Below are 137,149 nucleotides of genomic sequence, written 5' to 3'. Positions count from 1 at the left end.
TTTCTTTTTCCTTTTTAGCCCCCATTAGCCCAAGTAGAAGGTCGATTTGATTGGTCCCCCGGGTTCACCGGCCATGGTAGCTCCTTTCGCTTCCTCTTTTTTTTCGCTTTTGTTACTTTCCAAGGTTGGCTCGGGCCTTAAAAAGGTCAACTTAACATAACCCGTTATTCTCTCAGTCCCCGAAAGCCAATCGCCTCCAGCATCCACTCTCTCGGGTTTCCCTCATATGTTGTACGATCTAAGTAATATTGTAGGTTGGGTGGCGGAATGCCAATGAAACGGGTCTCGAGCACTCCACACGAGAACCTCGCTTGGGTCCCGAAAGATATCTTATCCTCCAATCAACCAACAGAGGCATCTCTTTCGTTGCCTTCTGCACGGACGTGGCAGATGCTTATGTAGGGGAAAAGGGGGGGAGGGAGGGCATGCCCTGTCGATCGATGTCTATCATTGTAGTATGTGCTCCCTACCCCGTACATAGCTAAACCAAATATAAAACTTGACAGAGCTGATCTGCCGCAAACTAATTATCACATGGTTTAAAGATATGTGCCGAGTACTCCATGGAGGCTGGTAACTCCCTCTACCTATGCATAGGATGCTCGGATAGCTGAAGCTCCTTGGCACAGCTTAGACATGTCCACTGGCGCATGGGATTTAATATTACGATCCAGTCCGCATTTCCCCCGTATTTAGTACTCCGTAGCAAGCTAGGCTTCAAAACCTGCAGTGCTCACAAAAGCAAAAAAAAAAAGAGAAAGAAATAGGAGAAGGGGGGAAAAAAAGAAAAGAAAAGGGGGGCAAGTCTTAGACATGCGAGAGGTAGGCGAGTCACATTCTTGAGAACTGCATACCTCTACCCTAGCTGTGTTTCGTGAGTGACAGACACGGCATTTCTCCCAAGTGGTACATTCTATACATTCTATGCGGTATACTAACATTCACTAGACACCCCGATTTGTCTTGGACGCTGAAATAGAGTCGACAAAATCGATAGCGCTCACATCCCTCCACCGCGTCTGTAGCCGCACATCGCCTACCCAAAAAGGTTCATCTCACCGACGATCAGTTGATCATCAACCATCTATGGCCCCTCTCCTATGCTAGGTTCCCACTTGATCGACCTCGCACAGCCTTTTCTCGATTTGCAGGTGCAATCCCTGGACCACACTATGCTACGGTTCGCAGCCGATTAGTCGCTCCTCTCATGCAAGGCGGCTCCTAAGTACTGTCCAGATGTGACAGCGCGCAAGGATCCACCTGGTTGGGTTTGAACGCCTTAGTGCCGCCTGCATCGGCTCTTGCCGATGTGGCTTCGGTGAGGCTCACGGTTGGCGTTCACGATCGTCCTCGGGAATGGCGTTTCGTGGAAGGATGACTATTTTTTGCTCACGGGAGATCTGCGGCCATGAGTTTGCTGCAGGGCGGATGGGTATGTCCCGGCCTATGTGGATTTCAGAGCCCACATTTTGCCTGCGAACCTTTCCAACGTGTCTGGGCTATTTCTGTATATCGACTATAATCTGCTAATATATGGGTCTCACACTCAACAAAGGTAATAGAGCACGGATCTCTCTTTCTGTTCCAAGGTTAGTCTAGAATCCCAAGCTAGAGCCTCTCTGTCTCGGCAATTATTTTTTGGGAATTTAGTTTTATTTCTTTTTTCTTTTTTTTTCGCCTCTCGATGAGAACAGCCCCACGAGCATCTTTCGGTCGCTGTAAGATCCTCCCTTGCGGCAATATTCTGACAGTGCTTGCATTGTATTGCCTTGGAGGTAAGAATTAAGAAGAGACGTCAACTTTCTCTCGCATCGTGTTGTTCTATTTATCATGAAAATTTGACCGATTTGATTTCCTGTATTTATCACTCTTGGGCTCTCATCAAGCTCATAAAGCTAGATGTTCGGTATGACATTTTCTGCGGTGAAACCCCTGAGTGCATAAATGCTGTGGTCTCATCAAGACCCAGTGATGTTTGTGATACTTCTTCGCTTTAGTTTACTGCAGGAAATCACATTATCAAATTCTATGAGTCTTTCGCTATGTTGTACAACATACACAGGCTCACCCAGTACCCCGGTTTTCGAAAATTTTTATCTCAGTAGAACGTCTAGTTCAAATTTCATTGTAAATCGTTTGTGCTACCTATTTGTCTGCTCACGTTGATATAAATGGCATATAACCTCGGTTGTGGTTAGACCAATATATATATCCACATAAATCACCCGATCGCGTTAATAGCCGACCAAACAGACTAAACAGAGCAGTTTTGGAAATCAAGCCATCAAGAGACCGAGGACAACCAAACAGAAAACGAGCCAAATAGCCTTGAGATTTCCTAGTTGCACCGGGTTGCATCTCCTTGAATTGCCGAGTGTTGCTCCGATGACGTCGAACGGCGGGGTAGAGCACTCCAATGATTTTTCCGCTTTGCGTTTCGAGTCCCCTTTCTACCTCCAGACCTACTTTCTTCAACTTCGCTTTTGATTCAGAACTCAATTGAAGCTTGTATGTACATCTCTAGTCCTGGTTACCCCCAAACGAAATAGAGACCATTTCTGACCTTCCGAAGACCGTTGCTTGCAAATACCACTTTACCACACCCCTTTCCATTCCAAGCTTGTTTCTTTACAACCATGTCTGGAATCAGTAAAGCCTGTTGCTCGTTCGTGGTCCCTACATCCATTGCATTCTGTGATGGCTCAATTACTCGTCGCTGACCATCCCCGTGCACAGAATCCCCCCTGTTGTATCCAAGGGCTACCAGCCCAAGGGTGAATACAAGACCATCAATGGCCTGAAGACTTGTGTGTTCTTACTTTCGCTGAACTCCTACGATTAAGCTAATGAGATCACTTCTAGACGTCACCGGCCCCGAATCGGCCACCAAGGCTATCTTGGTCGTGTATGGTCAGTCACTCATCTCCCCATGAGGAATGCACCACGACCATTCACTGATACAGTTGCGTGATATGCAGACATCTTCGGCTTCTTCGACCAGACCATCCAGGGTGCCGACATCCTCGCTACGTCGACCGACCAGAAATACCGCGTGTTCATTCCCGACTTCTTCGAGGGCAGCCCCGCCGACATCTCGTGGTATCCCCCTACCACCCAGGAGCACAAGGAGAAGCTAGGTCACTTCTTCTCAACTAAGGCCGCGCCACCCAAAACCCTCTCCAAGATCCCCAATGTCGTCGCCGAAGGCAACAAGCTAGCCCCTGGCGGCAACTTCCAGTCCTGGTCGATCCTAGGCTTCTGCTGGGGCGGCAAGATCGCTTCACTGTCCTCCGGCGCTGATAACAAACTGTTCAAGGCGGCCGTGCAGTGCCACCCGGCTATGGTGGACGCCAATGACGCAAAGGCCGTGAACATCCCCATGGCGTTGCTCGCCTCAAAAGATGAACCCGCCCAAGACGTCAAGGACTTCGAGGCCAACTTGAAGGGGCCCAAGTACGTTGAGACCTTCCCAACTCAGATTCATGGCTGGATGGCTGCGCGATCGGATCTGGAGAGCCCCGAGGTGCGCAAGGAGTACGAGCGTGGATACAAGACCGTTCTCGAATTCTTCCACCAGCATTCGTAAGAAAAACAAAAAAGGATGCAATCGATGGGGAGTACCTTACCGCGGAAGTTTGATGATATTATGAGAACTGGATTTTCTAATGAGAGAATGAGAGAAATTATGATCAGTCCTGCATGGACAAAAAAAAAGTACCTTCCTATGTACACATAAATTCCTTCTGGTGTATGCAAAACAAGGATAAGCCCTCTAGCTTTAATATAAATTTGAGGCTCTTATGTCGCTTTCGCTTGAAATCAGATACCGAGAAGTATATAAAGAAGTTTGTTTTAGTTTGCTGTTTTGTCTAAAAAGATGTACAAACATACAACGTAGATAAGATGGATGGTATGATGCTCGCCGCGTCCATAAGACGTCATCACTTTCCAAATCTCAGCCTAACCTCCCTAACCTCCCTGCTTCTTTATTTTTTTTTGATACCAGATTCTGGGATTCATTAATTCATCTCATCATCATTTGTGCATGTACGGAAAAATTCGGCTCTCACCCACTTGCCGCATTGCCGTTTCCAGGATCATCTCACGAGCCGAGGAGCCGAGATCAGCACTTAAGAGTATAGTTCTTAATATCTCGGATTTCTATTTCTTAATCTTTTGTTTTCCTGGGACATTTGATTTATTTAGAAGTTGCAATACTCGCACCCTTATGGGTTCTGATGTCTTTCCTATTTGGCCGACGTCGTTCCTCAGATGCAGCTTCCACTGCCCAGAATGAGTTTAATGCACTCAAGCGGTCACCATCACAACGCCATACTCCCGAGTATCACGAAGATGACCAAACCAACAACGGGGCATTCCGAAGTCTATTTCGAAGGCACAGCGGTAGTTCGGACACACGTCCTTCAACCGCAACACAAGTAAGAATGTCTATTTTGTCGTTATAACAACCAGCTCATGGCGAAAAAGGAAAAAGAACAGTCGCGTTTAACTGAGGCGAACGCGCTACCAAAATTACGACGAGTGAGTAGTGGCCAGCGAGATGACAACAAAGATCCTCCTGGCTCCCCTAGGCGCGACTCTCCCACAGCAGGGGCACACTGTGAGCCAGCGCAACCTGGAAATATCTATGATCATCTCGAATCCAGACTGGAGATGGCGACCAAACATAAAGACAAGTCGCCTGCTGCCAACCATGTCCCACCAGAGGAATCAAAACTCACGACGAAAGACATCAAGGCAATGTTGTCTGGGGCACCCCACTTTCTTCTGGAGAAGGGCAAGCATGGTCGATGGTATCCCGAGGTGATATTCCCCTGGGATGAGCAGAACTCAGTAATCCAACATATGTGGGATCGCAAGCCACTGCCCCATGCATCCTTCACTCTGAGCACACTTCACGCTCATCTGCCGCTCCCAGACGACTGGGCTATCAAAGGCGGCGTTCCGACCCAAGCTCTTGACTGGCGCCGAATAGGCGCTGTCAACAGGGCAACGTTTGACGTTGGGATCTTCGAAGTACCGAACATGTTGTCCAATAATGGCAAAGAACCTGGCACCGTCGGTTTCCGGCACTTTCTTGAATTACCTGTGGCGGACGCGATCCGATATACTGGCCCCGAAACCCCAAGGAAACCTCCATACTTACAACAAGTCTCAACCATGGCGGCAACGGAGGCGTTTAATATAATGGAGGGATACAACAAACCGTATTCGCAGTGTCAAAGTGGTGCCGTGTACGATCGACATAAGCTCATTTGCGGGGGCCCCGAGGCCTGGAAGCGCATTGGAGTACGAGATATCAACATGCGATCTCTGGTGCAACGTTTAGACTATCTGCGCAAGTACCGACATGAAATGCTCACGGAGGGATCAACGAAGACAATCCTGGATATTGAAAGCCCGCGCGAGTTGCACGACATTTTACACACTCAATTCCTTCACCCTCGCCCTCCACCTGCCGACATCATAGGGGGTCATCCGCAAAGCGTCAAATCCCAGATCAAAACTTTGGCAATCGTGCTGGCCACCCCCGGAGCATGGATCAATTTCAGTCTCCCAGAATGGCGCTTTCGGGCAGGGCAGGTCCTATGGGAGGTATCCCTGCATGGCGATGGGGACTGTCTGGACCCCGGTTCAAGTAATGAAAAGGTGCCGCGGGATGTTTTGATCAAGTCCGGGATGGAGCGAAAGTGGTTGCTGATCCAGATGCTCCTCTCTGCCGAGTTGCTTCTTCGCTTGGACGCGTTCGTGCGAGTTGGCATGTTGCATGATCCGCACGGCGGTCATATCACGATTCATGAGCTTGTACAGTTCGAGAATTTGCGAGAAGGCAAGCTGAATTGGGATCTGGTTGTTGTGCGCCGGTTCCTCAACAGTCTGCATATCACTTGCCCGTCGCCACAATCAGGGCCATCTCCGGGTGGCTCAGCCACCAAGCCGCCTGGGAAAAGCCATCGGTTCTCACTGCTTGAGAGCATCGCTCGGCATAGCTCGCCTGTTGCGGATCTACAGTCTGCCTGGGACTGTGAACTGAGCTCTTCGCACGTTCGGCAGCAGCTGGAGGGTCTGTATGTCTTCGCAGAAAACATTGGATGGCCAAAATTGGCTGCACTGAGAGCTACCATGGAGCTCAAACTTGGAGATCCTAACAATCCGGTTCTGCCTGCCTTAGTCGTTGATGACAGGTGGGGACGGGAAAAGATATCCAAGGAGATGTTACTGGCCAAGGAGGATATGTACGCACGAAGCCCCTGCCGACGACGCGTCAAGCTTTGTAGCTCTGGCGATCCACAGTCTAAAAATTTAGGCTGGATCTCGCGCTCCTTGCTCTCCGGGTTCGTGATACCCGGAGAGGCGATTAGTCACCTTCTCATGGCGACACTGCTTGAGAACGACGCAGATGCACTGGATAAACTGGGCTCAATTGCCAACCTCTATGGAGGGTTCGTTTATGGAGAACGGAGTTGGTGGAGTAAAGCATGCGTGGTCGGACGTGTCCTGTCCTGTTCAAAGGGAGCTAAGACGTGCATGGGGTGGATCAGCAGCGACATGATGCCCCGCGATGAGATTACGCGGGAATTATTCAAGTGTGGATGGCTTGAACTCCCGGTTGAAGAGGTTCCGCAGATCTCGAGCAGGCCTCGAATCAAGCAAGGAGCTAAGCTTGTGCTGGAATCGTCACCGCTAGGCATGGGAGACATCACAGCGAAAGCCTTTACACTCCCAACGGATAATCCAGAGACAAGTGCGATACACACTATCACTATCGAAGGGTTGACTTTGTCAGTCAATGATTACAAGCCCCCCAATAGCAACGGCATTACACCTGCTAAGGCATCCATGTCGTTCGCGATCAAAGATGCGGATAGTGCTGGAGTTTCAACTACGGTTTGTTTCCCCCTCAAGTATAATGTGCGCTTTATCTCCGCCCACGAGTGCTGTCCACCGTTGGGGGTCGTTTCTCACAAGTCATCCGACCGCGAGAAAGATGAGCCCCAGCAGCCTACGAGGCCCGTTTCCAAGTACACGCGTCTACCAGGCCATCCTCTGCACAACTCTTATCGATACAAGTATGTTTCGTTGGACTCCCTCTCCTCCACCTCAGCGCCGCAATCGACATTGTCGCAAGGCCCAGAGGCAGCTCAAGCGCCGGAGATTCTTGTCATCGACGCGCGGGGCAGCCGAGACAGGGAAACATTCGCTCGGGCGTGGTGTGCTGCTGTTGGGTGCCATGCGATAATAAGTCGGTCCGGGGAAACTCGTGTGACATGTTGTGTCGCATGTTCAATAAGGCAAGCGAGAGCCATTGATGTAATGGTTGTGGTGCGTATAAGCGAATGAGGTGGGATTTCGCAAATGAATAGAATTGCGCATGCTGCTATTTCTGGAAGCCGAATTTGGGGGCTGGACGGGGTAAATGAGCCCGAAACACGACAGGCTATAATCGCGCAAACTGGGGGCATTGTATCTCCATGCCTGTGTACAATGTAGAATAAGTCTGCGGATATTAGCTCCTTTTTGGGACTAGAAAAAGCCTTCGGCAGCTTCAACGGCTTTCTCTTCGGAGGAGCCGTGGGGGAGGGAGAAACCCAAGCCTGTCAAGAAGGGGGCCTCGCCATCGGAGAAAGTTAGAATAGTGAATACCACCTTCCTCTTCTCCATCAGCTAAAAACAAAATAAAAATAAAATAAAAACGCCGCAAATCATGATAGGGGCAAAATGAAGAGAGGAATGGGGTTTTTCTTGGGAGGACGCGTAAGGCAGGTTGCAGGTTAAAAAGGGTGACCCTCCCCCTTGAGGCAGCCGACGACCGAATGAAGCCAAGGGCCCCGAGGATGGTGAAACAACCGGACCAAAGCTGAAAGACCAGTAAGGTCCCTGCATTGCTGGTCCACAGGGAGATCTCCGATCTCAAACTCCGTACGGAGTCTCCGTACGGAGTTTTGTTACTATATATATTGTAGGGAGTAGGGAGTACGGAGTAGGGGAAGTATACTTTTGGATTAGAGGTATAACCCTAATTGCATTATATTGCACCCTGAGATCATATCACATCATCTCAGAGTTCTTACATATTAGATCATATCATCTTATCATCTGCATAACGTATGCATCCGTATATGCATGTTGTATGGAGGTGCCTTGGGTAACTGAAGGCTTGTTACCAAAACTCCCTAGGGGATGTAAGGCCTACGGAGTAGACATTCCAAAATAGCACCAACCCCGAAAGTATGCCACGCGACAGACCATCCTAGTAAAAAAAAAATACCATCGGATAAGCAGTTTCCCAAAGAGCGATCATCATAACACGCCTAATGCCTCATAGGGTATACCTGCACGCCACTGCGGAGCCCGGCAGTTGGGATTTGGCAGGGGCTTTGCCTACTAATCCCAGAAGGGAATAGTTAGGGACATTTCTGGAATTGTCCTCCGTACAATAAAAAAACAAGATTAAACATGTACCCAAGTAGACTAGTATAGACGTGGTTAAGCGACTTCTTAGAATGCAAAGATTGTTCTACTTCTATCCACATGTGTTTATTCTTGGCTAAGATTAACAAGATCTGGCTCAGCCCTGGACTGGACCCTTGTTTCAGTTTAAACAATTGGCCGATCGACAACGACGCGAGGCCCGTTGGGGCTTTACGCTAATTGCGTTCAAGTGAACCTGGTTACGGACCTTACGACATAGTTACTGCTAGAATGCTACAACTTTATGTTGTAAATTTATGTTGTATAACTACCATATGCTATCTACACTCGTACATATATTGATTTTATGCTTGCGGAGTCGCCGACCTCGCACTACTACGAGATCTATCCCATTTTAACATTCACCGCGTCACGATACATGCGCTGGTTGTTCAGCTACACATACACCTCAACTCCAGATAGTCTTTGTCGCGATACCCAATAGTATCGGCTGTTGCGCATTTCCCAAGACCCGTGCTTGTCGATCTTCGACCAGAGTGTGCTAAGTTGCGGGGCCAGAGCGTGGGCAGTATGTACAGCAACAATTTGTCGTTTTTCTTCGCAAAATGGCGGTAAAACCATCCCCTTGGGCTCAAAATCTCGATGCTAAAGCATATAGTTTACATTGTACATTAGAGTCTCCTGGTAGGTTGTACAAAGTACGTTGTAGGAGTGGCTTGGAGAGCACGAGAGTATGCCGAGTACGGTGATCGGTGGCGTTTATTGGCCTTGAGGGGTTGTTTTGACGTGATACACCATACCATAGTATGAAGATCATCGTCCACTCCAGTCCACTTCGTACCAGGACAGTATATTCTCCAAGCCACGCCAGGTTTGACACGTTTTCCTCTTCGGTTTAACCGGTGGGAGTCTAATAGCCACCCCCTTTTCTCCCCCCCCCTCTTGTGTGCCCGAAGAAGTAACATTATACTTTATGGGTAGAATAAGCACCAATTCCCCGTTATTTCTCCATTCAAACCTAGAATATTTCCTTCCATAAGACTCCATAGAAGCTGAGACAGAAGGAAAAAACCCCGAGATGAGCCCCATACGAATGCCAAGACCAACCTGTAACACGCTACCACAGTAAAGACGATCCTTAATCAAACCTTGACCTGCCCCACGCAGAGTTTGTGAGATCGCTTGCACTTCGCAGTATGTTACCCTACCATGTACTCCGTATATTATATTATATTATATTATTTGTGCGTAGTTGTGTTTTAAGGCTTTCGGACGGTTATCCTACTTGGGTGTAGTTCAGGGCTGTGTAGATGCAGATTGATGTCTATTGGGTTTCAAAGTACAATGTTAATATTTTATTGTGTTAGAATCAAATCTTAAGGGCCACGTACGTGTTTCTAGAAGTGTGCCCCAGATACGCCATCATAAACGTTGAAACACGCAGATTGTCCTATTAGCATTAGATGTATAATTAGGTAAAGACTTTTCATTCCAAGGTACTACTCCGTACATTGTGGTTGGATCCATGCAGAAAGGTCCGTGGTCATTGATTGGTCCACTTAGTCCCATCGATCCTTTTGACGGTTTTCCTTTCTTTCTTTTTTTTTTTTCCGGGTAAAGATGCCAGCCAAATAAGGAATTGAAGTTACTTGGAAAAAGGGGCAAAACCAAAACTACAGATATTATTATAATAATATCCTTTTTAGACCAAAATAAAGGTTATATTAAACAAACTACAAATCCTAAAATAAAAAAACGAAACCGGATTTAAAACAATAAAAACTATGTTGTAATAGCCTGATACACATTGACCGTGGACCCTGAATCTGTTTTTAGCACAAATTAACCGATGGTTCGTTTCAGTTCATATAATGTTACGGAGTAGAATCATCGGGTATAGTGGGATTTCTAGTCTTCCAGAAGGCCATGTGGTCAATAGTCCTTAGATCGAGCTGCACTGTACCCCTTCGAGAAGCCCTCTAGCTTTATAGGGATCAGCCTCTGAAATGACCAGACACAGAAGGTTCTTTTTGATGGACCCCCAAATCAACAAGTCTATTGGTTCTAGGTGCCGACCTAAGCTCGCGTCACCAATCACTTATTTGGGACTTGAAGGAAATATTCCCCAGTTCATCGATGATTGACAGGTATCCTTGTTGGCCCTAAACCTAACTGGTATTGAACACTTTGAGCGGCCATCATCCAACATCCACACATCCCCACTGTTGTCAGGGCTCCCAGACCATGGTTCCTCGTCTGTACTTCATTTGAAGAACCGGGTCTATAGTACGCAATCAGGGGGCATTGGCAAGTTACCTAATCATCCAAGGACCAATCTGATGGTAACAGGATTTAAAATAAGGAACTACATAGGCCAAAAAAAAAGTGATGATGAGAGAAAAAAGAGACTAAAAAGGGAAAACTTTGTAGAAAACAAGAAATACTCTCCATCCAAGAGTAAAGTCTGCGATACACTAACGTAGTAAATCTAGAGCATTAAGGGAAGTTGTCCGCGGACCCCTGAACTGATCATCCATTGACAATGACCTGCAGTTGATTTGGGCTAAGTCGATACATCCGTGTTAGTCTTAGTTGGTATGAGAGCCACCTTGTTCCACGTACGGCGTGATATACATACTTGTGAAAATTAAATTAAACCAAAAATCTCCCAAAAAAACTCTCTCTTTAAAAAAAAAAAAAAAAATAACAAAAAGACCTTTGGGCGTTTCACCCCGCGATTAGCTTCTACCTGTTGGACTATACCTACCATCTTCGATCTGCTCTTCTTCTCTTCACACCGTTCACTTCATATTCGCTCCTTTGAATACCCTATTTTTCTTTTCTTTTTTCCCTTCTCCCTTTTCTTACTAATCTCTTTTTGGTTATTATCGTTTGACTTGTCCCCCTAGTGTGGTTTCTTCCTCGATCTCAAACTGGGCTACAATAAACTTCTAGGCCCTATCACCGTCCAAATCCCCGGCATTCTACAAACACTTTAATCACTATAATTATCCTTGATTAATTCGCAATTACTGGACTTGGGAATTTGGGACCTCCGAAGCTGGAATCCAATCTATCCTCGGCCATTCTATTGCAAGATTACCTCTATACTTTGAGACACACGGCGGGCCCTAACATACGCCCAACATCCTCGCTCTGAAACGCGCGCAATATCAGACCTGATCCAGTGTGGCGTATGTGGACCAGAGCCCGGGAATTGAAGCAGCGTCATCCTCTGGAGGCACTCCTCGGTCATATTCTCTCCGCAGTGTCTGTATGGCCTTGCGCGGATTCTTGTCGCATTCATCTTTGATCACGCCTCGAGGAACTCTCAGCCAGTTGCTTCAAAAGCACACCTTTCGCTTCGCCAGGGCCGTTGATGCACCTTCGACCGACACACCGACAGAATAGTGCTCGTGGGAGCTATGCCCATAGCTGTCGACCAGATGGCATCAACAGCAAATTCACAAAGCGTTATGGACGCAAATGACAAGAAGCGCAATAAGTTAGGATATCATCGAACCTCTGTCGCATGTGGTCAGTAATGAATCCCAAGCACCCATCGCCCTTTTTGCTTGTCGCCTTTCTTTCTCTGTCGTTTTCGCAGTGCGAAAGTGCGTCGATCAGGAGGAAATGAACAACCCCTCTCGAGGATGGGGTATTTGCATGTGATAATCTTACTTATACCTTTACAGTGCACTGCCGACGACGAAAGATCCGATGTCTTGTAGCGCCAGATGACACGGAAGGACGATGTGAGAACTGCATTCGATTGAGAAAGGACTGTCAGTTTTTTCCAGTGGACCAACAACCACCGATTGAAAAGAAATCACGACCAAATTCGAGATTGGAGACACCCTCAACCGAGCGCTCAAATACCACACCGATTGCTTCCTCTCCGACTAATTTGATGGCCGACCCCGCCGAGACTTTCTACCCATACCAGACTATGCCAATGAACACGTCCGCGCAGGACATGTCAACGTACAACGTTGGAATGGTTCAAGCCAACATGAGTCTAACGCCAGGTAGGTTTAGATAATCGTCTCTGCACTGCAATCAAGACGCATTCGTTGACTGATTAATTCGAACTAGACCGACCCATGGGACCAGGAGACTTTGCTGGACATCAACCGATGGACCCGGGGGTCGCATGGGACGAATTTACGACAATCGCGGACCCGCAGCTGTTGAATACAATGGCAGCCGGAAAGGGTCAGATGATGAATATGTCACCCAACTTATGGAATCCCGGGAGCATACACTCAGGCCTGCCGCCCCCTTCGCCGATATCCGCGGCATCTTCAATGGGAGGCCCAGCGCAGCCTATGGGCCAGACAGCATACGCTATGCAGCCAGACGGAACAGTTTGGCAGGTCCCGCAGCCACCACCACGAACCATGAGCTATCCTGGGCAGGACATGGGATCATCATACCCTAATCAATTTCACCCACAAATGCCCACGGAGCTCAAACGGAGAATGACTACACCCGCACAATCCCTGTCTGCCACGAGTGCCATGGCCATGGCCCCGCAAGGCTCGCCAGGCACGCCTGAGATGCACACACCAGGGTCAGTCTCATACCCACCAGGAATGAGCTACCCGCAATGGCAGGATATGAGTGCCATGTCTGGAATGGGCGTGGTGCCGTATCCTATGTACCCCGGCGACGCAGTTCCACACCATGCATACCCGCCTAATCCTGCTTCGATGGGACACCCCGGAGGCCCATCACGGTCACCGAATCCATGAACCCTTTCTTTCATTTCTTCGCCTCTGCCACGCTTATCCCCTTTTTTTGCATTTCTTCGAGTCCGAGTTTTATCACGTTGCACATCACATTCCTAGACGGCCTGTTTCATTTCTAATACCCCGAGGGACATACACATACCTTTTACCCCCAATTGGCATTTCATCTTCTATATTTTCACCTCATCCTCATATACCGTGGCGGGTCTGCTTTTGCAGCTAGTCATTAGCGGGCGCAAGGGTTTTCGGGTGGCTTTTTTTCCCCATGCTTTCTTGTCTTTTACCTTTTCTATCATGGCATAGTCCCACCCTTTCATTTCCCCTCCATCTCTCCGGGTTATTTTTAAACCCGGTCTGTTTTTGCGTGCTTTTCTCTATCTCATTTGGTGGCATTTTTACCCCGGTTGTATGGGGGTTTTGTTTCTGGCCGGTGGTTGTCTGGATTGGAGTGTCATTTTACCTCATTTGTTGGAGCTTTTCTTTGGGTCACCCTTATAGACTTTTTACCCCCTCTTCATTGCTCTTTATTCCCATGGAAGATTTATGTGTTATATCGTCAATACATGATACCCTTCTCATTTCTGTCAAATTCTGTGTCATTAGGAATATGAAACTCCTACATGCTGGAAATATATGGACCAGCTTAACGACTAAGATAGAATAACAATTGAAGGGTTGCTATACCACATTGCAATCACACATTGGAGTGAAGTCGACCATTTTTGTTATACTTCTCTGCTTCTGGGCCACGATTTTATCTCCTCTGGGTCTTCTCCAAGGCAAGTGCCTAATTTGTGCTGGCAATGCATATCCTATTTGTACACATTGCACAATGCCTTCATTGAATATCTATCTTTTTTTTCTTAGAATGCCTTGGCCCTCTCTCCAGAGCTCTGATTTGTTTATCCTTAATGTACAATAAGAGTCCTACCTGTAAATATGATATGAGTTTCCTGTTTCCTGCTTACAGAACTGTATATGTACGGTGCACCCTTGCTTTGTCAAAGGTTAATTGTAAGTCACACAATAGTAGCACGGAGTACTCTGTACGAAGAATTGTATTCTTGCTTGCGTTGAATAGTTGTGGCAAAGCTGAGAGTGAAGTGATGCATAATACCTCACATGCAAAGAAGTGAACAACAGCCCAGGATCTTGACTTGTTCTCGGGGCTTCATTGGTCCGGAATCCTTCCTGCTCCTAACTCAGAAACCCACACAAAAGGCAAAAAGGTCGAGTCAGGCTATTGGCTCGTCGAGAGAAGCCAATCAAATTCCCGATACCAGTGAAGAGCATTGCGGCTGCGAGGATAATTTATGTCCCTAGACATACGGACATAAATGCCAATTGCCTCTGGACTCGATGCTATCTGAGTCTTTGATAACGAACTCCCTGACACATACGGAGTATAGGTAGATAGATAAAAAGCAGATAGAAAACCACGAGAAGTCCTGATAACAAATAGCTAGTAGTGATTTGTACGTGAATAAGCCCGAGGAATCCAACTTGATAGGAACCCTTGTGTGAAGATAGAATATCGAAGAGATTGGCAGGCCCGCGGAATCCGTCTTGATAGGAACCCTTGCATGAAGATAGAATAAAGAAGAGATTGGCAAGATAAACCAGAATAAACCGGATTCTCTATGAAGATTGTAATCTTTGAATTTCTGTTGCGTGATCTACTGATGGCGTCGCGTCAGTGATGATCTAAGATTGCACCAATAATCTGGTCATTCCCATATCTGTGCGAGATACAATCAGAAATCACGAAGATCAGTCACATCAGAGATATCGTCATCTTTATCTCACAGAATCCAACCTTGGAAGACGCAGGAGATAAGGGACCTTTGTCCATTAACAGCATAGCAATTAACGCCTCACGATCCGCATTGGAGGATCCCCCGGAGATCCGATGGGAAGGAAAATTCTGGGGTTGAAATCTGGAGATAGTAGAGTTGTAGTATGATGGCGGTGTAGGTGATATATCCAATGATAACGCCTTATTGTGTCAAGGCAGGGGTCTTATCTCTCTCTGCACGTTGAATTTTCTTTGGAGATACCTAGGATTCTCCCTGTTGGTTGCGATACCAGTGAGCACATTGTTTGGCCCCTTAGGTAGCGTCACGTCTTATCGAGACGGTCTTGGTGGATAACCACACGGCAAGGCGTCAATTTTTCTTGGTTTGCTGAGTGCAACGTATATATATAGTCCATTGTCCCTGGTGTTCCCTTTTGACTTCGGCTTCACTTCGGTGCCAACTCGGTCAACTTTCTCAACTTGGTCAAATATGTCAAAAATATCAAAAATATCACCTATTTCATTTCGGTTCATCCAAAAAGGAATCAATGTTTGATTTCGTTACATATGCGCAGTGTTGTCGGTCTCCTGTCTCCACGCTCTTCGCCCCCCCCTAGGCAGATGCTGCTTCATATGGAATCAGTCAAATGCCTCGACCTTCTAAACATTTTTTTCGCGTAACCGCAAGAACCGCACAGAAAAAAAAACCACCCTCCAACCCCTCACTGTACTGCGGTGGGCGAAGACCTTGACCAAAGTACCAGTCAGATTGTCGTTGCGGGCTGAATGTGCAGACGCCACGGCCCACCTTCCCTGTACATCGATGACAATAATTGCCCAGTGCTCTGCGCCCCCGCGACATACATATTCGGGTTTGTCCGGGTGCCTGAGACAAACAGTGTTTTCCCCCACTCACATCCCCCGATCCAAAATGGATTTGACAATATGATTAGACACATGAATGACCTCTAGGTCATGTACTTTTATGCTAACAAAGAGATAAGGTCCAAAAGTTCCACCGATCTGCATTCTGTTAGGATGACCATGGTTAATTACATTCTAATTACATTCCTATCAGCACTTCTTATCTCGGATTCCCCGACTTGTGGTGGGTCGTGGGGCCAAAAAAAAACAGTCTAGGAGTCCCCAGGACTCCGTGCCATACTGGAGCTGATTACCCAGAGCGCCATTGGAGGAGAAAACATCACCTGTGCTCGTTTATGCCTCGCGTGCCTGTTCCGTATACCGATCCGTGTCCCCGTCCCCACATGAGTCGACCAGGCTCCCGGGGACAATTGATATCAAAATGACACGGGATTTCGGGGATCGACTCTAAATTCATGAGAGTGGCCGGAGTTGTTCCTTAACCCCGCCTTGGTGCCGTGTCGGTGGCAAAGTGATTAAAAGAAAAGGGAGGGAAGAGCAGGGATGTTAACCGGTACGGAAGTCCACCTCAGGATCCCCCGCGAAGGTGGCAGATGGCAACGAAGAACGTTGATTTGCGAGGTTGTCGGTTGCCTCTTTACTTGGTACTTTACCTCGTTTGGGGGCAAATGGGGGGCAAATGTCGGGGAAATTCCGTGACAGACTATCCTGTATATCTCCCTCATACACGGGTGGTACCGTTATCGGGTAATATAGGGATCTCTTTCTGAGCCTCTCGGTGAGTTTTCATACCGTTGCTATTATGATCGTAGCAAGATGAAATTTATTGCTGGTTTGATATTCTATATGATCGCTTCTTATTGAATATATGCAATATATGACAGTATCTTACTTGAGTTGTGAAAAACACACCAATTACGTTGGTTCTTTTTTTTGCGCCTGAAAATGAAAGCAAAGTAAGAAGACCCGTAGAACGTTTCTTATCTTTGAGGATCCATCTATTTCTCGGTTTACTATCGTTTCGCCCCGCTGCGCCAAGAGCATGGACTATAAACTTCAATATCAATATATCTGGTTGTGCATTTTTCTCTCTACAATTTCTTCACGGATAGCTCGTAAGGGGCCTCCTCGTTGATCTGAAACATATCAGAGCATAAGCGATTGAGATCTCGAGACGATATGGATGACTTTATTGACTTTCATCCCACGAGACTTCTTTGACTGGACCGGGAGGTGTGCTCCACCAGTAACGAACAGTACCCACTTAACCTGCATCTGGATTCGCTCCGGGGACGCTAAGAAACATGATGTCTTTGGGAGGTGCCATGTTTCTTGTCTTCTCAAGCTTGTCCGACCGTTTACAATTAGCCATAAGAATTGATAGTACCTGCGTTTAGACCGGTCCCGACTCACACAAGCGGGCGAGGTACATACATTAGTTTCAACTTTAGTACGGAGCTTGCGACCACTCGGGCCGATGATAATTCGAGATGCCGGTCAGCTCTACGGAGTAGGTATATTGTACTCCGTACTCTGTATACTCGAAAACAATACCAATGTCGGACAATATGATATGTTTTAAACAAAAACCAAAAAAAAAAACCACCGGGGCCGTGCGAGTATGCAGAGAAAGAAAGGATGACCTTCTAGATCCGATAATACCGAAGTACTCTGGCTCTTAACAAGAGTTGATTGGAGGAGGGAAAAAGAATCCAAATAATCTACATAGTACCATGCAGAAAAAATATATCAAAATATATCAAAATATATAAAAGTAAAAGTAAAATAAAGTAAAACAAAAAGTAATCGACTTTTAAGCAGACGGGAGTGGCACATAAAATCTTGGGAATCGAGCGAAGCGCCGTAAATCGGTCATTTCCCCGTGACAAGAGTCATACTGGTACGTTCAATTACATATAAATTACATAAATTACAAGTACACTTCTTGTTCAGCGTCACTCTGGGCCCTCTTTAGACATCATATTATTCTTCTTTTCCTCTTTTCCTCTGGGGCTTTTTATTTCTGTTCTTTTTATTTCAATATCAACAGTCAGTACAGACTACACCTTTGATTCTAACTTATACTTCTTGGTTATTGTCATTGCGTGGTCGGCAGTAAAAAAAAAACTGCCCTCCGTTTTCCCCGTCTTCCCACACAATTTCCCTTCTCTCCTCCTCTCCATCTTTCATCTTTCATCATCTGCCACTTTCATTCTCATCTTTCCTTTTGTCACCCTCGGGAGAATTTTCTCTTCCATCAAAAGATAGATCTTCTCGGGGCATGAGCGTTTGGAGGGTCTAGCCCCCCCTCCACGACTTATCAGGAAATCCCGAGGCGTCAAGGCTGGGTGGTGGTCTCCAGATCCATCGTGCGTTCATCTCACCCCAGTCGTCAGCTTAATTATCTTATTATCATATATTATTATCATAAGATCCATTCCGTGCTAATAGGCGTTTTGCGTTGACAGACCCTGGTCGTTGGCTGAATCCTGCCAATCGTTACTCGCTTGGCTGCATTCGATCATCAACTTCCGGCAAGGGTCTCGTTTACGGCGGGTACGGGTGAATTTCAATTCAACCCACCTTCTTTTTGCCGTTCATCCCCTCCCCCCACCGCGGTCGCCTCTATTTCAATTACCTCTCCCCTCTCCTCGATCTTTCTCCATCGGAGATTATGGAGGGGATATATCATGGAGGGCACGGGGAAGCCCGGCCTTCCCAGCCCATGGCCTTCCCCGGTTTTGATGCCGATTCTCATATGATGTCCGATGACTTCTCCTTTGACTCTCCATTCAGTCCCTCTGGTTCCTCCAACGCCAATGATGGCGTCCTCGGCAACTCCATCTTTCCCGAATGGACGAGTGGTGCATCGCGTGGCGACAGCCCCGATGAGATGCAAAGGAAGGATCCGCTCGCCGCTCAGATTTGGAAACTCTACACTAGGACAAAGTCTCAGTTGCCCAACCAAGAGCGCATGGAGAATCTGACATGGCGAATGATGGCTATGAATCTCAGACGCAAGGAACGGGAACAGCAGGCTCGGTAAGAAACTCTCCTGCCAATTTCGAGGCACATAGCTGATTTACTGATGTCCCCAACAGTGCCTCGGAGACTCTCAGCCCCACACCGAGCGGCATCGCGCAGATGCGCCTGTCCGACGAAGTATCGCCCGCTGGTCCCGATCTTTCGCACGATATGAACCTTGATTCCACTTCAGATCCAATGAATCTGGATGACTTCATCGTTCCCTTTGATTCGCCCGCCGAACACTCCTCACATCCTCCTGTCGATCGAAACTTCACTGCAACGCCGACTGGATCAATTCCTATTAAATCGCGCAAGGACCATGCGATGATGGATTCGGCAACCGCCGCCTCATTCCCCCACCCACCCCAAGATCAGCGAACAAACTCCGAATTTGGATACGTCGCCCGTCGGGTCCGCAAAACGAGCGTTGACGAGCGTCAGTTCTTCACCGGTCTTTCTGTTCCAACCCGGAAGCGGCCCGCCGAGGCCTCGCCGCAGGTTCCCCCAGTGTCCAACGCTATGATGGCGCAGCACTCGGAACTGTCAGCGGCACTTCCAGATTACTCGCTCGATCATCCACCTTCGGCCTTTTCTCTTTCCGGCAATGGCACGGTGGGCCCGCGCAGACCTCAACACCATCACACACACTCTAACATCCCTTATGGGCTGGATACGTATGGCATCAGCGAAGACCATGCGATCCACTCGGCCGGGCCTTATCAGCAAAATTTCCATTTTTCGCCAACAGAATCTCCAATGACTGCAGGGAATCCTTTCTCGAGTCTATATGCCCAGACCCCGCTCGCTTCGTCACTCAACTCAACAGAGTTCTTCTCGCCCCCGCCATCGGGCTATCAGTCTACTGTGTCGACCCCGCAACCGATCTATGAAGGGGAGCAGTCGATATTCTTTTCGGATGCGCCCTCCGCTGAATCTCACACCCAGCGCCGCATTCCTAATTATATCCAGCAGCGTCAGTCGAACCTGTCTGCATCGCTGCAGCCACGTTATATGTATAACATGTCCAACAACGAATCTCACTCGGGGACCGCAGTCACAGGGCCGCCAACCACTCATGTGTCAGGATTCTCGGTGCCACAACCTCAGCATATCAACCCGTCCCAGGTACTTGGGCACGGCGAGTTTTCCACAACGGCACCTGCCAGCAGTATGTTCACCTTTGGTGGAGATTCTGACAATGAGGATGAAGATGGAAACTTTGGTGAACGCGGAGGTATTGCCATGCCAAATGACTTTGCCTCTTTGGATGAGTCTGGTGACATGAGCGCCGGTCTTCATTGGGATGGAGGTTTCCCTGGATCGGTACACTCCCTACCAGGCTTCAGTGGTCAGCACCGCAAGCATGTTACGATAGGATCCACAGACATGATAGATGGTCCGCCTGAATGGAACCAGGGAGGCACTCTTGGCCGTGGGCACGGATCCGCTGCTTCGGTTAGCGAGGTTCGCAACCAAAACCAGGATCCTCGTCGTTACGGGAAAGTCCCTCGCACAGCATCGACCCCCAATGCTGCTGCACTGCTCCGTCAGAGCTTGAATGGCTCAGCCAGCGGGCCTCCGACAAACCATCCATCGCCAAGCACTCCTCCAGAGTCAGGCCTCAGCAGTGCGGTGCCGTCCCGACCAGGCAGCCCTGGTGGGTCGAAAAACGGTGACCCGAACGCGGGACCCACCACCTGTACCAACTGTTTCACCCAGACTACCCCTCTATGGAGACGCAATCCAGAGGGCCAGCCTCTGTGCAATGCATGTGGCCTGTTCCTGAAACTCCATGGTGTTGTCCGGCCACTTTCGCTCAAGACTGATGTGATCAAGAAGCGAAACCGTAGCAGCGCCAACACCCTTGCTGTTGGCACTTCTCGGTCATCTAAGAAATCTTCCCGCAAAAACTCCATTCAGCATGCCCCATCCACATCGATTTCATCCCGCATCAATAATTCCGAGTCGCCACCCTCGATCAATGGATCCAGCACGTTGGGGAAACCCGGTGTTGTGCCAATTGCCGCCGCCCCACCCAAGTCTGGTCCTCCGGCTGGCGTCGCTCAAGCTCGTGCTGGTGTGCAAGTGGCACCCAGGCGGCAGCGCAGACTCGAAAAGGCACCAACTGGATCCGAACCAGACGGAGACGACAGCCCTAAGTCAGCCGCTCCCGCGAGCCGGTCCAAAGTCGTACCATTAGCTCCGGCGATGGCACCACCCGCTGCCGCAAACCCAGCGAACCACAGTATCGCCGGTGGGCAGGGTGCGAGCCAGGAATGGGAGTGGCTGACAATGAGTCTGTAGTAGGCTTCTAACACATGATCTTTTTCTTTTTCTGAGTTTTGCCGATGTGTGACGGGGCTACTACCACTATAATCTCACGTATTACACGACTTATGTCCCTGGCGGTCGTGGCTCCTTTATTACTCCCATGTCTTTCCTGATTACTATGTCACGTGTGCTTTTTTTGCTTTTTTTGTTGATTTGATTGATACAACCGCGTCTGTCCGGGACCCGAGCTGCTTATTATGTTTTTCCTTTCATGTTTGCTTTTTTGTTTCTTTTGTTGTCTCGCAGCTCGGAGCCGGGCAGAAGTGCGCATCTCTCTCCAGTATTGGTTTTTTTGATATTATTTTATTCTCATTTATTCTTGGATTTCTTGCGCTGCTGAGCAGGCTTTGATTGATGGATATTGTTATCCTTGCGTGATTACTTCTAGACCTGGACTTCAATATGATCACGATTTTCTCCAATTCATTTCTTCGACGTTGAGCTTATCACTTTTGAGTGTACTTGAGCCCTAATTGCTATTTTCTTTCCATAATTAGCTTCAGGCTGAGCGAAGAATGACAGAATGACATCACAACTACCTTCACCCCCGGACATTAAGCCGAGGAAACAATTCACGTCATGTCGACGAATAGTCAGGCAGTAAAGCTTTTCAAGCTTCCTAGAAATAGATTACACGCCCTACTAACCCAAGTAAGATCGCAGTATATTGAGCCAAAAATCAAAGGAACACGAAGATAGCTGGAAAGGCAGTATGGAACCTCTTCCAGTCAACATTAACCATGGCAAAGCTGATTCTTTTTAACAGAGCGACATGTCTAACACGGACGGTGAGTAGCCATCTCGTGGATTCCCGTCAGCCGTGGAGAACCCAACTCACACCTAACAGAAGCCTCCGAACCATTCACCACAAAAACGAATACCACGGATAGAGTCACTGGCCGCGTCCACGAGTCTGCCAGTCATGCACGCGAAAAGATAGCCGAACAGCTCCAACCCGGTGCGTATTTCCGGCGATGATAGCGCGTGGGCTTTGTGTGGACGACGAATGACGTATGGTCTGAAGTTGAAACGAAAACCCGCGTGATTTCTTGAGTATCAGCTAAATAGACAAATTACGTTCCGCAGGTGATATGAAGGCGACGTCTCGTCGCTCGTCGGATACACCCGATAATATCTGGCAATTTGGACAAGGTGGTGAAAGAGAAGAGCGAGATTATGGGCTAGAGCGGGATAAGTCTATGCTGCAGTCAGCGCATGAGACGGTGGCTAAGGCCCTTGGAGGAGGGAATCGTGGTTAGTTGTTGATTATGACAGTTATTTCATATTTGGTCTTACTAATTAGATTCTTAAGGCGCAAGGTAAATCTTGAAATGCCCCTGGGAAGCTAACTAGCACAGCAATCCAAGGCTGTTGTTATATAGAATAGAATTCCGTGCGAGGTGTTTATATATTCATTGGGAAGGTTGGTTGGACCATTCCTTCCATATCCGTTTATTTTAAACAAAGTATTTGTCAAAATTCGATAAATGCCCAATTTCAATCATACTTAGTATAGACTGCTTTCCGGCGGTGCCAATTCTTTCTAGTGAAAGAATGCCGATTGAATATTGCTGGTGGACTTGCATTGTTGGGGAGTTGGATATACTTCCCGTTTAGGCATCTCAGTGCCTCAGGCAACAACTGATATGATAAATCACGTGTGATAATCAGAGCGAAAAAAGAATCTCCGACAGCCATCCGTCTTCAACAATCAATTGACTTTGTGCAGCCATGGGTTCCAGCTCTAAAAGAAAGAAGGATAAGCAGAAGGACTTCCAGGTATGATTCGTAAACATCTGTTTCTTTTGTTCAACCGGCTAACCTCTGCAGAAACCCAAACTTAAGGTTGGAAAAACCAAAGCGAAGCCCGACAACTACACTGATACCAGTTTCAAATCGAAATGTATGTGCTCTTTTTTTTGGGCTGCTTGACATGTCTTTATGCTCACAATTACTAGCAATTGTCGTCACACAACAATCCCTCCACCTTGCCGCCCCAACTTCAAATGCCACATTCACGCATAACTTATCTCTACTCTCCGCCAAGTCCGACAGCCAACGACGCGACTCGCTTGCTTATCTGACTACTACGATATCATCGCGACCAGTAAACTCGCCTCTGCCACAACCAGTGAGCGTTATTTTACCATCTCTACTACCGCTCATTCTCGATGGAACCACCAGCGTACGGACTCAGCTCCTCAAGCTCTTGCGGACCCTACCACCGGGCGATGTCGAAGACCATGTGGCGCAACTCCTACCCTACGTTCGTGCAGGAATGACCCATCTTGCAGCGGACATCCGTAGTTCCGCCGTGGAGATTCTATCATGGATGATTGAGGCAGCGGGGGAATCAACAGTTGCCTGCGCGGGAGGATGGATCAAAACACTTAACTGCTTCTTGTCTGTGTTGGGCTGGCACACCGAAGAGTCATCACAGTGGTCCTCAAGCCGGGCTTCATTTGGGAAGTCCGGCAGCCAGGGCAAGCCCATGGTCAAGACGCTTGGGGCCCTAGCGATGTTTTTGGATTCGGGGATCGGGAAACCTTCTACCGGCGATGTCGATAGTGAGATGCCTGATGATGACGAGAGTGCCGACTGGCCGTTCCCTCTTTCCCAGACCGCCCAGCACATGATCTCGGACTCGTCTACCCCATTCGCATATCTGAATCTGTTTGGGAAGCCGCGCGACGAGGAAGGGGAAATGTACGAAACCCGTGAGGACAGGTACCGCGTGTTCTCGACTCGTTTCCAGTCAGCAATCGAGCGTGGAATTAAGAGCGCCAGAGAGGAAGGTGGTGAGCTCGGCCGTGCGTCATCCGGTGTGAGCAAGGTGTTGAAAGAAGCGATTGCGTATGGACCGGGCCCATGAATTGTCCAGCCAAGGTTTATGAGCAAAACCAAATCCATCCAATAGAATGGTACGATGAACTAGGTTGGGGCCTAGAGCTTTTTGCGGGCTTTTACCTATAAAGCCACCAGTGGACCACGCATCCGATTCAAGCCATATCGGACATCAATGCCACAAAGTCTATCTTTACACAGACGGTCTCGCCCTGCGACACCTGCAACCACCGCCGAATAGACCCATCGGTACGCTTCTTCGGCCAGGGTGGTCGTGGGCTTTGCGCCCTTGCAGCAGGTAAAAACACAAGATATATACAATACCAAGGCCTCGAGCCAAAGCCTTAAGCTGGAGCCTCATATATATTTTTATGGAACATCGATCTTAATCATTAATTCCTATAGAGCCAGAAAACCACAAGCAAGATAATCTAACATTATCCATAAAAAAAAGGGGGGGTTCTAATAGAAATTCCAGTGGCAACAGAACAAGACTTGTATTTGTTCGCAAACCCTGAAGGCAAACATCAAATGCGGGGAGTCCTATTATTGGACAGGCTATAAGACATTAAAATGTCGTACATGCACAACATAAGTACGGAGTACCATCTCCGAGTCAATTTCCGATTTCAGAAAGGCTAAAAGTAGGCCTTGGAACGAAGATATTTTGCTATGATATGTGCAAGATAGACTCACTATTATTCGCTAACAGTTTCTTTGTGGTCTTGGAAGTGGATATCTTTTTACACATTTGAGACAAAGAGGGGAAAAGACTTGACATGTCTTGTAGCGTGGGTCTGGCACTTCTTTTTCTGGAATTTTCATTTTTATTTTTAGTTTGGGAAATTGAGGATCTTGAAGTCGAACACTGCATGTGTGAAGAAGAGCGTTTCTTTCGGAGATTAATGCAGGGAAATCGTAGCGATGGTTATGGTGTGCTACCTATGTAGGTAATGTGTAGGACATCCAAGGTAAGGGATAATGATGAAGGTTCGATTTGTGATTCATGCCCGAATCCTTTCTCTTCTAGTTGAATGGGTCTTACATCTAAAGTTTGCCCTAAGGTTCTCTCTTTATGATTTCGGTTATAATATGGTATAGATCAATAGTTATATTAGTCGAAGATCCACCTATGATTTGTACTATGGTGCATACTACTCCATACAAGTACATATTGACATGTTGTCACGTTGATTATTATTCAAATCATTTAAATGAATTCAATTAAATATGTTATGTTATTGACTATCACCTTATTTACTTATTTATTTCCAATAGTTCAAGAATCGAGTGTGAGCTATCTCACCCTCTCATTTCCTCGATCTACATGTACTCTTTTCCCCCCCAAAGATCGCCCATGATCGACTGTCTCTACCCGTCTAGAGGATCCCCAAAATTCGGATCTGCAATGCCCCGATTTGAACTCTTGCTTTATCCGGGAAATCATACCAAAGTTAAGTGTTTGGCTCAAAAGGTTCTTCTGAATTGATACCTCACATCCGCGGAGTACGGAATACGGAGTACAGGACGGCCTGACGTTTTTTTTCTTTCCCCCCTTGCATTCATATCTAAGGGGAACAAGAAGGAGAAAAGCCAATTAGGGAAAAACAGTTCAATTGACGATTGGTCTATGGTTGACCAGCATTGTCCCTACCACAATAAACACAATGGAGAAAAAAAAAGATCGAATCGCAGACGGCAACATGCAGCTGCATTAGCACGACCGAGTTTGCCATACAAGCGCTGTGTCATATTACTTTCCCGATCCCAAACTACACATCGCGAGTGTCACAGTGTGTTTGATGGCCAGAGTTGTCTAAAGTGAAAAGTGTCTCCACAAGGCCTTGCTTGGACGAATCCCTTTGGACGAACCCATTTTCATTATCTGCAGGACCTATCCTTCGGATTCGTACTACCATTTTAGCCTCAACCTGTATATCTGTGCCTTTCCAGGCTCCGAGAGGGGGTTCCCCCCCCGGAGTACTCCTGTGTTCTAGTTCCAGGATCCCCTCCAAGCAAGGATACGACAGCTCACCTGAGATCCTATTAAACTCTCTCTATTTCCGCCTCGCAGGTTCGACTTTTGTTCGCCCGTTTTGATTCTCTCATACATAACGCCACCTCGCCAACACTTGTCGACTTTGTACATATTGACAGCCCCTGTACATAGTGGTGTCAGCTTGCATCGACGTATCATATTCCTCGCGCGTCTATATAGCCCCTCGGGCCCCCTGTCGTGTCGGCACTCTTCAGCAGGTGAGCATGTCTTGCTGCCGAGTCAGTGCCTCGGTTCGTCTCTCTAACTTGGGAAGTATAGCATTGTCTATTGCTTTACCCGTTGAGCATCCTGGATTTGTATGTCGACGCCTGGGAACCGTCGGATTGCAAAGCCAGCCAGTAATTGATGCTCCGGCTCCCTATGCATCAGTCTGATTCACTGCATGACTTTGCCGTCGCACCAAGCCCAATCGTCCGGACTTATCGACCTGATCCTCCCTCGAAACGCAGGCTGCCCAACATGACGTCCACAAAGACTGGGCCACCACCTAAGCCTCTGGTCGCCCCTAGGCCTCGAGGCGGGAGTGCTCCAAGACCTGAAGCCCGATCAGCAGGTACCGCCGAAAGAGCTGGTAGAAATGAAAGCCTAGGAGACATGGTTCGATTCTTCCAGTCTCAAAATATGCCCTCTCAGTCCCTTCCTCTATCTCAACCTCCATCTCAACCTCAACCCCGCTCTCGCGCTCCCTCTCAATCTCAACCCTCAAGTCCTTCCGATACAACCACTGCACTCCCGATTCCTATTTCGCCTAAAGAGTCGAAACAAGAATTGAAACCAGAATTGAAGCCAGATCCGAAACAAGATCTGAAACCATTTCATCGTCGCCTGTTGCAGTTTGCCCAGCGCCAAAAGAAGGAATCATCTCCCCGGTCAAAGCAAGAAGACCAACAGCGCCAAATCGAAGCACTAACAAGGGGAGGATATCTAATTCCACCAGCTTTACCTTTACCCAAGGAGTCAAAGGGACAAAAGGAGGCAAACCGATCAAAAGAAAGCCTATCACTTTCTCTCTCGCGATCTCTTTCTAAATCAAAGAAAGATGTGGAGACCATTGGACAGCCATGGTTGCAAGCCAAAGTCGATGACAGCACACTACCAACTGAGACAAGACGTCACTTGGGCTCTCTGGATCTTGGTGACTTTGGCTCAATGGTCGACGTCGCAGTCTCACTCACTTCCGATTTCGACGATTCTGTGCCACCGCCGTATCAACCAACCGACCACGCCCCATCCAAATCCCCAGCACCTATCTCGACATCAAGTTCTATGGCAGACCTCAATTCTCGAAATATCACCCGGTCAGCTTCCTCGTTGGCTTCTACCAGCGATTCCCATCGGAACGCGCCAATTGGTGAGCAAATCCAACGGCCATTGAACTCTTCAGAGTCGAGTATCCGTGCCGAACCTGTCTCACGGGTCACTATCAATCCATCCGTGGGTGTGAATGGGTCAAGTTCACAGCCTAAACTGTCCATTGACAGCCAAAAGCGAATTCAGCCAGAACAATCTTCTACTCGAAACGTGACCCCCTTGTCGCCTACCTTGAAACTTTTCCCCGACGTTGCACCTCCTCGGAAATCTAGCAAAGTCGCATGGAGAAATTCATCAATTCCTCGGTACCAAACAGTCGAAAATACCACAGCATCGCCGGCATCTCTGGCATCGAGCTCAGGAACTGTACATTCTGATAACGCACGCAAGGCTTCAGATGACCCAAAAAAATCAACCGAAACTCTTGTAGATGCACCAGTCAGCGAGGCAGAGCCGAAGTGCTCAGATACCCTTGCATCTTGTGCGAGCTCTTCTGCAACGACACTATCTATAGAAGACGCCACAAAGGATTCTGCCTCGCAAGATAAGACCAAAATTCGACCGCTCTCGTTGTCATTGGGCACGTTGAAGGCATTTCCTCTCCCAGCGCCTACAAGGCCCCTGCCATCACTGCCCAAAGCTAAATCCTCGCCAAGTACTCCGGACACGAACGCTTGCTCTATTCCAGCGATTACTCCGGAGCCATTGCCTTCCAATCTGCGTTCTACTTCGGCAACGCTGGCTGAAGACCGGGAGACCGAATCCGCTGTTGATAGTCCTTGTGCCCTTGACTCGCGCCCAGCAACCGCTCTTGACAGTATCGATGCTGGAGCGTCAACGGCCGATACAATGGCCGATGACGAGGACAGCGTGTTTACCATTTCACTTTCGGAACACTACCAGCCAACCCCGGAGCATTACGCTCCGAGAGGACGTGTTTCAAGCGTGCGCATCCCGCGGATGCAAGAACTCCCCGAAAGCCCTTCAAGTCAATGTGATGCAAAGGTCTCAGAGGGGCAGCCTTTGGCCGACTCTCCTGTCCTAGGACACTTTGTCCCTACAAAATCCAATGGCAAACGTGCTGTTCCGAAAGGACTTCAGATCAATTCTCAAGTCAGTCGAAACAACCTTCCATTTGGTCTACCATCACCTCCACCCACTGCATCACTCCCATCAGCTCCACCTCCTCAGCACCCGCCTCCTCCGCCACCTGGGCGAAAGGTTGGCCAACGCAACTACACTGCGCCTAATATGGCTATTGCACCATCGATGAAGAACATGGAGGCGCATCCCCTACCGGGGCCCTACCGAGGCTCGACCTTATCACGGAGTGATAGCTCAGGGAGCAGCCTTCGACATGAGAGTTTCCCCGAAAACTACCAACAAAGTCGCCTTGAATCTCGCCCAGAGTCTCCACTTCCGTCATCAGACGATGAGGTCTTTGGTCCAGAAATAGACGCCAAACATTCGCGCCAGGAGGCCGACAAATACCACCGCCTCCAGCCAACACGCCGAGTATACGAGACAAGGGATCCACGGCAGATGTCCTCCCGCAGTCGACTTCGTTACCCCAATCCAGCGCGCCCTATGACACCCCAAAGCCGCAGCATCCACAGTCTTGAGAAGACCTCGTCTCCTCAGTCACAGTATTCCCAATCAACTCACAGATCGAGGGAGTCTCAAAGCAGTCAACACACCCGCCCTGGTCCTCAGATGGATCACTACCTCGAGGACCGGGTCGCGAACCTCGAACGCCAGAACCAGATTCTACAAGCCGCTCTCATGGCGGCGCTCAACGCCGGAGTCAAGAATCCTCTCGAGGGTCTCAATCTCGACCCTAACATGTCATCAGGCTCCTCACACGCTCCCTTTGCGCACCAATACTCTGGTCGCCACACATCACGACCTGACAGCTGGGTCAGTTCTTCTCGCAGCAGTGACCACAGCGGGTTTGAGTCTTCCAGCTCCTACCGAGAGACCCGGCCAAATGTCAGACAGCTGGACAACATGATCGAAGACATCGAGTCTGGTTGGCTGTCAGACAAGTCCAGTTTAAGCGGAACTCGCATTGCCCGCAAACGATAGACAACGATCTTTTATTTCTTTCCTTATATTTTTCTTACATTTTTCATTGCTTCTGACGGAACGGCGTTGCTCATTTATTGGCTCGTGATGCTTTTTTTGGCTTCCTACATATACCGGCCCTGTCTATCTTTGCCTATATTTTCTATTTTCCGTGATACCATTCTGTTGTGTTCTTGGCTTTTTTTTGGCTTTCATGTTATTACGCTGAATGTTACCATTATATATCCCTCCAAGCAACAATAAATCAGATCTATATAGTTCTGAGTCAAGATTGACGCTATGCACCGTATGAAGCTCTCACTTAGAATTGAAGCTACCTAATAGAGCTTTAATGATAGATATAGAGTTATTAATTGAGGTTTTATCATCTTGCTAGCACCTGAAGAGCTCAAAGATCTTTACAGAAGGGTTCCATCCACCGTTGATGTTTTTGTGCCCATCCAAATGCTTAGTCATTTGTTTTGGAGACGCCCAAGTGCAATAAACTTCTAAACTCCATGTGCTTCACTCATTTTGGCCGAGGGGAAATACATAGCGGAAAAAGCAATTACAAAGACATGAAGTGCTCCGTTCTCGTCTAACCTAACCCTAACAAAAGTCTCCCACATCGCATACCAACAATCTTCACATTCCCCGCGGAACCCCCCAATCATGGCAAACTCAGGACAAGTAAGCGCAACCTCTCCTCCAAAGCTGCTGAAATAGACTGACAAAATCCCAAAGCACATACAGCAGGTCCCCCAACATGTCACTGCGCTGCTCTCGCACCTCACCTCGCGCCCGGGCGTGCAATCTACCTTGATTCTCTCCCGCAAAGACGGATCCATCATCCAAAGCACAGGACAGCTAGCACAAACAACCGAAGAGAATGGAAGCTCTCGCACCGCACACAATACCCCATCCACAACCGACTCGATCCCTCTCTCTACCGCCCAATCCACGGACTCATCCCCTACCTCGCCCACCGTGCCACAGCCCTACCAACCCTCGCAAGCCGAGACACTAGCTGCACACATCTTCGCGTATGTCTCCAGCGCCGAGGCACTTGGTGTCTCGCTATCGCGACCCACGCCCACTGTGCAGCGACCCAGCGACAACCATTGGGATGTTAACTACGACTACGGGACCGAGGCGGGCACAGCACGTGAGGAGGACCGGGACGGCGATGATATCGATCGGGATGAGGATGGGGAAGTGAAGCTGCTGAGAATGCGCACAAAGAAACATGAGATTGTTGTTGTGCCGGATCGGAAATACCTGCTGTGTGTCGTACATGATGCCGCCCCCGGTGGAGGGCCTGGGCCGGCGGGCTCGCGCTCCCGGTAGTGGAATTATGGTTCTTTCTTGTGAATATGGCTAGTCTTGTGTTGGTTTTTCGGGGGTTTCTTTCTTGTTGTGTGTTTACGGGAGCTTGTTTTGTTGGCTTTGGATTTCATACATATACCCGATGGAAGCAAAATCTTCGCATTTAATTCACGTTTTCCATGCCATGGCTATATGTAGGAATGCCTCTGTATAGTTTATCAAGAGATAAGCATTTATCTGTACAGTTCTACCAAGTTTCTGCTTTCTATTGCCTTGTGGAGGGATGATATTGCGGGTAATATGGGTGGCTATTCAAGTGAAGCAACCTACTCCTTTTAATATAGATCTACGATCGAAAGCTATCTGATGTAGAGTCGACATGATGCTGAACTCATATATTCGAGACGGAACAGAATCGAAGTACAACGTAGCTTGAGACCGGAGCAAATCCGTTAACAGCTCCACTGTTTACCCCTCTCAGCGGCCGAGACAATTATCAAGTGGACAGATATTCTTCGTATCTTACAATTCCCATGCCAAATACATCTATCATCTATCTATATCAAGCTAATCTGATAATATTCAATATGGCCTCTGCTCTCGATGTTTCGGCAGCTCGCTCTCGCTTCCCTGCACTGCAGCAGGAGCAAGTGTACATGGACAACGCTGGTGAGATAAACCTTCATTTTGATAGCCCCGCTAACTTTGAGATTTATGCTGATTGTCAAACTACAGGTGGAAGTCAGGTTCTCGATACTGTGGCTGACTCGTTGGTCTAATCGATCCCATTGTAGATGGCTATATACTGACGCTGCTATAGTATCCGTTATTACCTGCTGAACACGAATGTCCAGCTCGGAGCCAGCTATAAAGTCTCCCAGACTTCGACTAATGCGTACGCTAATGCATACAAAGTGGCTGCTGGTTTTACCAACGCTGCGCCCGAGGAGGTACCTGCACGATAATCCATGGCGTTTGCTTCCCAAGAAGTATGACAACTGCCAAATTTCAGGTGCTAATGCATGGAATCGGAAACAGATCAGCATTGGTATCTCGACCACCCAGCTACTGCACAATCTCTCCACCGCGCTTAAATTTCAGCCTGGTGATGAACTGGTCTTATCCAAACTTAACCACGAGGCGAATAGCTCCCCGTGGGTGCATATAGCAGAGAGGTTGGGCTTGACTGTAAAGTGGTGGGCTGCTGCCGACCCAAAGAACCCAGTGTGTGATCCAACCGAGTTGAAGTCTCTGCTCTCCGATAAGACTAGACTCGTGGCATGCCCTCATGCTTCCAATATCACTGGCACCATCAGTCCCATCCGAGAGATTGCAGACGTTGTCCATGCTCATCCTCGCGTGAGTAACGATCAAATCTATTGGTCTCTACATACTTGCTCACATGAACTTAAAACAGGCACTGCTGTGTGTGGATGGAGTGGCCCTGGCACCGCATCGTCAGGTTGACGTGAAGGCGTTGGACGTGGACTTCTACGTAAATTGCAACCCAAGCTTTTGCATGACTAGCGCATTGCTGATCTCCCCCCACTAGGTATTCTCCTGGTACAAGGTGTATGGACCACACTTGGCGCAACTATATGCCTCATCACGCGTTCACGACCAGATCCAGTCACTGGGCCATTTCTTCAAGCCCACAGATACGCTAGACCTGAAGCTCAACCTCGCGTCGGCTAATTATGAGCTTACACAGAGTATTCCCCACGTTGTGGAGTACTTTGGCTCCGACCCTAGCACGACCTGGGCCCAGATGGCCGAGCATGAGGAGCGGCTGCAACAGATTCTACTGGAATTCCTAGCGTCTAATAGCCGAATTGATGTTATCGGTGAACCCTTGGCCAGCAAGGAGCTCCGCGTGCCGGTTATTAGTTTTGTTGTGCAGGGAGTGGGCAGCCAGCGCCTTGTGGAGGAGGTTGAGCGTCGATCGGCCTTTGGGTTCCGCAGTGGTCATATGTACAGCCACCGGTTACTGGCCGACGTGTGCGGATTGGACAATGTGGAGGACGGGGTGGTGCGGGTCAGCTTCCTGCACTATAACACCGGTGAGTGGGTATTTCGATGGGATTCGTTCGGTGCTAACAATATGACAGAGGCCGAAGTACGGGGGCTGGTAGGGGTATTGCGAGAGGTGCTTGGATCCTTGTAGTTGTGGTACGGAGTACGGAGTAGATAGCTTGTGTACATCGATATACAGTATCGTTGGGCTATCTAGATATATTTTATCGAGACTACGTGTTATAACCCAAATTTTTTGGGGGTTCAGATTTGTCCTTTTTCTCCCACTACATTACTGCAGACCGCATATTTTGCCACCTGGCTGCCCTATGATGATCTCTAGGCCACGGATATCTGAATCTTCCAGGAATCCCTTGAAGGCCTAACCTTGTCAAACATCTGCTCTTTGTTTTCAGCCTAAGTTCCCACCGTGAGGTCATATGAGTTCACTCCCGAGGTTCCCCAGCTCCATCTGGAAGGCTGCAGGCAACCCCAACCAGCAATGCCGATCGCAGCGTCAGCCAATCAGAATAGAGATAATGGTGGAATAATGGGAATGATAGTGGATCGCAGCCTAACAGCCGCGCGTGGATTGGCCAAGGTGCGAAGACAGCGTGGCAAGCGGCTTTATGACTCAGTGGGACTTTAGATAGAGCCTTCAGACTGGACGGATTATAGTGATTTTGAGTATTATGAACCTATTTGTGAATGAACCTTTCCTTTACGGAGTACTGATTTATATAAGATTCATTGATCACACTATGAGTGGCTACACAAATATAAGGTACCACTGCATGGACAAGTCATTATAGGGCTAGATAATGATAATATTATAGAGAAAGAACCCCCAAGATTAGTATGATAATAGATAATAATAGATAATAGAAGATAGATAAAATCGAAGATATTATACTATCTATCTAATAGAATATATCTAATATAATCGAATATAATGTATCTCACGGCATATAAAAAAGGTGATAGATGCGTGAGTCACCGTCGTACCACACCCGAGGTCTCTCCCAACCCTCCTATCTCGGAGTCTTCTCGCCGCATCCGGGTTTTTTTTCCCCCCTCTCACCCATCTCTATCGAAATGTTCCTCTTCTGATTTATATAGGAAGATTACTATCAAAGAGAGAAGTAGAATATTTGACTATATTCTATTTTTCTATATACGTGTGGTCCCTGCGCCTCCCGGCATCTTCCTAACCCGCCACCCACTTCTTCTCGCCACAGTGTGACTTTCTTTTCCCCTTCTCCCATTTTTTGCCCCCTCCCAAATCTCTTAGTCAAAAAACAGATTTTTAAAAAAAAGAGTCATAGGTAAAGTCGTTCCATAAATGTCCTCTTCCCTTTCTTCTCTGACTCTAACATCTCCATCTCGCCTCCCCTCAGCCTCATCCCCTCCCCCCGACTCTCGCCTCCCTCTCTGCCTAGCCGCTTCAACGACTGCCTTGTACAGACAGCCACCAGCGTGGTTCTGCCTGTCCATGGTCCGTTGGGTGCCTTGATATAACTCCTTTTCTATCACACGACTCATTTCAAAATGTACCTTATTGATTCATCCGTTCCGATCGCCTGTGCTGCTGTTACCGACCTCCGCATCGTCACCGTCTCTGGCTCCATCTAATACACTCGGAAGAAAGAGTCATATTGCCACGTGCCCCTGCTTTGGTTCTTATATCAGAAGCACTTGGTTGATCGGATCGTGAATACGTTTTCCTTTTCTTGTCTTTATAGTTGATTGTTTCCCCTTTGCCCTCTTTTACCCGCTACACCCGGCGGTTCCGCTTATTTTTCTACGTCTGGTTATCAACCTGGCTCTCTACTTCTAAAGGTCCGCCGTCGCCTTCGTCGCAAAGACGGCTTCTGTCTCCTCGGCTCTCGTTCCCGGTTCCCTGCTTAACGGTATCTTGACACTTACGGTTCCAAAAATCGGACCATCTCGCTTTTATCCGACTGTTCTTCATTTGAACATTTGTTCAACAAACGCCCTATAATGAACTCCACAGTACTTCCGGATATGTCAGGGATGGACGTCTTGGGAATGAATATCTCAAACCCAAGCTCTCAATTGACAGCGTCTCACCACGCTCACCCCTATGCATCCTCGATCTCCTCCGCCGCCTCCTCCTCTTCCTCATCTGTATTCTCCCTCGATTGCGTCTCCTCGCAGAGTTCGATATCATCGACCTCGACCAACCCGGTTGACGTGATTTGGGAGAATGAGAGTAATAGCCAGTTGGCAGGAAGAAATCCGAACGGAGCATGCCCCCGGGCTTTTGCCAAGGGACCTGCTTCCAAGGTGGACGGTGTAGTGCCATCCGAGCTGCGAACGCACCCTCGGCGCACTAACAGTTATTCTTCTAGCGCTCCTAGTGCGCGCCCTCCGCCATGTCTGCTACGGCAGTCGGAACGGAAGGTGAACTTCGTCGACAACCTCGTCGGTAAGTCTTGAAAAAGGACTCCTCACAGTACGTCTTGTACGCTCAGCTAAATAATACTTCCCCTCCTTTAAGACACCGCATCCCAGATTGTTGAGACCATCTGGCCCCTTTCCGCCGCGGCATCCCGCAGTGATGCCGCGACCGGATCCAAAGGGGTTCTTCCTCTCCGCACTTTTATCCAGGAGACCCTCCGCCGCTCGCGTACTAGCTACAGTACCTTGCAGGTGGCCTTGTATTATTTGATTAAAATCAAGCCCCACGTACCTACGCATGACTTCACCAAGGAGCAGTGTCGGGATCAGTCGCCCTTGCGGGCAATGCAGTGTGGACGCCGGATGTTCCTGGCAGCTCTGATTCTCGCTTCAAAGTATCTGCAGGATCGCAACTACTCCGCTCGAGCCTGGAGCAAGATTTCTGGGCTCAACACTCTTGAGATCAACCAGAATGAGCTTATGTTCCTCAAGGCCGTCGGATGGCGCCTGCATATCGATGAGGCAACGTTTCAACGTTGGACTGATTTGGTTTTGAAGCTGACCCCTGGTGCCGGTGGACCCCCAGTCGCTAAAGGTCAGTGCTGGCAGACTGTCCTACCCAGACTCACTCCTGAACTGGACTTTGTAGAGTCAGATCCCGTGACCCCAGTTTCAGCGATGGGTGGGATGGATATCGGTCTGTCGGAATACCTCTCGCCTCGTAGTCTGCCAAGTAACGAGTCGGTGCGCTCCTTGCCGCGTGAACAAACTCCAACTTACGCTCGGAGTCTTCCACGCACCCTGGAGCCGACTCCGCGGATGGATTTTGCCAACCTGGCTTTGCCCAGTATTCCACGGCCTATGATGCTTCCCACGCCACAGATGACCCCCCAATCTCAAGTGTCCTCCACTCCTGCTGCGAGTGTAGCTGCTTACAACCCCCGTCGCCCATCCATCTGTACGGCTATGTCTCAGGCGCAGAATGCGTGCATGGCGCGATCAACACTCGATCAGCGCCCGCCCCTGTCATTCTGCCCTCGGACTCAGTCATACGATGGTTACCCGGCTGCGGCTCGTCGGTCATCTTTGGCTCGCTCGACCTCTTCGGCATCCTCACCTGACTCGATGGTTTCGGACGTCTCTACTCTGTCATCCCGCTCTTCGCGGTCGTCATCAGTCTCGTCCAACGCCTCGGGTACTTCTGGCTCGGCACCAGCTCGTCTGGCTGTTAAAGCCACATTGCGCTGCACGAGTAACTCCCTCAAGGAGTCCCGCAAGACTCTGGCCATTGCCTCTCCGATTGATGAGAGTTGTCTGGTCGGCGTCTACAGCTCTCCTGAATACCCCAGTTCCATGGGTTCTTCGGTCCCAGACCTATCTAATTTTTCCCTGGATTCCAGCCTGAGCGAAGCTGCTCAGAGTCTCTGCGAACTTTCCGGCGCGACGCCCGAACGGCGCCAGTGCCGAAAACGTGGACGTACTGGATCCGACGATCTCCTGCTCCAAAACCATGTGCGCCATCTGATCAACCTCGGGGCCTCTGGTGACCACTCTGTGTTGCCTGATGGACAGTTCCCACGCTCGTTTATGACGCAGCATGGGTCCTCCATCCCCCCTGTGCGGACTGGCCTAGTCTCTGGACCAGCTGGCATGAAACGTGCCTGCTGTGGCAGCGAAGCACGCAAGATCGCGTTGAACCCGAGTCTCCGTGTTGCGGAGTACTTGAATTAACTTGCGATTTATTAGCGGATTTCCTTATTTTCTTATTTCCTTTGTGCGAGGCAAAAAAAGAAAAAGTCCGTCGTTTTGTTTTTGTTTTCCCTACGACGAACCGACCCCGTTGTACATACCCCTATTCTCGGGCACTCGGTCGTACGTACTGGGACTTGGGCGTTTGATTCCCACGATGTGTACGATGTGGTGATGACTGGCGTGTCTTCTACTTTCATCGTGCATTTGTTCTCTCACTTTTTTTTACCTTTCTTTTATCTACTTTTGTGGTTGCGGGCGGAGTGTGGTTGGCATGGGACGGTTATGGTCTTTATTTACTCTGGTTACTTTGGGAGGGGAAGCGGGCGTCTGCCCTGATTATACCTGTATCAACTCATCCATCTAGGGGATGGCAGATATGCCATCCCCGAGGGTTTCTTGCCCTCGGATAGGATAGTCAATCCAAATACAGCTTAACAGCGATATCGGCCCCTTCTCGTATTCCTAAGCGCCCAGGCAACTGCCCAGATGTGCACATGACAGAGGTCTGACCGTGCACCCATGAAACTGCAATCTATGGTTCCGCTGTGAGTCATTCACGCGTCAACGGTGGCGGTGTGTGGCTGTGGACCTTGGGTGTGGCTGTGGGGATATTTTCGGGTGGCGGGTATTATCCCTGGTTTCTAAGTATAGAGTGGAGTCTTATGCACGGCGCATATTGTGCACTGCCAGGTTTTTACAAAGTACCAGGTGCTGTGTACATTTATTTTTATTCCAATCCTGGGGTGCTTGAGCATATGCAGACAAAAGTCCCAAATCTATCTGCAACTAATTTTAAAGTCGACCTAATCCTAACTAATACTCTAGCGTGGAGACTAACGAGGTCTTACTAGATATCGGCTTGATCAAATGAATTACTGCTGGGAAGTCAAATATGAGTCCAAACGCCTAACCTGCATATACAGGTCTCGAGGGACAAAGTGGCCCCATATAAAATGATGAGGTGAGCTCCCTGTTCATACAACTATTAAATTGATTACAGTTCCATAAACATGCTACCTAGCAGGCCGAGTTTATAAGTGGAATGGGCCCAGCGATAAAAGAAAATATTCTCTGTATGCCATGGTACATACCAGTTGATGCCTTTTCCATTGTACATATACTAGTTATATGACTATCCATTTTCATCCTTCTGGCTATAAGATTGACACCAAAAGAGACACCAAAAGAGACATCAAAAGAGACATCAAAAGAGACATCAAAAGAGACATCAAAAGAGACATCAAAAGAGACATCAAAAGAGACATCAAAAGAGACATCAAAAGAGACATCAAAAGAGACATCAAAAGAGACATCAAAAGAGACATCAAAAGAGACATCAAAAGAGACATCAAAAGAGACATCAAAAGAGACATCAAAAGAGACATCAAAAGAGACATCAAAAGAGACATCAAAAGAGACATCAAAAGAGACATCAAAAGAGACATCAAAAGAGACATCAAAAGAGACATCAAAAGAGACATCAAAAGAGACATCAAAAGAGACATCAAAAGAGACATCAAAAGAGACATCAAAAGAGACATCAAAAGAGACATCAAAAGAGACATCAAAAGAGACATCAAAAGAGACATCAAAAGAGACATCAAAAGAGACATCAAAAGAGACATCAAAAGAGACATCAAAAGAGACATCAAAAGAGACATCAAAAGAGACATCAAAAAGACTTCCTATAAGAATCATTTTAAGCCATTCTTCATTCTCCACCAGGTGGTAGACATTGATTGCACCGAGGGATGAAGACAATGAGCCCGAGATCGGGGATGAAGAGATGATTCCAGGGCCAGAAGGCAATGAGGGTTTCGAAGAAACTAGTACCGGAGGCGAGGCTCTTCGTCCTGATACCCCAAACTCGCTAAAGCCAGAAGGACGACTCGTTGAGTCAATTCGCCGGGTCCTTACCCGGCTCCAAGAATGGAGCCAGTCAGTAAACCTGGTAAAAATGGAAAATCGCCCAATGAAAATGGGACTGGTGTCTACTTCTCCGAGTAGATATTGACTTCCTAGTCTATTGACTTCCTAGTCAATATGATATCTCCGGCAATTCCACAGTCAGTCTCAACTATATTCGAAAAGGAAACAATCACACTCGAAGATCTGAAAAGACATCTGGAAAGACATCTGAAAGGACACCAGAAAGGATTCTGACACCAACACTAAGATGGAAAAGAAATCGAAAAATGAATTAGAGAGCACATCAACATACTATGATTAAATATAAAGTCAACCATATAATCTCGGGCCAAATGGATATTCAAATTCTGAAAGCCCCACGTTGGTAAGGACATAAAGCCACATGAGCGGTCGACTTATTCTTGAAGTTGATCGCTTGAATATTAACATGGACATCTACATGCCACTTGGTACAGAACAAAAGGTTCACATCAGCATCAGGAAGGCCTAGACAGCCTTTTCCACATCCATATCTTTCTCCCGTGTATCAGTAACCACATCCTTGCTATCTGGGTCAACCGCTTCCATTCCTTCGACCACCATGCCTCTATCGTATATCTCGTCAGGTAGAACAGCACGGTCAATCTGAGTCTCCTGCGCAGGAAACAGCCACGATAACAACATATAGACGACAGATGTGGCAACAAAGCCCAATAACCACCCGAATTCAAACGGATGTACACCGACACCGACATCGATATTAGAGTTCACAGAGTTGGCCAGTCCAGGAAGACTAGGCGCAACACCCACAATAAAAGACAACACAGCACGCCAGTTTGTGCCAGAGATACTCTTGCCCGGGAGGCCCGGGATGGAGAATGTATAGCGATATGTTGGGTTATTGGGCTGGTATAGAGCGAGGGTGTCATATCGACGGCGGTTGACAACCCAGAAGTCAACCATCATAATTGCAGCAATAGGACCAAGGAAGATCGCATATGCAGACATAAAAGAAAGGAAGTTGCCTGCTGATGCGAGGATTTTCCAGGGGACAAGACACCACGACAACAAGGCGCATAGGATCTGCCCGCGCCGGATGTTGATATACCGTGGTGCCAGTGCAGTGAAATCGTTAGCAGCTGAAAGAGAATTGGCCGAAATGTTCACGCCCAGGGAGGCTAGTGCGAAGGAAGCTGCGCCGAAAAAGCGACACGCGCGGTTGGGCCAGTAACTGATCAGAACGGTTGGATCCCATGGGATAGACGAGAGATTATATTCAACTTGGCCGGCGGACGAGGCAGCAATGCCAATAAAAGCGAAGAATGTAAATATAATAGGTAGCATAGGGACATACAGGAGCTGCCAGCGGGGGCTGACGCGGGAGTATCGGGAGAAGTCAGACTGAAGACGGTTAGCTTTCGCTATATTTGATACAAAGGCAGTGTAGGACCTACTTGATTGACAGACAATGTTGCATAATTGCCCAGAACGGATGTCATATTGGCCAAGAATAGCCAGCTATACTTGGAGCCGGAGACTGTGGGAGCCTGCTTTGCGAATACGCCACCACCACCTTTCACGGTGACAAATGCCCATATCAAGATAGCGATCCAAGCAATAGGAACCAGAATCGATTTGATCGTAAATAGCCAGCGCAGCTTGTTGGGATGCATGTAAAGGAACGGAACCTGGATCAACCAGAAGATCAGGAACCCGACCATAGCACCGGTCGTGATTCCCTGCGACTCGGGGATACCATTGGGAATATTCAAGAAACTTGGCCATATTGCGCCAATCATGACATGGACAGCATTTCCGCCGTTGACATTTTGGATAGCAAACCAAAAGACAGCAAGGATGACTCGTGAAATGATGGCGATATATGAGCCCCAAAAGCCCCAACTAGCACGCGCGATCACGGGGAATGGAACATGGTATATGGCGCCCACAGTTCCGTTCGCAGCAATGACCAACGATATAATGAAGAAGGACAAGGCGATGATGCCTAGAGCTTCACGATAGGTGAGGCCGACGGCAATCATACTGCTGGCGAATTGCCAGGTCGCTGCGTTCAAGGCATCGGAGATCCAATATGCTAGCAAAATGTTCTATTAGCTCCAGTCTATTGTTCGCAAAAGATAAGCACAAGTACCGCACCTATTATACTGGGTACACCCCATTTGCGGCCATGCTTGGCAATCGGGTCGAGATCACGATTTGTCCACCGTGCATTGCCTGCTGCAAATGCAGACTCACCCTGCGAGACCCGTATTTGCGGCCTAGAGATACGCAGTTTCATGATTGAGGAGGCAATCGGTGCTATGGGTGTTCTCAAGACAAGGAGGGTTCAAGTCCAGGTTCTTTCGGTGTGTATATGTTGATGTTACACCACAACGCAAGGGGTAGAACAGCTCAATAATTTGAAACATAAAAGAATCAGAAGAACTGCAGCTCCAACCTCTTCTTATTCCCCAGATTTGCCCCCCGGCATGCTCCGTGCACAACATGGATGATGATAAGAACCTTGAAATGATAAGCCTACATTATGTAGATAAGACTAGGGGGACGAATGAGAAGGGAGAGCTCAAAAGTACCTCCAATGTACCTCGTAAAAATTGTTTAGCGTGTAGAGATATCGAGATATGCTTAATTGCTACCCATGCAGCATGCGCAGGTCTAATGCGAAAAAAAAGGAATAACTAATGCGATCGTCGCTGCGAACCCTTAGCCATTCGTCGATCCCTATGGAAGTACCTAGGTACACACTCTCTCTACTGCTTCTCACCCGGCAAACGGACATCATGCCACCCTCTTCCATCACCAACGCCCTCTACACTCCCGTGCGGTCGGATCCCCTGCCACTCCGTGAGATTGATCCACCCAATCTGCTGCACGTCGCCAAACCCGCCAATCCAGTAAGCATGGGTGACCACCAATCGGGCCCAGAAACTCGCATGAGGCGAGTAAGAAGCACCGGGTAGCCAGACCTTTGCATCAGGATGAGGCCCGAGGAAACATTCCTCGAGGGCTGCAGCTGCGTCATCGGGAAGCGGGGACGGGAGGTTATCCAAGTATCCGAAGAGGGTGACACGAGGCAGAGCAGCCGGGCTGAGAGGAAGACCAGGGTAGACTGGACCGGCCTCATCAAGATGATCCCACCAGTCTAACTGGAGACTGAGATTAGACCCCGCTGCAATGTTCTTAAAAGTGGTTCCAACGCGAAGGCCAAGAATTGTTGGATCACCGTTATCGTCATGAGATAAATCGGATGGCAGGGATCCATCACAATCGGCAATGTACTCGCGGAGTGCGATCGAGAGACCGGCAACATCTGAGGGAGCATGTGCAGAGGGTGGAAGGGACTCTGGGAAGTTGGTGGAGATGACGCCAGAGGAAGACAAAGCAAGCAGGCGGCGGGCCATCAAAGTTGAGGTGAACCATGAAGGGCGGTTCAAGACATTCTCATCTTCAATATGGTTAGAGTTTGGGCTGGGATTCAAACTGTTTGGTTGTCCGAGGAAGGCCTGGATATTGTCCGGAAGCGGGACAACAAAGCCGTGGGCCGCGAAGGGTAAAATCAGTGCGAGAGCACCAGTGAGGATGGAGGCCGAACGAGAGACCATCATGACGATTAATCAGATAGACAAGTTGGCATCGAAATATCTTTTAGAGGAGTAAAGAAGAAGAAAGCAGAAGGAAACTGGAAGTGCGGAGAACATCAGCTGATGGAAATCTTATCTGATCGGTCTTCTACGGCGGTCACTAGCCGCCAGTGGCGCCACCTCGGTCCAAGTAGGGCTGTTCTTGGCTAATATAACATCGGTTCTAGGCAATGACGCCATAGTAAATAATAGGAGATGGGAAGGAAAAATAGGAAGGAATGGTCGATGGAGGAAGGAGCAAAGCCTGAGGGCTGAGCCTCAATAGATATAAGAATATGAAAAAAAAAGGCATCGGAGGAAATATCTCAAAAGACACCTGAAAAGAAGCTATAAAATATGCCACAACTATTAGAACAGTATTTTTTTATTCGAGCTATAACACTAAAATAGCAAAATTACATTGAAAAAGATACCAATCTATAGTTAATCCCTCGACAATCCCTAGTAAGACATGGCGTTTTTTCCACCTTCGGATATTCCTTCCTCATTCTTATCGCCGCTCTCATAGGTTATTACACGCTATCTAAGTGTTAATGCCTCACCAACCTGGCGGGTGTCGGGCGCACTGCTACGATAGTCGTATGATCTTACATCTTATATCTAGATCGAGCTAACTATATCATATCGTTTTTAAGGATCAAGCCCGTGTAAGCAGATGATTTATGCCTCGGAAACCCCAGGATCTGGGTGTATTTTCGTAAATGACAATGATGTATCTCTTTTTGAAGGCATATCAAAGAATTTGATGACATAGTGAAGTAGTGAAAGGACCCGAATGTGGGTTGTAGTGTACCGCTGGAAAGACGAGAGAAGATACATGTCAAGATAATGTTCATCATAGGTATTTGAGACCATTAAATTAACTACATGACAGACACATGACATGGCGTCATGTGGATGCTGGCAAGTGCATTGGGATTGCTCTGGTGGCGCTTACTTGCGCTTTGGCTTAGGTCGGATGAAAGGATCTGTCTCCTTCTTTTTGCGTATCATCGGGGGTCGAGGCTTGGGAGCACCTTGGTTGGGAGCCTATATCAATAATATATCAGCATGAGTAATTAATAAAGGGGTTAGCGAAGAGTATGACGCTTACAGTTGCTCCTGGTCTCATCGGCGGAGCCCTTGTCGGGTCATTTTCGGTCGGATACGCCCGGCCATCGCGGGAAGGTGTGATGAGACCCTAAGAAAGCATCAGCATATATGAAATCTAGTTAGTTGATTCAGTGGGTAGGAACTCACTCCTGGTGGGCCGTTAGTTGGCGGGCCCTTGGTTGGCGGGCCCTTGGAACCATTGCGAGCATTGGCCACTGGGTTGTCGCGAGAGGGACCAGAAAGACCAGGGTGCCCAGAAAGACCCGGATGACCACTGACTCTTGAGACATTTGGAGCACGGGGAGCCGGACCAGATAGACCGGGATGAGCACTACCCAATGGGCCCCTTGGAGCATTGATTGGGGGACGTGGCTGGCCGGTACGAGGACGTTGGGCTTGTGGCCCATCAGAGGCAGAGTCTTCACGTTTTCTCTTTGTGGAATTATCAACAGGGGTTGAATTTGTGGCTTGAACAACAGGGATTTTGGGGTTGTGTCCTCCCAGTTGACGCTGTCGCTGACGCTCAGTGAATGAATCTTGACGTTGCTTGAGGTTGAACTCGTCCCTCTCAATGCGGGATTTCTCAAACTTTGAAAGAACTTTTGTGGACTTGCAGTTACTGGACAAATGACCACATTCGCCGCATTCAAGACATCGTTCAGCACGGCAAGCATTCTTGGTATGGCCAGCCTGACCGCAGCGGAAACAGTTTCCTCGAGCATTTGCTTTTGCCTCGTCATTGTCGCAGTTGTGAGTGAAGTGATCGGCGCTTCCACAGATCCCACACATTTTCGTCGTATCTAAGCCCTTGCTTCCCCCAGAAGGTCCACTGGGTCGTGGAATTGGGGGTGAGCTGCGCCTAGAGGTAGGGGCCGAGACGGAGGGCGAGTCAAGGCCAATAGAAGCCGATGAAGGTCGGGAAATTGGCGGTGCAGGGGGTTCATAGTCTGGAGAGTCTGGCGTTTCTTCAGTGCCAGGGTCAACCATTTCAATCTCTTTGTAGCCAGTGAACTGCGGCTTCTGCAGGATTTTCAAAATATCACCCTCCGTGTAGACATTTCGCTCCCGCGCATTCTTGATGAGTCCATTCCAGAACTGGCCCTGTTCCAGGGATTGCGAGTTACCTAGAACCCAAAGCGATGACTTGGCACGGGTGAGACCGACGTTCATACGGCGGATATCAGCCAAGAAACCGATACCCTTGTTGGATGCTCGCACACAAGAGAAGATAATGACTTCGCTTTCTCTACCTTGGAAAGCATCAGTCGTATTGAAATCGACCTTCTTCAGAATTTCTTCGCCGTATCGTTGGGTAAACTGGTTCTTGAGCTCTCTCAGTTGACCCTTGTAAGGTGTGATGATGCCAATCTTGCCCGCAAAGTCGTAGCCTTTGACATCTGTGATCAAACGATCATACAGTTGCATGGCCACTTGCAATTCTGCGTAATTGATCAAGGAATGCCCTCTGGCCGCAGATGAGTGCATGCCCTGAACATCGAAGAATCGGTAAGGACTGAGAAGCTCGCTTTGATGCCAGGGACGCCGACGAAGCTTAGCCATGTCCGGTCCATCCTGCAACTTGCCATCGTAGAATGTCACACTGGGGAAATAACTGATGGCTGGATGCATACGGTATTGGATATCCAGCAAGTGTACGTCTTGAGGGTGATTCTTCTGCATGCGGACGAACAAACTTTGTTCATACTGGAACTTGGAGGCCATTTTTGACAGGACAGTTGGAGGCAACTGTTTGGGATCACCGACAAGAACACACTTCGAGCAGCCGTACTTCAGTGGGATAAGAGCACTGAGTTCAATACACTGTGCTGCCTCATCAATAATGACAGTCTCAAACTCGACATTCATACCCTGGAAAATTTCATGTCCAGAACCACTGAGCGTAGTGCAAATGACATGAGATTCGTTGATAATTTGTTCTTGGATCCGCCGTTTATGCATATCAGCATTACGGGCCAGCGTGTGGTTCTGATCACGAGCCTTATCAATGGATGCACTCAGTTGAGATCGTTTCTTTTTCATCAAGTCAAACTCGCGCTCCAGCTCTTCCGGAGGAGGTAGTCCCTTTGCTCGTGCCTCATCAAGTTGCCCACGAAGCTCTTTGAATGAAGTATCAGTGGTCTTATGCTCTTCGTAGAGCTTCTGCAAGTCGACGCCATTTCCTTTGCTGGGATCCTGGTTCAGACGGGCATTGACCATCTCATCGAGTGTAACGTCCAACACTTTGGTGTTGATCGCGTCGCTTCTTCCTAGACGAAGGACAGAGACCTTTTCTTGCCGGCCATGAGTCGTCCTCACACCTTCCTTCAATCTCATGACTAACTCGTCGACGGCGGCATTACTAGGCGCACACAAAAGGAGTTTCTTTGAAAGAGCATTTCTCGCAGCAGGGGCACCATTAACTTTGATCAACTGTTTCCCAAGCACGTCGCTTAGGAGACTTCCGACAAGTGCGATGATGGTCTTGGTCTTTCCTGAACCAGGAGGACCTTGGATGAGAGTAAATGCGTCGTTGTCGACGGCCGACTTGATGGCTCTTGCCTGAGCGCGATTGATGGAGTAATTATCCATGATGGGCTGAAGTCTTGTGTCCGAATAAGTGAGAAGAGGCGAAGGCTTAGCCAAGACAATCTCTTCACAAAGATCATAGTACTGCAATGCCATCAGGGCACCGTATTCGCGCTCCACCGGGGTCAAAGAGGTGATCTTGGCGCCCCAGGCCTCGGTTCCTGGCCCAAAAGAAGACAGGAACTTGTTACTCCCAGGATTGACTCGATATGTGACCTCCATCTTTTTGTTCTTCCGATTGACACCACAGACACGCGCGAGAACATGGGGCACACTTGGGTCGGTAGTGAGGTTGGGCGAGTTGGAGAACAAGACCAAGTCACCTTCACCCATGCTGAAATCCTTGGGAAGGAGACCAAGCGGCTGGGTGCTAAATTCGATCCACGAGTCGACAGCCAATCGGGTCATGACTTTGACTTCGAATGGTCGGAAAGAACCTTCATCCTTCGCCTGCTGGAAACCTTGCCACGCCTCGAGAATCAACAAAGGTTCGAATGTACTCTGATAGTCATCGGGGGTGCGGAACGTGTTTGAGACCAGGGAATAATCAGTGCGGTCCGATGTAGGAGGAAGATCGCCGGTTGCGAAAAAGTCCCAGGAGAGGATTGAGTGGTGAAGAGAACCCAGATCTGGAGCCAGGCGAGCCCGCATGTCCCTGACAGACCGCTGGCGCTTGACCTTTTTGACGGGTTGTTGTTGAAGGGATTGTTTCTTGCTCAATTCGTAGGCCGCGACAGCGTCGGGTTTCTTCGGTCTGGCACCAAAGAGTTCCTTGTCTAATTCATCTTCGCTCTCAGAATTAGACTCGTCACCAGAGGAGACCATCATGCTATCTGCGGGGGTTGTATGATCTTTACCCTTGATACCAATACCTTTCAGGCCAGAGCCTTGTTCAGCTGTTTGCTCCCCAACGCCATATGCGGACGTGTTCTTCTTGAGTCTGGCGAGCTCAATCTGATCACGCTTCTTCTTGGCCTCCCTTTCCCGTTCGCGCTTCTCGCGGAAAGATAGAACGTGGGTGGTGTCATCGTGGGCGCGTACAGGAGGAACTGACTTGGGGAACATGCTCGGACGGAAAATCTCCGGACGATTCTTGATAGCTGTCGAGGATCGCATTTTGGCGGCTTTTTCAGCTTCTCGTTTGGCTTGGGTTGCGAGGCGAGCTTTGTTGAATTCGACAGAAGAAGACAGTTCAAGAAGAGTTTGGTCGTTCAAGATATCATCATCAAAGTCATCGTCACTGGTAATGCGAGAGGAGGGGCTTGAGGTATCAGAGGGTTTGGCAAAAGCGGTGATCGAAGACTGTTTCTTAAGAGAAGCAGTTGAGGCAGTGACGACAGGTTTCTTGTAATACGCCTCCAATGAGCGGACTAATTCTGCCTTTTCACGTTGATTGAGGATTGTTTTGATTGTGCCATTGACAGCAACCCCCTCAATAAAGCTCAATGCATCTGGCCTCACAGTGGTCACATTCATCCCACCCAACCTGCGCAGAAGCTTTGCCACCAACCCTACGAGAGTAGTTGCCAGGAACTCATCTTTCAACCTAAGCCATTTTACCATGGCACTCATTGTAGCAGTTGGTGACTTGAGGAAATTCTCGGATGCAGAGGTCTGCCCCGGATCCGCATTCCCTACAGCCCCCAAGAACACACCATACTGATCAAAGAGAAGGTCGGCGAACTGGATGGTGTCACGGCAAAATTCAAGCATGACAGTCTTATCATTACCCCGAAGGTGCCATGCCTCGGTCTCATCAAAGATCGTAGTCAATGCCAGCCACAGATACTCCCAGAGCTTCTGTAGCGACATGACCTCCCGGCGATCAGCGAGATTACGAGTTCGTAGCATACCGGTTTGACTGTCACATAATATCTCTACAATGTCTGTACCAGTGTGTAGCATTCTTGGGGCGGGCGCAAAAGTCTTCATGGTTGAGATCCGACGAAATGACCAACTGAGGCCGTAGATCGTAGTCGTGAATGAAGATTGGAGGAGGTGAGAAATGGCATCTCGCCGAGCTGACTGGCCGCTGACGGCCTTGATCAGGTCAACCGCAGCTGTATATGTGTCATAGTCGGCGGCAAACAAAGCTGAAATCACAGCGCTACTAGTATCCTGACTTCGGAACAACGTTTCAAGGTGCTCGGGTGGAAAGTCTGCAAGACGACCGATGATTCGACTTGAGAGGTTGGTGAGATGGCCATATATCATGTTGAAGTGGGTTTTCTCCTTGTTCCCTTCTCCCTTCGTGGGAAACATCTCCAACCCAACCAGGGGCAAGATTCCTAGGAGGGCCGAACTTGACAGAGGGAGGTTATCCCGGTGGAGGTGCTTAATGACAGCATCCCATATGGGCGCCGAGTAGGTAGATACTCCATGTGCGAGGGTACCGTGCTTTAGAAGTGCCTCATAATCGGTCTTCAATGATTGACACTCTAATGCCAAGGTGTTGCGTACAACTTCCATGCACTGCGTGCGAATATTCTCCTGCCGACTTCGCTCAACATCAAAAGTCGGAGGGTTGATGATTACGCTAATTGTATCGCCAACCACTCCCATCGTCTCTGCCAACACAATCCGAGTAACTGTACCCCGAGAAGACTCATTTTCCGTGAAGCGGCGTAGTGTTTGAAGGAGGCTGGCCAAACCGATATCAAAGCAGTGATACCGTGACAAATTAGGATATTGGGTATCTTGAAGGCGGCCAAGTAACTGCAATGTCAAGAACCGACAGGCAGACGGCTGGTGGGCACCCTTCAGTGAGCCGAGGAAGGGATTAATCCAGGAGAGCATATCTTTCAATGCGGACCTCTCAAAAGGCTCACCCTCAGAGGTTTCCAGGAGAAATGTGTTAAACTGTGTGTTGTAGAATGTTTGCTCCATGATTGCTTGGGGAGAGATGGTTTGCATGGCATCCCAAAAATCAACTGGGGCTTTTTCAAGGAATAATTGGATGGTATTGAGAAGGAATCGCAAGCCCGGCGCAGGTATAGAGAGATGATCCACGGAGAGACGGCAAGGGTCTATTTCCAACCCTCGAAGTTGATGTGTAATCTGCTCTTTGCCCAGCCTTCGGACAACAAGCGGCATGCCTCGCCACAACCTCTGAATGACTGCAAATTGCGGTGGTTGTTGCGATGCAGCTCGTAGGGCCATCAACAGGCCATCGCGTACCGCCCATTCAAATTCTTGGGTAGTGGGAGGCCGCGCATATCGTGACCATGACTGAATAGCCCAGAAGCTTCGGAATTGATTAGAATCAAAAAGAAAGCGAGAAACTGCAGGAATATAATCTGAAACTTTCAAGCTTCGTTTGGTTTGAATGAGCTTGAATGGCTCATCAAAATATTCCTGCAGGAGGCTTTCGTTGCGCAGCATGGCTTCACAGCTCAGTGTCTCGAATATTGACAGCAACGCAGCCCTGTCCAAGACATCCAAGCCAATTTTCTCCGGTGGGATCTGCTTCAACTGTGTTGTGGCGGTCGTCAAGTTGCGAGTGATTCGCCGAATGTCCCACTCGTCGATTCTCTGGGCGAATGCCTCAATATCATCTTCATGATAGTTCTCCTCCTTTAGCAGGTCCATGAGCCAAATCTTGCCAATGTAATAATGCTTGATGCATAAATCACATTTCTCCAGCGACTCGTCTAGTTTTGCCAGGATCCAGTTCTGGTCGTCCTCTACGCCATCCTTATGGTATGCCAGGATGCGCATGGATGAGAGAAAACTCTCTCTTCGAGCCGTTGCTTCGGCCACAATATCCTTGATGGTTTTCCCCCCTTCATCCACTTGCTCTAAATCTTCATAGCGTCCATGGTCGTCGTCGTCTTTCCGAGGGCAGAAGAGGTGGGTGGCCTCCGGGAGGGCTTTGAGTTCTCTGTACGACACACAATCTAGTTAGTTCCAGCTCATGCGCCTCAAAGTAATTTCTGAGGCCTACCTGATTGCAGCCAGAAACTCCATGGCGACAGTAGTCTCGAATTGTGGAGCTAGTTGTTTGGGAATGACAGAGTGCGCGCATTTCCTTCATCCCATGGACAAAGCAGCTAGAACATCGTTTTGCCGAGAGATAACACTGATCTCAAAGTGATTCCACGAGCTTTGACTCAACTGCTGGTGAGAAAATCAAATGATGGGACAGGAGGCTCAAGCGAAGGACAAAGTAATGTTGATAGTAGCGAGTCTCGCAACCGAGTGCTGTATTTGACCACGATATGCTGATGCTTCAGTGATGAAAGAAGTGATAGAAGAGATGATGGATGGCCAACAAGATTCAAACCACCTTCTACCTCAAAGAATGAAACTTTATGTTTAACCAAAGCAAACGAGGAGTAGAAGACGGCGGACAAAAATCCCCGGAGCAAACGCGGGATGCCGAAGTGCCATGGCAGATTATCTAGGCGGTGAAGCTGCTCTCAACGCGTAGACGCGCTCTATTTTACCCAAATGGGAAACGATTTGGAACCTTGTGATATTGATTTGATATTATTTAAAGCTGCAACGTAGGGCAGATCTTCTTGAGCAACTACACTTGAAAAATTCAGAACTGTGCAGTAGGAATCCTAAATGGCCACATTAAGTAATTTCCGCGCTGAGGGCATTGAATAGAGTACATGAATGCGACCCCTATGCCGGCTTGTCCTTTTTGATAATGGAAACAAACAAAAGGCATGAACAAGAAACAAAAGCAAAGAGATCATCCGACAAGATATAACATCCAGATGGGAAACAGACAACAGGAAACCTTCAAACGCGGGTGTCATGCACTTTGCAGGGACAGAAACGCTTTTGTACAAGGAAAACATAGGCCAGTGTAGAGCATGCATCAGAACAATAAAAGGAAAACATTGGAGGCAGTGGGTAACGGGGAAAGGGTAAGAGTGAAGGGGGTAAAACGAAGATCGCGCTAAGCATCCGACCGAGTAAAGGAGTAAACCAGAACGCCTGCTTTCTATCAGGGAATATAAAAGGCTCTCAAAAATAAAAACACCACAGCATATTGCTCGTCAAAATAGGAATGGCGAGGAGAAATCACAAGGAAACAAACCAGACTGTCCGACGGGGTTAAATTCATCAGTGACGGGTTATCAGGCTCAGTGCAACACAAGATGCGCTCCTCTATATCACATTATGTACAGGAGGATCGTCAGGAGTCCGGAACGGGTCTTCATGTTTCTGGTGTGGTGTTTGCGACGATTCCACCCGAGAAAGCATAGCAGCGGAGGTGAAGTCGTTGCTTTGCTCGAAGCTCGGTCGACTCCGGTCAAACGAATGCCGGGTCCGGTCGTGAGATCTGCGAACATAGTCCACGGACTGTGGTCGTGGATACTGGTCAAGACTGGCGGTGTAGTTGGTACCGTTACTGCCATTTTGACTGCGGGGGTTGTGGGTGTTTGAAGTTGGGGCCACAGATGGAGCATAAAAGGGCCGCTCCTCATCAAGAATGGCAGTGTCCTGCTTGATGGTAGGCTGCACTGGCTTCACTATTTCCGAGGAGGTGGTCGATTCATCGCTGGGAGCCGCGGGCTTCGGGCTGCCCTCTTTTGGGGGCAGCGGGGGATCTTCTATGGCATCCAAATACTTGAATTTGCCAAGGGTCACTTGCTCGCGGATGATATCGACATCAAGCGGGAAGAACACCTTCTGAATGGAGTTGTATGTGAAACGCGGAAGCAAGCAAATCACGACAGTCATCAAGAGGACGACCCAGTAACTCAATGATCCATAAATTTCAGCAGCGGAATGGTAGAATTGACCAGAGGAAGTGAAAGAGGTGTAAATGCCGGTCCACAAGAAGATGAGAAGACAACTGATGGCATTGATCAAAGAAGTGAACCAATCCCACCGGTAAGTATTCATCATAATGTAGAGATTGCTGGCAATCACGGCGCAGGATGCGACAAGAATTCCGATACGGGCTCGGTCGTTGACATTCCGTCCACTTTCGTTGACGAAGTTTGCCGGCGCGAATAGGAGGTAAGGCATGAAGAAACAGATGATTGACTGGTACATGCCATCGGCCATGTACATCCTGTCGAAGTCAGTATATTTTGACACACTTGAGGATTTGGGGCAAAGATTTCAAGTACCAGAACTTAAGTTGTGACCATTCCTTGCGCTCAATACCTCTCATGTACAACTGAGGCACGGCAAGAGAGACCTTATCGTCCACGTCCTGATCAAAGATACCCATGAAGATCACGGGCAATGAAGTGAAAGCGAGGTTGACCAACACGATGTAGGTGTAGTCGAAGAGATAGGAGCAATCAAAGTCGTTGTAGATACAGTACCAGAACAGAGCGAACGTCCACACAAGATTCTGGGAGGAGTCAGTGACAATACAAGATGATATTCAGTACCAACGCCACATACCTTGTAAAAGAAGTTGGCCGTACATTCTCCGAGGCGACGGTAAGACCATCTCCCATGCACCAAAAGAAGACGCTGGAGGTACCGGAACTGGCCAATGGCATAATCAGAAGACATGACAGCTTGTCTACCTTCTTCGCCAGCAATACCGACACCGACGTCGGCCTCTTGAATCATGGCCACATCGTTGGCACCATCACCAATAGAAAGAGCCATGATGTTCAGTCCGTTCTTAACCATGTTCACGACAGCAGCCTTCTGTGCGGGACTGACACGGCAGCAAAGAACGGCCTTGCACTGCTTGCACAGCAGAAGGAATTTTTGCTTCAAGTCGTCGGACAGCATGAGCTTGAGGGTTTCACCATCGACGACCACGGCATGCGTAGGGTCAGGCGGTGTATGGTCAGCACGGGCAGCAAGAAGTTCCTCGTCAGATCCGGTCAACCCAAAAGTTTGCAAATGCTTGTCGAGTTCGTCAGAGGCCTGCTGGTATTCAGTCTCGGCAATGTTCAGCACAATCAGCTCCATGGTGTTATTGAGGAGATTGCAAGAAAAGCCAATGTTGATAGCGGTCTCAACCTTGTCACCGGTGAGAACCCATAGTTTGATACCAGCGTCCGCAAGAAGCTGGATTGTGTCGGGCACGCCATCCTGAAGTCTGTCCTCAATTGCAGTTCCGCCAATAAGCATGAGCTCCTGTTCGATCTCGCTAGAAACCTTTTCTAGTTTCTCCTCGCGGTCTGTGATCGCAGCGGCAGCAATATCATGCTCCCTAGCCCATGTGTTGTATTCATCCTCACTAAGCAGTCGGTCGGCAACACACAAGGTCCGAAGTCCTTCCCTGGCGAACTCCTCCAAGTGCTCTGCGGTTTGTCGACGAAGCTCCTGTTGCTTGCCACGGGCTAGACGGGAGTAAATGATACTGTCCGCACCCTTGCAGAACAGGCGAATAGTACCATCGGGCATTCGGATGATTGCACTCATTCGCTTTCTGGACGAATTGAATTCAAGGGTGTTCAAAACCGTATATGTGCGTTCCTCGCCCATGATATTCAGAAGAAGGTCGTCACCAGCTCGGCCCAGCACAGTGAATCCACAATCTCGAGCGGTGCTGACCAGCGCTGCCTCGTCGGGGGACTGAGCCTTGAACTCAATTTGAGGGGGATCACCAGGGGTATGCTCGGTAATAACGGTATGACACAAGGCAAGAGCCAGCATAAAGTCCTCTGTACAGTGTTTCTGCCGGGCTCCGGATTTTCCTCCCAAGTCAGCCACAAATTTCGGCGCAATGAACGTCAGCTGATCGTCGTGCAAATAAGGGTTGTCATGGATGCCACGCAACAGACCCAGCATTTGTACCGCATCAGCAGCAATTTGTTGCCGAGCCACTGCGGCCTCTGCATCGGCATCCGCTCCCTCGCGACGCCGCATGCCGATCTGAGCTTCTGTATAGGCTTCTCCATATGCCACACCGTTAACTGTACATTTCTTGAACTCCATCACATTTTGAGTCAATGTACCAGTTTTGTCGGAAAAGATGTACTCGACTTGACCGACGTCGTCTGAAATGTTCCAAGACTTGGGGACACAATAGAGCCCTAGTCTCTCGTAGTACATGTAAAGATCGCTGTGGATGAAAACCGCTTGGATGGTCCGAACGATTTCGAGAGAGATGTAGAGCGAAATGGGAACCAAGTTCTGGAACAGGATGACAGCGGTCCAGAAAGTGACGATACCAGTTACAGGTGGTGTACCTCCATAGGACCCGAAATCGAAGTAGTCCAGAGATTTGTTTGGCGCGGCCCATGCGATTCCATTCACAATACCTGCGACAAGGCACATGAGGAATAGGATGAAAAAGTTGTAGATGACGTTCCAGTTGAGAGCCTTTGCCATACGAGGTCGTTTGGCTGGAGTTGCACCGGAATTGAGCATGATCTTGCTCTCTCCGCCGGTGAAGAGGACAACACCCAGAACCCATTCGGTACTCTTCAAAGTGCAACCACGGAGCAAGATATTGTTGATAGAGATAGGCTCAACCATCTCCTTCCGGGGAGCCTCAGGGAAACTTGGGTCGCGCTGGTCCCAACGCACGGCACCATTGTAAGTGTACAGATTGGCATGCGGGGCCTCACTTTCGATCACAAATTCAGCCTTTTCACAGTCTCTGGCGTGTTTAACTTGACGGCCACAGTGGAGGGCTTGGCGGACCTTCAAGTTGGTCTCTCCATCCAGGCCTTTTGTTTCGATATAACAGGCGCCATCTGGGTCAGAAGTGGACAGAATCACGATATCGGCTGGAATCGGATCTTCGTTGTACAACCGGACAAAGTCCCCAACCTGCAGACTTTTCCACTGCTCTCGCTTGAATCGAGCCTTCCCGGGCGTCTGCTTGGACATGTCCAGGACGGTTCCATGTTTCTTGTCCGGCGTAGGCTCCACAACGCTCTGTCGATTTGCGCTGGTCGGAGACAGATACTTGTTGTCAGGGTTATTCATCATCGGCCAATCTTCGCGAGCTTCGGGCTGAGGCGATGGGACGTCGGTCATAGGGATAACAGTATCTTCGGGGACTATGGAGTTGCGCTGCGTATAAATCGATGCTCGGGGATCTGCTGTGCTCATGAATGAGCCGCGTCTTTGCCCTTCATCATCTCCGCCTTGCTCCTTCTTTTTAAATTGAGAAGTCAGCCACTTATACGAGGCAATCAAGCCCCTAGTAGAAGCCTTCTTGATACGCCGCCATAAATCAATGTTTTCTTCTGTCGAATTGACATTGTTCCATTCGACCAGTCTGTAAACTGGAGAATTGTTTACTTGATTGTCAGACACTGTGCGCCCCCAATCCTCAATGGCATCTTTGATAGCGGTCACAACGATAATGACAATGAGAGGAACGGCGTTCAGACCAGGGTTGTTGGCACCGAAAATTGGGAAGAACTAGAATATTATCAGCCAATGCTAATTGAGATTGAAGCCAGGGAAACAAATATGTCACTGCGTACGTTAAGAATGATGACGAACAAGAAGTAGATGTTCGCAATATTGTGAAACTGTAGCCAGATGTTGTAGGGAACAAAGGTGAGCGCTGTATACTTGGCAGTGCGGATTTTGTTTCTGGGATATGTGATGCGCAAATGACCGTCCTCGTCGCGTTCGGATTCGGGGATGGGAATGCTGAAGTAGATTCTCCGATTTGGTCCTTCTTGCGGGGTCTCGGGTCCACTATTGGCTGAGGTGCTTGTATTGGTCGATTTTCGCTTTTCATCTCTCATATCTGCACGCTTATGGAAGCGATCAATGATAGAAACACGTTTCTTGATGCCACCAGCTCCGGGAGCTCGCGTGGTAGCCCATCTTTGTCGTTGCGTTGGTTTGGAGACATTGCTGCTGACCTCCCCGATATCACCACCTTGCTCGTTGTTGTCCTCCCCATTGTCGCCAGGGAAGCGCACGGAAGCCATCTAGGCTATTTATGCGCCCAAAAAGGGCATAAAACTTGAGAGAAACTTTGATTATTGATAGCTGACAAGCATCCGGTTTCGATGTCCGGAATCCGACAGCGCTAGGTGCAGAGAACGATGGCCGGCCTGGGTGCGTTCACAGGGGTTGAGGGCGAGGGAAACACAATTTCATGAGCGACGTAAGTCTTGAGCAAATTAAGGGGTCTAGGTGAGCGTGTTGAAGATGGTCTTGTCGATGAGCCTCGAGGAATCGTCCAAAACTATTCAAAACAGGGTTTCCGCAGCCGATCGTGATGGGATATTATTGTAATGCGAAAACCGAGAGGTTATAGGGCGCACCCACACGGGGCCATTCAAAATACTGAAGTGAAAAAAAGAAAGAAAGAGAGGAAGCACCAAAGTGGTTATGTTGTGCTTCGAGGGGTGAGAGAGAGAGATGGAGTAGCCACCTGAGCTTACCCTCTCGTATGGATCTCAGTACCAGAGTATGTAATATGATTACCACCCGCCCGTGGATGCTTACCGATGGGGCCGGGTCGAAGATACCTTTGCTTTGTCATTCTAAGTGGACTTGGCAGGGAACTTTTACACGCGTCAACTATTAGATTGGTATATTATGTTTTAATCGTGTTTTACACTACCTCTTTCTCCTTTTCTAGGCATCTTTAGGCATCTTAATTCGTGTCGTTTCCAGCAGGCCATATATCACCTAGGGCTGATGGGCTTTGGCTAGCCATGTATACAATCTCGGACTCAACGGACAATACATGTAAAGTCCGGTAATTATAGCGTCCAGCCCCGTTCCGGCCTACCCCTTCTAAACTTCGACAACATAAATTTCTGACAGTGGCAACCGGGCTACGGAGTACTCGGCACTTGAACTCTGGGACGTTCGGAATATATATTGATAATACAACATAGGATTGATAATCTTGATGGCTTATGTTGTGGAGATACTGGTAGGAAAAGAAGTTCTTGTTTATTTCGGCCTCCTTTCACTAGTGCGCATAGGGGCACTGCCACCGTCAGCATTATGATCGCTTACAACTAGGCTTAACGGGGTATTACCTACCGTAGCTACCTACGGAATATGGATGCTCCCCAGTTCTTCACTAAGAAAATCCTCGGTGTCCGATTGATCCGTACTCCGTACTTTGTATGTTGTAGCAGACTCTGGAGTAACGGTTATTGGCCCACAGCTGTTGTTTCTTTGCCCCCACTATGAACTATTAATTTAACCGCTGAGCTGGCCTTTTCTACCATTGGAAGTTTTCTATATCCAAGTAAACATATTCTTACTAAAGACAAATTTTACTCGGTAGCACTCTTATGATAAATATATATAGTCATACTAGAAAATTTGGACAATATTTGTGAGCACAACGGATGTTCTTTTTCCAACGCCTCCCCTAATGATATCAGAGACCCAGAATTTCGGGGTCGGAGTATCGATCCTGAAACAACCGACACGGCACGAGCTTCCCGGTCCACCTGAGTCAGCTTTCTTATTTATTTTTTTTTTCTCTCTCATAGGTATCTTATGGGTACGGATGACGGAGTACCGGTACGGAGTACGGAGTAGTATCTGCTAAATTCCCCAGGGCTTCATATGTACATAAATCAAAAATATTATTGGACCGGTTTTTTATGTCGCATGTATTATTTTTTTATGTTACAACAGTATCCGTCCCGGCTCCTTGTTTCTTGGCAGAAAAAGAAAATCCTTGGCTTCAGGAGAATACTCCTGAATAGCCCCGATGATCACTGTCCTCGTACGGGGCAGGGTTCACGGGTTGCCCGGGACTCGTAGTCCCTCCCCCCTTTCTACGGAGCCCTAGAAAATACCCAAAATACCCACGTCTCACGGGTGTGATACTTTAAAACCTTAAGGTACAGATCTTGAGGCAAGGGTCTAAAGCAAAAGAAGCTGTAGTTACTTATCCAGTGCAACGCTCGAATAGTGTGCTGATGATATAATACATACAATGGTAGGTGTCGTCAGCCCTGACCACGAACTATACTAGTGGGCCCGATGTGTAGCGTACCATCGCTTTGACTGAACTTAATTGGAGTTTTATTACCCATAGTGCTAGACTGACACGTGAAAATACCACAAAGAATCGGCCATTTCCATTGCAATATTGATGTTCAAATGGGCTGTACTCCGTATGTTGTACTTCGACAATTAGTATCCATCGATGGATGGAGTACCCGGTAGCAATAGTAATAAATAGTAGACCAGATCAGCCGCAGATCGACGCCACTAGGAATGTGGCTGTCAGATCTACAATTTACAATTTAACATCTAACATGCTTTGTACAATATACAACATAGCTAAGTATGTTTGAGGTAGCACAAGGTATGTACTCTCAATACACACCGTACAGAGTACACAAGTGAGTTAAATGCTCTCAATTTGGCCTCAACGTAAGTTGCACTGGTCTCAAAGAACGTTGATTGGGCTGTTAGCGCCCCGAGCTTGGAAGGTTATTGCTCCGTCCAGGTTCCACCTGGGCAACCTCCCAAACAAAGAAAACCCAGCTGAGTCAGCAGTGCTCATGTGACATCGCGCCGAGCCGGCGCGTTCAACGACGCGATATGCCTCTCTCTTTTTGAGAATCCTCGACATACCCCATCATGCGGACGATAAAGGACTTGTGGTTTAATAGGCCTGCATTCACTAGTGTCAACTCAAACAGCACACCCGAGAAGAATGAAAGCGCAGAACTCGCAACCGAATCCTCACCCCTCACCGAACCCCCCTCTTCCTTTGTATTCGATCAGATATTACCAGAATCTGAACAAGACGCTGAAGCCCACTTAAACGCGGCGCTGTATCTGTCAACTCAGGATACTCTCCTTCAAACCCCTACATTGCATCAAAGTTTCCAGAGCATCGAGTCGGCCACCGGGGTCTCATCTCTGAACGAGAGTCTCAACGGATCTCAGCGCATCATCAAAGATGGCAGAGAGGTAGTAATCAGTTCTGATGGAGAAGACACAGACTCAATATGTTCGTTGGAGGACCCAAAAAATCTTTTCGCTCCAAAGTCTAAGAAGGACGAGTTAACGCCGGCCAAATTCACTACGAAAATATCATCGCCAAAGAAATACAGAAATAACATCGACTCTCTCGTTCATGATGCAGTGGATGATAACGAGGTCGAAGCCAGTGTCGCTCGGGCGAGAGCCAATTTTGTACAGAAGCAACCGAACGGCAAAGAGCTCGGAAACGACACGTCCGGCACTGCTCTGAATGAATCCATGTTGATCTCAGCTCTTGGCCAGAATGAAGACGGTGCTGGAGGTCAACGTCTAATAGGTGCTATTAGACGAACTGATGCTCTTGATCACGGCCGCGCCTGGCCATTTTTCGATTGTACACAAACATTGGCGCCGGCCCCCCAATTCCCACAGGATCTGTTCGCACCTGGGACGAGTATGGATATATTAAGGGGTGAGCTTTATATGAGCCCTTGTTTTCTTTCCACGTGCTGACCTATTTCGCAGAGTCCGACACTCGCGAGCGCCAGTTCATGTCAGGCGAATTTATTCAGATGGCTTTGTCCAAAGGACTTTTGCCGGACGAATTCGTTTTGTGGATGTTTCATTCCAGTTCGTCTTATAACATCCGTTGTTCATTTACACGAAGCTAACATGCTTCCTAGTACCCTATGAACGTCGAGAGGAGTTGAGCAACGCTTATTACCGAATTATCAAGGTTTGTAAATGCTCCTATATCAAACTCCCACTAGTATTTACTAACTGAATCTTTGAGAATCTGGATGTGGAGCGTCTAAAGTTGCTCATCCGTCCAGCCGATATCAATGAGCTTTTTTCACGATTAGGTGCTCGGAGCCAGGCTTTGGATCCTTCCAAAAAAATTATTCCAGTCCTTTCTCAATGTATGATTTGACTGTCTTGCTCTGGCTCTATGTCTTTCTAATAAACGCTGGCAGATATCACTCCGGATTCTGCGTTGAAGGACCATGTTACATTTGTTTCAGTCCTGAGATTGCTTAGAGAAACTGCTGGCTTGTAAGTTACCACCCCCCTAACCCTGACAACATGAGGCTTACAAATTTGTAGATTCGCAGAAGACACCCAAGAGCAGGTGGTGCTCCTACTACTACGTCTTACTCTTGATGTTTCATTAACAGCGGATGCTATGGTATCTTCAGAGCTTCAGTGGACCATCAACGCTGTGTTGGATCCTGAAAATTTCCATGAAAACAGTGCTAAAGATTCGGTTAGTATTTTCCTACATGTTGTACAACGTTCGAAGCTAACGATACTAGTTGCAACGAGTCTGCGCCACTTTCTACGCTACAATAGATAATGTTTGCATCCAGAGTCAAATTGTGCATCATATCTTGCCCACATCTCCATGGTTTGCACTGATACGATGTCGCCTAGCCGTTGCGTTTCTACTACAGAGTCCTAGTCCTCTTGTTGAAGCCCCTGAAAAGTTGCTTGATATCAAGCGTATCACGATGTTACTTCTCCGCGATAAGCGTTTCCAAGTCAAGCGATTCAAAGGTACAGCTGACTACGACTGGAGGGAATTAACTTCACTCACTGCTCTTCTCAACGTCGTGATTGATTCATCTGCGTTGGAATTAAATTTCAGCAGTACTCGAACTGAGAAAGACTACGACGCTGCCATCGACAGGCTGGCAGCTCAGATCAAGATGATATTCTGCTCTATTCAGGATTCCGGGGCCGCACATGTGACACGGACGGTGGCAAAGAGTGAACTCGAGGCCTTGCATTACCGAATTGTCTATTCCGTTCGGTCCAAGCCACCTCCGAAAACTACCATTTTCGAGTCACATGTAAAGGAGAGGGATGGTAACATTCGGAGCCATTTCAGCAACTTTGCTGCGATTGCTGCTAGAAAGCAAACTCAAGAGACCGGGCAAGAAACGAATCAATCTGCGGCGCCAGGCGATGCGGATAATGGTGACACAGAGATTCCCATCCGCGCGCATGATCAGGTATCCTGATCACATTAGCAGTTTGAGTCCCAAAATCTGCATTTACCTGAAGAAACAGAAACATTGTACGAATGGGTTGGGATGTTAAAATACCCAGTTTTTCGTTCTACCGCCACCCTATGACTTACGACCCTTATGAACATGCCCTCGAGAGCGACATTCTTATTCCCGAGCGTTTTTTTTTTACAGAATACCAGTGTAGTCGAGAATTAAGAACATGAAATGAAAACGATCGCTAAAAGAGTTCGATCATATTCCAGATCAGACTTGAACTGTGCAAAGAAACCCCCTCTGTCTATGAAGATGGCCAAGAGAGGCAAAGATAACCCGAACTATACCACAGGAAATACAGCAGTCGCAAACGTGAAACCCAAGATAGAACAAGTAATTCGCACTTAGTCGTAGAATTTCCGGTTCTGGTTCTTGCCGAAGAGTGTCTCTCGGACTGCAGGGAGAGCATCAATTTCCAGCAGCCGCAGACGCTCCTCAAAAGTGTTGTTGATCTCAATCTTGCCTTGCCCGCCGACAATAAACACACCACCAGCGCTATAACCAGTTAGTCTCCTTGGCGTATATTGGGAGGGGAAGCGAAGAAACTCACGATCCCTCTGGCAATGGCTCCGACTCATCCAAGGTCACGGTCACCTCCGAGCCAACATTGTCCTTGTACTCCTTGGTCGCCTCCTCAATGGCCTTCTTGGTAATATCGAAGTCCTTCTTCCGCGAGCGAATGGCAACGTTATCCTCGTTCAGATAATACAGGCCCTCGAGGACCAGCCCCTTGAGCATGGCCTGGTACTTCTTCTCGTCATCGGCAGCCACCTTGGATACCTTCTCACGGGCGATCTGGAACAGCTCATCGAGCAGCTCCTGACGGCCACCGAGCACGCGGAGTCGTATCTTGTTGGCGAGTGTGGACCGGGTGATCTGCTGGGACATGGAGGCCTGCTTGAACTTCTTCTCGTAGAGGGTATCGATGGCCGCGGTTTCCTGGCGCACCAGCTTGGACTTTTCGATCGCAAATTCTTCGTCGGCCTTCAACTGGATCTCTCGGGCCTTCTCAAGCGCTTCTTGCTTGATGAAGGCGGTCATCTTGCGGAGCTCGCCCGCGACCTGGATTCGGTGGCCATCAGTCCAACTCGAGCTTCCCGAGATCTAGAGTAAGCAGTGGACATACCTGATCATCTGAAAGAGCATGGGTTTGTGACATTTTGGCGGTTCACTGCTGTATAGCTTGTTGGGAGTGGAATGACGTGGGGAAGAGGGAAAGGATGTTGTGTCCAACTAAGCTCGGATTGCGTCGCCTTGGCGCTCCGCATCCAAGTCCTCCGCACTCCCCCTCGACAACTTACCATTTCAGCGTGATCCTGTTATTCCCTATAGTTTTATCAGAGTTATGGCTTCTTTACTCCGGTAGTTTCTTCTACTTGGTGCGCTTCTCCTAACTATCTCTCGACCCGACCAATGCACGATACACAAGATGGGCAATTTAGGTGACTTGTCGCCGGAGGGAAGTGTTGCGGTAAGCCCACAGAAATCAGGATATACTGCGAGACAAGATCAAAAGCTAATGCAGAAATCAGGTTGGTGTAATCGTTGGGCTGATCTCAACTAGCCTCCAGGCTATCGGGCTCACGCTCCAGCGCAAGTCGCATTTGCTCGAGGACGAGAAACACCCCTACGATGTGCGCAGACCTCCCTACAAGCGCCGACGATGGCAAGTGGGGATGGGAATGTTTGTGATTTCCAATATTGTTGGAAGTACTATCCAAATTACCACACTTCCACTACCAGTTCTCTCGACGCTCCAAGCGGTCAGTAGTTCCCCCTCCATGCATGGCGGAGATGAGTTGCTGATGGTAATGCCGAATAGTCTGGACTAGTGTTCAATACTATATTTGCAACTCTCATCCTCGGTGAACCTTTTACTCGATATTCTCTCGCAGGCACCGTTCTCGTCTGCATCGGCGCGTTGTTGATTGCGACCTTCGGCGCCATCGGGGAACCCGCACATACCTTGGATCAGCTTCTTGAACTCCTCCAGCGACGGTCATTCCTTCTGTGGATGGGTGCCACCACCCTGCTGGTTGTTGTGGTACTTATAGGTATCAAAATGCTGGAACACTTCGTGCCATCCTCGCGCGCCAAACCCTCGGCCTCCGGGCATTTTTCACCACGTATGCTACGACTGCAAAGCCGAATGAAGTTGATCCGCGGCATGAGTTATGGATTTGTCAGCGGTATACTGTCAGCTCACTCTCTTTTGTTGGCCAAATCAGCAGTGGAGCTTCTCGTGCGCACAGTAGTAGACCGTGTGAACCAGTTCAACCGTTGGCAATCATGGGTTATCCTACTAGGGATGATCTCCCTGGCACTCACACAGCTGTTCTATCTCCATCGTGGGCTAAAGCTGTGTAGTACCAGTGTACTATATCCGTTTGTGTTCTGCATCTACAACATCATTGCCATCCTGGATGGCCTGATCTACTTCCGGCAAGTGTCTCAACTAGCGGGCTTCCACGCCGGTCTCATCGCTCTAGGAACAATGGTCCTCCTGGGTGGTGTCTTGTGTCTGTCGTGGAGACTTGAGGATATTGATACCCACGCCGCTGTCACCACTGTGGGTTCCACGCAGACCGGACTTGGGCCGGGTATGGCAATCGTGGAAGAGCACTCTCCAACATCACCTGGGTTGCTGGACGGCCAGGATGAGGAATTGCAGATCGGAGAATGCGAGCCACTTCTCAATCCAAAGACTCATACTCGACATCTTTCATATCACCGAGGAAGAACTCCGAGCTTACCACTCGATTTAAATCTTGATCGTGACTCTGCCGATCTAAACCCTGCATCTATTTGGGCTGAACTCGATGATTCGGACTATGAATCTACTGATGAACACAGACGATTGTCGACAGATCGCCTACGCAGCTTCAGTGGCAGTGCAACTCTAAAAGGCCCATTGCGGGGTCTGACACGACACTCGACGATCGGCGCTACTACACACGATCGCGAAAGGGGATCTCGCCGAGTCCAGGGATCACTGCATGAGAACCCATGGCGTCGCACCTCAGCGCCTCAGGGTGGGTTATCGGCCGCCCATCGTAAACGTCGGGGGACCGGGGGACCGTTTACATCGTCGTCCAACCAAGAAGTCGGTGGGTACGGAACCATCCAAGAGGATGGTGATGATGCCCACTGGCACGATGACGTTCCTGCCCTTCGTTCGTCTAGCGCCAGGTCTGGTCTCCTATATGGCTCAAGGAAGGCTCTGGCAGGTGCCTGGAGGTTTGGGAGACAATATCTGTCTCGATGGAGCAGCCCGCAGGCGGGCAGTCAGGCTGAGATTGACCCAGAAGATGGCTCTTCCTCGTCCCTACTGCCGCACTCTGTCGTTCCTCTTCCCCGAACACATACACAGGGAATCCCGCTTCCTGAATCTGACACGCTTTCGCCATCGTCATCTCCCTGACACTTCTCTATTATACTCTTTCCCCAGCCACCTCCACATAACACCCGCCTTCGCTTCGACCTATCAATCCCCTATACTCGGGACACAACCACCTCGGATTTTTCTTTGCTTCTCGCCTTTTCAATGCCCATGTACAGTAGTCCGCCTTCCTTGGGCATACCACGCGCAACCCACTCATGTTGCTTCCGTCGCTCCTAGCTCCCGGTCGAGAAACGACCAATCTCGATCTCTCCTTTGTGTCCTGCCATCCACTGTCAAGATACTATGATATGATACCACTGGATCGATTATATAGCTCCGCATGAATGAATACAAGACCTAGATATGATTTACTCGCGCTTTCTCTATATATAATTCAACTAAACACCATAGAAAATGCCAATCACCTAAGTCCCTAGTCTAGAATCAGCTATGGCGATGATACAAAAGGCCGCAAGCAAACCAATCACAGTGTCTGCCAAAAGTCCATTCGGTGTGGCATTGACCTCTGATATGCAGGTCGGCGAACTTTCTTACTCTCTCTCCATGCACGCCAAGGTATAGATCTCTGCAGTTGAGAAGTAAATCGGGCACATTTAGAATAAAGTACCAGCAGTCATACGAAATGTAAAAAAAAACCATTGAATATCATTGAATCTGGAAAGGTTGGGAATATATATCTGACAAATCGGGTAGTAACCCTACCTAACATGACGGATTGCTCAAGCTGCACTTTTAACATCTCAAGCGCTTAAAAAACAACCTTAAGACTACATAGCTTAAAAATACATAGAAAGCGAGAATGCATTTTCTTGTGAGTAGATTTGCCGTTCCCTTAAGCTATACATTGTAGTAAGACCTCACATACTACATGGGGGAGACAGAACAGAAGCCAAGTGTACATATGTACCCATAGACCATTACGACTACAACAAGCAACAAGACATTCCAAAGGAACAGAATCTGATTGCTCCATACCATACATAATAATGTAACCCAGCCAGGGCCATAGCGGTACAAAGTCCGAACCAAATGGCATTGGGAATCCGTCATAACCAAGACAGACCCCCACGGCATGGAATCAACAAAACAAATTAAAACACAGTGTGAGATTAGACAATGAGGAAAATAACGTAATCAGTGGCCAAGGAAATAGTTAAAAGACTAAAAGAGCAAAAAAAGACTAGAGAGGAAAAGCCACTTCGCCGACGAGTTTCAATGCACCACGAACACCTCCATCCTCCGCCATTGTCTAGGTAGAGGGGGGAAAACAAAAAGCCAAATTAGCGATGAAGCCCAAATTTGCCTGCTTGCGCTCTCTTTCTCTTTTCTTGAAGTTGGTTTCTTTTTTGTGACGGATATTTTTTTGTGGTAAGGTTTTTTTTGGTTATTGGAAAGCCATAGTTCTCAGCAAATTGGGGTTCTCCTTTTTCCGAGATAGAAAGCAATATCAAAAGGAAAAACCAGATCCAGTATCATCAAAGAGAGACTGGAAGGGGATTCCAGCGCGGTGCTTGACAATTTACAAATAGTCTCACGAGAGTGCCCTGGAGAATGGCGCATGCAGATACAGCGCGACCATTTCCGAGGGAAGAGTGGGATGATGGATCGGCATAGAGGGAGACGGGTATCAAATGAACGCGAGATCGAGGCGCAGGGAGGAAAGAACAGAGAAGAAGACGCAACATCGGGGACCTTGAGCAAGAAGGACCCCCACAGATCAGATCATAATTTAAGCATTTAAGCAGTGGGTTGGTGCTGGGGTGGCATGCGACCGCCGACTGGCATGGGGTACTGACCACCAGCCTGCTGTTGCTGCTGCTGGAGGTTCTGGTAGTACGCCATCTGCTGCTGCTGCTCGTTGGTCATGTAGCCAGGGTGGATACCGGGACGCATATTCCCCTGGGGCGCGTTGACGTTGTTGTGAGCCACGTCTTCGGGGGCCTCGGGGGCGACATCGGGGGCGTCGACACCGTTCTCACTGGCGGCTGGATCGGGAGCGTTGAGGCATGCCTGTCAGTGTGTTAGTGGATGGACAAATGACCATAATTGATGGTAGACCGTGGCTTACCTGAATGAGGTTCTTGCCCTCGGCCTTGGTGACCAGCGGCTGGAGTTTGGGAGTAGTGAAGGTGTAGACAAGGCCGGTCTCGGAGACGACCAGCAGGAGAACTTGAGTGCCAGTCAAGACAGAGAGTTCATAAGCCTATAGAGTCCCACTGTGGTTAGTAAAAGTCCCAATCGATTAAATGGTAGAAGGTGCCTCGATCGGGAAACTGATGCGGAGGGGGCCTCGGGACGCGACACACCTTCTTCATGATACCGGCCTTCCGCTTAGAGAAAGTAATGTGCCGACGCGACTTATCCTGAATAAACTTGATCTCGATCTTGCGACGCTCACGGCCGGGCTTGTCATCATCATCATCCTCATCGTCGGCGCTCATGCGGTTGCGCTTGGTGCCACGGGCATCGGCGCCGTTGCCGGGAAGATCATCGTGACCAGGGGAAAGCTTTTCGTCGAGAACCGCAGACATATTGGCAATAAAGAAGAACAAAAGAGGTTTAATATGGGGGGGTGGTATATGATTTGAGGGGGGGATACCGAAAGGGGAAGGCAAGAGATGACCCAATCGAGTAACGCGTTTATGGGATGTGAGAGAAAGGGAATGGGGGAATCGATGGGGGGGGGGAGAGCGAAGAAGGCAAAGTGCGAGTTGCGATGGGCAGGCGGTCTGTTACGTGGATCACGTGAAAATATGGTATTAGTACAGTTTGTAAGTTTAGATAAGTTAGGGTACTTCTAAAACTAGCAAATTTAGTATGAGATAAAAGTACCACTACTTTTAGTTTTGTATTGGCGTGTAATTGAGTTGTATTCGCCTCCTTTAGACCAGACACGATTCTTGGCTCTGATCGCTCATTGGTTGATTCCTCCTTCGGCCCCCCCGTTTGTCCTTTTTTGCCCTTTTCCCCTCTGGTCTGGACTCTTTTTTCCTTTGTTGCTGATTCCTAAGTCCACGGTCATTGCTGATTTCTTGGACTTTCCCAATTTTAGGCTTTATTTTGTTATCTCTCTTTTTTATTTGAAGCAAATTAATAAATACAGACAAAAATACATATTGCACTTTTATGTACGGAGTATCTTCTCTATACTTAGTAGTCCATTCTTATCTCACATGCCTCAACGGGGCAGAACCTCTACAAGGTCCGATACTATGTGATTGGCCATTCAACCATTAAACATGCCTATGAACATCCTTCATTTTCTATCAAAACCCCTATATCATAGAAACATCCTATTTCGAGGTTACATCTACGAAGTGGAATATATATATATCTAAAAAAATAAGAATAAGACCGAGTTCACATCACACAGGTGCGGGTCGCACCTGCTTTGTGGCACAGAATAATGGCCCTGTATACAACATACTCGCATGGCTGCATTCAGAGTACATCGTAAATAACCCCAGAGGACCATACCCCCCCTTGTCGTCACTCTCTTATCTTTATTATAACCATTCCCATTCCTTTCTGATTGCAACCGCAAGAATCGACCTTACATTCGTCAATGCACGACAAAGTACCGAATACTAGGCTACAGTCTCGATACTCCAACAAGAATCCCCAGATATCTCGCATCCCCTTGCTCCGTACTCCGTACTTCGTACACACATATGTATGCCTTGCATGGAACTCGTAGAGCCCCTAGAGATATTTTGGTGTCCCACAGATGTACTCTGTAGATTTTGCCGGGGTTCACAGGAATCAGGGTGACTTGGTCAGTAGGTGTGTATCGAAAGCCAGGGTTATCTAGTCAGGGCTTGTTCCCTGCTTCTTCAAATTATTACTCCTATTATTACTCCCACACATTTACGGAGTACCCTTCTACTACTTCTTCTTATCAGTTGATCTGGGTTGATATTGCTCCAAGCAGAAAGTCATGGATTTCATTGCCCCTTGCACCCAGCGTGGCTACCACGCGGCCTTACTGAACGGCGACGGGGTTCCTTGGCCAGGGCACATACCGACTGTTGTGGACAGTCCATGAAAGAAAAAATAATACCTCCCACCGAATCCACATAGCAACAATAAGCAACCAGAGCCGATCAACGGGCCGATCCGAGAAGCCCTAGACCCGATACAGTAGAGTCCAGCCCAAGTCGCTTCAGGATTCCTTCCTGCATACGGAGTAACTAGAGAAGACCCTGCACCAACACTGAATTGACGAAAACTGATCATATTCTTCACATAATGAACAAAGGTTCAACGCTAATCACCAACGGAGACCCCAAAACGGGTCTACTATCAAGTCTATTTTTACAGAAACGATGCAAGGCATAGGGCACGGAAAGTGGCTTTTCCTCAAAGCGCACTTAAGACCGGAAGACATGGAGAAAATAGAAAATAAAAGAAAGATAAGAGCAAGGCCAAACCGATTAGGTGTGGCAAGTCTCGGCCAAGTCCCTGCATGGGTCCAAGGATAGGAAAGAAGACGGTAAAAAAAAAGCCACTGAACATTTCAAAAATTGGAATACACCGTCAGGATATAGGGGGAGTGCGTAAAGCCACCAGCTTCCTGCACCGTACTGGACTCCGCCAATGCAACGCCGGATAAATGAAACAGGAATTGGAGGACGCGGAGGGCATGTCACGATCACGAGTCTCATTCGGAAAGGAAAAGGGCTGCTTGGTTGGTCGACTTTGCAATCATTTGGGCTGGTGTCGTGAAATTGGGAAGGGAAAACAAGGAGAGGAAAACGTGTAGTATTTTAGAAAATAAAAAAGGAGCCGAATCATGTGCAACGAAGTGAAGAGGTACGAACAACAGTCCCAAGGACCAGCCTCAAGTAGTGACGGTGCAAGATTATTGCTGGTAAGTGCCGCGAAGGAAATGGTCACTAACACCACCGCCACCGCCGCCCTTGGGACCGAGCCAGACTATCTCAATCACGCTGTGGCCCTCATCTTCTTCGCGAACATAGAATTGGTGCACGTTCTCACCAACCACGAATGCATCACGGAGCAACCACCGATCCTTAGAGACACCCTCTTCCTCTGCGGGACGCAGGGGACCCAGGCGGTCTTCATAGCCGCGGGGGTCTTCGGGCCAGGTCTTTTCGGTAGCATCAAAGTTGATAGCATCATCTGGCACATTCTCGCCGTAAGTGTACTTCACCAGTGAGTAACCGTTCGTCATGACCCAGAAATGACGGAGAGTCTCGCCAGTAACGCTGTTCACGGTCTCCTCCTGATCAAAGACCCAGCGACGAAGAACAGACTTCCGGCCTGCGGCAGCAGACACGGTAGTCATCTTGACTACGTCCTTGGTGTACCAACTGTTCCAGTGGTGCATTGATTCAATCTTGCGACCGGACTCGTAAACACCGTCCACGGGGTCTGCCATGTCCATCTGGTAGAGCGAAGGCCACAGGGTCAAAGGGGTGTCGCCGAAGCGTTGGATACACTGACCAAGCTTCTGGTCACCGGGCTGCTCGCCCCAGGACTGGCACTCGTCGTAGTGCTTCATCAGGACATCCAAAAGAGGCGTCGAGACAAACACACCGGCACCACCGAAAGCAATGTGGCCGAAAGTATCCACTTGCCAGCTAGCCTCAGACAAAGATCCAATGTAGTGCTTCTTGCTCTCATCAAAGAGCTTCAGTTCCTCGGCGATAGTGGGGAGCGACAAGAAGAAGGTATCGTCATCGCTGAATCCAACCCATTTGGTGTGCGGGCGGTGCTTGCGAATGTGCTCGGTGAACGCCTCGACCATACCAAAGTAACGGGCAGTGAAGTCAAGCGGAGAGGCTTTTAGTGTCAAGTCCAGACCGCGGTTGCGGAAGTAGGTCTCTTGCTTCTCCAGGTCGTCGTCAGACTCAGGGACCAGAACAATCAGACCGGCCTTGGTGTTTCCGTAGGAGTAAAGCAGAGAGGGGAGCAGGCGGTCCAGACGGTCCACGGTAGTGGCCAGACCGAACAGAAGCTTGGAGGTTTCCTCGACATCGTCATCGGCGGCCACATCGACTTCGATGATCTCGGGGCAGACAAAGTTTTCCGGCTTGTTCTCGGGAGACACGACCATACCGCGCTCCATGACAACCATGGGCGGGAGCACAGGCTTCTCGATTTCCTCCAAAGTGTGGAATTCGGTGCGAGGGTTCACATGACGAGGACGGAAATAGGCGCGAGTGTAGTTCTTGCGAGGGAGCCATTCAGGGAAGGGTAGGGGGGCGGCCAATTTCGGGTCAGCCTCACAAGTGTTGCTGGTCGGCTGTTGCGAATCAGATTGTCCCGGTGTTTGTAATTGAGGTTGCTTGTTTCCACCGAAGGTGGCCCGATCAATTGGGTGCTTGAACCGAAGGAAAGCTGAGCGGTCGTAGCGTTCCATGCAAAAGAAAAATATTCCGATGATCACTAGAGCCACCAACGGGAATACCGTCTTGATCCGAAATAGAGGCATTTTGGCTTTCCCAGTGTTGAATGACGACTTTTCAAACATGTAAATAGAGGAAGGCGAGACGGAATCGGGGGCAGATGAACCCTGGAATTAAAAGTTATGGGTTCGGCGTGCGAAGTGTCGTATCCCGGAAATATCGAACAGCAAGCCGGTAGCAAGATCCAATTCTGACTTGAGGGAAGAGTCAAATAAACGAGTGTTCCAAGAGTGGATTAAAGAGTGACAGGCAAATAAAGTGCCGAGATATTTCAACGAGAGGCTGGCAGCGTCGGGACCTGCGACACGGTCCAAAGGGGGCAGCGTTTGTGAAGGGGGGGAAGTGTGGTTGGAAGAGAATAAAGGAGCAAGACTAACGCGGCTGGACGATGTGCCCAGTCCGAGTGAAAAGTCGATGAGAGGTTGGAGGATTGTGTCGTGAAGGTGTTGTAGGAGGAAAGAAAAAGGGAGGCCGCCGAAGCAATTAATGGGACAGGGTTGTCTGTGTATTGGTATTACCGTAATATATTATTTAAGGTCTTTTCTTTTTTCTATTTTTACATCCGTTTTCTACATCGATGTAGATATGTACATATCTGACGTTCTCGCCGTCTACTGTTTCTCATTCAATATGCTGTGTTCAGTGATATCAGAATATATTGCAGCTGGACATTGCTATCTCGGTATTTATCCCCCGGTTGCGGTGTTGATGCCAAGTTGGGATGCAGGAACAGAACCCTTCGATAGGACCATCTCAGATGATATGTGGCTTACACTTTGTTTCCTTTTGCTTCATCTTACCTGTTGAATCTAAGTGTCGATCATGACGAAAAAGGAATGCTGTTGACTGGGAGTGATCATCCCCTCCCAGCTTCAGTGGAATACGCCGCCATGAAACTGACGATCGGCACTGGTTTCCACCCCCCCATTTCCCTATCTTGAGCGGAACAACAATGTTTTTGTCTAACCTGGGCACGGGTGTGGTTGTTCAAGTCGGAAATGGTCATATGGCCCTTGATACTCTAAGATAAGCATGTTTCAAGTATCTTGAAGGTCAAGAAAACCGTTTGCGGCGACACATATTTGGATGCAGGCTCGCGTGAAGCTGCCGATCGGCTGTTTGGGGCATTTACATAAATAAATTTGTATGATAGGCCAGAAAATCATGTCTACTAATAACTCCCGATTGCCCACTCCCTCGCGTCTCTATACAACTGTAAATGTATGTTGTACGGAATAGTGAGTACTTGTATCTGCATATAGATATTATGCTATGTATAGATACGCCATGTATCCGAATTCGTCGTATTGCACCTAGCTGTGCCTGTCTGAACAATCATTCAACAATCTCGGACAATATAAGCGACTAAAAACATCCGTTCCTATCCCGAGATCCCATCATGATGATGTGGACATAATAACGTACAATAACGTACATAGAACTGGAGATCACGTCACTGTTATCAAGTTGGGCGCTTGGACCATCAAAGCGAAGTGCGGGACCTTGGGAAGGGTTTGTATAAAAGTTGTACTAACGAACTACAACATACCTTGACCCTGTACAAAGCAGTATCAAACAACGGAAAGGACAGGTGTACAATTGTACTTCATTTGAAAGGCAAAAAAGAGCCAGGGAAATGATTAGAGACGATCGCCCTAGCACCCAGCCGCGTCAACCAGTCAAAATTAGCCGGAGGGGCAAATGAGGCCAGCGCCCCCACAGACACGCGTCCTTCTTGACGTTCTAACATAATATGCTGGTATTAGGATTCTCTCATATATGTAACACATGGGTGGATATTTAGCACTTAAGTGATATCTGTATTACTGTCAGTATGTATTTGTCTTTTTGAGACATCTAACATTCAGGGATGCTCCGCAATTTGCACATCAATTTATTGAGCAGTTCCTAAAAAAGGAGAGACCCTGAAACCTGAAACGTGGAAGCTTATCAGGTCACGTATATTCAGTGGCGATAGCATTTCCTCACCCGTGGATTGCCTCATCAGGTGGGCCGGGATCGACAACCCTTTAAATGGGAATTTTAAATGGCCCGAGCATTTTCTATTTTGATTGATCTTGTTACATTATTCTATATATATATATGAATTTGACTGAAGTCTCCCGGGGATGACTGTATAATGTTTCAGTTACAACGTGTGGAGTACAGTACGGAGTGCAGAGTACTTGGTACATCGATGTACAACATCAGCAGACAATAGTGAAGGCACCTGAATTGTGGAGAATCATCCACTTCTGCCCAGGCCTCTAGCATGGCATGGACCACGGTACAAACAGTTACGCACTACTCCGTAAGAATGCACGCGTCTTGTCGGGGTTGCCTTATATGTTGTAGAAAGTATCTAGGTACCTCGTACGAATCCTGTCATACATCTTACGTGTAAATGAAATGTGTCCAGTGTATCAGATTAAAAAAAGCCGTGTCAGCACTTACGAATCTCGAAACAGCCGCTTAGATAATGCAAAAGATATGCCGGTCATCTATGGCAACTTAAGCTTGAATGGTCGTCTTGGCGTTGCTGTCATAGCGGCAAAAGGGGGAGATGCTATCAAGGGTTGTTTATGTTGTATACTCTGTATTTGTAAAACGAGGCTTAGTGTAACTAGTTGTTTTTAAGATGAATGTTACCATTAATAATCAAGCTTGGCAATACGGTGCTAATCTTTTCCTTCTTCGTCCTAATATGTATAAAAAGTCAAAAGGGGCTCTACCATCTATCTAGATATTTGAGATCCCTAGGTAGCGTCTCGTGTTTAGACGCATGTGTTGAACTCATTTCCGAGTGCAATGCGTATTATTAAAATACACGTATAAAGCTGCTGGAACCTACTGAATTTGGCAACTGCCTGGGAATCTTGCCACCAGAATAGCATAGTTCTTCTATTCCTGGTTATACATAGGAAAGTCTCTTGCACAAAGTATGCTTTTTTCTACCGCCTTTAAATACATCTAGAATATCGAACGGCTCAATGCAATGCTCTGAGTACCCTTCGCGGGGACCTCTCTTTGTCTAGTTTGGCGTAAACCTCTTACTCTACTAAGCTTCAGCGGATCCTTGCCATTGATAACTATGCCCAGCAGAAGCGGGCGCTGATTCTTAGTCTGTATTAACAAGAGTTGGCGGTCTTTGGGCCTTTCGAGTAATTAGATGACCAGTCTAATTGGAAGCAAACGAAGTCATTTTCCGGAGTCGATATGGTCATTATGAAACGGAGAGTTAGACTATGCCTTTGATCCTTGCTTCACTTTCTGAAACTTCTTAGGCTCATACTCCTGGAGGTCACCCAGACAGGGTGCCACGAATAGACTGCGATTGAACATGCCCTTCACGGTAAATAGCGATACCACAATCCATAATAGTAGAACACAAACGGATAGTATCTAGGATGAGTTAGCTTTTTCAATATGAAACATTTGGCGTTGAAGTAGCTTACTGTGCCTAGGACTCTGAAGAACCTGGACGGCATTTCTTGGCCTAGTTGGTTGGTGCAGGTTGCAAAGACGCCGAGCGGGAAGGTGAATGCCCACCATCCGAGATTGAATGGGAATTTCTTCGACCGAATAATGGCTGCCACTGCAAAGAACAGCCATATACAACCAAACGACCACAGGAGAAGACCCATTAGGAAGCCGATGTCGTATAAAGTATCGCCTGATCCGGACCTCAACGTTCCTGTAAGTGGGAAAACCTTTTGTGCGGCCACCCCCAACTTTTGAATTCTATGAAGAGAGGAATGATGCATTAGTATGAGGCTCGTGCCTTGCTGTTATTTCGAAGGTACTCACCCAAAGCCCCCTTGACCCAGAGGACCCAGAGGTAAGAATGTGCTAACAATTACTGCTTTCTGTGGTAGTTTGTATAGCATGAGGCGCATTAAATAAATGACAATGATCATCATGGCCAGGGGCACTCCAATTCCCCATAAAACATAGCTCACGATGATAGTCCCTAGAGCATACTGAGGATCTGGGAGTAGATCAGCCACAATACCTCCTGACGCCGCCGCAACGACGCAAGACACAATGGGAAGCAGCCAAGCGGCGCCCATCGCTTGTAGCTTGACGTCAGCTGTTCGAGTCATCCTAGAATACGAGTCAGTCCTAATAGTATCTTCAAGGAAAGGAGTTGGGTGTACACCATACACAATAAATGGTATCCCGAAGCACGTCATGATAGATATAACGACATCTGCAATCCACAGAGCCCAGGCAAAGTAAACAGTCCAATCTCCCCAGACTGGTACGCAGACATAGCAGATCATATTTATTATTGTGGCAAGTCCCATAGGGAGAGCTCCAAGGAAAAGGGACTGTGTAGGATGAGTCACCATGAGATAGAAGATCTTCGGGTAGAGGACGTATCGCAAGATGGTGATAGCGAAGAAAATGATAAAAAGGAGTATGTTCAAACAAAAAATTGCCACTGATATCCAGTATATCCATCGGCCATTGTAGGGTAAAGTGTTGAGCAGAATAGAAGTGATCCCGGTGCCCATATTAACAGAGAACCAACTTCAGCAAGAAGAGTTAGTAAAGTCAACAACCTACGCTCAAGCCACTTACGCGGGTGTGAAATTCCGCACAATATGGCGCCAGCCATGATTATGCTTCGACCGTTTTGTGTAATAATTTGCATTTTCAGTTTCCGGCGAGTCTGTGGTATCATTTATGTTAGCCTCGTTGCCGCCAGGTAAGACTTCGTTCTGATTGTCTTGTGGCGACATCATGCCAAGATGAGTTGAAGTTGATTTTCAGGATATTGAATCTTTTGAATGGTAGGCACAGTAGAGGACCTAATGAGATTGATATAGGTTGCCGCCATTCAAATCGTGTAGATGGAGTACAAAATAGAAATTCAAGAATATTTTGAGAACTCCAAGTCGGTTCCGATGGTACTATACCCCTGGTCCAAAGCGCAAAAATAATTCGCAGCACATGATGATTCATATACGATGATTCATAGTTTGGCTTCACGGTGTTTGGTATGTCGGAGACCCGCCCTTCCGGGGACCAGGTGGGTCTATAGGGATCTCACAGGCCAATGAGAGACAGGCTGTCATTGCCCGAATTTCTGTATCCCCGGAGCTGCCATGAGCATAATGATCACAATAATGATCACAAGAATGTCAGATTATAGTACCTTCAGCATAAACAACTGATGATAGATCTATAACTTAGAACAAACAATTGACTGGTTGGATCTTTGACATCCAAGCGTATGGGGAACCCGGATTACCTCCAGGGCTACCAAACCTTGCGGCCCTGGGGTAAAATGCAGGAGAAGACAACTCGCTACGTTAAACTGTTGAGGCTGACCGTATTGTTACAAATGAACTGCTCAAATTATGTTATCAATGTTTACAAATTGGTACCTTGGCCTTCCAGTAAGCCTCAATTGGTTCACAGTGTGTATCAAGTTCTGTAGCAGTCTGAGCGTGGGATGAAACTTCGCCGACCCAACGGAAGGTGACTACCGACCCCCGTTTCTATAAATAACAAACACCTAGCAAAATTCCCCATTCTAACCTATGTTTGCAATCGATCAACCGAAAATGGTTCTCATCCTAGATTGTAAATAGTAAATAGTCATTGATGTGCCGTGGGAAGCATCGTTGAGTCAACTCCCAAATAACCGTTGCATTTGATCGTTCGCCAACACCATTTCTCTCTTCGAATGTCTTCTTTGAATGGTATTATTGCCCGCATTCTAATTCGTATATATGATATCAATTACCTATTCAAAATCCCACTTTTAATTTCACGAATACCCTGACGTTCAGAATCAGCTATTCAGCCACGTACGCGGCCCCCACGCGGGTGTGGAATAAATAGGTTGCTAGGGAATAGAAGAGAAACATATCTAGATAGATAAATTAGTTAGTTAAATTAATTTAATGGCGTTTGGCTGAGATATATGCATTTAAAATTGGTAGGTTGGATAGGATGGCCATTCGGTAGTGAAATATGTTAAGGTATAATTTAATCCTAAGGATAGTATAGAACCCTATTTAGCTTGAACTTGATGGTTGGTCTTGACTCTATGCCGATTGATATTCTCCGGCGAAGAGTTTGAAGATTTCGTAGAACGCGTTGTCTACTACGGTGAAAGCCGCAAGCATTTATAGCCTAGCCCAAAGACCCCGTCCCACACCAAGCCATTATTGAAAACATCTTCTTGGGGAGTACCAATGAAACGTGAAAAAATCGAAGGGTGTTGAGCCTAGAATGGGGAAGACAAAGGCACGATCAAAGGGAACATACAAGTCCATTAGCACAAGTTTCAAGAAGGGCTGGCAAAGTTTCAGTTCAAACCTCAGAAGACAGTATATATCACCCGGGGTTTAAAGGCATGTGTGGTATTCCAGCCCCTGCGGAGTAATTAGGCTAAAGAATAGTAAGGGCTGCACAGCATGGGTTGGATATTGTCTCAAAGTGTCAGGAGGTGTCAAAGAATTAACATTTCAGCACTTACCTATAAGTATTTCCAATCAACATTCGGCACCTAGAATCCGCATAACTTCAAAACTGACGCTAGAGATGGCAACTTTGGAGGGCAAAGAATGCCTTTCCACCCATAACTTCGGATATCGATGGCCAAAGTGATGAATCGCCGCAGAAGGAAAGGGTTTGATAGCACATTGTCATCATCTATATTTCTTTGGACTATTCTTATTCTATAAATATATGAGACGCCAGGACTCAACCCTGGGAAGCTCTAAGTTCCATGATGGAAGTGGTACAAATTAATAGTTAGACCGTATCAAAAGGTAAGGTCTCTCGGATCCTTATGCCCATATTCTTGTCTGGTTTTTGTCTCAGTGAAACTCGTCCTATGTCTTATCTTCTGCTTTGTCTCCGTACAATTTATTATCAATCTGAGCTGCTGTAGCAGAGTTAAAGCGTCACTCGTTTTACCGAAGATGTTTTATGGACTATTTGTGGTATCGGCATGCTCCGGCAGATTCCTTTTGGGTTCTACGGGAAGAGACACTGGAGAGCTCTAAATCTGACGAAAAGTACATCTAGCGCACTGAACTCGCTGGGAATGCCCGGTGCCCTCACGTCTGTGATTGAGCATGCACGAAGGCACCCGTGGATTCAGTCTACCACAAAGAACGGTCACAATGTCATATCCATCTGTTGGGAACCATGCCCTCCAATCCACTGCTCGACATCATCATTCAGGCTTGCTGTGAATATGGGCCATGTCATTCCTTCCATTGTAGATGTAGATCCCAGGTCCATATTGGGTATGTCATAGTTCGATGTGAAGTCTGAGTAGCCTATCGATTGTTAGGAACTCATTCAATTGGCCGAAACCGCCGAAAAATACTAACCTGGAAAGTAAGAGATAGCTGTTGCTGGAATAGCAGAGGGCAATGCGACCTCGGATGTGTAGGGCTCAGTGCTTGCACGAGAGCCATCTAGAACATAACTAATGGCCACGACGGCTTTTCGAGCCTCTCTCGAGTTGGCAGATTGCCGACTCCAGATGGCCTGAGATGTTCTTAGGAGATCTCCGATCCGGTCTATGTCCACCAGCTTAACTTCAGAGTCTCTGGAATTGTTAGGGGCTGTGTCCCTTTTATTATTATGAGCTTGAACATAGAAGCAAAGCACACTTGTGGCTAGAAGGAAGTCGTTTATGAAAGCAGAAGAAACTCTCCAGCGGCTCTGGTACAACAGACCATCTACCTGAGTCTCTTCGTCAACGAGACGCTGAAATTCTAAAATCTTTATCGCAGAATCCAAGCATGCTGACCGCGAGCGATCATACTGCCGGTGAAGGCGAGAGGGCTCAAGAAACTTCCTGTGCAAGACAATCTTCAGTTGGTAGATGATCACCTCCAGCCATATCCTTTGAACCATTATTTGAGATGGGATATTGAGGGACGATGCGAGGCCAGTCCACTTCAAACTGGATGGGATCGTGTTCGCAGCTTCGTCAATCTGTTGATCAAGCTTCAGGATCTGGGCATATGTATGTGGTTGGGGTTCCGTGGCCACATCGGCGACCTTGGCTCCTACTGAGAGCAGTCGGAGCTTGGCTAGGACATAAAGAGTAGGTGTCACCTCAGTCTCGGGCTTTGAAGCGGGCAATGTAGGAGTATCCTCATCGAAGTCTGAATCGTTCAGGTTCCGTGGCTCGGCAGTATCGGTGTCACTTTCTTTGACCAGCCTAGGAAGCCCCAATTGCGTAGAGACGCTAAAGTCTAACTGGACGATCATCGCCCACACACGCCTCCGCATTTCACCAGCGAAGGGGGATATAGATGGGAAATGTTTCGCATCGCGGTGATAGCCCATATGTATGGCAATCTGTACTATGTTTCCAACTAGGACCCAAATACCAATCTCCATATCTTTGAGGTGGAAATTCTCAATCAGGAAATAGAGAATCAGTGTCTCCAAAACGCACGGCCCACCCTTTGTGTAATGACCAAGCAGGAGACACTGGATCACCTTCTCTTTGTACGTCTCTACCAATGCTTGATTCTCTTCGACCTGTGATGTCTTTCTTGAGTGTCCGAGTGTAGGAGAGCACCCGGTGGTACTGGGAAAGGCCTGCTGGAACTGGGTCGACAGGCACATAATACTAAACAGAATACCAATCCACAAGATTGGGGCGTCATGTGGTGCCTTCCAAAATCTCTCATACTAGTTTCCAGGGTTAGCTAGGGTTTAGGGAGCAGGACCAGGTCTATAGGTGGGAGTGACCAGGCGAGTATGGATGGGAAGTCCGAATCGTACATACCTCGCGGAGGAATTTGCCACTGTGCACAATACCTGGTTCCCATTAGTCAGTTTGCATCATGATTAGGGTGTTGTTCGGAAATAGTAGGGGCAGGGGAGGGCTTAGCATACCAGGAGCTATATCAATAATGTTAAAGTAACGAGAAATTAATCTGTCCACAGTAGGGCGAGGTGGCAGAGACTTCAGAATCGAGGCAGAGGATTCATACATTCCACAACTGTAGAGCAATTTGGGTTTAGGGAAGCTTGCCGGTGGCCGGACAGTACCCAAAACCATGGGATAAGCCTCCTCATCCCGTGTGATGTGGTTTCGTAGATCGGTAATACTATCTAGAATGGCAGCCCAATGCGAGCTATTAACATAATTGACACTTGTCTCTGGAGTCCTGAAGCTACCATAGTCAGATAGGGATGGCGAGACATCATGCTGCGTGTCGTATTCTAGCACAGTGGATCGATCCAAATTTTCACGCGAATCAGATCGGTCATTCCGAGATCGTTGATCAGGTGTAACGTTTCGGAGGTCCCTTAATGGTGATTCATCTATTGACTTCGTAAGCTCTCTGGTGTCGAATAGATCTACCAAGAATAAAGAGCTCATTTGGAGTTCAGAACCCCCACATCCGTGGAAATTGTTTCAAGGCTGTTATAGGCTTTGCTTACGAGGGCTTGACTCAGTTTGGTGCATGAGTTCCAAAACCAGACTCTCTAATTGATTGATACGATCCTTCATATTGGTGGCGGGGGGTTGAAGTCGGGCTGGCGAGGCTGCTTGTGCAGGTGAATTGGCAACTGAGGTGGTGGTTTTGGTATAAACACAAGAGAAGCCAAGCCCCCGGCTCGAGCAGTTGCTGCATGGGCGTAAACGATCGCAACGGACCCTGAAGAGCAGTATCAGATTCCGAGAGATTAGACATGAGATAAAGGAGGACATACTCACTTCCGTGAACGACATGACTTGCAACTAAGCTGAGCCTTGTCTCGACGCCTAGAAGGTGGAGGTTGAAGCTTTCCGGATGAGGTATTGGACGGAGTCAGTTCCTGAATTTCTCTGTTTGCGGGATGCATGGCGTCTGGCATATATCCAACGGGGTTAATTTTATATGCGAATGGAAGTGTAGACTTTTACGTTCGTGCACTCCTATAGATGGGTATATCTGGTAGAAGCCTGAAGTTCGGGGGAGGCAACNGGGGGGGGGGGGGGGGGGGGGGGGGGGGGGGGGGGGGGGGGGATGAGGATCACTAGTCCCCACCGTTATATCCGGGCATTTCGGACATTTCGGACATTTCGGACGGTCACTACTCCGACCATCCGCGGACGGTCGACTTAGATCTGTCACAAGCTCAGGGTTCAATCCAAAGAACGTCCACGGGTTTCTTGGATGCTTACATGTCAATCGCCTTCGGGTTCATTCACAGACTTCAGAAAGATCTTCAATCCAAACAGCCAACAGAATGTGGCCTGATCCATTACTAGGCGTGGAACCGATCATGGATCGAAACTACAATGGATGTATGTCTTGAAGAGATATCAACCATCACGTTGTATGTTCCATCTCCCTGTTCTCCGTCGTGCTCTGGAGACTACCGATCCTCCGCGGAGGTAGCCTGCAATGTTCCCTTATGTTTCGTCTCCCTCGTTCTGTACCCAACCCAGTCATTCATTTACATTTAAGCTCCAGTGTTGTGGTAAAATCAGCATCACCCTATAACACGAACTTCCACTCCCTCAGATTCCAAAAATTGCCTCCACATTGAGCTGCAACTTTTACATTCCCACAACACAACTGGCTTTCGTTTTATGACATTCTCCAAGATGTCCTCAGATACAGAAGCCATGGGGCTGAACACTTTCGTGAAAATAGAGTCAGAAAAGAGCGACCTCGTTGACTGGGAGGGTCCCAATGACCCGGAAAACCCCCGAAACTGGAAAAATGGACGCAAGCTGCAACATGTCCTCCTTGTCAGCGGCTTCACTCTGTACTCGTAAGAGCCCCTTGCCATATTACAACATATTTTTCCCTTTTACCCATCGGCCTTCCAGCTGTCGATGATAGCTGACAAAATGAAATAGAAACCTTGCCGCAGTCATGTTCGCTCCCGGGGCTGCAGAGCTCGTCAAGGACTTTCACGTCACCAGCACCATCGTCGCCTCCTTCACTGTATCCATCTATCTTCTGGGTTACGTGTTTGGTCCTTTTCTGCTTTCCTCCATGTCCGAAATATACGGCCGTTTGATCATCTACCATATCAGTAATGTTGGCTATCTCGCATTTACAATCGGCTGCGCACTAAGCAAAGATACGGCTATGTTTATGGTATTTCGCTTCATATGTGGCTGTTCCGCCTCTGCCCCAATGGTAGTTGGTGGAGGGACCATCGCAGATCTTTATCAAGCCAGCGAGCGTGGTAAAGCGATGGCTTTATTTGGTCTTGGTCCGCTTCTCGGCCCGGTTATTGGCCCAGTGATAGGCGGCTTCGTTACTGAGTACCTCGGATGGCGGTGGACATTTTGTTAATCTTAATCCTGGTAAATGGGAAGCCCTAAATCGCTGTTGTCTGACTATCGTCTAACAAGAACAACATTTAGGCGGGCTTAATCTCCTTGCTTGCCCTTGTCCTAATGCGGGAAACCTTCGAGCCAGCTATCCTCGAGCGCAAGGCAGCTGCTATACGCAAGTCCACTGGCAACAATCAGCTACAGGCTCGAACCTACAACAAAGACCGTACACCAGCCCAGATCTTTACACGCGCTACAGTGCGACCCCTTAAGATGTTACTATCACCTATCATCCTCCCGCTCTCTCTCTATTGCGCCTTTATGTTCGGTCTTATCTACCTTCTTTTCACTACTTTCCCTGCCGTGTTCGAAACAACATACCACTTCGCTACCGACATCTCTGGTCTTGCATATCTCGGTCTTGGTGTGGGTATGATAATCAGCATTGGGCTGTTCGCGGTGCTCAGCGACAAGCTACTCAAGCAGCCGCGTGAGGGAACTCTCGAGCGACCGGAGCTACGTCTCATCCTTATGATCTGGTCATCACCTATTGTCCCCATCGGCTTCTTCTGGTACGGATGGAGTGCTGAAAAGGTAACTCATTGGATTGTCCCAATCCTAGGTACCATGTTCATTGGCCTCGGTGCCTTCCTGATCCTTATGCCCGCCCAGCTCTACCTTGTTGATGCATTTGGCTCTGAGGCAGCCGCATCCGCCCTTGCTACAAACACCGTTTTGCGCAGTCTGTTTGGTGCCTTGTTACCACTTGCAGGACCGCCTATGTACGCGTCTCTGGGTCTTGGTTGGGGAAACAGCCTGCTGGCTTTCATCGGCTTAGCGTTCGCTCCTCTTCCGTTGCTCTTTTACAAATACGGCGAGACACTGAGAACCAGATTTCCTATTAGCTAAGCACGTAGCGAGTTTGCAGAAGGTTCTATCATTTTTGTTCTTTTCCTCTTGTTGCACTTTTGAGGTAACAGATTTTCGATTCTTACTTTGCATGAGACATTATGTGGAGTTTACTTCTTCGTATTTCTTCATTACAACCTATTCTATACACTTCTATTATTCAATTACTTTTCTATTGCGATTCTTCGTGTTATTTCTCCCTTTGCTCACACAAAATACCTAACGTATTTGACCTTCGAGTGACGCGCACAAGCGAGCGGCGCAGTCCAAAACACATAGTAAATGCGATATTTTCTTCACTTATATCTTAACAACCACATTTTTATTTAGTTTAATTGTTATTTGACAGTTATCGATAAGGCTTTGAAACACTAGATAGCAATCTTAAGAAAATCGAAAGGCTAAATTGTTGCGGTAATCGAAAATTACATTGCTAAAAGCTAGAAATATATATATCGTATTCACAAAGTTGTATATATATTTCCAAACTCCCTAGAAAGACTAGATATGACCTAAAAAAAACATTAGCCTATATAGATCACTGTTGTTATGGTATCAAATTGTAATTTATCGTATTTACTACGTGTTTTGGACTGCGCCACTCGCTGTGAATTACGTTACGTAGTTCTAAGACACTAGCTAATGTGGATAAGGCTAATCAAAGGTATTATCATCAATAATCATAGACATCTACCTATGACCTACAGAAGCCATATCCTTGCCTAATATCCCGGAAAGCCGAAAATGGCCGAATCAACCCTGTATGATAAAGAAGGAACTAGGCCCTCGCTTTCGGAGACCCCCTTCGGAGACCCCTTCGGAGGGTCGGACTAAAGAGTTGGAAATGCAAAAGACCGGAGGACGGAGAAGGTGCCCCTGAGGAGACAGAATTACTTAAACTGGATGTCGACGAGTTGTTCGGCAGTCTTTTCCCCTGAGATTCACCACACGTATCGCCGTCTTAAGCCAACCAAACAGAATGGCACCCCAAGGCCCACCTCCCAACATTCGGCAGGCGCTGGAGTCGGCTGGTGCACATTATATGAACCTGATCGAGTTTGGCATAATCAAGGCCTTTATTGACTTTAAGGTCTTCGACAACATCCCATCCGAAGGCAGCATCTCGCTAGCTGATCTCTCCAGCAATACGGGGGGTGATGAGTCCTTGCTCCGGCGCTTCGCCGACTATTTGATTGCATCTGAGATTCTTGCGTCACCTAGCCCGAGCCATGTGGCGCATACGGCCCGCTCTCTACCCTACCGCACCACCGAGATCGCTGCCGACTTCATCTCGCATGTCTACCACTTCTTCCTCCGGCCTATGGCCACTTGGGCGACCTATTTTGAGCAGAATGGTTTGGTTGAGCCTCGTGATGCCGACAAGATCCCTCTCGGCCTCTGCACCGGTCACTCGGGACTTGACCTATATGGGGTTCTAGATGCGGAGCCGCAGCTAGCCAAGCTCTTCAACAGCGCACAGGAGCGATCCGCACGCATCTGTTCGCTAAAGGACGTATACGATTTTAGTTATGTCCGGGGGGTGCTAGTGGAGGCTGATACCACACGTCCCGCCATTGTGGACATTGGGGGTAGCCATGGACTCGCACTGGGCGAGATCCTCGTTGATAATGCATTCATCCCTGCGGCCCAGTGCACTGTTTTTGACCTTCCCAAAACAATCAAAACCATCACAAGCAATATTGAGGCCGTCAACGGTAGCCTATCAGAGGTTCAGTTTCTCGGCGGAACGATGCTCAAGCCGCTTCCCCCCGCGATCAAAGGTGCTGTGGTGTACCACTTGCGCCGCGTGCTTAGCGACTTCGTCGACAAAGACATCGTTCTGGCCCTCAATCACGTCCGAGAGGCGTGTGCGGCTGACTCGCGCGTCCTGCTTGTTGAAGAGCTGGTGAAGCCGAACCGAGGCAAATTTGCCATTGCACAGGACATCTCGGTGATGAACTTTGGGGGCAAGCGCCGGAGCGAGGCAATGTGGCGCGATCTTGCAGAGCAGGCGGGACTTCGTTTGAGCAGTGTGTTTGAGGAGGCCAAGTCGGAGTTTGCTGTTCTTGAGTTGCTTCCAATTTAGCACAGAAACTGGTCGAGACTGGATAAAGTATGAACCGCTGTAATCAGACATGAGAGTATATCTTGCTTACAAATAGTACATTATCGATCCGTGAATATGAAGATAAGATGATCAGGGCATTTTCTTGGATGTAGACTACCTGATACATAGCTTGTAGTGCCCAACTCCCTTCCGTGTACAATCTTTCAAACATATGCGCCATAGTGTCGAGGTCACGGTTGATATCGCCACAGAACCTACCACCACGAAATATTCATATTTATGGGCAAGGTTCCGACAGTTTCCCAACCTCTTACAACGCAGCTTTTGGCACCTAACAGATGACGAGGCTGACTTTTGGATTTCATTGTAATAATGGCAAGCCTTGATTTAGTTATCTACTTCAGGAACTGAGAATACCTTGTGCGCAAACATTTAACTCATTTTAACATTTTGCAGACCAGCTTCTCCCCCGAAACCATCTTCATCTTGATGGCCTGCATGCTCTCTATGACATTTTCCAGGCCACCGGATCGCACGATGAGAGGATGCGTGCGAATGAGACTCCGGTCCAACAACTCCTGCACCGTTACCTTCCAGTGCTGGCCAAATTCAAACATGTCTGCATCTGCCTTGCGGCCATGCGGTGCCGGCCATGCAATGTCTAAACCCAGCATGGCTGGCCCAATGACCCACTCGGCCTTGACAACCTTCCGTGTCGCAGCCACGGTCTCAGGATACGGGTCAAGAGCCGTATACCTTCCTCCAACCCGCCCAAGTGCGGCGTAGCATATGCTCATACTCTGTATCGTCGTGATGCAATAGAGTGCGTACCGCAGCCCGTTCTTGGTATGTGTGCGGATCTGTGCGGCACAGTCGGGGTCGTGATAGTCAAAAGTAGCTTCGGCGCCGTAGGACTTGGCCATCTCGTAGCTGCGCGGCGAACAGGTCACGATGGGCTTATATCCCGCCAGGCGGAGCAACTGAATGGCGGCAGTTCCCGAGGCAGTTCCGCCGCCGTAGACCAATACAAAGATGGGCTTTTTGGTAGGCGATAAGGGGTCGAATGGCAATTGAAGGCTTTTGAACAGCGCTAGTCCGCTTGTCATGAAGGAGGTGCACAAGGCAGCAGCGCTCTCAAAGCTCACAGCATCCGGAATCTTCACCAGGGCAAAAGCATGTGCGCCGACGTGCTCCGCGAAAGCCCCATGCATCGGCTCAAGAGGGTTCATTCCCATGATGGCGGCACAGACGCGGTCACCAACCTTGATGTTGTACTTGACTGCGTCCGGTCCAACCTCCTCGACAATGCCGGCGAAGTCACACCCTCCAATCGCTCCTGGGGTTACGTAGGGCCCTTGCATTTTGGCATCGACGGGGTTCACAGACACAACCATATTCCGCACAATGACGATATCATCCCTTGCCACTGGGATGGGCGCCGAGTGGGAGAGTTTGACACCACCATCGTCGTTACCCACGACGGCAGTTTGAGTATGATAACTCCCCATTGTTCGGGCTAATCGAAGTGAGCTGATATCGGTATTTCAAAATTGTGCGAGTAAGTGGTGCTTGATCCGAAATCTCAAGGTTCTGGAACTCGTTTTGATGGGACATCTTCAGCCCGCAAGTCATGACCTTAGTATGCAGGATATTGTTCGCGTATTCGCGCACTTCCCCACTCTTCGCATATTCCGAATTGCAGCGAGGGCAATGGACACAGACCCATGGTATGATGTGTCCTTTTAGATTCGCTATGGGTATTTTCGATGCTTATCACCGCCCCCATCAAATGTATTTCGCTTCCATGCGTAGTTCCCCTCGCGGGGTCCAATGGAAAAGATCCATCGTGACAGCATCTAAGGACAGCCTTGCATACAACCCCGAAAATGACCGATAAATGCCTGCATTTACCTATGTACTTATGTACACTTGGGAATAACCTTGGAAGATCGGAGGTGAGAATGTAGTAGGGTAGCTCGCGATGATTGGTGGGGTTTACTTTGTGGATTACCTACCTAGGTAGGTAGTTACAGACATCTCATCATGGAGATGCTCAGGAATAAGCAATCATGTCCGAAGCTATGGGGATGTAGTAGATAATTTAGATTATTCGTGAAGGTTGTTGCGAGAAACTTGAATGGTTTGATTTGGAATATTGAATCTCGTTTATCAAAGACTTATATCCTTTCCAAGATTCATATACAACATAATAAATTGAAGTTTAGGTGCTACAAGTACTCGAATTCCATAGCTAGTTTCATAATAAAATCACAATAAAAAACCCATCCAAACCCTACAAGCTACTTACATGGAGAAAACGCGTCGTAATCAATGCACTGGAATCTGCAGCTGGCCGCCTACCCCTGTCCCGTTGAATTTCTCCCCCGGTGACCCTCCGACGAACGCCTCGACCCACCCGGACTTGCCGGTGCCGTCCGGACCGGGGGCACTCGTCGGCTCACTCCACCAGGCGCGTTTGTGACGTCCTTCGAATTGCCAATGGCACTGTCGTTGTGTAGAACTAAACTCGATGATGTAGCCCACGTTTTTGTCGCGAAAAGCACCGGCGAGGCCTGTCGCCTGTTCGTTTGATTCCGGTAGAATCTTTTTGACTCGGACTGTGTCCTCGACTGCCGGTCCCTCTGCTGCTGTGTCATCGAGAACGCTATTTGCAGCGCACACAAGGTTGTGGTCACGATAAAGTCGGGCGACGGCAAAGGGCTTATGGCTAGCGGCGGCCGAACCGACGATTCGTATTAGCTGCAACATGTAGGGCCCGATATGGGCAACGGTGTAGTATGCCTCGGTCATGAACTGTGGCCAGGCGTGGGGAGACCAGCCACGTACCATGCCACCGTGACCATCATTTTCCGCGCCAATGTAAAGTTTGCGTTCCCCTTCGCTATCAGCCCTGACGGTGAATGTGAGGTCCACGGTCGCAGTCTCGGGCCCCATAGGAAACGTGTAATATACAGAGGGATATAGGAGTGCGGCTTCTTCCGTCGCCGGCAAGCTCGTCTTTTGGTTGTTGGTCAAGCTCAAAATGCTGTGCAGCGTCATTGTTCCAGATACAAAACCCGGTACAAAGAAGCGAACTATTGCAGAAGAGAGGTCTGGCGAAATTGTGAAGCTTATTGTCCTTGTGGTTTCCCCTTCATGTGCATCGGGGCCATTTCGAGACTTCCAGACCCCATCTACTCGCCCCTCGTGCGAATAAACACTGCCTTCGGCAGTGATGATAGATTTCGCGAAGTACAGCGTCTCACCCCACTTGCTGCCGTCCGGCCAGATGGCGTTGAGCTCGGCGTGGAAGCCATCTTGGTCTAGGCCACGCACATCGCGGTACAGCGAGACGCCTACAGCGGTATCACCATCATTGCTGAAGGCTTCAAACTCCCAAAGCTCCCAAGATCCATCCGTGATGCCACTGGGCATTTTTGGAAAGAGGTTCGCAGACCCCGCAACAAAGGGATCCACCAAGACGGGCTCGGCGATAACGCAACTGTCGCGGATGTCAAGAGTAGAGATAGATGTGCTGGCCATAATGTGGGGAAGAGGGATCTGTAGCAATGCTGCTGCTTTCTGGTAATAAATTTGACCACTTGACAGGCAGAGGGTCAGTAAAGTAGAGTGTTACTACCTAGCTACACGGTGGTCATCGAACTTGTTTTTATCCCTAACAAAAGATTCAATACCAAAGTATCTGCTATTTCAGACGTAATTGGAGTTCATGAGTATCGGTGATCTTCGGAATTTTTCGATTAATGGTCTGCATAGTGACGAGGGAGATACATGCAGCTTGTGCGGGATAAATTACGATGAGTTGGGTATACTCAGCTGGAATTACTGGAACCTGCTCGGCAGGAATGGTTGGCTCATTGGCTATAGCGTATTTACAAAACTGTGAGATTTGATCGTTCTAGGAAGCCGGACCATTCAGCATAGGGAATTCCATACACTAGCATTCCTTGTGAAATGAATGCCAAAAGTACAATACTATCATATGGCCAAGGGGAACGAAAACCTAACATTACTACAAGAGTCTGCCTTGGTCTTTGCTATGATCTAGTGGTTGAGATGAGTTATATTACCCCTAACGTTTATAGCAAGTCGCCAGTGCAATTTACACACTATGAATTAGCCGGTATTATCCCAGGATTTGTGACGACGAGGCTAAAGCCTCGCTCCTTTGGAAACTGTCCGATATTTGGCGAAATGATTGACTCTAGTCTCCAGACTGAATAATTTCGGCACTCTTCGGGTCCAAAAGGCCCCTGGCAAAGTTCTATGGATCGGAATAACTAGTACATATGCTACATTGGTTATAAGTCCTCTGGGGCTAGCTATAGCCATACTATATCGCTAATCAAGAATCCAAGTCACTGTTACATATAATTCGGATTCTATGGTCTTATTGAACAAAAATCATCAAAATGTCATCGCCGGACCCAATTGCCGTCATTGGAAGTGCTTGTCGCTTCCCGGGCGGCTCAGATACGCCATCAAAGCTTTGGGAACTCCTTGAAAAGCCAAGAGACCTGCTACAGAAGGTCTCTGAGAGCCGGCGCTGGCACCCCGACGCTTTTTATCACAGTGAACCTGAACACCATGGTACGACTGATGTGCAGACATCTTACTTCCTTGATGAAGACCCTGCACACTTCGACAATGCGTTCTTCAACATTCAGCCGTCGGAATGTGAGGCCGTGGACCCCCAGCAAAGGATGCTGATGGAGACTGTCTATGACTCCCTCTGCTCATCTGGCCAGACCATCGAACGGCTTCGCGGCTCATCCACTGGGGTTTTTGTTGGTACAATGTGTGATGACTGGAGCGGTATACTGTACAAAGATTGGGAGACTATTCCACAGTATAGCGCTACCGGAATGAGCCGCAGCATTATGTCTAACCGCGTGTCTTACTTCTTTGACTGGCACGGCCCATCAATGACCCTTGATACAGCTTGTTCCTCGAGTTTGGTCGCTGTTCACCTGGCAGTTCAAGCGTTACGCAATGGAGAATCTGAGATGGCGGTGGCCGCCGGCGCCAATCTCTTGCTTAGTCCGGGTAAGCCTGGATCAATCCTTTTCTTTTCTCGAGATGAGAGGAAGTACCAGCTAATTGCTTGTTGCTTTTAAAGGCATGTATATTGCAGAGTCAAATCTTCACATGTTGTCTCCTAGCGGCACGTCAAAGATGTGGGATAAAGATGTCGACGGATACGCTCGAGGAGAAGGAATCGCCTGCGTCGTCCTGAAGCCCCTGAGTGCGGCACTTCGGGACGGGGATCACATCGAATGTCTCATTCGTGGTACTGGAGTCAACCAGGATGGGAAGACCAGGGGTTTGACTATGCCGAGTGCGACAGCGCAGGCTACCCTCATTCGTGAAACCTACGCCCGAGCTGGCCTAGACATTGACAAGCCAGAAGACCGCCCCCAATTCTTTCATGCGCATGGGACAGGAACTCCCGCAGGAGACCCCCAAGAAGCTGAGGCAATATCTGAGGCATTCTATGGGAATGGAGCGTCGGATAAATTGTATGTTGGATCCATCAAAACCATCATTGGTCACACGGAGGGTACCGCAGGACTGGCGAGTCTGATAGGGACATCGCTGGCACTTCAGCACGGAGTCATCCCGCCCAATATGCACTTCAACGAGCTTAACCCTAGGATAGCTCCTTTTTATGGAAACTTGGAGGTTCCCACTTCGGCGCAACCCTGGCCACAACTTCAGCCAGGTCAAACCAGACGAGCAAGTGTGAACAGTTTTGGTAAGATAACCAAATGGATGCTCGGGATTAATTATGATGTTGAGATTGAATTGCATTCTGCTAAAGAACATGCTAATTGAGAATGAATTTCTAGGATTTGGTGGCACCAATGCTCACGCAATTATTGAAGCTTATGAGAAACCTGTTGTATCACCGTCTGTTGGCACGCTCTTCTCTCCCTTGACCATATCAGCTGCTACCGAAAAGTCACTGCGGGCTGTACTATCGTCTTACGTTGACTATCTGGAAGACAATCCGCAAGTGTCTCTCCGTGACGTTGCCTACACAGTCCAGGAAAGGCGCTCTACTCTCGCGTTCCGTGCTGCCATTGTTGCCTCTAGCGGCGCAGAGGCCGTGGAAAAGATTGAGAGCCTTCTTAACAGCGAAGATGCGCCAGAGCTGAATACAAAGCACTTTGCAGTCGGGTCCCCTCGCATATTGGGAGTTTTCACGGGACAAGGCGCCCAGTGGCCCCGCATGGGTGCTAAGCTAGTTGAGACCTCACCATTTGTCGCGAAGCGGCTGGAAGAGCTTGATGCAGCGCTCGCATCCTTGGAGAAGAACCTCCGGCCAGAGTGGACTCTTAGGGAACAGATCCTCGCAGATGCAACAACGTCGAGAGTTGCTGAGGCCGCCATATCGCAACCTCTTTGTACGGCTGTGCAGATTTTGCTCGTTGACCTGCTCAGGGTAGCGGGTATCAAACTCGACGCGGTCGTTGGTCATTCCTCAGGTACCTAGTTGCACTTATTGCTCACTTCAAACTGCTCCTCTGTGTAGAACACTCGCTGACTCACCTTAGGTGAAATCGGAGCGGCTTATGCAGCAGGATTGTTGTCAGCCACTAGTGCCATCCAAATCGCTTACCTGCGCGGCTTTTATGCTCGGCTTGCCGGGTCATGGAGTGGTGCCAAAGGAGCTATGCTGGCTGTCGGAACAACGGTCGAAGATGCCTCGGAATTTTGTGAGCTGGAGGACTTCCAAGGCAGGATTCAAGTTGCCGCCGTTAATTCTCCCTCGAGTATTACACTCTCTGGCGACGAAGACGCTGTGGCAGCAGCCATTGAGATCTTTAAGGATGAAGGCAAGTTCGCTCGCCAGCTTCAGGTCGATACCGCCTATCATTCAGCACACATGATACCATGCTCGAAACCGTACCTCGCATCCCTAGAATCCCTGGGCGATGTAAGTACCACGGGTACAAGCACTGAAGGCAAGCCCGTGTGGTATTCGAGTGTCCTGGGAGGAAAGATCATGACACAAGACGATTTAGATGCGCAGTATTGGGTATCCAACATGAAAAATACTGTGCTCTTCGCCCCGGCAGTCGAAGCTGCAGCCGCTCAAAGTGGGTCGTTCAGCTTGGCACTAGAGCTCGGACCACACGCGGCGTTGAAAGGTCCGTGTCTGGACACTCTCGCAGAGGCTCTAGGAGACCGAATTCCCTATTCTGGAGTCCTCTCCCGAAACAAGAATGACATTTCCGAGTTTTCGACAGCCCTGGGCTTTGTGTGGTCGCATCTTGGTGCGGGATCCGTCTCTTTCGATGCATTTGAGAAGTCAGTGTCTGGTGGTGCTGTGGGGCGCCACATAGTTGCCGATCTCCCAAAGTACAAATTTGATCACTCAAAGACATTCTGGACTCTTTCCAGAGCTGGGGGCGCTCAATTGATCAATCCTCACCCTCCGCATCGGATACTTGGCAAGCGTTGCGTCGATCGGGAAACTCCCCACGACATCCAATGGCGCAACATCCTGACCCCCAGGGAAATTCCTTGGCTAAAAGGTCACAGAATCCAGGGTGGCATTGTTTTCCCAGCAGCAGGCTTTGTGGCGATGGCTATCGAGTCCACAAACGCCCTCGCCGGTAAGTCGAGGATTAGCCTGATCAGGATCGAGAATCTTGTCATTGGTCGAGCCATTGCTTTCAACGACGAAACCTCATCGGTTGAGTCCCTGTTCAGTATCAGGATAATACCGTCTGGAGAAGGTATCATTAAGGCAAAATTTACTTGCCATTCTGGTGCTTCTCACGAACCCGGAACTTCTATGGGGCTCAATGCCGAGGGAGTGGTGACTGTGACGCTGGCGGAGCCAGATGCCGACACAATTCCCTTCTTCGAACCTGAGGACTTCAACATGACAGAAATTAAGCCTGAACGGTTCTATGACCAGTTTGAAAGGCTGGAGTATGAGTATTCGCCACCTTTCCGCGGTATGCTCTCGATTCAGCGCAAGAAGTCTCATGCAAAGGGAATTATTGAGGATCAGTCTGGATCAGAGTGGGAGGATCAACTCCTCATTCATCCAGGCATGCTTGACACTGCCTTCCAGTCTTCTTCGGCAGCCTTCAGCTGCCCTGGAGATGGAATGATGTGGGGTCTCTATATTCCTGCTGGCATAGAGTCAATCATCATTAACCCTTTCTTCACGTCCGGTGGCGCGGGCAAACAGCAAACTTTGCCTTGGGAATCAATTGCCCGAAGCATGAAAAACGCTCGTAGTACCATGGACATTAATATTTTCTCTCAAGACCACTGCCATACCTTCATACAGGTTGAAGGCCTTGAATTGATGCCATTCACAGCTAGTCGACCCGAGGATGATGCCGTGATCTTCTCTAAACTTGAATACAATATTGATCGACCCAGCGGTGGTGCTGCTGTCATCGATGACGGATTTACGACAGAAGCCCTGGAAAACGCAATAAAGGGAGAGCGTGTGTCTTTCTACTACTTGCGCCGGCTGGTTGAGACCATCACATCAGAGGAAAAGGCCGTCGCTCTACCGTATCACCAGCATTTACTGAACTGGTCTAATCACGTTGTTGATGGTGTCAAGAGTGGCAAGAACCCTTTCGTGCCGTCAAGCTGGCAGCTAGACACAGAGGAACAGATCAGAGCTATCTGGGATGAGTATGTAGCAGACCCCGGGTTTTCCAACGGTGAGACATCATTAACACAGCGCTTTCTAGGTATGGTGATCGAGTTGATGTGCGTCTTATCGAATCCGTGGGTAAAAATCTCCCAGGCGTTATCCGCACCAGAACCAGTATTCTTGAGCATATGGAAGGACTGTTTGAATTCTACGACCAAGGTCTAGGTCTCGACATGGCAAATCGCCACCTAGCGCGCATGGTCTCTCATATTGGCCATCGCTACCCACAAATGAAGATCCTCGAAGTTGGTAAGGTAACCTATACCTTCTTCACTGGCGGCGCTAACGGAAAAAATTCAAGGCGCTGGAACTGGCGGGTCTACAAGAACAATACTGTCCTATCTAGGGGACATGTTTTCCAGCTATACCTATACCGACATATCGAGCGGTTTCTTTGAAGCTGCCCAGAAACGCTTCAAGGATTTTGAAAGCCGTATGGTATACAAGACATTCGACATGGAGCGGTCCCCGATATCTCAAGGTTTCATCGAAGGGTCATACGATGTCATCCTAGCTTCTAATGTTCTTCATGCAACAGACAAGCTAGAGGAGATGATGACCCATGTCCGCCAGCTCCTCAAGCCTGGTGGCTATCTTGTTTGCCTAGAGCTGACAAGCAATGATACCATTCGTGTTGGCCTACCCATGGGGAGTTTGCCCGGATGGTGGGTAGGAGCAGAGAACGGGCGACCGTGGGGACCAACAGTAACATTACCACAATGGGATACTTTGCTACGCAAGTGCGGCTTTGGAGGAATTGACACGAGCACACCCTTGCTACACAAGCTTCATGTTTCTACGGTATTTGCAGCACAGGCCGTTGATGACCGTATAAAAATGCTTCGATCCCCCTTGTCGTCAATTAATGCTCTTCCATCTACCGATGCGCCACGCCTTGTGGTCGTTGGAGGCAAAGAGCTCATAACCCACCGCATCGCAGAGCGGGTGGTGGATCTTCTAACTCCTAGATTCAGTGAAGTTTTGCGCGCCACCTCCGTCGAAGAACTGGACTTGGAGGTGCTCCAGTATTCGAGCACTTTACTGTCGCTCACGGAGCTTGACGAGCCTCTCTTCAAACAATTCACGCCAACCAAGCTTGATGCGCTCAAGACTCTCTGGCGCCAAGCAGGAAAGGTTCTTTGGGCTACTCGAGGTGCAAGGGCGGATGAGCCATTCTCAGCCATGATGCTTGGCCTTGGAAGGGCCATGACTCACGAATATCCAAATATGTCGTTGCAAATACTCGACCTCGATAAATTTGACGACGAAGAAAAGACTGCCCAGCTGCTAGCCGGAGACATTCTGCGCTTGGAAGTGTTGAAGAAATGGCAGTATGAAGCTCAAGGTGAAGTGGACTTTCTCTGGTCCTTCGAGCCCGAGGTGTGCTACGAGGCCGACTCTATATTCATCCCCCGGCTCTACAAGTGCTCGCCTGCCAACGAGCGATACAACAGTGCTCGGCGCTCAGTCACTCGAAATATCAGTCTCCAAGAACCTTTGACATTTGTCAGCGAGGGCTCGTCATATGAGGTTCAACAGCCCTCACCCCTCCGCGTCACGACCATCCCGTTTGAGCTTGCCGAGACAACAATCATTCAAATCTCCCATTTCCTCTTCCAGACCATCCAAATTTGCTCTTTCGGTAGACTAATGCTCTGTGCTGGCACTGACCAATCTACCGGAAAACAATTGCTTGCCCTGTCGCACTCAACAGAGGCTCGACCAACGGTCCTGGCAGACTGGACATTGCCCCTCTCCATCCAATCTCCCGATCTACCTAAAACTTTAGCCGATGTCGCTTCTCATCTGACCGCGATCAATATATTCAAGTTGGCCCATGAGGGAAGTAGAATTGTTGTTCACGAGCCTGGTGAGCTAATTGGCGCAGCCTTGACGCAGCATGCTCAGAAATCCTCAATCCAAGTCGTGATAACTACATCAGTTAAGGACCACTTCCGTGATGGCTGGCTTTACCTCCCCGACAACCTTCCTCGTCGACTTATCAAGAAAGCTTTGCCGGCTTCTATCTCGTTGTTTGTCGACTTTTCCAAATCTCCTGGGTCCATAAAGGCTGGCCAGCATATTGGAAATTGCATTCCTGAACTTTCCGCAAGGTATCGCTCCGAAGATTTCTACGGCATGACAACTGAGGTTCGGTCTGGATCATCTTCCAGGCAAATTGCAGAGGTATTCAAAGCGGCGTTTAGCGCAGCTTGTGAGAGCCCGAATAAAGCTGGAAATCATACTTCGATCAGGATCCAGGATATTGCAGCGTTTTCAGTGCCTGACACGCCTTTGGCAGTCGTCGAGTGCTTGGAACCTGACACGTCTATCCCCGCCAAAGTCCAAGCAATTGACTCAGGAGTTATATTCCAACCCGACAAGACTTATTTCCTAGTCGGTATGTCAGGACAGGTTGGGCAATCCCTTTGCCAGTGGATGGTGGAACATGGCGCTAGGTTTGTTGTCTTGACAAGCCGTTCGCCAAAAGTGCACCCCAAGTTCATCACGTCAATGGAGCACATGGGTGCTATTATCAAAGTATACCCTCTGTGAGTATCATGTGCCACCAAATGGAAAATCTATCCTACTCCTCTAACAACCTTGGAATCTATATAGAGATATTACTAGCCGGGAGTCCCTTGATGAGTGTTACAAGGATATCTCACAGACAATGCCTCCAATTGCAGGCGTAGCCCAAGGAGCGATGGTGCTGAGGGACTCTATGTTTGACGGGCTGACCTTCGAGAATATGACCGCTGTCCTGGAGCCGAAGGTCACTGGTACCCAGCTCCTGGACGATCTCTTTTACGATACTCCCCTGGACTTCTTTATCGTCATGTCATCTTTGACTTCCGTTGTCGGAAATAGTGGTCAGAGCAACTACACAGCGGCTAATATGTTCATGGTGGCGCTCGCTGAGCAACGCCGAAGACGGGGGGTTGCTGGCTCCGCCATCGCTATTAGCTCCCTCATCGGCATCGGCTACATCGAGCGATCGTCAAACTTTGATGCCGAATACTTCGAGAAGATTGGGTACAGGAACATATCCGAGCCAGACCTGCATCAGCTCTTCGCCGAGGCTATCCTTGTCGGTCAACCAGGCTGTCGCGAGAGCTCGGAGATTACAACTGGTCTAGAGCCATTTTATCCCGAGAGAAATGCTAAGGCACAGTTCTTCGAAGACATCCGGTTCAATCACTTCATTCTCGAACATCAGGTTACCCAGAATTTCGACGGTAAAAGCTCAGCAATGCCTGTTCGAGTACAGCTTGCTCAGGCCAAAACAAAGGATGATGCTGTCACTATTATCAAAGGTACTTGAATGGTATTTGAAGGTCTGGATAATGCTAATCGAGCTATGGCGGAAACAGAGGGCTTCCTCGCGCGATTAAGGCGTACCTTGATGATATCCGAAGATGAAACTGTCAATGAGAAGGCATCTCTCGTGGAACAGGGGATTGACTCACTCATGGCAGTTGAAGTACGCTCGTGGTTCTTGAAAGAACTTGAAGTCGACATACCGGTTCTCAAGATTTTGGGTGGAAGCTCTATCACGGACCTTCTTGCTGAGTCCATGGAACGCGTGCCAAAAACAGTAGTAGATCTCAATTCGCTCTCTAACATGAAGGCTGTGGCCCCTATCAGGTCTTCTTCCGAGTCCCAGAGTATACAGGAGGCAAAATCAGGGACGAGCACACCGCCAGTGATTGGAACGCCAATGTCAGACATTCCAGAGTTGGTAGTGCATGCGAAGGCGGTGGATGACATCAAAGTCCTACAGGAAGCTAAAGAAGAGAGCTTTCAGATGTCTTATGGCCAAGATCGATTCTGGTTTTTGAGTGACTATCTCGAAGACAAGACGAGCTTTAATATGACGGTTATGTTCAAACTAACCGGTAAGATCCAGGTAAATCGTCTCGAACAGGCTGTTCGAACAGTTGCTCAACGTCACGACGCGTTAAGGACCAGGTTCTATTGGTCCGGAGAGGGTGACATACGCACACCAATGCAAGGCATTGTCTCTCAGTCGTCTATTCACCTAGAGCACGTTAAGCTTGAATCAGAGGTGGATTCGAAGGAGGAACTACGCAAGATGCATGAATACGTCTGGGATATGAACTCGTGGGAGGCGGCAAGAATGGTTCTCCCCACCGTTGACGATAACACGCACTACTTCATGGTTAGCGGTCATCACATATCATGGGATGGTTACAGCTTTACTGTTCTGTTTGTCGACCTCGATTCAGCTTACAGCGGACGGCCGTTAGCACCGCTGGGCCCCGATTGCCAGTATCCAGCCTTCTCCTTGTGGCAGAGAGAGACCTATCAGACCGGTGCCATGAAACAGGCGATTGACAACTACTACCGTCCTATGATTGACCCTCACGCCAAGGCGATTCCTCTGTTCCCCTTTGCCAAGTCTCCGAGGCGGCCACTACTCGACCACTTTGAGCAGTTTGAGGCCAAGGCCACGCTTGAGCCTGCTCTTGTATCAAAGCTCAAGAAGGTCTCCCGGAAGAATAACGCAACCATGTTTCACCTCTATCTCGCTGCTCTCCAAGCGCTCGTCTTCAGTCTGCTCCCCGAGGAGCAGGAGTTCTATCTTGGACTTGCAGATGCCAATCGTATAGACAAGAGGTTTATGGGAAGTCTTGGCTTTTTCCTCAACCTCTTGCCGGTGCGCTTTGATAGAAGTGCTCCGGGAACAAAAGTCAGTGAAATCATCAAGGACACGCGTAACAAGGCATATAAGGCACTCGAAAACTCATCGGTGCCCTGGAACGTACTTCTGCATGAGCTGAAGATTCCGCGTACAAACACCGAGGCCCCCATCTTTCAGTTGTTTGTCGACTACCGTCAAATTGCTCGAGACAGGACGCAGTGGTGTGGGTGCGATCTGAGTGATGAGGATTGGCTGAACGCGCGAAATGGCTATGACTTGACGCTTGGTATTACTGATAATCCCACTGGTGAATCCTTGCTGTCACTGCGCTTGCAGAAGAAGTTGTACTCGGAGAGCAGTACCGAACTTTTACTCCGATCATACGTGACTGTGCTGAAATCGTTCGCCAGTGGCGTGGATCTTGATGTGTGCGAGCTGCCACTATGGGCCCCCAGTGATGTTGAAGCGGCGTTAAAAGTTGGAAGAGGTGAGAATCTTGGATTTCGAATGATATATACCGCAGTTTCAAACTAATGTAGTACTATCAGGCCCGACTCTTCAACTCGAATGGCCGGCGACCGTTTCTCAACGCATCGATCAGATGATCGAAGAGCATACAGCGCATCTGGCATTGAAAGATGGCCTTGGCAACCAATTTACATACGGCCAAATGAGAGACCGTATCACTGCAATCGCAGCGGCTCTTTTAGCTGCTGAGGTTACTGAAGGTTCTCCAATCGGCATCTTCCAGAACCCATCTGCCGACTGGATCTGTTCAATGCTCGCGATCCTGCAGGTTGGAGCTACGTATGTGCCTTTGGATCCTCGCAACTCGATGAGCCGTATTGTTAGCATTGTCGAAGCAGTGAACCCGGTAGTTATCTTAACGGATCGTTTCAATGTTTCCACGGTTCCGCAGATCAAGGCTAGCAAGGCAGTTGACATCGTCGTGTCTGACATTCCCACGTCAGCATCAACGCCTAACTCACCGAACAGAGCCAAGCCAGAGTCTCGTGCAGTTATTCTCTTCACAAGCGGCACTACGGGGAGGCCCAAGGGGGTCGTTTTAACCCATGCGAATCTACGAGCACAGTGTGAGGGCTACTCACGCATGGTCAATCTACCGTCAATGGTGTCTGTAGTTCTTCAGCAAACGATCTACAACTTTGACATCTCTCTTGACCAGATATTTGCCGCCCTTGCTGAGGGCGGCTGCCTCTACATCGTGCCTGCCGAGAAAAGAGGGGACCCGCAGGCCATTACAGAGATTATGGCAGAGGAGGGCGTAACGTACACAGTCGCTACGCCTTCAGAGTACGAGACCTGGTTCCGATACGCTCCCGAAAATTTGGCGAACTGCAAGTCATGGGGGTATGCATTTGGCGGGGGAGAGCACCTGCATAAAGGCCTTATCGACGAGTTTGCGAAGCTCGCAGCCTGGCAGATTCCTGGGCTGAGACTCTTTAACAACTATGGCCCCACTGAAGCCTCGCTTGCCATCACGAAGGGTGAAGTTGAACATAGTAGTCCTAATCTAGAGGACCACGTTCCCGCGGGCTGGATCATCCCGAACTACGCGGTTGCCGTGGTGGATGACAAGCTAAACCCTGTGCCATTTGAGACATCGGGTGAGATTGTCGCCGGCGGTCCTGGTATTGCTCCCGGATACCTGGAGCAAATCCATCTGACCCACGAAAAGTTCATCCCTGGTGACAGAATCCACCTACTTGCCACGGCGAGCAGCAATATATGGTACCGTACTGGAGACCGTGGCCGACTGCGCCAGGATGGGGCGCTGTACGTCGACGGTCGTATCCTGGGCGACTCCCAGTTCAAGATCCGCGGATTCCGTGTCGAATTGCAGGAGATAGAGGCTGTTATTCTGAAAGCCTCAAAAGGCGCATTGTCCCATGCTATTGTTAGCGCAAGGGGAAGTGGAGAAGACCGCTTCTTGGCTGCTCATGTTGTGTTCACGTCCGATTACCCTCAACACCGCCGCGAAGTCATACTTCAACATCTCGAGTCCAAACTTCCCCTGCCTTCGTATATGCAGCCGACTGTTTTCGTACCCCTCGCCAGAATCCCTGTAACCAACAACTTCAAATTGCACCGCGACGCTATCCAAGAATTGCCCCTGCCAGAATCCGACGGCCGTGAAGAGAACCTAGCCGACCTGGAGACAAAGGTAGCACAATTGTGGAGGGACATCATTCCGCACGGTGTGCGCTCGCTGACGGCTGAGACCGACTTCTTTAACGTCGGTGGAAACTCTATTCTGCTCGTGAAGCTAAAGGCTGCAATCCGGCGCGAGCTGCAGGTGTCACCGCCATTGATTGATTTGATGAACTCCAGCACATTGGAGGGCATGGCGCGCCACGTCAGAGCTTCTACGGCTGCCAAACGGTATGGAATCGACTGGGAGGCGGAGACCAGTGTCCCAGAAGAATTGCGCCAACTCGCGCGAGAGAACCTACCACAAAAGGATAACAAAACCGAGAATCTCAGGATTCTTTTGACAGGGGCAACGGGCTATCTCGGCGGCCACATTCTAGCACGCCTCATTGAGGCGCCAGAGGTTAGCGAAATTCATTGTCTTGTCCGAAAGGAGAGTCTCCAGATGATCAGCCACAGCAGCCCCAAGGTCCGTCCCATCACTGCAGACCTCACCCAGCCGCGACTAGGCCTCACAGATGCGGAATTTGTCTCCATAGCAGAGCACACCGATGTTATTGTTAATTTTGCTGCTAATCGCTCCTTCTGGGATGGGTACGAGACGTTGAGAAATGTTAACTTTGAGGCCGTCAAGGCGCTTGTCGCACTATCTGTGCGAGCTGGTGGGGCGCCACTACATACTATGTCATCCGGCGCCGTTCACTTTTATGGCGACAGCGAACCGCCAGTGGATGGAAGTGATGGCTACGTGGCTAGCAAGTGGTCGACAGAGCGATTCCTGGCAAAGGCGTCCAGTGAACTTGGCACAAGGGTGTTTATATACCGACCTGTTGCTGCTTCTATGGAAGAGAAAGAAGCCAAGGATGTCGATGTTGACAAGGAAGCCATCCAAACCGATCTTACAAATATTCTCCGTATGCTCGGCAAGAGGCCAGACTTTCTCGCCGTTAGCGGCTACGTCGATGTGATACCCGTTAAAGACCTTGTGGAGGACATGGCTAAGTCTATCGTGGGAGGGGAAGACAGCGATGGTGTGCACATGACAGAGCACAAGGGCCAATTTCGGCTGCGCATTCAGGACTTTGCGCAGCTCATAGAGAGGGAAGACCAGCTTAAAGCACTGCCGACGATGAATCCGCTGTTCTGGTTTGCGGATGCGAAGAAGGCAAGGTTCGCGCAGCTGATCACGGCGCAGAGGTTGGTGATGGGACACGGAAAGGAAGAGGTAGTCAGTCGACGATGAGGGATTGGATGGTTGGAAGTGAGTAATCGATGTAGTGCTGGTTGAAAATGGGTGTTATATGTACAAAACAATATATCTCCAATGCTAGCTGGCCATTAGGCTATTTTTCTATTTATGTTCCTATTTTTAGGTGTGTTTATCAAAAGTAGATAGCTAATTGACCCCCATGCTCTTTCGAGAGCAACCAAAGAAAAATAAATAAGTAAAGGAAATATCTTTTATTCTACTGGTATCTAGTGTGTGAATGCCAGAACTTTGACATGTGTTGTATATGTGTGGTGGACATAATCAGACAAAATATCTACAAGTCCGCTTTCTCTCGCAGAAGTTGCTTGATCTCTGCCACTTCGTCCGCCAGCGCTCGAAATACTAGATGCGTGTTGGACGTCGCATCAGATAGTCCTTGCCATGGCTGTGGCCATACATGGTGTAGGGCTTTAACATCCAAATCAGCAGGCATTGCCTTCTCGGCCTGCTGAAGCGACTCTAGTAATACACAGATACCTGTGTGTACATTACTGCGTGGTGCGTTACTCTGTGGTACATCGGCCAAGCACGCGTCTGGCCCCAACCTCATATTCAATTGAGACGTACACACCTGACGTCCACTCGGTTGGGAATGCAGGTAGTTCTGGAATTGATACAGGACGACTGTGTAAATCTTGGTCAAAGTCACATAGCAACTGAAAAGGATGGGTGCGACCGCTGGGTCGGTGAAGATGCTACTGTTGAACCCATGGACAAGGCTAGTAAAAGTTTGTGATAGGTGCAAGACGCTGCCAATGGGGTAGTGTTGTACGTCTTGAAATGAGCATTCCGATCGCCATGATATTGTTTCCAGTACCGCTAGTCGTGTGTGAAGATCAGCGACGAGTCTGAGGAGCATTCCCATGGAAGCTGTTCCATCCAATGCCGTGCCATTCACCTCTGATCCAGGGCGACCGCTCGAGCTCTGAGTTTCGTTCGTCACTGTAGTCAACGCCTGGGGCATCATTGGACCACGCTCTATGTTCTCGTCATCGCGAGATTGGCCGGGAAGCGTCTCGTAATTCCCATAGGGCTGCATATCACCAATACCCGTCACCATTGAGTTTGTGTACATAAAAGGAGCATTCGCGTTGTCCCCGATGTTAAAGGTCCCCGGAAAATGCAATTCATTTTCCAACGGCCAACGGACGTAGGCATCTTCAAACGGAAATAGTTCCGCTATACGCTGGTTGTCGGGAGTTTCTGATCTTGCTAGGGTCGCATCTGCCTCAGCGGGACCTGGCTTCACACCTCCGCGAAGCTGGACACGCGAGGGGTTCAATGACCTGGTGGCGTCACAATCCTGGACATCATCCTCCAAACCACGTGTAATTTGCACACTGCTCTGACCTGCTCTGACATTCCTTGTCGCACGTCGGGATTTAGTTCGTCGGCTAAAGATGCAGGGGGTACCTGCGCGAATGCATCTCTGACAGCGTCCGAATTCAGGACCACCGCTCTCGATATCAGACGCAAAGCAAGACCGCGCCGGGTGACATTTTAGCTTATGGAATCGACACCTGTCGCAGGTGGTACGGATAGAAAGATACGCTTCTGGGTTGCCAGACATCGTGACTAGCATAAAATACTCGGGGCCAGTGGTTTATTTCTTTCTCTGCGCACATAGATGTAGTTCTATGCAAGATAATTATGATTGTTATATGGTACCCGTCCACGGGTGGACCTCAACAAATTTGTCATGGATGTACATATGGTCACGTAATCTTACCTACTCTCGCGCTACTGCGCAAACAAGCCTTGGGCACTAGGCTTATCACTGGCCCAGTGGCGTTAGGCAGGTGAAACAACGCATCTTGAGATGTCGAATACCAAGTTGATTGCAATTGAAACCGGTATTATACCAACATCATGTGACTTCGAGTACCAGGCATACCATACAAAAGTGCATAATACACTTAGTCATCGATGTCCGTATACCTAGGTAGATTGTTGAAATAGCGGGTTTTGTCATTTTAGAGAGAATCACCCACACCATACCATTCAATACAGTCAGATTTCTGTCAAATGTCACTAAGGGCATCGTCGGCCGATTACCCATAATATCGTGACGAGATTTAATACTCTTGTATCACATAAGTCATCATATATTTCCTTTTATCCGATGTTACCGTCTACGCGACTCCACAGATACCGCCGTCGGATCGGCGATAATTATGCGAGGCGATATGGAGATAGTACCGCCGAAGCATAGCCAATCAAGGACTAATGATCCAGTACACTTTTGGTCCAGCTCTACTTTTGTGTGAGGTAAATTCAGCAGATTAAAAACACTAACGCTGGTTGCAGAGGAGTACAGCGTCTCCACTAGTGTCAGCTTCCAAGCCCAATAAAACTAGACCTTCCATACTTGTGTATGCAGTTGGACTAAGACATCAAGGGTCTGGCCATATCCCGCGGCCTCGACCAGCCAGTCAGTCCTGCAGGTGGCATGACGTGGATGACTGGCTTTATAGATACCCTGCTACGACCGCCCGGCCGAGAAATACGCTAATGCATGCACCTCACTAGTAATAAATTCCATTGTATACAGCAAATTAAATACCTAAAAAGGCATAAGCTAATGTATTCGGTAAGCGAGCTGCGCGCGCAAGCCAGCTGCGCAGCCCAAAACACATAGTAAAAGTGATGCGCTTGTCATATATACTTCAACAACCAACGTTTTTATCATGTTAAATTTCTTGCCGATAGCAACCGATAAGCATTTTCAATGTTATATAACAATTTCGACTAAATCAAAAGCCCGCATTGCCATGGTATCAAAAAATACATCGCTGCGACCGAGAAATATATATATCTCTATCAAAAATTTATTAAATTCCTATAAAGTCTATATAATAGCTAGATATCATATAAAATGCATTAGCCTACAAGGAAAGGTTCATATACACAACCGTTGTTGCGATATCATGTTGTAATTTATCGCTTTTACTACGTGTTTCGGGCTGCGCAGCTGGCAGCTCGCTTACCGAATACGTTACATACTATTCATCCATTAGTAATGATCAATAGTATTGGTATTACCAGTATAAAAAATAAGTACGTGCATATACATTAGCGTAGTTCTCGGCCGGGCGTCATAGCAGGGTAGACATTAGGGTCTAATTTCATGGAATCTAACATTCTTCGAAGGATTCGAAGAATTCTGATGCCACGTGTTTCTTCCCATTGCACAAAATATATCCTGGTCTGCGCGACATATACTCCGTATCATGCACCGAAATTACAAATTCGGGGTACCCCTTAGGCATCCAAATTATGATAGCATACCGCTCGAACCGCCGCTCACGACATGAGCGGTGCAGCTAGTATTTGGCTCTCTTCCAGTTTCAACGTCCTGTCCATTCATTGACATGGTCATTGAACGTTATAAACCTTACCTAATACAAATATTAGTTATAGTCTAGTTACTTTAGGCTATACCATATTATCTGCTAAAGTGCTAACATTTAATATATATATATCTCTGGTTTCTTCGATTTTTAGGGATTGCTTCAGCGCTAGGCGGTTAATATCTTATCAATTTAGCCTTAGTTTCGGCTATAGTAGGGGTAATCTTTCAAATAGATCTTAATAGAACGATTCCGGGCTTATAACTGATAGAAATCTGACTATATGATTAGTCTTCCGCACGACCCAGTAAAACCCAGACCCAACCCAGACCCAACCCAGTCTGGGGCCCCAAACTGGGTTAAAAACTATACAAACACGCTAATTATGTACATAATTCAGCTGATTTAGCTAGTTTATGACCGCCAAGACCCCCTTGTATGCAAAAACTGGGTCGAACTGGGCCTAAACTGGGTTTTCTGGGGCCCCAGTCACTGGGTCTGGGTTGGGCCTGGGTTATGAGGTTTTGACCCAGACCCAGACTGGGTTGGGTTCTGGGTCGAGACCTTCGACCCAAACTGGGTCGTGCGGAAGTCTAATGCCGATGAACTGGCCACTAAGAACACTACTACCAATTGAAACTAAGGCAGGGGGGGGACGGAGGATAAGAAGTGAGAGCGAGAAGTGAGAGCGAGAAGTGAGAGCGAGAAGTGGGATATGGGAAGTGGGAGTTGGAAGGTGGAGGGTACACTCCACGGCAATCATTTAATAATTTCTTATGTATGGGATTGAGTATGGGATTGGGTTTACGGGATTTACGGGTTACAGAAACGGGCTGATTCCACGCTCTTTTGCTCACCATCTGTACTCCTCTGGGATTCGGCGTTAGGACTCGAGTTCTTGCTTCAGTTGGAAGAAGCGCCTGCATAGTCATACGCAACTAGTTAGACTGCAACAGGTTAATTGAACTTTGATTGATTGATTGATTGATTGTTATTTCGTTAGTGAATTCGAGATCATAAACTTTAGATAATTAGCTTTGATAAAGGTAGTAAAAGCGATCAATTTCCACTCACAGTATGATCCCGGGAATGTGATAAATCGAGAAGGGTCCATCCATGGCTGAGGGCCAGATTTTGCTTGTCGAATGCCGAATCCAAAATCAACCTCGGCGACTCCAAGCCGCTTATATATCTAGCACTGCCCGAATCTGGTTTTATGAGGTTTGATGACAGTTTGAAAATATATAGTAGCATAGGGGGTAACGGCAACTAGAATAGAGTAATATAGTAATAAACAAGTAATCAAGTGATGGCAGGGAGAGTGGAGTGTAGATTCGACGAAATGAACGGTTTGCTTAACCGGGGTTTGAGTAAATAGTTGTGTATAGTTATTTACTCGTTTTCTACCCTAAATGCTCTAGCAGACCGGTCGAACGACCGTTTTTTTAAAAAAAAAAGTTTGCCCAGAAATCAGTGTAATAGGTTAATTACATGGGACTAAATAGTTTAGATCTCTGCACCGCAACTTTAGCGCTGGGTGAATCCCACAGGGGTAGACTGTTGTGTAGAGCCGATCCTGAATGCGCTCGATGCAGCCATGATATCGGGGTAATTCACCTATGTGCACTATTTCGAAATGGCCCCAATCACAACTTGTTCCCAGTCTGGTATTGGATAATTATGAATCTAGCAATCATTGCTCCCACACTTCCCGTTTCAGTGTATCGGACCTCTAGCCCCAAAGTGAGTGGGTCACACAATTCCGCCAAAAGCGAAAGAGTAAACCTGCCCTAGCCATCCATCCTTCTTTTTGATCTCCAAGTTTGTCCTCCCTCTCAGATTCACCGTCCTTTACGGCATTGCCCATGACACCCCCGCCAGCAAAGTTCAGAGATAATGTTGCGATGCGTCTACTCCAAAGCACTGCCCCCATTATCAAGATCCTAGGTACTGCCCTCATTGCCTGGAAGACTGCATGTGTAACCACCGGTTCTGCATATCCCCTTATGGTGGTCTCCTCAGGATCAATGGAGCCAACCTTCCACCGAGGGGATCTCATATTTCTGTGGAACAGACAGCACAGGATTCACGCTGGTGATATTCCCGTGGTATGGTTCGACGGTCGTCCACTACCGATGGTCCATCGAGCCATTCAGGTCTCTCAACAGGGGATGGGTGGGGGATCGTTCTCAAAGTAAATACTCCGCTCTTGCTCTTTGCGCAGGCCCAAAGCTTACTTACGAGGACAAGGCAACTCATCTTGACCAAAGGTGATAACAATGCTGTCGACGACACTGCGCTTTACCCAGAGGGTCAGTCTTTTGTCTACCGCGAAAATGTGGTTGGATTGGTTCGTGGCTATATTCCTTATGTTGGGTGGACCAGTCTTCAGCTCAAGGAGAGTCCGTTGATCTTGTACATAGTCGTGGCTGTATTATTTGCTGTTGGCATGGTGTCATAGAACACTCAGCAACACAGATCCCAAGAGTGAAATACATGGGCGAGTGAGACACCCCAAAATACTTAATATATACTTCAACCAAAAACAAACCGCTACTGCACTGGTTGAGATTCAGAGTAATCAAAACATGGTATTTAATATGGTGTTTCGGGGTGTTCTTACAAATTCCCCTCACTCGCCCGTGGATGACAACCTTAACTATTTGTTGTGACCAAGTCCTGTCGCCCGGAGCGCGACACTAGTCTGTAATAGGCCTGCTATTGATGTTGGCTATTTATGCCACTGAAACAAGACCTATCGGAACTATTTGTTAGAATTATATCCACCCACATCAGGCGGGTAGATCCCTGCACATCACCGCATGATTGGGTGGGCCGCCTGGGTGTCTCCGTACTCCGTACAGTGATACAGTGTACGGAGTAGTCCGTATCAGCTAACACTATGGCTTAGAACGACCAACGACCCGAGATATTGAAGCCGCGCTGCGACTCAGATCTCCGCGTCCGAGACTGGCGCACAGGGACACTTAACGACAATCGTAACATGGGGCCACAAATTTCTTACAGTATCAACACAGTGTATATGTACAGTGTTAACAACCGAATATACTCGTTACAAAAGAGATTATAGGAGTAATGATAATGATCGAATGTACATGTATCTGCACAGCCAGCTGTATGTAACATCGAGGATCTGTCATACTCCCAACAGAGAGGCCATATCTTTGCCGTCGATTACGGCATCTTCCCTGTTCCACATTTTTCCGATTCAGCGCCGTCTTTCTGGTTTTTAGGAGAATACGATGATGGCATGCTGCTGTACTTAAGCAAGGTGGCTAGGAGCACACCAATAATAGACGCCTACAAACGTACTGTTAGACATATCGTAGGGGATATCTTGTAGTAGGGGTCCTACCAATGAGAGGTCCATGCCTTCTGCAACCGTCAACTCCCATTCAGGGCGTTTACCAGGCACATATACCGAGAGTATATCCGTAAGCTTTGCTGCCATAGCCAGCGCACCATTGTGATAGACATGCGTCTTCACTTTCCATATATCCTGTCCGCGGACTTCTAGGATCGTGTCCTCGCCGCTTGCGGCGGCATTCTTGATGTGGACGTCAAACTTGTCTTTAAAAGCACTCCATTTCGTCGCGATTGCGGCAATGGGCTCAGCATCGCTTTTTGCACCAGGGAGGTGAACAAACCACGTCACACCGGACTTTTTACGATGGAGTTCAAAAAGCGGCAGACCTGAGGCATCTCGAAAGTGCCGTCGCTGGCTCAAGGATCCGAAATCACCGTCGACGGAAAATAATTTGGTAACGGAGCCTCCTTCACTTGGGAAAGTGAAGATGGTGAAGTCGCCTCCGGACCAGCTCTTGCTGTGTTGCTTGACCCTGATGGCCGTGGGGCAGGACGCAATGTATTCTGGTCGAATTGCGATTGGCTTTTTGAGGATTGTTGGTGTCGATGCCATGGCCTTTGACCGGGTCTGAAGAGGAAGTGTTCGATCAGTTGGGCTCAGTAGCAAGGGATCATGGGAGGAGCTAACCTCATCCCCTCTTGCGCCAGGCGGAGGGTTGTACGTATTATTTGTTGACAAGGTCATCTGATTACATGGCTCTACCTGGGCCAAGGGCAGAAATTAAGGCCATTAGCGCCCCCAACAAAGGCGTAGTTGCCCAGCCACCAGAACCAACTCAGGTGCAAACAGCAAACCCTGTCAGTTGGTGGATACAAGTGGGGGAACAGCTTCCAGAGTAAACTAGGCCGCGAAACAGTCCCTACTGATAGCGGAGAGGTTCCGATGGCTTTTCACAAAATCATAAAGTTCGATTTCTCAAATAGGTTATCTCAATGTGTCTATGGAGTACAATTTCGGAACTAATTAGTCAAAATAGAAAACTTGGCGCGCTTAATGACGATGTACATAACTCTCTTCCGGATCAGGTGTAGGATGTCTCAATCGGCTAAATTGCAAGAACTCCGGTCAGTTCTGATCCTTCGCGCGTTTGAAGTTGGGGGCCAAAAAGTGTTGATTGATTTATTGATTGAAGCTCTTATACGGAGTACCTGTTGCAGGTCTTTCTACCGTCGAATGTGCTATGCAGGTTGGTACGCCCTATCTGGCACCGTAGAACCTATCCTAACGCACTTCCCAAAGTAATAAATGGCTAGGTACCCAATTAGTGATATAATATATATTATAAATTTACTGTGATATTGGGCGCCCCCTATAACTCGGATCGTTTATATTGGTCTTAGCAAGTACTCATGCTAACTTCACATATAGCAGTCCGAGTAATACTACTAATATCATAGTATGCTAAAGCTAAACGAAGGATGCGTTTCCTCTCCCGCCTTTTATTCCGTTTATAGTAAGCTATCCCCACTTAAGATCTACCTCCAGGTCCTAGCCAAGTCAACCGAAGCATAGGCTTTCTTTGGTAGGTGTCTCATAAAGGGAAATGTGCCGGTCGTAGGATTCATCCGTAGTCTCCAGGTGCCAGCAATAGGTCCCTAACTATTGCATTTACCTAGAGCCTTGCCTAGCAATTTACTTACTGCTAGGCCACTCACCGGCGTCAAAAGATGTTACAGCTGCAGCTTTTGAATTTCGGGGTCTCGCATTCCTACCGTATCTTGTATTCTCTCATATTCAACCCTCGGACTTAGTCCTGGACATGGAATAGTCAGGTCCACTTTCGACATCTCCTCTGTATGTCTTGGTTTACTTAATGGTAATATCATCGGAAAAGACACTAGCCCCCAATTTCGATATGCCTTACAAGGGATAATTGAGAAGAGGACGAGCACCCTGTCCCACACATGGTCGAGCTGATGCACGGCGGTGTGCATTGGACTCGAATCCTTGCTAGAAAATAACGTAACTTGGAAGTCTAAGAGATGAGCATAGTGATTGAGTGGACAGCAAAGGTATAAGAATGTCCTCAACACCCGACCTTTAGATACCCATAACAACCAAACCAGTCTTCTCGTTCATTCAACCACTCCAGTTTTCCACACCACTTCTTTCTCTGTACAGTACCTGTACCCAACTAACCCATCAAAATGCACACCAAGCCCATCATCGCCGGCCTCTCAATTGCCGCCCTCTCTCTTCTTCCCTCCTGCCCTGCTCCTCCCGTTGCCGCTTTGGTTCTCACCGGTCTTGCTCTTCCTCTTGCCGGCAACTTGGCCTACATCGGTCTCAAGGGCAACGTCAAGCGTGCTGATGTCGATGGCGAGCCTCTAGCTAAGCGCCAATCCTGGCCTGGTGTCCCTGACTACAACATCCAGATGTGTCACGACGCCAACGTTGGCAGAGCTGTGACTGTCACTCAGACCTCGACTTCCTGTACGTGCTCTTAACTCTCTGGAGCCTGAAAACGGGGTTACTAATAAGGACTCTAGCCATGCGAATTGAGAACGTTGCCCCTGAGTGCATGAACCTCGCTGCCGTCTTCACCGAACAAGGAACCCCCATCCCATGTGGCTCTGCTTGCCTCGACTACGTCAACCTCAGTGCCGCGGACAACCAGAAGCTCATGGATATCATCAATAAACTCCTTTAAGAATATTGTGATCAGGGAGAAGGCTGGATTATTGAAGGATTACCTGGGAAATTTTATTGTTAGAAGTTTTCGTGGAGTAGGTCATCGCTTGGCAGTAATCTGTGTCAGAACTCTTCGAACATTGTACTTTTATCCGAGTCCTTATTTTTGGTGCTACTATGATATGTTGCAACTGTAGTATAAAGATGTTTTACACCGATCTTGGAAGTTATAGCGCTATAAGGCTGTTAATGGTATATCAAAGGTGCCCAAAAATGTCTTTTGTACTCTGATAGGGCACAACAGTATCTTGTGATGTCTTACTTGAATATTTCCCTTATGGTGCCGAGTAATGGCATCAAAAAAAGCAAAATATATTTTAGCTGCGTTGCTCACCATGGCTCAGTGCGCCCAAATCAATCGTCAAATCGACAAGTCTGTGGTGCATTGTCTGCTCTGAAGTTTCTAGGCACAGGTCCGATATCAGCTGCAGCGCTGACAAACGCTGCGGAAGAAGTTAGTACATACACCCTCTGTGCACATCTTAGGAGAGTACTCAATCATTCATAAACTATACACGCGGCGAAAATTCGGGTAAAGCTGCCGAACAAAGGAAGAAAAAGCTGATCAAATGATGATTGCTACTTCGACCTGAAACTAGTCTCTACGGTCTGAGTTAATGGCAGATCATGACCCACAACATAATTACACTAATATACGCCTAGAGTAGGCTAATAATCTGAATTGCGTATACTTCCAAGTAAGTATGTAGTCGAGTTTAATAGTGGGTCTTATTCAGAGATCTGACGTATCTCTGGTTGGGCGTTGCGGCCCGTTGCGGCCCGTTGTGAGTATCGATGGGATACAAAAACGATCCGTCTTTTTACGTGACTCGCGCTAGACACTTTTAGTAGACGCGCTACGAAGTAATAGCTCTTCGATTACTTGGCGATGTAACTCTACAATCCTTCCGCATCTGAAAGTGGGTGACCACTAGTGCCAAGCTCTCAGGTTGGAAATAACGCGGTATTGCTCATATAGCAAATTGCAGTAAGATATTACACACTACCTAGGTAGGTAGGTAGGTACCTAGTTTAGCCGACCTTAGTCAGCAACATTCTGGCTGAACCCGACAAGCTTAGCTGTTTGGAACCCTCTAAAAATTCCGCCTCCGGGAACACCACGAAGTGAGCCAAAACTAAACAAGGCGAATATTGTTGTCTGCCCTCATGTCTAATTCCCTTTGCTAGTTTCCCGCCCCTGAAACAAGTTTACGGAGTGCGGGCTAGTGAACCCTGACTAGTGGATATAGTGGAGTTTAATGGACCTGCATTGTTCGTAAAGGCACGGAGTAGACACGGCCGACACTATCTGTCTCAAATATGAAGGTTGGTGGCAATTGCTATGCAGTTCAACGACGACGTAGGTTTCGGATTAACGGAGGTATGCCTAACAACATTACGCCATGACCAAGTACGCCAACGCCAGGACCCCACAGTGTCTGATATAGCTACTACGCTGTAGCGGTGTGTCTCAGTGCTCTGTGAATCTCCAATAGCCATCATGAAAGTTGGGGGCCGTAAGTGGGTGCGTTCGTGTATCCATGTTAGCTGTGACAGCCTAGTTAAGTGGGGTCACATTTTCTTCTATATTGCATGATACGCAGGCATAGTCTGGCGGATTCATATGAACGAGAAAAGGAGGTGAAACAAAGGGTCAATGCCCATCGTAGACTTCTACATCCTGCTGCTTGAACTCTCTCATCTGAGTCTCCACGGTCAACTTTGCAAGCACTTCATGCTGTTCCTGCAGTCTCTCATACCCCCAGCATTTTTTGCTCTCTCAAGCGCAGTATTCTATGTTGCCATCCACCTCCCGTACAAAGGTCGACTGTGTCTCTCGCCACTACTGTTCGGCAGCGCGGTCCTCTCACTGCGTACAAGCCCTTACCTAACATGGCTAACAGGTATGAACGTGCTGTGGGCACTCTTCGCTTGCATCTGGATCCAACATGCAGCAGCCGTCCTCTACTTCGACCAACTGAGAGTGCAGCAAACTGGATCCCTGTGGCTCTCGACATACAAGATCTGGAACGATCCACAGCGTCGCATGAGCCGCGGAATCCCACCGGGATACAAGCGCTCCATTTGGTCCCCCAGTCGAGTAAGATTCACATTCTACCAACTCGGCAAGGTCACTCTATGCTGGGCTCTTCACCTCTTCATCATCGGCCCCCTGGTCCCCCTCTATTTTAATTTCACTGCGCAAGACTTCGCGCCCTCCCGTCAAGTCTTCCTCCGCCGCCTCCTGCCCCTCCTTAATGACCACACCCCGATCACCCTCCGCGAGATCCAAATCCGCTTCTTCCTCTCCATCTACTGGATCTGGATCGCTTACCTCATGCTCGACCTCTGCAACGCCCTCCTATCCATCCTCTTCAGCGTCATCCTCCGCCTTGACACCCCCAACGAATGGCAACCCCTTTTCGGCAGCCCTCTCCAAGCATACAGCATCCGCCACTTCTGGACGAAGTTCTGGCACCGCCTCACAGTCTCCTGCTGCGCTTCTTCCGGAAAACAAGTTACCCGCCGTCTCGTTCGCATGAACCCCAGATCTAGAAGCGAGAAGATCTTTGTCGCATTCTGGACGTTCTTGCTTTCGGGGCTGTGTCATGTGGTTGCCGATTGGCAGGCTGGCGAGCCATGTCATCCGTACGATGATCTGCTATTCTTCGTAGCGAATTTCGTAGCCGGCGCCGTGGAGTTGCTTGTGGTGCGGAGGCTGGCGCTCGTGAAGAGGAGATGTTGTGCGGATAATGATAGGGTTAGTTGGTTGGTTTGTTCGAATACAATCAAAGCGGTCGTGGGGTATGTTTGGGTTTTGGGGTTCTTTTTCTGGATCACCCCCAAATGGCAGTATCCCAAACTTCTTGCAGTTCTGACGCAGGTTCATGGATACTAGTAATATTGAGTCGCAAGTAGTACTATATATGATTGATCACAGCATATGTGAACAAGGCATCAGTTAACCGATGGCCCCTTCTGTATTGAGTTTAGCGCAATATGAGTATTACCACGCATACCCATCTACAACAATGTATGGGTAAAGGGGTAACTATTGCACTCTCTCCCACTAAAAGAAATGAAAAAACCCGCAATTTCAACAATCTGTGCAGACATAATGACTAACTGTAATATGCACTTTCGTATGGTAGGTATGCTTCGTACGGAGACCACATGAGTTTCTGGTAAAATACCCTGTCTCAACCATAATCCACCTTGGTATTGGACAATAATAGTCAATCAATCAATTTCTATAAAAGGGAGGCCCAAGCCCGCTCTGATTAGAAACAGTGTTTACCCTCTCGTCTTAACAACTCTCATGACCACCCCCAATCACGGTAAGTCTCCACACCAACACTCAGGCACATGGACAACAAAATAAAATTCTACAATTAAATCTATGGACTAACCCCATACTTTCAGGCCAATTCATCACTATTACTTCACTCCATACGTTGGAATCTTTAAAACATCAATTTTGAAGAGGGTACGATGCTAGACTGGCTCCGAAAACTCTTTGGCGCCCACAAAGTTGCTCTGGACCGGAGGGAACAGCAGCATCGAAGTCGGAATCGAAGTAAACGAATCCGAGCGCGTGAACGAGAACTACGTTTGCAAAGCCAGAGGCAGGAATTGAAGGGCGGGAAGCGCAGAACACCTTTCTTTTGGGGGTCACCAGGTGTTACTACCCCTGTACATCAGACAAAAATTTTTAGTGATTGAAGTTGTTTACTTGTTTTTGGTTTTCTTCTTCTGGTGTATTTTTCTTTCTTGCTTTTTTCTTTCTATTTTTATTTTAATAAAAGATACATATATTTCGATAGTTCTCCCCTGCAAAACCCCCTGTTTAAGCCAATCACTCCATATGGCATTTTTACTCTTGGAAGAAAAGTCGGAAACAACTGCAGAGTCGGCTTTCTAACCTCCGTAAGGCCATTGAACTAGGTTTATGTGAACAGCACTTCCAGGCCTTTCTTCAACATATTCCACCAAATGGCCAGGTCTTTGGCGTTCAACGTTGTTCTTCTGTTTTCTCTTTGGATATGCAGACACGATTCTATCTCGGATGCTCAGTTGACGCCCTCAGCTCTACTTAACCCCAAGAGAGGAAGCAGTTCGTAGACGATCTTGACGTTATCAAAGAAAAAATTGTGCGAGATGGTTTCCGTGGTCCACTTTGTCATTTGGCACCTAAGCGAGCCTTTTATCAGTCGTGTTCGAGAGCATGGAATTATGTGATGGCTTATGCTAGGCGGGAAGTTGAAATTCAAAGCAGTAGGACTAAGAAGACCAAAGATACGGGTGTTAGCACTGATTTAAACAACAACTTTGAAGAGCTTTCGCAATTCGCCAACTAGGCAATGAGTGTCCTTCTCGCAAATGATAGTATGAGCACCGCTCTCTCGGGTCTTTTCTATTGTTTATCCCAGGACGAGCATATCGTCAAAAAGCTCCGAGCAAGCATCATTGATGGCATTGGACTTACGCCACCGGCCTGGAATTAGCTTGGAATGTTGCATCATGTCTGTTGGGTACTCCACGAAGGTGACGAAACCCTAATCAGCCGTTTAGCATTCAACATGCACTAACCCATAGATTGCAAAGTAATGAGGGGCTTCCCTGCCGCTGTGTTCAACGCAAGGGTGGCAAACAAGAATTCCACAATACCAAGTGGTGTAGGGGCCGATGGCCAGGCGCCAGTTCTGGTTCGAAAGGGTGATGTTGTGATTTTTTCAACCTGGACTCGGCATCACCTAGGGAAAGGCTTTGGAAGAACATCGAGAATGTTTTTTTCCAGAGCGATGGGAACACCTAAACAGTGATATGCCTGGCTTCATCCCGTTCAACAGGGGTCCTAGAATTTGCCCTGGTCGTAAGCTTGCTTCCCTTGCTACCGTGGTCAACACATCAACTAATTACAATACAGAACAGTATGCTATAATTATGCTCACGTACATTGTGGCTCATATATTTCAGACCTTTTCCACTATATCTAACTATAATACTAAAGAGTGGACAGAAAGAATTAGCATGACATTCGAGAACAAAAATGGGGTCCTGGCTGGGCTAAGCTAAACTTTCCTCGGATGCGGACCTTATATCTTGAGTTAGAATAATCTTCAAGGACCGATCAAAGTATATCTGAAATGTCATTGTTTCAATTTGATAGCATGAGGCAGAGTAGACAACATCATAGTAAACCAGTAAACTTAAACCTTCTATAACCAGGTCAGCCAACCCCAAAGAAATCCAATCATATCAACTTCAAATACATACCTTTTGTTGAGGCTTCCTTGTCTCAAAGAATACATTCTCATATTTCCTCATTTCGTACGGCGCCGTCCTCAGCAGTGGCTCCCTCCGCTTTCTAGTCCAGCCCTTGACACTCCTCAAGTGGTGCAAACCATGGACAACACCAGCCATCGGATTCAAAAGTTGACTAACATCCAGATTTGCAGGACTGAAGAAAAGCGGGTCATGAATGGTATCCCCTTCCAGTCTGTATTCTTCCTCCAGTGCGAGGTGCTCCTTCTCGGGTGCTGTTTTGGACGGGTCGTATGGAGATTTATGTCGTCCGACTTCATCGTCTGTTCCTGACTGGCAGGTTTCTGCTCGTTCGGGGTTAAGGATACACCTTTCGAGGATGAGCTGCTCTGTTTGAGGTCTCTTCTGTGATTGGAGATAACAGGTGCTGCGAAGGGGATGTGAGTGCATGGGGTATGTGACAGCTGTTTTGATGGACTTCATGGTTTTGAATTGTGGTTGCTACGTTGCGACCAACCGGATGCATCTGTAAAGCGTGAGAATTCGATGTTTGTCGATCTGGGTTTACCCCAGACTTATACTTAGTTGGGAATGACATCATCACTTACAGCCTAATTTGGTAATTGAAATCACGTGGAAGGCACGAGGTCCCCACCTGGGATACAGTAATTAAATAATTTAAGACTAGGCGATACGGGCTTACTCATAGGCTTGATACTATTCTTAAACTACGCTCGATAGGGAGGAAAGACGAGGGTTGCGCTGCACGTGGGAAGAATGAGGGAAAAGAGGGCACAATGGGAGAGGGAAGCTAGCTGGCGATCACCTGGGCAATCCCAAATGGTTATGTAATATTACGGTACTTTGACGATGACTCATTATAGTTATGATAACAGTTCTGCCACGGGGGCCGCAACTTTAAGAGTTAAATAACTCCGAGGTCCCTCCGACTGAAACAAGTATCCAAATTCCAATATGGCCTCAAGCCAATATATACTTTACGACATCCCCTCCGGCAAGGCACCATGTGTGACATGGTCTCCCAACCCATGGAAAAGTCAGTGAAGCGACAGCCACGATAGCCATTGGCTTTATACACTTTAATCAGGAACACATATACCAACTGACCTAACGCCTTAGCTCGGCTCCTTTTCAATTTCAAAGGTCTTGATTATCGAACGCAATGGGTGAGTAAGATCTAACGGGACGGAAGACAATTGCTTATAAGTTACAGGTTGAGTACCCGGATATCAAGTCTACGTTGGAAACCCAGTATGACTCCGAGGACAATTCTTGGCGAGTATAGGAGATCATCTAATGTCCCCAGTGTCACTGCCAATACCGGAAACCCCGCATACTCTATCCCTACCATTGCTTGTCCCGATGGAAAATACATTGTGGATTCTCGCAAGATTGCGGACTACATAGAGCGCCAAACCCCGCTTCCTTCGCTTCACTTAGACTCAATCTATCTCGAGAAAGTCGAGCGTATATGGTCTGAGTATATGAAAGCCACCAAGCCTATATTCATTCCTCTGGTTCCAAAGCGGATCCTCAACGCAGAAAGCCTTGACTACTGGTATACAACTCGTTCAGCGATGGTTGGGATGCCACTTGATCAATTGGAGAGAGAGAAAGGTGGTGTTCGAGCATGGAACGAGGCGGGGCCCGCCCTTTGCGAAGTGACTGCTTTGTTGAAGGAGAATGAAGGGCCTTTCTTCATGGGAAATACTATCAGCTATGCTGACCTTGTATGGGTTAGCATCCTTCTCTTCAACCGAAAGTTAGGGTCAGACTTCTTCCAGGAAGCAATGGAAAGGACTGGGGATTCTCAGGTGCACCTGAATCTAATGAAGGCTGTTCAGCCTTGGTGTGGGGGATATGGTCATTGAAGTTTACTATATAACTACAAAAAGCAAGATGATAGGCAGGGACGAGCTGTCATCCGGTGGATACAATAACTTGATACAATATATTCACTAGCTACACCAGGGGTCAGTGAATTGATCGATTGCTGCGGCCCGGGCCTCTATTGTCATGCCGGCGCAAATCACAACGAAGTCGAGCCCAATGGCTGCGAGGAACATCTCAACGGCTCAACGGGTATAAGGCCAGTTACAGTAAACAAGAAAGCGGGGGCCGGTCCCCGACTCAGTTAGCGAGCCCTCAGTCTTGAGGTAGAGATGAAAACGTAGCCGCGGGCAATCATGCACCAGGGAACGAGCCACAGCCATCCGATTTGTTGGTAGATCGATAGATCTATTCTCGAAAGTGCGGGCAAAAAAGAGTCCAAAGCCCCGATCATCACCCCAGTCGCCAAAGGAATTGATCTCGGCTGGCCGAACATTACCTGCCGAGCGCTGTAGGAATTGGTGTGATTTAGGGTGAAAGGCTATTTGAGAGAGTTGCCGATATATAGCCCAGTCCATTGTCGATATATATATGTTCCAAGATCCATATATAGTGAAGCCAGGCTCACGGTAAAGAGAGATGTGAGCCGGAGAGTGATGGGGAGGGCACAGTAGCCGACCTCAGTAGTAAGGTGGCCACGGTGGCCAAGCTCGTCGTTAGTGACATGATCCTCATCGTAGTCATCCTCTATCATCTGTGGATCGACTGTATGTAAGCGAGACGAGCGACGCGGGCGCGGAGTTGGAAGGATCACGTTGCCATCACCGTCGAGCTTAGTAGTGGTGCGCCGCGCCCAGGTCTGGTATGGGGAGAGCACAACAGTAGTGCCAGTAGCCGGGTCATGGGAATCGAGGGCAGTAAGATGGTCCTCCAGAGCGGTAACAGTGCCGACTGTGACTGTTTTACGTCGAGTGTCGCCTGTACGATAGCTAGAACAAAAGATGAGTATCAGTGTTCAATCAATCTCGCCTATCCACGTTGTGACGAGGGGATTGGGAACGAGAATTAAAGTGGGAGTAAACGTGCCAGGGGAATCAGGGGCCATTAGATTGCGATCAATGCGGTTACCGAGCCAGAAAAGACTGACGATAAACCAAGAGAAGAGAGAGCAGTCAATCTGACTGTATTGATGCTTCTGACTGCATTGAAGGGGAAAAGAAGAAGAAGAGGGAGAGGAAGCTATTTGTAGCTGCCAGTCCTAGCAAACAGGATCAGGTGATCTCAACAAACACGCTGTTGTAATTCCGGGCAGCTTCCATCAAGACAATACGGCTACAATAGGCATGAATATTCAAACCTAGAGCGCCACACTTGCATGTGGTTAGGGGGATAACTGTCGTAGTAGATGGTTAAAATGTACGCAACCCATATTCGTCGTCTAAACGCTACAGAGGATACATCCCACATACCCAAGAACTGGGTCCATGGATTTATTAAAATTCAGGGGGAAAAAAGACATCTAGAAGACTTTGAAAAAGACTACCGAAAAAGACATTGCAAGGCCACAAACGCGGCTGGCTATTCTTGTCTTTGAATATTTAAATACTGTACACGAACCTAGGGTTTCGATCACCCATTTCCTGGATATCCTGCTCCGATAGTGACGATATTTTCTCGTCCTCCAGACCCTGGGCTCTGCGTTTGTTGATAATACGATAGGAAACCCACATGAAACCATACACAATACCCGCAAATGCAACCATACCTAAAGTGACAGCGTTACCACGGACAAAGCGCGGGCCTTCGGAATTTGGATACAAGAAAGGGGACATGACTCCGCTGATGTTTCCAAAGGTAAGCTGCAAGCCGGTTGCATAAGTGCGTTTTGCGTATCGTGGTAAATTCGTAGGCAGCCAGGCAAGAGGTAAACCAACAGCAACATAGAGCCCCAGGGCGACCATCAAGGCACCGAAGTAATGAACACCCGAAGATGAGTCTGAAATCAAGATGCCATATCCAACGACTGAGATGGCGCAGAAGAGACATATGAAAAATGCACGATGTTGGGTGCGATCACTCAACCAGGCAACACTCAAATAGGCAATGGCACCCAGTCCATAGCAAGGGATTGTCAATGCCTGGACCTCGGCGGTGGTCCATTTCCCCATGCCTTTGATAATAGTAGGAAGGAAGGTACTGTAGCCATAGAGCATGGTATCGATACCAAACTGACCAAAGGAGAAGGCCCAGATCTTCCAGTCTAAGACACCCTCTTTCACATCCGCCCAGTGGAACTTCTGCGCAGACTCTGTCTGGCCGATATAACGACTCCGGCGGAGGGTAACAAGCGCCCGCTCCTCTTTGTTGAGATAGTACGCTGTGTCCGGGTCATCTGCCAAGACAAACCAGGTTACCACGCCAAGTAGAACTGTCGGAATTCCCTCAATGATCATGATCCAGCGCCAGCCTCTGAGCCCACAGATGCCGTCCATAAACCCAATGCCGTAAGCCAGCAACCCACCAAAGGCTCCCGCAATAGCTGCACTGCTAAACAGGTAGCTTGTTCGCAATGCAATCTCACGTTTGCTGTAGAAAAGTGTAAGGTAGGTTATAAAGCCCGGGAAAAGACCTGCTTCTACGACTCCGAGTAGGATTCGACAGGCAATCAAGCCGCCATAATTCTGAGTGATCCCTGTGAGGGTTGCAATGATACCCCACATCACTGAGATCGTGGCAATATAACGAGAGGGCCTGAGCTTCTTGAGTACAAGATTTGAAGGGACCTCGAAGAACTAAACATTAAGGTTAGCGTCCGTGCGGTGACTGAATGTGTGATATGCATACACAGTAGGTCACAAAAAGGATGGACACGGAGACTTGGTACTGGTTGCCAACAAGTCCCAAGTCCTCTTCCAGGCCGTACAATCTTGCATTTCCAATGTTGACTATATATTCAAGTCAGCCGATGTTTTTGATTACCCGTTGGCACCAGGCCAGTTGCAATCGTAAAGGGATGAGTCAGACACCCCGCCCCCACGTACCTCGATCTAGGAAACTGAAGAGATACAACAACACCACGATAGGAAGGATATGCAGGTCAATCTTCCTGATCAGGGACTTCTCGATCTTTTCCTCGTCGAGAGTTGGCCCTGAGCTCATTTCATCGGGCACATCTTGGTCATTAGGTGAACCTGGGTGAGGCTCAGCATGGCCCATAGTGAGAAGCCAAAGATCAGATAGGAAGAATGAAGGAATGGACTCGGCCCCTGGGCCTAGATGTTTCCGGAAGTCCGGAGGTCACTTCAACTATGTTCCAAGGTTAAGGGAAAAGTCTCGGGCAAAAAGTCAAAAGCAGAAAAGGAAGAATTAAAGTTGCCAAGTGCCAAGAAAGTTGGATAAGGACCCTTGCAGCGGATTGATAAGAGAAGTACATCCATGTACAGTATGGTATGACCTACGGAATAGGTAACTGCGTTTCTTCTATTTCTCTGGATTTTTATTTTCAGATTGTATCATAATTGTAACATAGAGGTATTAAGTAGGGAGTGGTAAAGAGTGAGTAGACCACTTGCATAAGATGACGTAAGATGTATGCGCCTGAGGCCAACACGCATAGGAGCCTGCCAATCCAAGTCAAGTCCAATATATTAAGCCCTTAGTAGGGCTAGAAGATACCGGTAGAACATATATCTATAGCTCTGGGAAGTCCCTTTCTGGAGGTATAAAAGTCCACATTTCCAGAGCAAAATAGGAAGGTCAGCAGATCACGATGGACCGGCCTAGCCAGCTTACCTAATAGCAAATCCCGCTGTCATTTTCTGCCTATTTGTGCCTATTTTTGTGCCTATTTGCAGAGGAACTACTCCGTATCACTTTCTGATTTCTTTCTGCAACATATTCGATTGATATCTGCCATGAACGGAACTTTTTTCTGCAATTCCGTTCACCCCGCAATGCACTACTGACGGGCAACACATCTCTTATGACTTCACTTCTCATTATGAGAAATCCTTCACGTGTTTTACAGAGCTTCGCAAACGACTCCTGAATTTGATATTTGAAGGTTTGCTTTCCTTTCTCTGTTATAGGGAGATCTGGAATAACCGCATCCTCTCTTTCTGTTTTTCTGTGTCTCGCACAATCAAAATCTATCGAACCCCATCAAAATCCGTCAAAATCAAAAAGTACCGCTTCAACCAATGGCGGACCGAGTCACTCCTTCCTTTGGAAAATTAGTTGCATCCAAAACTCTTGATGGCCATACTGGCTTCATTTGGGATGTAGCCCTTTCCGGCAATGGTCAAATCCTTGCCTCGGTCTCCAATGACATGATGATCCGTCTATGGAACGCCAACACCGGTCTCCAGCGTGGTGCCGCAAAAGACAACGGCCATTCTAACTGGGTGCGCTGTGTGAGATTTTCCCCCGCGGGCCGATTTTTGGCCACTGCTTCCGATGATATGAGTATTCGCATCAGCGACGTGAATACCGGGTTCACCTACCGCATGCTCCAGGGCCACACCGGCAGAGTGCGAGCGGTGGAATTTTCCCCCGACGGAAGAACCCTCGTTTCGGCCTCTGATGATTTCACTGTACGACTGTGGAATGCGAGCTCTGGCTCGCTGCTTAAAACCCTCAATGGGCACTCGGGTTGGGTGCGCGCTGTAGCCTTTTCACCTGATGGAAAGACTCTCGCTTCAACCTCGGACGATAATTCAATTCGCCTTTGGGACACAGTCACCGGCAATCAAATTCATCAACTAAATGGCCATGAATCCTCAATCAGGGCCATCTGCTTCTCTCCTAATGGGAAACTGCTGGCGTCCGGGTCACAGGACAAGGACCTGCGCATTTGGGATACGACTTCTGGCGCCCTTCTCAATGTCCTCCGGGGACACTCTGGACCTCTGCGTGTGATCGCATTTTCTAATGATGGGAACCTGGTGGCATCAGCGGCCGACGACTTGACCATCCGTGTATGGGCTGTGCCGTTTGGGTTTGCCTGCGTCCGAGTCTTAACAGGCTATTCGGGATGGGTCCGGGGCATTACTTTGTCGCGCGATGAAAAAATGGTAGTCTACACATCTGATGACATGACTATCAAGATTTGGAAATCGGCGTGATTCTCTCTCGTGGAGGGGAGATCCTTCCCGTTGACGCGCGCTTTTCTTTCTTTTTTGTTTGAGATACCCACCAATGTTCTTGATTCTTCAGCTTGCATGCAATTTCTTGCGATTGGCAATCAACTTATTTTAATTGATAATTGATCAAAAGCCGGAACCAAACTGGCCTGCTTTACCTGGTTTGAACAGTTGGGTCGAAGTCGCTAGAGCTGGCCAAGATTGCCCCCTCCATTCTAAAACACTACGTCTGGTTTTTAAGTGCTCGAGCCTCTAGCAAATTGTCAGACACAGAAAGGGGCTGGGTATGCTGCAGGTCCCTTCTCAATGTTCGCATTAGTATGACTCACTCGGAATCTTTTACCTACCTACATAGGTAGCCTATCACGCAACGGGGCAGCCCTGTCGCAAACGCTTAATTGGTGTAGTACCAAAATAGGCAAGGATGGACACCCTATCTTTCATCATGCTCTCTGACTCAATTTGGTGGAATGTGCCCTTCAATATTTCTATGTTCCTAGTATCTTTACTTGGACTAAAACCATGAGCCAACCAATTTCAAATGACAATCCTCACCAAGTCAATGATGGAATCAACAACAAAGCGACAGTCACAGAAAATGCTCTCCAAGGAAACCCCGAGATACAACAAACCCACCAGTCTTTGACCATTGACTTTGAAGAAAACGACCCCGGGAACCCACTAAACTGGCCCAGATCAAAAAAATGGACCATAACACTTGTTGTCTCTCTTTCCGTGTTTCTAATGCCACTATCTTCTTCAATTGTCGCACCCGAGTTGAGCACCATCAAAGACGAACTGCACATGGGCAGCTCACTGGAAGCAGTCCTGGTCCTCTCAACCTTCGTCCTAACCTACTGTCTTGGCCCTCTGATACTAGGCCCATTGAGCGAGATATTTGGAAGAGCCGCAGTCTTGCATGCGGGGAATTCATTCTATCTGATCTTCAACCTAGTGTGTGGGTTTGCTCGAAATAAAGGCGAATTACTCGCTTCTCGTTTACTCAGTGGCATTGGAGGCGCGGGCGGACTTGTTGTGAGTATGCCCCTTCTTCTCCAGCTAGGGCTTGCTTTAATGCACCAAACATAGGTGGGCGCTGGTATCATTAGCGACTGCTTTCCCAAAGAAGAGCGCGGCTGGGTCATTGCCATCTACAATCTTGGGCCTGTCTTTGGACCTTCTCTGGGGGCTGTCGTTGGAGGGTTCATCACCCAATACACAACATGGCGTTGGGCATTCTGGGCGACGTCTATCTTTGATGGAGGCTTGATCGTGCTTGGTTTGCTTGTTATGGAGGAGACTTATCCGCCTGTCATCCTCGCGAGGAGAAAGGCAAAGATGTCGAAAACGGCTGTGATAAACAATACTCTATTAAAGACACCTTATGAGAAACCAGACCAGACTGTCGGTCAATTATACCGCAACTCTCTTCTCCGACCGCTGCAGCTCTTGAGAGTCCAGCCCATCGTCCAGATCCTAGCTATCTTCTACGCCTATCTATACGGGCTAATGTACCTAGTACTCTCGACCTTCACGACTCTCTGGGAAGAGAAATATCACCAGCCCACCGGCCCAGCTAGTCTAAACTACCTCGCACTGGGAATTGGATACTTCTTCGGCTCACAGATATGCGGGTTTCTCGCGGACCCAATTTACAGAGCCCTGAAGAAGAAGCATGGTGGAAATGGCAAACCAGAATTCAGAGTAGTTCTCATGTTCCCGGCCTCGATCCTCGCCCCGGTCGGTTTGCTGTGGTACGGATGGGGAGCACAGGCCGTCACGCATTGGATTGTACCTGATCTTGGCATCGCCCTATTCGCTTGCGCTGCGATGATTCTGTTCCAGTGTACCAGTGCATATCTGTATGAGGCTTTTACTTTGTATGCGGCGAGTGCGACAGGTGCTGTTTACATTCTTCGTGGATTGACGGGGTTCGGATTTCCTCTTTTCGGTCCGAGTATGTATCAGTCATTGGGTTATGGGTGGGGGACTACCATGCTTGCTCTTGTTGCTGTTGTTATGGGCTGTCCGGTGCCTGTTGTCCTTTGGAGATATGGTGAACGACTGAGAGCTCGAAGTAGTTATGCTACTGGGTAAAGTCTGGATAGCTTGACAACTATAATTCACTTGACTTTTTACGAATTATAGAAGTACAATGACTTCATAAAACAGGACATTTTGCGCAACACTTTACTGCATGAAGCTAGCATGAATACATGTAACCTCGGTTCAGTCCACCTCCGCATTACCGGGGGTGTAGCTCTCCCCCTCCCCCAGCTTTGGGCTTGGATTCTCTAACCTTCTAACTATCAACTATTTACACGATTTACAATGTCTGATAACTACGGCAGCTACCAAACGGAGATCTACGGGAAGGGTGCCCTAATGGGCATCCTGCCCGGTGTGACTACCGACCCCCGCAAGCTAGAGGAGCAAGCTCGAGAGTCTCTAGGCGTTCGCGCATTCAATTATGTCGCCGGCGGAGCAGGCGAGAAAGCGACAATGGATAGTAACCGGCTGGCATTCCGGCAGTGGAAGCTGTAGGTTTCTAAGCCCTTACCACGATACTCAGAAACTAACAGAGGCCGATAGAATCCCACGGATGATGCGAAATGTAAGTTGAGATAATACACAACGATCCACGTTTTCGCTGACGGATGATATACCCAGACCCCTGAGCAAGATGTTTCGGTCGAGCTCTTCGGTCAGAAATACGACAATCCCCTTATCATGGCACCGGTCGGCGTACAGGGTATCTTCCATGAAGACAAAGAGACAGGCCTTGCAGAAGTATGCGAGGAAGTCGGGGTGCCGTATACGATGAGCACGGCGAGCACAAGCTCGATTGAAGATGTTGCGACCGCCAACAAGGACGGGAAGCGATGGTATCAGCTGTACTGGCCGAGGGACAACAATGTTACGTTGTCGCTGCTAAAGCGAGCAAAAGAGAACGGGTTCTCGGTTCTAGTTGTTACCTTGGATACCTGGTCCCTGGCGTGGCGACCGGCGGATTTGGATAATGCTTACGTACCCTTTATCAAGGGGGTAGGGAACCAGGTCGGGTTCAGCGATCCTGTTTTCCGCGCGAAGTTCGAGAAGGAGACTGGATCAAAAGTTGAGGATGATATCATTGGTGCTTCGCGTGCGTGGATCAGTGATATTTTCGCTGGGAGTCCACATTCGTGGGAGGATTTGGCTTTCTTGCGGAAGAATTGGGATGGGCCGATTGTGTTGAAGGGAATTCAACATGTGGAGGATGCGAGGCTGGCGCTGAGATATGGGTGTGATGGGATTGTGGTATCAAATCACGGTGGTAAGTGGTTCCTTAACCGGCCTGTTCTTTTTCGTGCCCTATAATAATTTTCGTCCAGGCCGTCAAGTGGATGGTGCAATCGGGTCTCTAGACGTTCTTCCGGAGATAGTCGATGCAGTCGGGGACAAGATGACGGTACTTTTCGATTCCGGAATTCGGACGGGTTCGGATGTTATCAAGGCACTGTGCTTAGGAGCTAAAGCAGTTCTTGTTGGTCGGCCGGTGATTTACGGACTGAGCATTCGGGGCCGAGACGGGGCCAGACAGGTTCTCAGGGGTCTTTTGGCCGATTTGTGGCAAAACATGGGCTTATCGGGGATTAGGAGGGTAAAAGATTGCGACCGAAGTCAGGTTCGCAAGGTACAATACGGAGGTGACGTGAAAGCGATGATGTAGAGTCAGAATACGTGAACACACGTGTATAAAAAAAATGTTGGGAGTCGATCACATGTGAAAGGCTGATCTTCGATAGTTGGGGTATCAACTGGCTTACATATGGACAACACTGTAAATGTAAAAACAATCTTCATGGCTTCAATTTTTGGATATTCTTCATCCTTGATATGTTTAAAACCAATGACAGGAGAGAACCTGACAATGTCGAGATGAATCTCGACTATGCACACGCTCACGTTCCAGCCTCAGGGTCGACTTTGCTCCCGCGACCAGTCGCGTCGTTGATATCTTTGATTACCCAGTCAACCTCGCTATCGTTGCGAGTAGGCACATTCTTTGGCGGGGCGGCCCTGGATGGCGCGCGAGCCACGACTCTGACCAGCTTGGAACTAAGCCGGGCTTTGGTTGAGGGGATCTTGACGAGGGCAGGACGTGATGTCGCAATTCGTAGTGGCGATGAACACGGTAGGATAGAAGCCGAGTCTCTGCTTGAGCGAAGTGTACGTTCCTATACCCTGCACCTGCGGGCAGGGCTGTCGACTTAGTCTTGAACTAACACCCCCTAGCTGGCGGCACTCCACACGACGGTGACCTCGGCATCTTTTTTCGCCGCAGCGACATTTCATTTCTCATCGACCACTTTGTCTTCGGTTGCAAATCTCTCGCAGGCACTTCTGTCTACTTTGGATGCCATTCTCGGATCCACCGAGTCTTCAAGGGCTATTGCAGCTATCATCACGCTGATTCGGCGTGAGTTTAGATCCGCTGAGCCCGGCGCAAGTGCCCAGAATATCGGTGTTGGAGACCTCCTCATTGGCTCTCTAGGCTTCGCACTATTGCAGCGTTGGGGTAAGAAGAATACCGAAAGACACCTACGGCAGAATGGTGGGGATGAGATTGTTTGGGATGTTGTCATCCTGGACAACGGCGCAAGAGCAGACGTGATCGGATCCCATCAACTGCAATTACCCAACCGCAATGATGAAGAGTTGATGGAGCCTGGCAGTGCTTCCTTTGTGACGCCTGGAAATGGCGAGGAAGCCTTTGATGTTGTCCGACGGTCGAGCACGTCTGATTCGTTTGGGCATCGTCTCTCTATTCCATTGGATGGTCAGCAGCAGGTGTCCGATGAGGACATCCGCGCTTATATCATGAGCCAACTTCCTCAGGGCTGTCACGCATCTATCAGATCGGAAGTCTTGACGGCTCGAACGATCACAGTTGATATCTTCGATGATGAGATGGCAGAGATCGCCGCCCCTCCTGGAACAAAGATTGTAGAGGAGAGATTCCACCATGACCATGATTATGGAGATACCAATACGGCCGATGGCCAGCGACGGATTCCCAAGCATACAGTGGTGTTTAGGACAGCCTTCAACAAATCCCAGAGCACGCAGCTGCGACCCTATGACGGCTCTGGAAATTTGGCCCTACCTGAGCCTGATCATCATAAACGCGCATTGCCGGCCAACCCGTTGTCCAATAGTCCAATGAAGTCTCATCATGACCAATCGCGTCCGCATCCCGATGCCACACAGGGCATTGCTCCCAAGCGCCGTGGTACGACTCCTAACTCGCCGAATGAACCTCCTAAGTCTACACTTAATAAAAGCACATTCGCGAAATTTGCACAAAAGGTTAAGCCAGCTGTTCTGGAAAAGAATGATGCCAAACGGCCACCAGGAAAGAAGCAACCTATCGCCTCATCCGGGCCTTCGGGGATTCAGAGTCCTCGTCTACCTCCCAGGCCTATTAAAGGAACAGCGTCTGTGAAGGAGGCGACTGTACGAGAGGTCTCCAGCAGACCCGCTCTCAAGAAGCGACAAACCGAACCTCTGAACCATCGACCGACAACACCTGTCTCCAACCGGGGTTTACGAAGGTCGCCCTACCCAAGCTCCCCCCAAAGACAGTCGCCACAGTCGCAAACGAAACACGCCCCATCTCACGAAATACATGTCTCCAGGGGCTCACGAGGGGGGCATTTCGCGGTGCAAGAGAAGACCCAAGAGTCACTCCTCACTCAAACCGACACATTCCTCTCACGCCGTGGTGCTGGTATGCGTTCTGGATCGCCTGCCGCAGCCCAAACTCACGTTCGTAGCAGCAGCTCCATGTCTGTGACAAGATCGGAAGCGGACGGGACTTTGTCTGCGAATGATAACCGCCCCAGTTCGTCAGCTATGCATCGCAGATCCCAGTCATACACCCCCAGCCTGTATTCCCTAGCCACTGCGGGCTCTGAGACGTCACTGCTGCTTGCGCATCGGCCTCGCAAAAGTGCGTATGAAGACATGGAAACCATCCAAGCCCTCAATCGCGACGGCTTCGTTCCAGGTATCTTTCCAGAGAGACACTTTGTGCACAACATTCGCCGGTTCTCCCGGTTCTCCTCTGCCTCATATGGCTCAAATGCGCTCATGGTCATGGGTGTTCCTAGTGGTTCGAAGAATATACCCAGCACCAAGTCAGACGGCCACGAGCACAGTGCGTTCTCGGAGAATGCAGGTCTCCCGCCATCTACGATCCTCCTATCTTCATTTGTCGACCCAGCCGGTGGCTCGAACGCAGCTGGTGAGACAGAGACGGGGTTCCCACTGGTCCACTATCTTTCCATCGACCATGACTCCAAAGCCGTGGTTCTAACTCTACGAGGAACATGGGGCTTCGAAGACATCCTCACAGACATGACCTGTGATTACGATGACCTCGAATGGCAAGGCAAAAGCTGGAAGGTGCACAAAGGCATGCACGCCTCAGCCAAGCGGCTCCTAGAGGGTGGCGGCGGCCGAGTCATGATCACCCTGCGTGCGGCACTAGAAGAATTCCAAGACTACGGCATAGTTCTATGCGGGCATTCGCTCGGTGGAGGCGTCGCAGCCCTTCTCGCAACCATGATCTCAGAACCCAATCCCTCCACAACAGGCACATCCTTTGTAACAGCCTCATACCAACCAGCCACCCGTCCCCGTCTCCTGACCGCAGATAGAGACCCCAGTCTCAACATCCCGGACCCAAGCCTACCTACCTACACCCTCCCAGCAAACCGTCCAATCCATGTCTACGCCTACGGCCCCCCAGCCGTGATGTCCCCCTTCCTCCGCCTCGCTACTCGAGGCTTAATAACAACAATCGTAAATGGCTCAGACATAGTCCCCAGCCTGTCGCTAGGCATCCTGCACGACATGCACACAGCGTCACTATCCTTCAAGGACGACACCACGGGCGCCAAAGCGCACATCCGCCAACGGGTCAGCGATTCCCTCCGCCAAAGCATCATCCACAAGTTCTACGTGAATCAGCCTCCCCTAGTCGTCAACGCGGGCGACGGCGTCGGCGAAGACGCGTGGGCCTGGAAGACATTGAAACTGCTACGGGATGAGATGCGTGCGCCGAAACTAATGCCGCCCGGTGAAGTCTTTGTCGTTGAGACGATGCGGGTTCTGCAGCGGGATGCGTTTACGGCGCCGGAACTCGGGGTCGATGGGTGTCCGCGTCTTGGGAGGCCTGCCACTCGCGTGCAGATTCGGTTCATTCGGGATGTTGATGCTTGGTTTGGTGAGTTGCGCTTTGCTGGTGGCATGTTGAGTGATCATAATCCGGCGCGATATGAGACTAGTCTTGCTGCATTGGTGAGGGGGGTTTTGGATGAGTAGACCTCGGGGTTTGGGAATTTATGTGTTTATATTTTTTGGGGGGGTTTCATTTGGGATGGTATTTACTTGGGTATTGGTTGGGACTTGGATGTTCGGCAGATATAGATTCTCTTTCTTTCGTTTGGGATACTTCCAAGGTTATGTTGGTAATGATTTGATAATATATTCAGGGCAAAGATAGACAACAATGACTACATACGATACCTAGCCCAGTAACTCTTGCCTTCGGAGGTGACCATTGATTTGTGGTTATAAAGAACCGATAGAACTCTTAATGGGTACGGTAACTACAGGATAGCAAAATAGAGAGAAAAAGAGTCTTCGTCATAGAATGTACATTGAGAATCGTAATTTTATATAGTGTATAGAACCGACCCATCTAAACCAGATGGGAATCCGATAAAAAGAATCAAAACCAAGATCCAGGGTATCACGGCATCACACACAACTCCAAACAAAAGAAATCCCCATCTGACAAAAGAAAAAACACCCTTAAAAAAACATGACAAGAACCAGAATGATATCGAGACAGCAAATGCACAACCGCTTATACAACAAGTGCAGTGGCAGCAGGAGCAGGGCCCGGGCGACCAGAGTGGCAGCCACGCTCATGACGCTTCATATTGCTGCGCACTGAGAAAGCCTTACCGCAGCCAGTATGTGTGCAGCGGAAGGGCTTCTCGCCAGTGTGCGAGTGGGAGTGAATGCGCAGGGAAGAAGGGCGCGAGAAAGCCTTGTGGCAAGTACGACAGATATAGCGGTCGTGGTTCTGCTGGTACGGGGCTGAGGTGGAGGGCGGGAAGTAGTGGTGGTGTTGCCAGGCCGGGGTGACGGGGGAGATGAGAGCCGGAGACGAGTGCTGGTGTGGCTGCTGCGTCTGGACCTGGACATTGGGCATCTGGGGAGCTGATGCTGGTGTTGAAGGCTGGAAGGAGGATGTACTTGGTGGACGTGGGTAGTACATTTGCTGTTGAGGAGCGTCGATTGGAGATGTGTAGGATGAGACGCTTGGTGCGGGCGAGGCGTAGGGTGCTGCGTTGCGGGGAATGTGGATTGAGCCATTGCTGGAGATAGAGGAACGGTGTAGGTGGTGGTGGTGCGCTTCCTTGTGAGAGAGCGACTCCACGGGAGATGCGCGCCGGTGGGCATGGCCGGAGCCGGGGCGCAGAGGTGGTGTTGGGGGCAGCTCGTAGGACTGGACCCGGATGTGGCGTTCACCGAGAGATGGTGAAAGACGTTGGCGCTCTGGGGAGTATATAGTTAGCGAGGGTGTTTTAGGGTTGTGGTATAGTTGGAAGTACTCACTAGCTGCGTGCTGGGCACCATCGGCACCCTCAAAGAGAGATGAAATTGAAGGCAATGAGACCTTAGGCTCTTCTGCTGGCGGCGACAAAGGCAGCGAGCGCTTATAGTAGTTGGACTGGAGAGGAGTGTATACAGGCTTGGCAGCCGTGCTGTGAGAGAGGAGGTTGGCGAGATCCATGATGAAGAGAAGGTGTTGGAGAGGTTTGATCCAGTTGTGTTTCAAGTCCGGCGTCGTTCAGTGAGTGGGGGATGCCACGAGGTTTATACCTAGAAAGCAGGCGGGCGGCTTTGGTGATCGCCAGCGGAGGATGCCGACTTAGGCAAAAATTACGATTTACGTTACGGCATTTTTTTTATTTAATTTCTTTTTATTATTTCTTTTTTAAATTATATTTTCCCGGTTTTAATTATTTTTTTTAATGAGACGCAGTTTGCTCCAAAGCTTAATTTAATTGATTTTCCCTTCTTTAAGTTTAAGAAATTCAATTAAAATTAATTTAAGCGAGATAAATAATAATCAATAATTCTTTTCGGAGATTAACGTGGGGGGAATGACGATTCACCACGCGAAGGCAGAAGCCCGAACCTTCCAGCCTTGTGGGATGTGCAGCGCCCTAAACCCAAACTGGGAGGCCGTAAAGACCCCGTTGGATGATTGCACCTCGGCTACGGTTAGTGCAGATCCTGCTGGACCTGTCACATATCCCAAGCCACCCCATAAACGGCTGATCGATCAGGATCTGTTGATCTGCGAGAGCGATAGACGGTTGTATATGGAGTAGAGATCGGTGTAATTATTCTCGTTGTCTCTCTCTTTGAATTTTGATAATGATACAATCATATCAAGTGCAAAACCCGGGGGGTGCCACCGTGGACGGTTCAGGAGATCATTTTGTCGCGTGGCTGTGGAGCACAACGGCGCAAGCGAAAAGGGAAGGTCACAAAGGGATAAAGCTAGTCCGTTTTGAGCCACACCTCCGGAACCTTGGAACCACCCTTACGCCTCCGCTGCTCATACGCTGGCTGGGGTACTCCATTCATGCTACCCATGGGTTGCTCATGTACTGGGAACTTAATTTCATCTATTAATTACCATGTCCGCTGCAATTGATCCCTGATTGTCATCACCAATAGCGGCTTTAAGCGCTGAATGCGAGACCAGAGGAATGCCTGAAACAGTCTTTAATCCATGTACCTGGGCTCGCTTACACGAACCTTACAGGCACAGCGAGCGGAGTACCTACATCAATATATGTACATCATACATGGGAAAAAAACTTGTTTCGCTCCCACTCTGGTGCATGATACATATACAATATCTAGTTGATCTACGATGTGTTCTCTAGGCGCAGTCCAATCGTGGATCTGGTTTGAAAATGGAGAAGACGAAAGATCCCTTCGGCAATTGAAACCCCATACGGATGCTAAGTTAAGAAGGTGACAAGGCCTAGAGTCAATCTAAGACCACGCTCCTGAAGATCATTTCTCGAATCCGTGGAACTGAACTATGGCTACCAACGCAAATGAGTTATTAACACGATCGGCGTTCTGGAACATTACTCCTATTAACCATTTTACCTCTGTATATTTCTGACCGTGCACGATTTCTGCACAGGCGCGACTAGGGATTGGCCGTTAGAGGTGGATTTGTCCCGGCCTCGTGGAAGCGAGATCCACTATTTAGCCCTTTACGAGAGATCGCCGGTGACGGAGATAATATTATAGAACGGACTGTACAACATACAAAATAAGATAGATGGCAATCGGATAGATTATACGCATCCTCATTTTTATTCATACTTTATTTCTACACTCCGTATCTCGCCCGACAATCTCCCTATACGATATCATAATTATCGAGTAATTAGGTACTATTCCAGAATGGCTCGAGCGTTAAGATCGTCCCGGGCCTACGGATGATCAACCCCTTGTCGGCACTTGGTTCGGATCGCCTATCCTCAACTGAGACTGGTCCCGGTCTTTGAATTCCGCGGACATTGATTGGGCCTCCCTTGGTTCGGCTCAGGGTAAATGGATATTTGACCTTTCACATTCAGCTCACCCTCATAAAGTCATTTAAATCATAGTTGTGAGCAGTCCACGGAGGCCATATAGGAAATATACTTTTAGCGATCTTCATACTGAGAAGCTTCACGGTCGGAAGCCTATTTTTGCTTTTTTTGCTTTTTTTTCGTCATGAAACCAGGAGAAGGGCGATCCGCTCATGTCTTGTCCCATGGGAGCGATTTTACGTTTACGTTTGGTTTTTTTTTTTTTTTTCTAGTTCGAATGCTAAACCAAGGGTTATTTCCTCCCTTCCATTCCACTCTACTCCGTACTGTATTCTACTATATTTATCCCCAGGCCACGTACAACTTCTATTTTTCCAGTCAACAATCAATAGTCTGCCTAGAAGGTCAATCTGACCGAGGAACATCATACTATTGAAGGTGATCGAACTATCCTCTTTAGGTCATAGATCCGGGTAGGTAACGGATTCAGCCGTGATCGCTGATCGTTTCTTGATCCCGGGGCACTGGGCCCATGCCACGCGACTGTCTCACCCCTTTCTTCCCGACTTGTCCAGGTCGAGTTAATGGTTGCAAATCAGTGGGGCTGAACATGTCCAGCCACGAGAGGAACCTGGACTTCGTAGATGTGATATATTCTATACAAGATACTTTCTACAAGTTCTACGTTGAATACGATATTCGCTGCAGAGTACTGGTTGCCTTGCGGAAAGGTTGACACATGGCACTTGCATATCCACGCGCATTGTGTCTGCTGTATCACATATCACATCGTGTTGTGTTTCATCAAGGGAACTCCAAAACTATAATTAAAATTACATTCCCCAAGCGTCAATGTTGATGGGGTTCTAAAAGTTTAAGTGGTTTCCTTCGAACGCCGTGACCTAAACCTATTCCAAGGTTTTCGGCCGTGAAATCACCAATTCCCTAAATCTGCGTGGACCCCCGAGGCCACTGTAAATTCTAAACCGCCAAGCTTGTTATACGCCGATCGGGGATTGGTAGATCCGATCTTACGCTTGTACTAGTTGGGAAGGTGCTTCTATTGGACGGTGGACGCGCCTGGCAATGCAAGTGCCACGCATACAATATGCACCATTTTTTGGTTTTTTGGTTTTTTTCACGTGGCAGCAAGCCCTAATCTGGCATTCCGTCCGATGCACCTGTCTGTGTCCGATCACTAGGATATGCGCATGGGATCTTCCCGCGACGAGGACTGCAGTAGTGTGCATATTACATTCTATTTATGCAGTGATTGGATTATTGAATGTTAAATTCCTATTAATACGAACGTGTCGAATGACTCCTGTCACTTCCATTTTCATATTCCCATGTGGATAATTTCCCAGATTTCTCTGCAATAATTGCATGTATAGAAATCTATGTTGTATGGAAAACAATATCTACAATATCTACAATATACAATGCAATGAACAATTTTGCTAACTATGTTGCACTCCGTATCCTCCTTCCTATTCGGAAATGATCTGTGGATCAACGAAGATCCAACTTCAGGGGGATTCACGCCTGGGTAACTGATGGCCATAGCTCCGGCTGACTCATGCCATGATCGCCCGCCATGGTTAAGCGACGACTATTTTAGGGAGTGTCTCCGATGCGGTCCTCCACGTAATGTCGATATTGTCATGCGTTTTGTTATGCATTGACTCGTATTTGGCCCCTGGTACGGAGTACTCCATACTCGATACAAGGACATTATCGGAATATTGGCCGTGATCTAGATTTAGATTAGATACCCCCCGGGGCAGATCTGATGATTGTTTTGATCAATTTACCATGAACTCGCTTCTTTGGCCCCCAATAAATTGCCACATGGAGTAATAATATTGCTGCCGTGAGAGTGTATTTGATTAAACGGAGAAAGGATTACTCCTTCAGGATCCAATATCTCGACTGTACTTGATCCTTTTCCAGCCCCCAAAAACGGGAGAGGTTCATTTCTACACCGTAGATTGTCATAATCGTATGTACCGTATAACCAGCCGCAGCCGAACCCGAACGCTGAAAATCAGGGGGAAAGTAATAATAGAAAGTTAATGTCAAAAAGCAAAAACAAAGATTCTTAATTGCCTACAACATACTATCTAGGTAGTATAACCGGATGCTCAACGAGGGATGATCGACAGCGATCACTTACAATCATACGGAGTACATGTTTGACCGTCTCGAAAAAAGGCGGATCTAGCAAAAGGGGTCGCTTCCACGGAGCCGGGCCCGTGAGAAACACTTAATAAGAAATCAGGGCTACGGTACAATGCTACCGAAGGGTACTAGTCCCAGTTAGGTGCACGGAACGCAGCCGGAAATGATGTTAGGCGAGAGACGGTTGGAATCCGGTATGTCTTAAGTGTGTGAAACAACGACCTGTTCATCGAGGGCGATCACCTAGAAATTAGAGAGCTTACCGGCATCTTACCGTGCGTACAATTTCCCGCCTCGGTATAACCCCCGTGGGATCGGCCGTGGGGCCCCTAGCATCGGGTTACACTTCTCTATATTGTCCCAGCTCCAGGCCTGCGAACTGACCATGTGGGTTCCATATTTTTGCCTGTTCTCATACGCTTGATGGCTATTTTAGGGAGGTGATAACGGACCTATCGTCATCTTCGTAGATCCTACTCCGTATACTCCGTAGTTGTGCTCCTGTTGTATATCCTTCCCCCCCC

At 48.4% G+C, this 137,149-nt stretch overlaps 36 protein-coding genes across 36 annotated transcripts; 19 read left to right on the top strand and 17 right to left on the bottom strand.

Moving 5' to 3' along the window:
* Positions 1–2,846: 2,846 nt before the first annotated feature.
* On the top strand, positions 2,847–3,586 carry PEX2_063480 (dienelactone hydrolase family protein; the record flags this gene model as incomplete). Its single annotated transcript, XM_016743619.1, has 2 exons — positions 2,847–2,910; positions 2,979–3,586. The coding sequence occupies 2 exons, from the start codon at positions 2,847–2,849 to the stop codon at positions 3,584–3,586; spliced, it is 672 nt and encodes a 223-aa protein (XP_016593861.1).
* An 890-nt stretch (positions 3,587–4,476) lies between these two features.
* On the top strand, positions 4,477–7,362 carry PEX2_063470 (uncharacterized protein; the record flags this gene model as incomplete). Its single annotated transcript, XM_016743618.1, has 1 exon — positions 4,477–7,362. One exon carries the CDS (start codon positions 4,477–4,479, stop codon positions 7,360–7,362), a length of 2,886 nt encoding a protein of 961 aa, XP_016593860.1.
* Positions 7,363–9,125: 1,763 nt separating this feature from the next.
* Positions 9,126–9,419, bottom strand: PEX2_063460 (uncharacterized protein; the record flags this gene model as incomplete). The annotated part of the gene is made up of 1 exon (XM_016743617.1): positions 9,126–9,419. One exon carries the CDS (start codon positions 9,417–9,419, stop codon positions 9,126–9,128), a length of 294 nt encoding a protein of 97 aa, XP_016593859.1.
* A 2,990-nt stretch (positions 9,420–12,409) lies between these two features.
* PEX2_063450 (putative C6 finger domain protein) lies at positions 12,410–13,208 on the top strand (the record flags this gene model as incomplete). The annotated part of the gene is made up of 2 exons (XM_016743616.1): positions 12,410–12,482; positions 12,550–13,208. The coding sequence occupies 2 exons, from the start codon at positions 12,410–12,412 to the stop codon at positions 13,206–13,208; spliced, it is 732 nt and encodes a 243-aa protein (XP_016593858.1).
* A 5,351-nt stretch (positions 13,209–18,559) lies between these two features.
* Positions 18,560–21,216, top strand: PEX2_063440 (GATA-type transcription factor; the record flags this gene model as incomplete). Its single annotated transcript, XM_016743615.1, has 2 exons — positions 18,560–18,927; positions 18,987–21,216. The coding sequence occupies 2 exons, from the start codon at positions 18,560–18,562 to the stop codon at positions 21,214–21,216; spliced, it is 2,598 nt and encodes an 865-aa protein (XP_016593857.1).
* A 799-nt stretch (positions 21,217–22,015) lies between these two features.
* PEX2_063430 (IPI1/TEX10 family protein) lies at positions 22,016–24,115 on the top strand (the record flags this gene model as incomplete). Its single annotated transcript, XM_016743614.1, has 6 exons — positions 22,016–22,031; positions 22,091–22,201; positions 22,330–22,497; positions 22,973–23,022; positions 23,074–23,146; positions 23,202–24,115. 6 exons carry the CDS (start codon positions 22,016–22,018, stop codon positions 24,113–24,115), a joined length of 1,332 nt encoding a protein of 443 aa, XP_016593856.1.
* A 2,490-nt stretch (positions 24,116–26,605) lies between these two features.
* PEX2_063420 (uncharacterized protein) lies at positions 26,606–29,542 on the top strand (the record flags this gene model as incomplete). The annotated part of the gene is made up of 1 exon (XM_016743613.1): positions 26,606–29,542. One exon carries the CDS (start codon positions 26,606–26,608, stop codon positions 29,540–29,542), a length of 2,937 nt encoding a protein of 978 aa, XP_016593855.1.
* Positions 29,543–30,193: 651 nt separating this feature from the next.
* Positions 30,194–30,868, top strand: PEX2_063410 (uncharacterized protein; the record flags this gene model as incomplete). The annotated part of the gene is made up of 2 exons (XM_016743612.1): positions 30,194–30,211; positions 30,266–30,868. 2 exons carry the CDS (start codon positions 30,194–30,196, stop codon positions 30,866–30,868), a joined length of 621 nt encoding a protein of 206 aa, XP_016593854.1.
* A 566-nt stretch (positions 30,869–31,434) lies between these two features.
* On the top strand, positions 31,435–33,011 carry PEX2_063400 (putative aminotransferase; the record flags this gene model as incomplete). Its single annotated transcript, XM_016743611.1, has 7 exons — positions 31,435–31,516; positions 31,583–31,616; positions 31,668–31,797; positions 31,886–32,206; positions 32,265–32,342; positions 32,400–32,907; positions 32,956–33,011. 7 exons carry the CDS (start codon positions 31,435–31,437, stop codon positions 33,009–33,011), a joined length of 1,209 nt encoding a protein of 402 aa, XP_016593853.1.
* A 1,850-nt stretch (positions 33,012–34,861) lies between these two features.
* PEX2_063390 (putative G1/S-specific cyclin Pcl5) lies at positions 34,862–37,012 on the top strand (the record flags this gene model as incomplete). Its single annotated transcript, XM_016743610.1, has 2 exons — positions 34,862–35,309; positions 35,382–37,012. 2 exons carry the CDS (start codon positions 34,862–34,864, stop codon positions 37,010–37,012), a joined length of 2,079 nt encoding a protein of 692 aa, XP_016593852.1.
* Positions 37,013–39,448: 2,436 nt separating this feature from the next.
* Positions 39,449–41,240, bottom strand: PEX2_063380 (nucleobase cation symporter-1 family protein; the record flags this gene model as incomplete). The annotated part of the gene is made up of 3 exons (XM_016743609.1): positions 39,449–40,342; positions 40,396–41,049; positions 41,094–41,240. 3 exons carry the CDS (start codon positions 41,238–41,240, stop codon positions 39,449–39,451), a joined length of 1,695 nt encoding a protein of 564 aa, XP_016593851.1.
* Positions 41,241–41,712: 472 nt separating this feature from the next.
* On the bottom strand, positions 41,713–42,564 carry PEX2_063370 (uncharacterized protein; the record flags this gene model as incomplete). Its single annotated transcript, XM_016743608.1, has 1 exon — positions 41,713–42,564. One exon carries the CDS (start codon positions 42,562–42,564, stop codon positions 41,713–41,715), a length of 852 nt encoding a protein of 283 aa, XP_016593850.1.
* Positions 42,565–43,536: 972 nt separating this feature from the next.
* PEX2_063360 (putative tRNA-splicing endonuclease) lies at positions 43,537–50,247 on the bottom strand (the record flags this gene model as incomplete). The annotated part of the gene is made up of 4 exons (XM_016743607.1): positions 43,537–43,632; positions 43,697–43,783; positions 43,843–50,161; positions 50,225–50,247. 4 exons carry the CDS (start codon positions 50,245–50,247, stop codon positions 43,537–43,539), a joined length of 6,525 nt encoding a protein of 2,174 aa, XP_016593849.1.
* A 1,155-nt stretch (positions 50,248–51,402) lies between these two features.
* On the bottom strand, positions 51,403–56,117 carry PEX2_063350 (ATPase, P-type, K/Mg/Cd/Cu/Zn/Na/Ca/Na/H-transporter; the record flags this gene model as incomplete). The annotated part of the gene is made up of 4 exons (XM_016743606.1): positions 51,403–52,315; positions 52,374–52,603; positions 52,657–55,593; positions 55,659–56,117. 4 exons carry the CDS (start codon positions 56,115–56,117, stop codon positions 51,403–51,405), a joined length of 4,539 nt encoding a protein of 1,512 aa, XP_016593848.1.
* A 2,638-nt stretch (positions 56,118–58,755) lies between these two features.
* On the top strand, positions 58,756–61,124 carry PEX2_063340 (uncharacterized protein; the record flags this gene model as incomplete). Its single annotated transcript, XM_016743605.1, has 7 exons — positions 58,756–59,575; positions 59,629–59,733; positions 59,787–59,839; positions 59,897–60,023; positions 60,078–60,156; positions 60,208–60,367; positions 60,417–61,124. 7 exons carry the CDS (start codon positions 58,756–58,758, stop codon positions 61,122–61,124), a joined length of 2,052 nt encoding a protein of 683 aa, XP_016593847.1.
* Positions 61,125–61,510: 386 nt separating this feature from the next.
* On the bottom strand, positions 61,511–62,325 carry PEX2_063330 (H(+)-transporting V1 sector ATPase subunit E; the record flags this gene model as incomplete). Its single annotated transcript, XM_016743604.1, has 3 exons — positions 61,511–61,661; positions 61,717–62,228; positions 62,293–62,325. 3 exons carry the CDS (start codon positions 62,323–62,325, stop codon positions 61,511–61,513), a joined length of 696 nt encoding a protein of 231 aa, XP_016593846.1.
* A 270-nt stretch (positions 62,326–62,595) lies between these two features.
* PEX2_063320 (uncharacterized protein) lies at positions 62,596–64,587 on the top strand (the record flags this gene model as incomplete). Its single annotated transcript, XM_016743603.1, has 3 exons — positions 62,596–62,637; positions 62,699–62,929; positions 62,989–64,587. 3 exons carry the CDS (start codon positions 62,596–62,598, stop codon positions 64,585–64,587), a joined length of 1,872 nt encoding a protein of 623 aa, XP_016593845.1.
* A 1,719-nt stretch (positions 64,588–66,306) lies between these two features.
* PEX2_063310 (Transcription factor, MADS-box) lies at positions 66,307–67,100 on the bottom strand (the record flags this gene model as incomplete). The annotated part of the gene is made up of 3 exons (XM_016743602.1): positions 66,307–66,579; positions 66,638–66,772; positions 66,876–67,100. The coding sequence occupies 3 exons, from the start codon at positions 67,098–67,100 to the stop codon at positions 66,307–66,309; spliced, it is 633 nt and encodes a 210-aa protein (XP_016593844.1).
* A 2,330-nt stretch (positions 67,101–69,430) lies between these two features.
* On the bottom strand, positions 69,431–71,065 carry gfsA (glycosyltransferase family 31 protein; the record flags this gene model as incomplete). The annotated part of the gene is made up of 1 exon (XM_016743601.1): positions 69,431–71,065. The coding sequence occupies one exon, from the start codon at positions 71,063–71,065 to the stop codon at positions 69,431–69,433; it is 1,635 nt and encodes a 544-aa protein (XP_016593843.1).
* Positions 71,066–74,243: 3,178 nt separating this feature from the next.
* Positions 74,244–75,748, bottom strand: PEX2_063290 (TDT family transporter; the record flags this gene model as incomplete). The annotated part of the gene is made up of 5 exons (XM_016743600.1): positions 74,244–74,402; positions 74,456–74,741; positions 74,808–75,104; positions 75,165–75,533; positions 75,585–75,748. 5 exons carry the CDS (start codon positions 75,746–75,748, stop codon positions 74,244–74,246), a joined length of 1,275 nt encoding a protein of 424 aa, XP_016593842.1.
* Positions 75,749–78,140: 2,392 nt separating this feature from the next.
* On the bottom strand, positions 78,141–80,376 carry PEX2_063280 (fungal specific transcription factor domain-containing protein; the record flags this gene model as incomplete). The annotated part of the gene is made up of 4 exons (XM_016743599.1): positions 78,141–78,304; positions 78,359–79,679; positions 79,777–79,808; positions 79,887–80,376. 4 exons carry the CDS (start codon positions 80,374–80,376, stop codon positions 78,141–78,143), a joined length of 2,007 nt encoding a protein of 668 aa, XP_016593841.1.
* Positions 80,377–81,591: 1,215 nt separating this feature from the next.
* On the top strand, positions 81,592–83,184 carry PEX2_063270 (Major facilitator superfamily domain, general substrate transporter; the record flags this gene model as incomplete). Its single annotated transcript, XM_016743598.1, has 3 exons — positions 81,592–81,761; positions 81,850–82,093; positions 82,366–83,184. 3 exons carry the CDS (start codon positions 81,592–81,594, stop codon positions 83,182–83,184), a joined length of 1,233 nt encoding a protein of 410 aa, XP_016593840.1.
* Positions 83,185–84,163: 979 nt separating this feature from the next.
* Positions 84,164–85,270, top strand: PEX2_063260 (O-methyltransferase, family 2; the record flags this gene model as incomplete). Its single annotated transcript, XM_016743597.1, has 1 exon — positions 84,164–85,270. One exon carries the CDS (start codon positions 84,164–84,166, stop codon positions 85,268–85,270), a length of 1,107 nt encoding a protein of 368 aa, XP_016593839.1.
* Positions 85,271–85,689: 419 nt separating this feature from the next.
* Positions 85,690–86,760, bottom strand: PEX2_063250 (zinc-binding alcohol dehydrogenase family protein; the record flags this gene model as incomplete). The annotated part of the gene is made up of 1 exon (XM_016743596.1): positions 85,690–86,760. One exon carries the CDS (start codon positions 86,758–86,760, stop codon positions 85,690–85,692), a length of 1,071 nt encoding a protein of 356 aa, XP_016593838.1.
* Positions 86,761–87,580: 820 nt separating this feature from the next.
* PEX2_063240 (uncharacterized protein) lies at positions 87,581–88,795 on the bottom strand (the record flags this gene model as incomplete). Its single annotated transcript, XM_016743595.1, has 1 exon — positions 87,581–88,795. One exon carries the CDS (start codon positions 88,793–88,795, stop codon positions 87,581–87,583), a length of 1,215 nt encoding a protein of 404 aa, XP_016593837.1.
* Positions 88,796–89,685: 890 nt separating this feature from the next.
* Positions 89,686–102,046, top strand: PEX2_063230 (Acyl transferase/acyl hydrolase/lysophospholipase; the record flags this gene model as incomplete). Its single annotated transcript, XM_016743594.1, has 9 exons — positions 89,686–90,319; positions 90,393–91,028; positions 91,123–91,761; positions 91,831–93,943; positions 94,003–94,214; positions 94,312–96,517; positions 96,585–97,282; positions 97,340–99,118; positions 99,180–102,046. The coding sequence occupies 9 exons, from the start codon at positions 89,686–89,688 to the stop codon at positions 102,044–102,046; spliced, it is 11,784 nt and encodes a 3,927-aa protein (XP_016593836.1).
* Positions 102,047–102,347: 301 nt separating this feature from the next.
* Positions 102,348–103,643, bottom strand: PEX2_063220 (Zn(II)2Cys6 transcription factor domain-containing protein; the record flags this gene model as incomplete). Its single annotated transcript, XM_016743593.1, has 1 exon — positions 102,348–103,643. One exon carries the CDS (start codon positions 103,641–103,643, stop codon positions 102,348–102,350), a length of 1,296 nt encoding a protein of 431 aa, XP_016593835.1.
* A 4,975-nt stretch (positions 103,644–108,618) lies between these two features.
* On the bottom strand, positions 108,619–109,363 carry PEX2_063210 (uncharacterized protein; the record flags this gene model as incomplete). The annotated part of the gene is made up of 2 exons (XM_016743592.1): positions 108,619–108,744; positions 108,800–109,363. 2 exons carry the CDS (start codon positions 109,361–109,363, stop codon positions 108,619–108,621), a joined length of 690 nt encoding a protein of 229 aa, XP_016593834.1.
* Positions 109,364–110,958: 1,595 nt separating this feature from the next.
* PEX2_063200 (uncharacterized protein) lies at positions 110,959–111,461 on the top strand (the record flags this gene model as incomplete). Its single annotated transcript, XM_016743591.1, has 2 exons — positions 110,959–111,244; positions 111,301–111,461. The coding sequence occupies 2 exons, from the start codon at positions 110,959–110,961 to the stop codon at positions 111,459–111,461; spliced, it is 447 nt and encodes a 148-aa protein (XP_016593833.1).
* A 1,698-nt stretch (positions 111,462–113,159) lies between these two features.
* PEX2_063190 (wax synthase family protein) lies at positions 113,160–114,401 on the top strand (the record flags this gene model as incomplete). Its single annotated transcript, XM_016743590.1, has 1 exon — positions 113,160–114,401. One exon carries the CDS (start codon positions 113,160–113,162, stop codon positions 114,399–114,401), a length of 1,242 nt encoding a protein of 413 aa, XP_016593832.1.
* Positions 114,402–116,712: 2,311 nt separating this feature from the next.
* Positions 116,713–117,250, bottom strand: PEX2_063180 (uncharacterized protein; the record flags this gene model as incomplete). The annotated part of the gene is made up of 2 exons (XM_016743589.1): positions 116,713–116,721; positions 116,780–117,250. The coding sequence occupies 2 exons, from the start codon at positions 117,248–117,250 to the stop codon at positions 116,713–116,715; spliced, it is 480 nt and encodes a 159-aa protein (XP_016593831.1).
* A 492-nt stretch (positions 117,251–117,742) lies between these two features.
* PEX2_063170 (Glutathione S-transferase, N-terminal) lies at positions 117,743–118,659 on the top strand (the record flags this gene model as incomplete). Its single annotated transcript, XM_016743588.1, has 4 exons — positions 117,743–117,824; positions 117,908–117,954; positions 118,002–118,039; positions 118,095–118,659. 4 exons carry the CDS (start codon positions 117,743–117,745, stop codon positions 118,657–118,659), a joined length of 732 nt encoding a protein of 243 aa, XP_016593830.1.
* Positions 118,660–119,159: 500 nt separating this feature from the next.
* Positions 119,160–121,834, bottom strand: PEX2_063160 (putative MFS transporter; the record flags this gene model as incomplete). The annotated part of the gene is made up of 4 exons (XM_016743587.1): positions 119,160–119,607; positions 120,236–121,410; positions 121,463–121,563; positions 121,660–121,834. The coding sequence occupies 4 exons, from the start codon at positions 121,832–121,834 to the stop codon at positions 119,160–119,162; spliced, it is 1,899 nt and encodes a 632-aa protein (XP_016593829.1).
* A 983-nt stretch (positions 121,835–122,817) lies between these two features.
* PEX2_063150 (WD40 repeat domain-containing protein) lies at positions 122,818–123,741 on the top strand (the record flags this gene model as incomplete). The annotated part of the gene is made up of 1 exon (XM_016743586.1): positions 122,818–123,741. One exon carries the CDS (start codon positions 122,818–122,820, stop codon positions 123,739–123,741), a length of 924 nt encoding a protein of 307 aa, XP_016593828.1.
* A 540-nt stretch (positions 123,742–124,281) lies between these two features.
* Positions 124,282–131,127, top strand: PEX2_063140 (FMN-dependent dehydrogenase; the record flags this gene model as incomplete). The annotated part of the gene is made up of 8 exons (XM_016743585.1): positions 124,282–124,794; positions 124,849–125,852; positions 126,111–126,299; positions 126,352–126,373; positions 126,430–127,072; positions 127,131–127,257; positions 127,656–127,968; positions 128,035–131,127. 8 exons carry the CDS (start codon positions 124,282–124,284, stop codon positions 131,125–131,127), a joined length of 5,904 nt encoding a protein of 1,967 aa, XP_016593827.1.
* A 547-nt stretch (positions 131,128–131,674) lies between these two features.
* On the bottom strand, positions 131,675–132,610 carry PEX2_063130 (C2H2-type zinc finger protein; the record flags this gene model as incomplete). Its single annotated transcript, XM_016743584.1, has 1 exon — positions 131,675–132,610. The coding sequence occupies one exon, from the start codon at positions 132,608–132,610 to the stop codon at positions 131,675–131,677; it is 936 nt and encodes a 311-aa protein (XP_016593826.1).
* Positions 132,611–137,149: the final 4,539 nt, after the last annotated feature.

The sequence above is a fragment of the Penicillium expansum genome (genome assembly GCF_000769745.1).
Source record: "Penicillium expansum strain MD-8 chromosome Unknown contig203, whole genome shotgun sequence".
NCBI lineage: Eukaryota > Fungi > Ascomycota > Eurotiomycetes > Eurotiales > Aspergillaceae > Penicillium > Penicillium expansum.
Note: the sequence above shows the minus strand (reverse complement) of the source record. Positions and strands in the feature narration are given on the sequence as shown.